Source organism: Ovis canadensis, chromosome 20, assembly GCF_042477335.2.
Source record: "Ovis canadensis isolate MfBH-ARS-UI-01 breed Bighorn chromosome 20, ARS-UI_OviCan_v2, whole genome shotgun sequence".
In the NCBI taxonomy this organism is placed as follows: Eukaryota; Metazoa; Chordata; class Mammalia; order Artiodactyla; family Bovidae; genus Ovis; species Ovis canadensis.
In genome coordinates this window covers 61,867,828-62,012,006 of record NC_091264.1, presented here as the reverse complement: position 1 = coordinate 62,012,006, position 144,179 = coordinate 61,867,828, and the positions used below count along the sequence as shown (strand labels likewise).

Sequence of the window (144,179 nt, the reverse complement as noted above, 5' to 3'; positions counted from 1 at the left end):
AGGCAAGACTACTGGGGTGGGTTGCCATTTCCTTCTCCAGGGGATCTTCCCAACCCAGAGAGCAAACCCCCCGAGACTTTTTAAAATGTGAGATAAAAGCAGTACTTGGGAAGCAGCTAGGTTTCTGATTGGCTCTGACCTCTACCCAGAATGTAGGGGAGAGCTGAAGGACCACACGGACACCCTGGAAGGGGACAGCAGAAGACCCCTGCAGCTGCCCAGATGAGCTCCAGGCCAGGGGATGCTCTCCTGCCTCATCAGAAGCATGCAGCAGGCACACTGGCCACCTCTCTGCTCCCATCCAGGCCCAGCTCGGCCTCTGCGGGCCCGGGCCCTCAGCACTACCAGAAAGCAGCGCTCACAAAGGGACACTGTGTGGAGGGCTCGCGGTCGTCATGATTTATGACAAGATGAAGATGCCTACCGTCCACTGGAGGACTGAGGACTAAGGATTTTTCTCAGGAATGCTACACATAACTATGTCTTTAAAAAACATCTCAGCAACACAACACTGTAAGTCACTACACTTCAATTAAAAAACAACAGGCCTCAGAAATCAGTTTCCACAATTATATCCTCAGAGTAGGGAGTAGTGGCCATCAAGACACACAGAGTTCAGGGTATTAAGTTCTGTCATCAGCAACGCCACTAGGGCCGTGGGGCTGAGAAGCAAAGCAGATTCACACTGGGGGTACGGCCCAAGGCAGTGGGGGGAGTGGGAGGTTGTGGAGGGGGGAGCTGGGCTCAGGGGGTTGGGCTGAGCTGGACTGGACGCCCCGGCAGAGCCTGGCCCCCAGGAGGCCGCAAGTCCATCTCTGGTGCTGAGGAATCAGCGTGATTTGAATGATGTGTGAGACGGGAATGGAGGGTATGTTAAAAAGGAGTTGAGTGCGCTTCTGTGGGCTGCGTTCTGAAATAGTTACCGACGACCCTGACCGCAGCCAAACAAGGAGTGGGAAGACCGGAAGACCAAACTGTCGGCTCTGCTGGGGCCAGAGGTGGACACACAGGACCATCTCCACTGCACTCTGCCCGCCACTCACTAGACTCTTCTCCCTACTTCTGTGCATGTTTGAACATTTCCATAATAAAAAGCTTTCTAAAACGTCATCTTTTCCCAGTAAGGTACTTAGAGAGTACTCAAATTCATAGAGACAGAATATAGGGTGACGGGTGCCAGGGGCTGGGACAGTTAGTGTTTAATAGGAACAAGGTTTCTGCTTATTGTCCATGTGCTCAGTCCTGTCCGACTCTTTTGCAGCCCCATGAACTGTAGCCCACCAGGCTCTCCTGTCCACGGGATTCTCCAGGCAAGAATACTGGAGTGGGTTGCCATGTCCTCCAGGGGATTTTTCTCAACCCAGGGATCAAACCCATGTCTCCTGCTTGGCAGGTGGGTTCTTTACCACTGAGCCACCTGGGAAGCCTGGGTTTCCACTTGGGAAAATGGAAAATTTCTGTGGGTGGATGGTTGCACCACATTATGAATGTATTTAATACCACTGACTTGCACACTGGAAAATAGTTAAGAGGGTAAATTTTACAGTGTATTTTATCAGAATTTTTAAAAATTGCAACACCACCAAAGTGAATCTTTACCTATGATATCACTGAGTTCTAAAAAGTTGCTTTAAGATGGTAGCTAATCTAGCCTCTTTACTGCCCCTCAAACACAGGAAGAAAGAGGGTGGTCGTGTGTGCACTCACAGGGGGCTCCTCGCTCAGTGTCTGCAGCATCCATTTCTCCAGGGCCTGGAAATCCCGGGGACCCTGGTACTTCACAGCTTCTTGGCCAGGCTTGAAGAACTTCAAGCTGAAAGAGTAACAGAGGATTAGACGGAGTGGATTTTAAAGCACTTCAAATTGCTCCGAGCAAAGAATAAACTCATTTAGCGAAGCAATCATAAAAACGGGGTGTCAGCGGGCTGCAGCCAGCTCACCCCTGCCCCTCTCTGATATTGCTTGGAAAAAAAAGAAAAGCAGTGTTCGAGGAGGTGGCATATTCACTTAATCCTCAACTTTAAAAAGTTTCTCACGTTATTCTTGAAACACAAAACCAAGGTGAACATGTCGGGCTGGGCCCCACAGACCCAAGGACTTGGGCAAGGGTTCCCCAGGCTCCCCTGCCTCGTATCCGCTGCCCTTTCCCGGCTTCAGTCGTTTTTATGTTCTGCATTTTGAAGAACAACCTAGAACTGTCGTGGAAACCGCACTGTTCTGCAGTGAATTTATTTCCTGGCTATTTCCTGTCAGCTACTCAATTTTCACAAGGCGTGACTATCCAGCTACAATGAGAGTTCAAGTTTCCAACTTCAAGCACAACCCTGTCTTTGGTTGATAACAGCCTGTTCACTTGTCCCCAGAAAAGGACTCTATTTTCCACACACACGAACCTCTAAAGGCGTCTGCAGATGGCACACAGAGTTCTGCCTTTGGAGGGGTGCGGGGATATCACCTGGCTCAGTGGCAAAGAAATCGAGCGCCAATTCAAGAGACGCAGGTTCAATCCCTGGGTCGCAAAGATCCCCTGGAGGAGAAAATGGCAACCCGCTCCAGCATTCTTGCCTGGGAAACCTCACAGACAGAGGAGCCTGGTGGGCTACAGTCCATGGGGTCGCAAAGAAGAGTCAGGTGTGGCCGAGCGATGAAACAACAACAGAAGACATCATCAGAGCCTGAGACGAGCAGGTCCAAACGCTGGGTCACTGCCTGGCGACGGGACAATGTGCTCCCGATGGAACGCAACAGAAGGCGTCAGATATGAAGGGAGGGGAGCGAATAATTCTTCCACTGACAGAATAGAAGGGGTCAGGGACGGAAGGGGAAACATGGCTACTGAAAACAGAGCAACACAGACTCGCATTTGGGGGCAAGCCTACCCATCTAAACACCCCCCAATGCTTCTTGGCATGTATGTGGACTTTGTTAGGAGATGCCCAATGTGCAGCATCAGAATATAAGAAGTTAAGATATGCAGAAATCAGAAGTGTGTGTTTGGATAGCTAACCCCACAAAGGTCTTAATTTGAAGCTTCACACCAAACAAGAAAACCAACACACTGGCTGCAGAAGGCATTCAAGTGAGAATGGGCTTACCAACCTCACCCAGAAGCTCAGATCCTGTGATGGGCTAGGGGATACCTCGATGTGACTCCAAGAGTATCTCTCCCCTTCCCTGGCAGCTTACACTTTTATAACCGTGACAAAACCCACAATCTAACTAGACCTGGCCAGTGTGTCCCTTCCTTCATGAAGTTTAACATTTCAAGCGACTCGACCTGCCCTCACACCTGTGACCACCAGCGCCCGCCCCCTTGAGATGCTCTGGAGATGTGCGCCGCGCTCATGGAGGACCGGGGCAACCCGTCCTCCACGCCTCCCTCTCGGCCAGGCGCCTCCCTCCAACAGAGCGCTTCAGGATGGAAATGAGTTGCTCCTCAGGGCGTTAGAAGGAACCAGGCGTTGCTCTCGTTTCCACCTCTCGTTTCTTTGCTAAGGCTAAATGCATGAGAGCCTCATCTGTTCATTTTTCCTCACTCGGTATACACTGGTTGAAATGAAACTGGTTTTTAAAAATCTCTTTCTGCTGCTGGATTAAAAACCTTTCTAAGCTGTCCAAGTCTGCGATTCTGGAGAAGTCCTGGAGAAGTTCACAGACCCTGGGGAGAGACAAGCTTCCCTGATGGGGCATCTGACTTCATTTTCACCATGGATGGAGAGGCAGGCGGTGGTGGAGAGCAGGCCATCGGGTTCAAGCCCCAAGGACAGCCCCAAACCTTTCTGCTGCTGCCGAACCTCCACCGTGGGCACTTGTTTTCCTGGTGAACTTTCTCTCTCTCAAGGAAACTGCAGGGGAGACAATCCCCACTGACAGGGCTCTCTGGAAAACAGCAAGATGATGTCCTATCACCATAGATGGGATGGTGTTATGGGGTGACTAACAGGAGATCTGCCAGAAGTCCTGACCCATGCTACCACAGACTGTGACCTGAATTAGAAATAGGATTTGCATGGAAGCAATCAAGTTAAAATGCGGTCAGTAGGGTGGGCCCTAAGCCAATATGTTTCCCTGACAGCTTAGTTGGTAAAGAATCTGCCTATAATGCAGACCCCAGTTCGATTCCTGAGTCAGAAGATCCCCTGGAAAAGGGACAGGCTACCCACTCAGTATTCCTGGGCTTCCCTTGTGGCTCAGCTGATAATCTGCCTGCAATGCAGGAGACCTGGGTTTGATCCCTGGGTTGGGAAGACTCCCTGGAGAAGGGAAAGGCTCCCCACTCAGTATTCTGGCCTGGAGAACTCCATGGGCTGTACAGTCCATGAGGTTGCCAAGAGTCGAACACAGCTAGGCAAATTTCACTTTCTTTCTAAGCCAATATGACTGATGACTGTATAAAAAGGGAAATTTAGACAGACGGCAGGCAAACAGGAGAAGGCTGTGTTAAGGAGGAGGACTGGCGTGGTGCTTCTCCAAGTCAAGGAACATCAAAGATTTCTGGAACCAGGAAGAGGCAAGGAGGATCTCCAGGGGCTTTCAGAGCCTTGGTTTCTGGCTTCTGGCCCCGGGACCATGACGGTTTGCCTCTCTGTTCTTTTGGGGCACTCTGCGTGGCAGCCCTAGAGACCTCCTTCAGCTCTGCCCCTGCTAACTTTTTCCCAGATGACAAAGATGCTTTAATGGCTCAACAGGAAGATCTCGAAACAGCTTCCCGAGCACAGGCAGCCTTCTCTAGGGACCTGGGAACCCGAACTCCCTCCCTCTCCAATCCTTTACCCCCATTAAAGGTGCCACGAAGGGAGGACACAAACACTAATGTGCTGACCAACCCCCACCCCCAACCCAGCATCTCAGCATCATCTGATCCAGGCCTCAAAACGCCTCCAGAAGCCCACACAGGTCAACCTATGAAGGCCCTAAGGCCCCTGCATTTTATGCAGCACGCCCCCACCTCCTGCATTCTGTGAAAAGAATCTGGTGTTGGCTGTGATGGTCACAGGGCTCCTTCCCAAACCGTGCAGTGGGAGCTGGTAATTCTCTTTAACAACTCTAAAGCAGGGTCTGGTTTTCTTGGAGAGATCACATCTTCTAAAAACCAAATCAGGATGCCTGCTCCAACGTGGATGTTTTGACATCTGTGAACAGCATCTGTGGAGTCACTGATGGTGCTCCCAGAGAGCTGAGAGGAGCACCCTCCCCTCCCTCTCCGACACCCCCAACCCACGCCTGCTCAGCCCTGTCACTGGTTTACGGTGCACACGGCCACACACAGCCAGACGTTCAAGAGTGGACACCAACCATCTGCAGCTCCTGCCCCTGGAAGTCACAAGCCCTCAACAGGGAACTGGCTCCACAGGGCGCTGGCTGCTTCTCCGGGGTGCTCTTCATCTAAAGTGGAGTTTACTTTAAAGGCAACGCAGTGAAGCACAGGACAATGATACCAACAGGCACGTACGTACGGCAGGAAATTCTGTCTCTAGTGCTCTGATCTGATACAGGCTTGAGTTACCGTGCCCAGATCAGCAAGCAGTCACCAAAGATCAAGAGTCCCAGAGCCCTTTGTGGAAATGCCAAATCTGCGAATGTTGGGGGAAACCTTAGCATGAATTGGGCGCATTCAGACTGGTGGCTGCACACACCAGTGCGGGGGGAGGGGTGCCAGCATCCGACTTCACACTTGAGGCTGAGAACCGTGGCCAGAGCTGCAGGAAGTGAACGGCGGAGGCAGGGTCCAAACCACGGCATCCAGGTTCCAGCTCAGAGTGCCGGCCACTTTCCATGTGGCCTCTCGGGTTTGAAGATCAGCTAGGGTCTCATACAGGATCGACTTCATTCATCAGTTTGAACAAACATGTTGGGACCTGCAGTGCCCGACCCCTCCCCCAGCCTTTTGGAAATGGCATCTTCGCCTTTTTGAAGATGTACCCTTCACCCCAACATCGAATGCAGAGTCCGGAAGGGGCTGCTGTCTTCAGACAAGATCCCGCCTCCCTGGCCACGAGGTCTGCTTCTGGAATGAATACTCCATCCAAGGAGGGCCAATCAGGGATGGGCCTAAGCCCACTATGGCAACAGACCGATGCAGAGCTGGCAAGTCGAGTCACCTTGAGCGGGGCGCAGAGAAATAGGCCTCCAGACCCATGGAGCAGCACCTCAGTGCTCCCACAGCCTGCAGACTAAGCCAGCTCCATCAAGCCCCTCTTCTGTTCATTTAGCCAGTTTCAACTTCCGTTCTTAAATCTACTTTAACTGCCAAGGAAAGAGAGTCTCACTTGTCAGAATGCCTGCACTTTCTTTCCAACAAAAACGGCCCTTGTGCTGGTCACGTGGGGAATAACTCTAGAAAAGAGACTGAAGAATTAATAGCGTGTCGGGGCTCCCCTGATGGTCTAGGGGTGAAGACTCTGCCTCGCAGTAATGCAAGAGACACCAGTTCGATTCCCGGTCCAGGAGGCTCCTACATGCCTTGGCGCAGATGAGCGGGTGTGCTCCAACTTCTGAGCCTGGACTCTAGCCTAGAGCTGCAACTACTGAGGCCCGAACGGGGAGAGCCTGTGCCGGAAGAGAGAAGCCAGCACCGCGAGAGGCCTGGGCCCACAAGCAGAGAGCGGCCCCTACTCATCGCAACTAGAGGAGAGCCTGTGCACAACCACAGAGACCCTGAATCTTACAAAACAGAAAAAAAATTAACAGAGTGGCCAAAAATTCAGACAAAAAGTCCTGACAGTCGGCGTTCATTGGAGCATCAGATGTGACAAGATCTCAGGGAGAGCAATACCATTTTTGTCTGGCAGACACATTCTTAATTATATAAAAAGGAAAACTCAGTTAATTGAAGCCTTTTTCCAAACAAAGTACAAAAAAGCATCTAACACACAGCGCACATATAAACCCTCCCTAACAACAGGGCCTGCCGGCTCCAAGCTGGCATCGCCTCCCTTCTCAGAACTACTAAGAAGTTGCCAAAACCGTAACTTGCACTTCGTTTGGCCCGAGGTGGTTGGCGAAACACCAAAACCTGGAGGGTGCAGGGCGCGCGCCCGTCACTCACGTGCGGTCCCCGCGCGCACCCGGCACTCACGTGGGGCACCCGCGCCCGGCACTCACGTGGGGTACCCGCGCACGCCCTGGGCGGAGCACACCTCCGAGTCCGCCGTGCAGTCCACCTTGGCCACGTACACCTTGGCATCCTCCATGCTGTTATACTTGTCTCCCAGGTCGTTCCAGGTTGGCTGCAGCCGCTGGCAGTGTCCACACCTGCAACAAGGGGGCGGTAAGAAGCGTGCTAAGCGCGGGGGCAGAGGGGGCCCAGCCCAGCTCCTCAGCCAGCCATCTCCTACGGTAGCGGGGCGCTCCGATCCTACCCTTGTTCACACCGCAGCGGAGACGCAGCCGACCAGCCCACCGCGGCTGCGGAACCTCCCGAGAGTCCCGGCAACGTTCTCAGCGAGGCGCGGCGCCCGATGCCTTTCAACTTCGCCCCAGCTGACCTCTATCCACCTGCCTTGCTTCCTGGGCCGCCCCCACTTGCTGGGCCCTGCTGGACACATTTCCAGGTTCCTGCAAGCGACCTATCTCGGCCGGGCCCTGGGAGTGAGCACGCCTTCCTCTGACCCTTCCTAAGCCCACCCAGCCGATCACTACTTGTTCGGCTTGGGCGTCACTTCCTCCAGGAAGTCAGCCCGGGCTCCCAAGCTGGCCGGTGTTCCCTCTCTTCCCTTTCTGGGGGGTCCGGAGAGCCCCCTCGCTCCTCCTCGGCAGCTCCGCCATTCTCGCTGCCATGGTCCCTTTAGGGTCAGGTCTTCTCCACCATGTAACCCACTCTCTCCAAATACAAACCAGCCTCAGAATGAAATCCGTTCTGCATTCTCGCCAGTGAGAAGATTAAAAAAAAAAAAAAAAAAAGCTTGTGGCCACCCAAAACTTCTAAATGTGACACGCTCAAATGGACACTTACAATATTCACTGTAAGAATTTAATGACATATTTTAAAATCATCTATCATTTAAAACAATATGCTAACTTAAAATGATTGCTTTTACTTGTCCCATTTCTTGACAGCATCAGTCTCTTCCCCATCACCAAATCTTTCTGAGTCATATGGCTGATGACCCTCTTTAACTGTCAGCTGTCAGGGCCATACTTCTGACAATGAAACCTGGATCTCAGGCCCAGGTGCACTCTCACAACGTTGGAGGACATGGTCTGCTCCCCCTTCTCCTGGTGAGTGAATTCCTGATCTCTGCGACGGAACTCCTTGCTGTAGCGCTTTTTAGAGTGCTGTCAGAACACCCAGCACTTCTGAGTTCATCCTCAAAGCAGTTTCTCCATAAAGTCAGTGTTAAATCCCTTTGCCTCTTCTTTTCTGACAGATGACCTCACCAGGAAGCATCTAAAGGCCGCATTAGAAGACCTTGCTTTTAGCAAGCCTGTTTCCCCTAAGCAACACGTTCTAGGCCAGAGAAGAGAATCCTGCTTGGTAACAGACTCAAATACAATATGAATTCCTCTTTTCTGGTAGAAAACTGTGAGGGAAAACCACCATCAGATTTCAGTAGATGTGGTACAAGTGCTAAGAAGACAACCATCTTCCTTTCTACAACTGGATGCCCGAGACATGTACCAAGTGCTTAGCAACTTCCTAGCAATGGTTCCACGGGTGCCTCACAGTCGGCACTCTGGTTTTGGACCCTTGGGGCTACAGCACAAAAACTCAGACTGCAGCTGCATTGAGGCAGTTTGTGGTCAGTAACACAGCAAATCCACCTGGTCCTTTCGAGGCAGCGGCCCCAACCTTGACCTTGTTGTCACCAGATTCAATGGGACCTGAAAAGTGGCCATACATGACCTGACGCTGGCGCACCACTTACCGCAGAAGGACAGCCCTGCCCCCACTAGGCTCAGAGCACAGGCACAGGGTCAAGGCTACCGTTGGCCCCTGCCCCCGAATCCCACGTGGGCACGCAACATTCCAGAGACTGAAATGCAGAGAGACCAGGGGCAGCCCAGTGTACCCTAGCTGAACTCCAATCTGCTCTTGCTGTTGCTGCTGCTGCTGCTAAGTTGCCTCAGTCGTGTCCGACTCTGTGCAACCCCATAGACGGCAGCCCACCAGGCTCCCCTGTCTCTGGGATTCTCCAGGCAAGAACACTGGAGTGGGTTGCCATTGCCTTCTCCAGTGCATGAAAGTGAAAAGTTAAAGTGAAGTCGCTCAGTCGTGTCCGACTGTTAGCGACCCCATGGACTGCAGCCCACCAGGCTCCTCTCTCCATGGGATTTTCCAGGCAAGAGTACTGGAGTGGGGTGCCATCTGCTCTTAAAGTCTGTTAAATGCTGTCACAGAAACCCACACATCTGTGTAAATATTTCCTAGCAGACTATGAGAAAGCAAACAAAAACTTTAAAAGTTACTTCTTCTGGGAGCATCCACCTAAAGCTCTGCAAGCCGCACACAATGAAACAGGAATGTACTAGTCCTCTCCGTCACTCAGGCCAGGACTAGATGGTGAGCATTACAGAGACTCCAAATCCAAAACTCCACTGACACTGCGGGGACCTACGATGTCTACATGTCAGTCTTTCTTTAAAAATGAATAAATAAACAAACCCAGGGGCAGATTTATTCCACAGAAGCAGACTTCAGTTAAGTAGCATATTTAACTCCAACAGCTACTCTGAGAACACCCTCCACAAATAAAGTATCCACAACCATTACTTTACATTTCTATACCACTGGGTTCTAAAAATTCCCCTCCTTTGGTTCTTGAAACACAAGCTATCCCATAAATACAGTTAGTAAATGACAAGTCTGAGCCCGACCGAAAGTGTCGATGTAACTCCAAAGGAACTGAAATGCAGTAATAACCTGAATATGGGGGGAAAGTTTCCTCCAACTTCTGCCGGCACATTTTCTCAACAGGCGGCTTTTCTTGGGCATCTTCTTCCTAACCCTTTTTGCATCCCTTCCCCTTATCTCAAGGAGTCTCTTGGCTCTGCGCAAGAATGCCAAATTCTGCAGTGAAGCCTGCAGAGGCCTGGGCCATAGACCGGCTGGCTGCGCCGCCCACAGAGGACCCCCCTCAGTGGACAGCTAGGCCCTGGGAGAAGGCCCTCGGTCCCTCTGCTCATGTCACGCGCCGGAAGTCGCTCTCTTGGACGACTCGCAGGGGAAGAGTCTCTGGGGTCGGCACCGAGGCTCACAGCAAAGCCCCCATCCGGGAACCATGGTGGGGGCGGGGTGGGGGGCTGTCTGTTCAACCCCTGTGCCTTTTCCCACCTCAAACTTCCCAGATGGCCAGGCCCAAAGAAAGCGGAGGGGAGGGCGCGCCCAAGGACAGCCTTGGGACGGGGGTCAGTAGCTCCTGTCACCTGGAGCACAGCTCGCTGCGCCCCCGGAGCTGCAGAGAGGCCCCCAGCCTCCGCACGGCACCCCGATTCCCGGGAGAAGAGTGGGAACCCTCTAATGTCCGGACCAACCCATCCCACCTCGCGAACGCAGAGCCTGGGAGTCCCTAAGTTTCAATTAAACCCCCAGGCCCGCGTCCGCGCTGCGGCGAGCGCACGGGACAGGAAGTCCACGTGTACACCCCGGACCCCGGGTGTCCGCGCGGCCGCACGTGGCCTTCGGGTACCGGCCGAGCCGCAGGCCGCTGCCTCCGACCTGCGCATTAGTTCGGGGCTGGGAGACGCGGGACGGGCGGGTTCCGGGCTCCCAGCGGCCCCGATGGACAACGACCCCTGCCCCGACCCCCCGGTGCCGGGACCGGGGGACGGGGCGAAGGAGCCCGAGCGCCGGCCTTTTCCGGTTCGGCCCTCGGGGACCGCCCCCTCTCGCTTGGTCCCGGCCCCTGCGCCACGTCAGCGGCGAGCGCCCGGCCCGCGCCGCCCCCGGCGCCCCCAGGCGCCAAGGCCCCCCAGCCCCTCGCCGGGCGCCCCAGAGCGCGAGCCCGCGCCCCCCGCGCCAGCCCCGGCCCGACCAGCGCCCGCGGAGCCCCGGACGGGCGGCGCGGCCAGTTACCAGGGCGCGAAGAACATGACGAAGTGCGCGGCGCTCTGGATGCCGTGCGCGAACATGTCGGCCGTGTACAGGTGCTTGGCGTGCGGGTCCTGCCCGTCCCCACCTCCGGCCGCGGGGGTCCCGTCCGCCGCCGCCGCCGCCCCCGGCTCCTGGGCCCGGGCGCCCCCCCGCCCGCCGCCGGCGTCCAGCAGCAGCAGCAGCAGCAGCAACAGCAGCGGCGGCGGCGGCGGCGGCATGGCCGGGGCCAGGGCCCGAGGCCGCGGCGGGAGGAGACGTCCGGCGCGCGCGGGCATCTCGGCGGGCTGGGCGCGCTCTCGCCCCGGCCGCCGGTCCCCTCCGTGCCGCCCGCCCCGCCCCGCCGCCGAGGCCCCGCCCCGCCTCGGAGGCCCCGCCCCGAACCCCGCCCTCCGGCGCGCGCCCGCCCCCCCGGCCCAGACGGGCCCGCGCGCGCCCGGGGATCCTCGCTGGGAGCCCGGGGGAGGGGTGGGCCGGGCCCCCGCCGGTCTCCCGCGCTTGGCCTCCCGCACCTGAGGGCTGGAGGGACCGCTTGGGCCAATCGCGCGGGGCCCCGCGCCTCTCCAAGCCCCGCTGGGCCCGCTCTGGCGTGGGGCTGCGCCCAGGACTGGAGGGTCAGAGAGGCCAGGCCCGGAGGCCACCGAGGGCCGTGTCGGCCTCGGTTCACCTCAGCTACACAAAGGCGAAAGAAAGAGTGAGCTGCCGTCAGCAGAATTCAGGAAACTGAGCAGAAGTGGGCGAGGTTTACACCTGAATGAATCAAATTCTCGGACCTCAACTGTGATTCTGGGTCCGAGCCCAGGGGTGTGATGGAAACCTGCTTTCCAAGCGAAAGCTTGGGGGCGCGCCCTGCCCCGCCCTACCTCGGGTTGAGAGAAAAGCGGCTCACAGCTTCTTCCGGGACACAAACCCCCGCAGGGTCTTCCTCAGCCGGCGCCCGCCTGGCGTCCCAGGGCGCCCGCGCCCCCAGGAGCATCTGGACGCGCCTGCTCTGGCCCCGTGGGCTGCGAGGCGAACCCAGGGGCGACGCGTGTGAATCAGGCACCTCAATTCATACCTGCGCACATGCCCGAAGGCACGCCGTAATTGAGGGTTAGGCCTCGCCCTGGGAATCTGAAGCTGAATCTGGAGACTCAGGTTGCCTCGTGGGGTCTGCAGTCTGGGGAACCCCAGGCATTGGCTGCCGGCACGGCAAGGGGAGCGCCCCATGACTCACCTGTCATTAACACTGCTCTGGCCACTCCTCAACCTAAGACCGCCGTTTGCCAAATACCAAGCCATCAATTTCCCCTCCGAACCAACCAGCTAACACTCAGCAACCTGGGAGCCTTCTCCGCCTCACTCCCTCCTCCCCCTCATCTCCTGTAATTCAAGCCCACCGCGCTTCTTGACAAATCCCCTTCTTTCCACCATCCGCAGTGTTCACACCTTGATCAGCCCTTACTCCTGGCCCGTGCAGTGGCTTTCTAAGGGCCTCTCACTCCTCAGGCTGGAAAGTTAACTTTCCCTAAGCGTGCCTTTGACCTTGATAGTTTGAACGCCCTCCCCCAGCCACCAGCTACAGGGTAAAACAGTCCTCCGTCTACTGCTCCAGGCCCCTGGTTCCAGAAGTTCTGTGAAACTCACTCACCACTAGAAGCACAGGGATCCTCTCCAAAAGTCTCGTATTTGCTAGACTCCCATTTCCCTGTACCTCGAACCTCAGGCTTCCCAAATGTTTCCACCAAAGCATCAGCACACATTCTTAGAGCCTCGCTACTTGACTTATCTGAATGCAAACACAGAAACACAGGAGCCGCGTTAGCTACTTGTCTTTCACACCTTGGCTACCTACCTCTGAGTCGGGAAGAAAACCCAGGCCTCCTTGCTCGCATTATTCCGCCCATGGCACTTCTCCTCCTACCTCCAGCAAACCACCAGCTCCCTTTCAGCAGAAGCTGCTGAGCATGGCCCGCACTGCTCTTCTGGTTCCGGTCACCCGGGCACTTCTAGTACCAGTCTTCTTCCAGGTAGCACCCTCTTCCCTGTTCACTGAAGATTCTGGCTCCTTGTCACGTCTTCCCTGTTTTCATTCCCAGCACCTTCAGCATCCAGGTTGATGACCCATCTCTCTGTCCGCAAGTGACTCCCTCCCCAGGGGAAACCCCAGAGCTTGTCATAACTTGACATCACAGTGTCTCCAAAATCTGCATTAAGGCCACCCCACTCTGCCTGCCCTTCCGGTACTTAAAGTTTGCTGGCTCAGTGTCCCCTCCTCAACACCCCTGAGGGTTCACGCCTGAACCCTCAACACCCTCAACACCCTGTTCTGCTCATAGTGTCCTCGCAAGCCGCCCGGCTACATTTCCCTCACCTCCCGGTTAGATCCCATGGATTCTCATCCTATACTTACCGCCTGGCCAGGCCCTCTGGCAGTGACCCTGGCCAGGCTGAAATGTGGTTGAGTTCCCCACTCTGTGCGCAGCTTCCAGACCTCGACCTGTCCCCTGCCCTCCCCGCCCTCCTGCAGTTACCATCCCTCTCTGCTGTCAATACTTCCTGCAGAAAGTTGAAGCCAAAAGCAGAAACTCCCTCATCTTTCTGCCACCAAACCTACAAAGCCCTGCATGAGTCCCTTTCCCTCCAGTTACACAAAGTAAGGAAGTCTCCCTGCTCCAAGCGAAGGCGGGTCATCCACAGCACTCCAGAGCCCGTCCATGTCAGCTAAGGGTTACCTTATGGGACAAAAGAGACTTTGCAAGTGTAATTACAGTAAGGATCTTGAGGGGTGGGGGGCGGGCGGTGGGGGTTATTCTGGGCTGTCTCTGTTGGCCCTAGATGTCCTCACAGGAGAGGAGCAGGGGGGAAACGTGGGCATGGTAGATGGTGTGACCGGAGCAGAGAGATGTGAAGATGTTCAACACCCCGGCCCACCTTTGAAGATGGAGGGAGCAACAAAGAACAAAGGAAGCAGCTCTAGAAGCAGCTCTGGAAGCCGGAAAAGGCAAGAGACAGGCTCCAGAGGGACCTGTGGCCATACTGTCAATCTGACTCTATTGGTCCAGTGACACCGATCTGGACTTCTGCCCTCCAGGCTGTAAAAGGAGGAGCGTGTGTTGTTTTCATGACACCAGGTCCGGGGTAGTTTGTTAGAGCAGCCCGGGAGGACCCATAAGCCAGCTGCTCCCGCCCCCATCGCAGGCCTGCTCTCGGCCTGGCTCCCGCTGCAACCGCTCTCTCTCCTGCACGAATTCCCAGACGCTTCCCCTCTGCGGGATCATTCCCACCCATGGACAAACACACCTTCCTATTTCCTAACTTCAGAAAACATCCCTTGACCGCAGGAGCCTCCGGCTACTACCCCAATTCCATAGTTTTCCGTTATAGCAAAATCCTTCCACACTATCTACAAGCCCCTGTCCGTTCATTCTTTGTGCCCTTCTGGCTCCAGCACCCAGTGGACACCAAAGTCACCGACGATATCATACCAGCAAATCGGAGGAACACTACACTCTATCTTTCTGGGCTTCCTGGCAGCTTTGGGACAAACAAAACTGGCCGCATTTTGATCAGTAACCCACCCGTGATGCCTCCCACGCATGCATCCTCCTTGGTGCCCTCCACCCGGCCCTGAGATCGAAGCTTCTCAGCCTCCAAACGGCTCCTCTCGCCCTCTCTCTGAGCTCACGCACAACCCCAGTGGACACACTGTCTGTGTGCTGATGACACTGACCCTTCTGTTAACCAGCTGAGACCTTTCTCCACGCACTCACTGCCTATTTGATCTCAGCATCTGCCTGTCTTACAGGCAGAGCCCAGCCTCACACACGGGATTCCCCACAATTTGCTTGGCCTTCTGTTTCTCCACCTTGGAAAACGGTCCTTCCTTGTGGTTGGCTCAAATCAGAAACCCGGCGGGCTCGTTTCGATGCCCTTTTCCTGCGGCTGGTCTCACCCCACTGCAGCCCCCAGGGCACATCATCAACAGGCTCATTTCATTTCTGAAACAGCTCCAGTCCACCCCTGCCTGCCGCCCCCGCCCACGACCCCAGGCCCCTGATCTCATCTAGGAGGTTCTCCTGATCATCAGGCCCCAGAGTCCCTTCAGTCTGTCCACCCAGCAGCTACAAACGCATCATAACACTGGCTCAATTCCCTTCAGTGGCCTCCTTTTCTCTTAGGAAAAAAAAAAATCCCAGCTCTTTGCTCTGGTGCTCAAGGGCCTGCAGAAAAGGAATCACCTCCTCCTGGCCCGTCCTCTGCCGCCCTGGGTCTCAGTCCACGGATTACCCTAATCCCAGTCCCCTCTGCATTTCTGGCCCCTCATCGGCACAGCCGGGCTCGCTGCCCAGCTCTTTTCCTGGGACTGCCCTCGTGGTGCCCTCAAGTCTTTTGCCCCCACGGCACCTCGCAGCCCTCCGGAGCCCTGCCCTCTGCTTCGTGTGCTCTGTCAGGGGCCACACAGTTGAGTTTCCATGTGGCCCTTTCTGCAATTTGATGGTACTTGTCGCACATTTCTGTGCTCACGTGGTTGCTGGCCCTCCTCCCCGTCAACCCCAGGAAGGACGCTCTCTCCGGTGCGCCCACCACTCCCTGCCTGGAACCCAGAGCCCATCTCCTCCCCATCTCTCTCCCAGGCTCCACCAAGACTAGATACTGGTCACTCGCTCTTCCCAAGGAGACGTCAAGCCGCTCGCCCTGCCTGCACCGCCACTCCCCTTCTCTGGGCCAGTCACAGCCCTGCCTTCCCTGCGTGGCCCCCGACACCACTGGCCCTCTCGGCCTCCCTGGCCGGCTCTGTCAGGTTCCTCCTGTCAGCTCCCAGGTCCCGCTTGGAACGCACACGCTTTCCCACCCTGTACCCGGGTCCCCACTGCAGCCGGGAGGTGCGGGAGAAGCTGTCCTGCACAGGGTTGGTGGGGGAGAAGGCCAGTGGGAGGAATCCCTGCTGACAGGCGGGGCGGGGGGCGGGGGACGGGGGGGGGGCGGGTAGGGATCTACAGCGTTTGTTTCCCACCTGCCGAGAGTGAAATGAATCCCCAGTGTGTTGCCACTTTGGGAAGAGGACCCCAGAGAACATTCTCTAAATGTGGAAACCGAAAGGCCACCATTTGAACTCTTTACCAGGTGCGTCCTGAGTTATAATTGGGCTACAAATGCTACTTTTAGGCAGGTACTGAAAGCACTAACATCCTGTTGTTTTGTAGGTCAGAACATTCTGGAAGGTGTATCTGAAGAAGAGAAACCATAGTTTCCTCAAGGAGCTTTTGTGATGGTTCAGATGTGATTGCTGAAAAAGAGAGCAGAGCTGGATGACTGCTCTCAACAGAGAAAGTGCAAAGAAAAGACCAAAGCAATTTCCCAGTTGGTGACGCTCAGAGAAATGGGGCTATTTTTAGTGCTTTAAAGTAGTTAATGGGGGACTTTGCTGGCAGTCCTGTGGTTAAGACACTGCACTCCTGATGCAGGTGGCGTGGGCTTGACCCCTGGTTGAGGAACTAAGATTCTGCATGCTGCAGAGTGGGGGGAGAAACGAAAATGGTTAATGGAAACTCATTTACAAAACAGAAATAAGAGTTACAGATGTAGGTTTATGGTTACCAGGTAGTAAGGGGCGGGAGGATAAATTAGGATTGACATTCAAATACTATATATAAACTAGATAACTAATAAGAACTACTGTATAGCACAGAGAAGTCTACTCAATACTCTGTAATAACCTATATGGGAAAATAATCTTAAAAAGAGTGGACGTATGTCTATGTGTAACTGGTTTAAAACTCAACATTCAAAAAACTAAGATCATGGCATCCAGTCCCATCACTTCATGGCAAGTAGATGGGGAAAACTGTGGGAAAAGTGTCAGATTTCATTTTCTTGGGCTCCAAAATCAATACAGACGATGACTGCAGCCATGAAATTAAAAGACACTTGCTCCTTAGAAGAATAGCTATGTCAAACCTAGACAGTGTTTTAAAAAGCAGAGACATCACTTTGCCAACAAAGGTCTGTCTAGTCAAAGCTATGGTCTTTCCAGTAGTCATGTATGGATGTGAGAGTTGGACTACAAAGAAGGCTGAGCACCAAAGCATTGACGCTTTTGAACCGTGGTGCTGGAGAAGGCTCTTGAGAGTTCCCTGGAAAGCAAGGTGATCAATCCAGTCCATCCTAAAGGAAATCAGTGCTGAATATTCATCGGAAGGACTGATGCTCAAGCTGAAACTCCAATTCTTTGGCTACCTGATGCGAAGAGCTGACTCACTGGAAAAGACCCTGTTGCTGAGCAAAATTGAGGGCAAGAGAAGGGGCTGGCAGAGGATGAGATGGCTGGATGGCGTCACCGACTCAATGGACATGAGTTTGAGCAAGCTCAGGGAGACAGTGATGGACAGAGAAGCCTGGCCTGCTACAGTTCGTGGGGTCACAAAGAGTCAGACATGACGTAGCGACTGAACAGCAACAATAACCTGACTCACTTTGCTGTATACCTGCAAGTAACACAACTCTGTAAGTGGAGTAAACTACAATAAATTATTTTTTAATAACATAAAATGGTTAATGGAGAGTTGGTATTTACTCACTACCCACATAACCTCCTTGGTTAACACTGCCCATCTCCTCCTAAATGATTGATAGGTGCAGGAAGAGATATTCTAACATAAGAGATTCAGTTGTCTGGGAGATAAATCTTTTGAAATTCATGTGGGATGCACGCTGGTTGGGGGGTGGTGGGGGGAAGAGTTCCCATGTTGAATGATGAAGCTGAAAGAACCATGCTATTTCTCCATGTCTGGGGACATCCGGCTCCAGCCTTCCACCGGGCGCACGGGCTCTGTGCACGAGCTGCTCTTCGGCGCGTTCCCGCCCTGCCGTCCTCCCAGCACCTCCTTTGCTGGCTGCTACCGTGGCAGCTCGTCTTCCACACATTCCTTGGGTGCAAGGCCAACAGGCTGATGCAAAGCTTGCCCATCAGTACCCGGGCTGGGGCGCAGTCTTCCCACCAAGGAAGAAGGCCACTTCCTCAGCAGCTCCTTTCTCTTCTTGGCCGCGCTGGCTGGTGCAGATGGCCCTGGCCATGGCCTGCGGTGTTCCCTGTGAGCGCGTGGACACATCTCTCTCACGGTGCTCAGAGGCCGCCTCCTAACAGCTGCCTGAATCCCAGAGCATTATTCCAAACTCAGACTCCAGGGGAATGGTGGACCCAAGCCAGTGGGTCTCATGGCTGTAGTCAGCTGTGTTCCGAGCACAGCGCTGGCGCCCCAGCCCTGCTCCAGCGTGGGGAAGCACTGGGCCCAGGTGAGGCACCGTCAGGGTCTCTGCCCTCGGTGCCCAGGAGAGGGGTGCTGCAGGGCCCTTTGAGCACAGATGTCTAGCTGTCCTCTTCTGGTTGCTTCCATTTTGTCCTAAAATGGGAGCTAGTACCATGAACCGGGACCAAAGCAGTCCTGGAGTCTGGAGAGGGAAGAGGGAGTCTGAGGCCCAGAAAAGCATGGGAGACTGATGGACCAGGGTGGTCTGGCATGACTGACCGGTGGCCGTGGGGACCCACCAGAATTCAACGGGACACACCTGGACTTCCTCCAGGTACGTTCCGTTGTGCAGAACAGACAAGGAGCTGGGTTTAGCCAGCCCTGTGTTTTAGTCAAGGGAGGGGAGCAAAGAGGGAGACAGGGAACACAGTGAGAGCAGAGGCAGGAAAGAAATGATAGTACTTGACTATGGAACTGAAGCCGGTAAATTAATCAAACAATTCTCCGAAGCAGTTGTGATACTTAGCCACGTCTACATACAGTGCATGAGCTCATGACAGCCTTGCTAAGTAAGTTCCAGCAAGTCACTTGGCAATTAGTTTACTGGGAAGTCATATGCATGCTCCCTTCTCTGGTTCTGCTTGCACTGATCGGCACAGCCCAGCACCACTTCCTGCCTGGGTTGTCTTTCTAGTCTCCTGGCTCTTAGGATGAGCTCTGTGTACTCCTGTCCAAACCATGTGCAGCCGCTTTTACCAAGATCATCTTGAGATAACAGGTCTAGTGTGTCACTGCTGAGTCTCCAGTAAAGAATAGCTCTATATTTCTTATAGGGCTTCCTGGTAGCTCAGCAGTAAAAAAAAAACAAACAAACAAACAAAAAAAACTACCTGCAGTGCAGGAGATGCAGGAGACCTGGGTTCAATTCCTAGGTCGGGAAGATCCCCTGGAGGAGGAAATGGCAACCCACTCCAGTATTCTCGCCTAGGAAATCCCATGGACAGAGGAGCCTGGTGGGCTACAGTCCAGGGGTCACAAAGAGTTGGACGCGGCTGAGCAAGCGAGCTGTATGTCATCTTATGCCACGTCACAAATCCTCTGTGTGGCTTTCGCGGCCCCCTCTACTTCTGCAATCTTGTCCGGAAGGCTGGTTTTCTTACTGCCTGCAGTAGGGTACATAATGCACGGCGATAGCACTGGGTGCAAGAGAGGAATGGGATTGGAGCAGGGCTGGAGGGAGCCGTGTGTGTGCGTGTGTGTGTGTGTGTGTACATCTTTCATCTGAATATTTTTGCAATAAGCATGTCTTCATATCACTTTTGTAATTCTGTAATTGAAAAAAAAATTAAATTTAATGGACGTGATTGTTGCAATTTGACGATACAGGTAGTTTAAATTTAAATGAGCACATGCATACCCTTGACCCAGCAATAGGTTAAGCACCTTATCTTTGGGAGATAACTTTACAGGTTCATTGTAGCATTGTTTAAAATAGCAAACCTTTGGAAACAACCCAATATCCCTTAAGAGAGGACTGAGTTAAAAATATATATGGTCTATTCAGACTATTTACAATATGAACAGCAGTGCATTTTAGTGGTTAATAATGGTGCAGTCTCTGCATTAGACTGCTGAAGTTTGAATTCCAGCTCTTGCCTAGCTGTGTGGTTTTGGATAATTTAAATGCTGTGCTTAAGTTTCTTCATCTGTTCAGTGGGGACTCTAATAACACCTACTTTATAGATTTGTTGTAAGAAATTATTACAACATGATGAGTTATTACATACAAAGTGCTTCAAACCATGCCTGGTTCCATCTGTTGTTGCTGAGTTGCTGATTTAGAAATATTATGATACATATATACACACACACACACACACACGTATACATATATATGTATCAATTCAGAGTGAATTAGCACTCATCTGTGAAAAAATTACAGAACTTCTCAGTGCTGGAACGTTCAAGTGTCTAAAGAATTAGCATCATTTTATTTCTCTTTACTTCAAAGAATGATGCCTCATTCAATATTTCTATTTCATTTAATAAGCAGGTCCAAATTTCCTTTGTTTGACTCAAAATTCCTGGCACTGAAGGCAATGCACTTAGTTTTTAAAATTTATAAACAGACCTTATGGAAAACTTTGGGAAATGTTAATATATATATATATATGTACACATATATACACGAGTACATTTTCACCTACTTCTATTTAAACTGAGTAAAATTGTATCTCCATAGAAATAAAAGTCTCCTTTTAAAGAATTTTAGTCCAAATTTAACATCTTCTGGATATGTCATTACCTTCTATTTTTTAAAATTCTTCCTTTTTTAAAAAAAAAATCCATGTGTATAAAGAAAACCAAAGTTTAAGACACTTTAATAACTGATTCCATTAAGGCAACAAAATCAGGTCTTCCGTCTACATGCACACAAATAATGCGACGACCATGAACCTTTGACCAGCAGCAAAAACTGGGTCTTGAACATCTAGCATCTAGCATTTAGTCACTTGTGCCTTCTTGCTCCATGGTTCACTACACATGGAAGAATCTACAGTCCCACACAGGCAGCCGAGACGTCATACAGACTAAACTGAATGCGTTTCATGATGGGCAAGCCCTAGTGATGTAACTGTGACTTTTCTGCTCTGTTAAAACTCCCTTTGCAGTTTTCATCAACACGATGGTGTTATTCCCATTCTTCCAGCCAAATCCCAAAGCCCGCAGCGACCTCCTCCCTTGGCTATCAGGGAGGGCACCCGGGGCATCTTGAGGGCGTGGCCTCACTACGTGCAGGCGGGCAGCTCCGGTTGCCAGGGCAGCTGCCCACATCTGTCCTGGAGATGCAGGAGCATGGGGTTTCTGAGTTACGGGGCTGTGTCTGCCAAGACTTCCTGGCAAAGCGTTGTGTCTGCAAAACAGACACGGTGACGGGGACCTCCGTACGGGTCTTTAAGACATGCCTCCACCCTCCAAGGGCTTCCCTGGAGGCTAAATTGGTGAGGAGTCTGCCTGCAGCGCAGGAGATCCAGGTTTAGTCCCTGGGTCACGAAGACCTCCTGGACAAGGAAATGGTAACACACTCCAGGATTCCTGCCTAGAGAATCCCATGGACAGAGGAGCCTGGTGGGTTACAGTCCCTGGGGTCGCAAAGAGTTGGACACGACTGAGCAACTAAACCACCACCAAATGCAAAAACAAGCAAACAAACAAAAAAGGCCTAGTGACAGGACTTAACACCAGAGCTCGCAAGTCAAGGTCGAGTGGGGTGGACTTTGAGGTCCTTGAGGGGTCCTTCCTACTTACACCACTGCCAGTCCGTCCAGTCTGACCAGTAGGAGTGCCTGGGTTCACCTGGCTGGAGACAGGTGCTGTTTGTTATCTAGGGGGATGAAGGGTGCTCCCCACCCCACTTCATATATTGTAGTCTGAACCCTCAGTACCTTGGAATGCGACCATATTTAAGTTAAAGAACTTTAAAGAGGTAATTAAGTTAAATGAAGTCATACGGGTGGGTCCTGATCTCATATAATTGACGTCCTCAGAAGAGACTAGAATGCACACAGATGGAAAGACCACAGGAGGACACGGGGGAAGAAAGCCGTCTGCAAGCCTCAGAAGACACCCGGCCTGCTGGCACCGTGACCTTGGATTTCCAGCCTCCGGAACTATGAGAAAAAAATACTTCTGTTGTTTAGGACCACCATCTGTGGTCCTCTGTTGTGGAGGCCTGGGCAAAGTCAAACCCCATCCAAGTCTTCCCTTCACTGGGTGAGACTGAGCCTCAGGATGTCCTTCTGTTTTGGAGGGGGACCTGTGCCCGGGAACAGCCACCTAGGGGGGTTCTGCCCTGGAACTCAGCTCGGGGAAGGAGGCACCTCTTCTCTGATATCACAGTGAACTCCCTTTTCTCATTTTCCTCTCCATGCTTTTTAACACAACAAAATACAAGACCAGTGAGAGGCAAACCAAGCCTCCCCACTGTCCAGGAAGGGGGACAGCCTGCAGTCCCCTGCAGCTCACAGTTGAAATGTCTGTGACTGTACGGGCAGGTCCCTGACTTCTCAGTAGGGGCCCTTTTCACAGGAAGAATTGACAGGGAAAAAGAAATCTGACTCCATGTTGGATCTGTTTCTTTCCCCTGGACCTTTGTATTCTATTGCTTCTGCTACAAGTTAATCACTATAATGATATTGCGTGCTCAGAGGTGTCCGACTCTTTTGTGACCCCAGGGACTGCAGCCCACCAGGCTCCTCTGTCCATGGAATTCTCCAGGCAAGAATACTGGAGTGGGTTGCCATTTCCTTCTCCAGGGGATCTTCCCGACCCAGGGACTGAACCGGCATCTCTTGTGCCTCCTGCATTGGCAGGCGGGTTCTTTGCCACTGCATGCGCCACCTGGAAAGCCCAAACGATGTAGCCTATAACTTAGAATGTACATAAAGGCCCAACCACGGAAACCCTGCCTCCCAAGCCTAAACATGAGGCTAGAATGCCTTCGTTCAGCTCACAGGAAATAGTCTGACCAGGCCCACCTGTGAGTGGCTGCAGGAAGGAAGAAACTGACACATCCCCTCTGGAGTCTGGCCAGAATCAGGAAATAACTGCAACGACTTATCACCTTTTTACTTTACCGCATCCCTCCCCCACTCACCCCCCCCCCCCATAACTGGTTCTATAAAAGAAACTATTAATAGCATCACACCTGGGCAAGGTGGTTCTTTGGGACACTAGTCTGCTGTCCTGACAGTCTGCTGGCTTTCCTGATAAAGCCACTATTCCTGCCCTAACAACTGTCTCGATTTATTGCCCTGTCATGCAGTGAGCAAGCAGATCCAACCAGTCCATTCTAAAAGAAATCAACCCTGAATATTCACTGGAAGAACGGATGATGAAGCTGAAGCTCCAGTATTTTGGCCACTTGACTTGCAGAGCCGACTCACTGGAAAAGACCCTGATGCTGGGAAAGATTGAGAGCAAGAAAAGATGGGGACGATAGAGGGTGAGATGGTTGGATGGCATCACCGACTCAATGGACGTGGGTTTGAGCAAACTCAGGGAGATGGTGATGGACAAGGAAGCCTGGTGTGCTGCAGTCCACAGGGTCACAAAGAGCGGGGCATGCCTGAGCACCTGAACATGGGCAGTGAGCGATACCAGTTTGGACCTTTAACAGTCTGGGCAAAGCCTGGCTGGTAACCACGGAGCAGGCATTGTTGGTGAGTTAGACAGTTTTTGCCATTTATGGAATAAAAGACGTGAACGTTCCTTTGCTTCACATTTCAATTCACTCTCGGCCATTTCTGATCCTCTCTCATCCATCACTATAACATCTTTTCAGCCGAAGCTTATTTCCAACACTGGGAACCGCTTTTGCTTTTGCATTGCTAGGTGACAATATCCAACCACTGCCTGCTTGTTCTATTTATTTGTTCCTACTGGGCTGTTCAGGATCGTTTCTCCCTAACTCACGGAGGAACCCTCGCTCCCAGGCAGGAACCAGACCCGTGACGGAAACACCAGCCGCTGGGTCCAGCCACAGCACCTGGGTCTGTTCTGAGCTCCCGAGTCCTGCTCTTGACTCACCCGCAGCAGCCACGTCTCTCACGTTATATTTTCGATACGACTTTAAAAAGGCAAATGAATTAATGTGTGCCTTGAGGATTTAACCAAGCTGCCAGTAGAATGTTTTGTTTTCACAGCTGTGCTCGCACGCTGAGATGATGCCATTTCAAGAGAGATAGCCTGATGTAATGCTGTGACCGCGCAATTGTCATCGGGCTGAAGAGGAGAGCATTGTGATCGCAATGGAAAAGAGCAGTGAGGTCTGCATCCGCGGGCTCAGATTCCACTCACTGCAATAATCTCAACCTTTGAGCAGGGCTAGGAGGGGAAATTACTGCAAGCTGCTGAATACACATGACATCATCTCGCCACCCACAAATCTTAGGAGCATGACAGGCCAGAAGATGGCATACGCGCAGAGGAAGACAACTCCAACCGAGCTGACAGGTTCTGTGGGTTTGAGGGGAAACACTGTCGCAACAGCAATTCTCTCCCCCTGTGTTCTTTTTCGGTTTGGCACCTGTGGTACCGTGAAATTAGGACTATGACAACAAGCCATTAGCTTCCCCCAGAGCCACGATCAAAGCTCCCTCTGTGAGGCGTTCTGTGAGCTTCAGAGCCCTTTTCCATTAGCGCTTTCACAGCCTGGGGCTTGGGAGGCTGGGGTCTGAACACGTATGTGTGCAACTGTGTGGTCAGTCCTTAAGCTACCTTTCCTGGTCTCACCATAGAGTTCCTACGTGCCATGTACAGACCCGAGTTGTCAAAGGTCACAAAGAGGCTGCTTCCTGCCTGCTCACCCTGCAGCTGCTCCCCCATGTTGGCCGGAATGCGGGACACATTTTTGTGTGTGTGTTCAAATTCTCTTCCATTAAAGGACACACAACTTCTTGACATGTGATTTTGGAAATGCTATTATATCCATATCAAGGAACTGTGAGATGAAATATTTCCTGCCATATTGGCGGGCAATAAATGTCACAGCCATCAGTGATTTCAGGCCTCCAAAAACATGAATGAGGGCTCCCAAAAGGGGATACAATGCCTGCTATTCAGCAGATGCTTATAGTTAGGTTTTAATCAAACTTATTCTAAAAATTGTTTGGGAAGCTCTTTGGATTTCAGAACAACAAAGGATTATGGAGCTATACCCAAAGAGAATAACAAATAAGTTACTTCTTTTACATTAACTTTCCTTAACTGATAAAATACTCTTTTAGGAAGACACCCCCCACAGTGATTGCTCCAGAGGTGCGGGCTGCGTGGGGGAATGCAAGCAGCAGCGCTTCGCCACTTCTGCTGCTCCTGAGTGAACAGGAATTAAGGACGCAGACCACTCGGGAAACAGGATCTGGCCCCAGACGGCCGAGGTGCCTATAAAAGGAATGAAATCAGTGAGCCCAGAGGCTTGAGAAGAGCGCCAGATTCCTTAGCCTGATACCTGGTTTTCCTTACTTAATAATAATCTTTGATGTTCAGGCTGCCCTTCCCCTTTGCTGCAAACTTGTATATAGCCTGCTGACTCCCACCTGTGCCTCCTCCAAGGAGTTTTCGCAGGGCTATGGAGATGCTGTCTCCTGGGCTCAGAGTCCTTAACATTCCCACCGAATAAAATAACTCTCTGCTTTCAGATTGTGACTAGTTTTTTAGTCGACAGAACTGTATATGCTATAATCATCACAGTGGGAAGAAATCAGAAAGCTACAGTTTAGAAGGAACAGCGCCAGAGCCACAAGGCACCTGGACACAAGGCTTTGGGGGAAAAGAAATCCCTACATCTCCATTCACTCACTTTCAGGGCTTGGTCCAGCACATTTAGGATTTGCCGGGAAAGCTGCTTATAATTAGGTTCTAGTCAAACTTATTCTAAAAATGGTTTTGAAAGCTCTTTGGATTTCAGAACAATGAAGGATTATGAAGCTATACTCAAAGAGAGGAACAAATAAGTTACTTCTTTTACATTAAATTTCCTTAACTGACAGAATATTCCTTTAAGAAGACACAGTTCTATTTCTGTACTCTTTCAGTTTTTAAAATTTTATAAATAACCTATTAATACTTATTGTTGGAAAAATGTTAAAAACTCCATCTGTAGACTTAAGGCAAAATCTTTCTAAATGACTTCCCTTCTAGAAGCTCCACAGATGCAGCCCAAGGCAGGGCAACACCTAGTCTGTACAAAGTCCTCTTGTGAGGTCCCTCACCTCCCCCTTCCTCCCTGATCCAGCCTTACCTTGATGCTTAGAGACAGGGAACAAGCAGGGTTAAGGACATCAAGATTTTTGCCAGCTGAGATAGCCGAGTGGCAGAGAATGGATGAGCGCTCAAATGTTCTGCATCTCAGCAGCCTTTGTGTTTTCTGCTGACACAACGGTTTCCACCGTCATGGGGATTATTCTTAATACCTTGTCAGTGGTCAGGGGTCACTGGTGGGTAGACATCATTCACCTAAACCAAGGTAGACCGGGTCTCCCAGGTTGGTGGGGCCCAACCGACCGTCCCCTGGCTCCTGTCCCAGTTCAGCCTGGGAGTTTGGGAGCACTTTGCCAGATTTGCATAATGTCCCATCCTATCCCCCCAGCAGCTCGTCAAGTGGCCATTTCATTTGCTCTAAATTTACCATCATGTTCTTACAAATGTGTGTGATTTATCAACAGTGATCTGTCCCTTGAAAATCATAGTACGATCCTCCCATGATCACACTTGTGTCACCATGACTCCCAAAAGAGAGTGCAAATAACTCCACGTACTGTCTGTCTTGAAACCGAATTCTAAGCAGCAGCACTCGGCACTCTTCTCCTTCTCCTCCTCCTGCTACGGCTGGCTTCTAGGGTTTCCAGCCTGTGTCTCCCCCATTCCAGAAATGCATCTTTTCAGGACTCGAGAAAGCCTTTCTCATTCAAGGAAGAACATTCCCAGACATCGTCTAGAAACCTTCCAGTGTAACAGTCTGGAGGGGTAGTACAGAAAGCTCTCAGGGACAAGGAGGTGTCAGGAGAGACGTGGGTTTGTTTGACTGATTTGGTGTCCAGTGACATCCGTTCATAAGCGACCAATGCCCATGACCAGCCAGGTCCTTCCAGACCCAGGCGTTGTATTCCTCTGGAAACACCCTCACGCTGTGCCCTCGGCAGTCAAGGAGACACTTCTCTGTTGTCAACGACTCTCTTTGAGGTGACTCACCTCCTTTTTATTTGTTGACTGTCTCCCTTCTCCCTATACCAGAAGCTCAGAGATGTCAAAAGTGGTCTTTTCTGCATCTCTGTTTTCCCAAGGCCTAACACCATTCTGGGGCCCTCCAGAAAGATTTGTGAATTAATGACAGAGGTGGCATCTCTTCCATTTCAAAGGAGAAAACATCTTTTGCCTGAGGAGCAGGAAAGCTGTGGCTGCTTTACTGCTTCTTTCCCTCAGCAGTGAGGAGCAGGGGGACACCCGCCCCGTCTGTCAACCCCAGGGACCGTCTGTGGGACAAGGAGCAGCTCCCGCGAAAGGGCTGTAAGCCAGAGGTGGACTCAGACGAGAACCGGGTTCCCAGAGGCTGGTCTCCCCTGTCCCCATTTTAAAGTGCTGCATTTTGTCAACTGCCCAAAAGTTTCTCGGAAGGCCTCATTTTAATAAAGTCTGGAATGGGCAGCTTTTAAGGAGAGAAGCTAAAGGAAATCTATCAGAGAAGGAAGAACTGTCATGAAGAGGGATTTTGCAATAACTTGGGGTGTATTCAGAGGCATATAATTTCTCCCAGTCCAGCAATCCAGTGGGAATTTGTGGGGGGGAGGGGGAAGGGAGGAGAAGGAGCTCAGGCTTCCCTGGGGGCTCAGACGGTAAAGAATCTGCCTGCGGTGCAGCAAACCCGGGTTTGATCCCTGGGTCAGGGCGATCCCCTGGAGGAGGGCATGGCAGCCCACTCCAGTACTCTTGCCTGGAGAATCCCATGGACAGAGGAGCCTGGAGGGCTGCAGTCCATGGGGTTGCAAAGAGTCGGACACGACTGAGCAACTGAGTGACGCTTCCACTTTCATGAAGGAGCTTAAGGAAAGGCAAACACACACACACAGGCAAAATACTGATGAGGGCATCACTAATAATTTGGGGAAACTATATTAAAGCATTCCTATTGAGAAATGGAATATTTCCTGCTCTATCAAGTAAACAAAGGATGTCACGGTCATCAGTGGTTACAGCCCTCCAACTTGAGCCGGTGAGCCCTGAGAAAACTCAGGAAAGAAAAGAATACCTGCTATCCAGCAGCCACCACAGTACAGCCCCTCCCTCTGGTGAGCCCTGAGGACACGCACGCAGGATGTGAACACTCAGGAAACTGTTCCCAGAGAGCTGCGGTGCACACCAAGGGGATGGTTTCAGTGAGCCCAGACTCCTGCAGCTTCCCATACACAGAAAAGCACTTCATTCCTTAATTGCACATATCTGGTTTCTAGGATTAACAGTAATCTTTTGATGCCCCAACTACCTGCCCTTTGTTGCAACACTTTCATATATCTTAGCTTCCCCGGCCGCCTCTTCGGAGAACTTTCTCAGAGCTCTCAGAAACACTGTCTCCCGGGCTGCAGTCTTCATTTTGCCCCACATGAAACTCAACTCACAATTTAATGTTCTGCAGGTTTTTTTCAACATTTTATCTTGAAAACCACTACCAAACCCGTCTTCAAAAATAGAAGCATCCGCAAGTAACTAAAGTAGCCGTTAAGTGCCATCGAAAAGCTGAATGCTTAACTGTCATGAATAAGGGCACACTGAAGACTTTTTCCACAGTTACTATCACTTCTAACAACAACCACAAAAATTCTTGTTAACGACTTGGCATACAACAGGGTCTGACACAGGATTAATAAGTGTTCCTTTTGAATATAAAGAATCATATTTTCTTTTTTAAATACTGGGCCCAATTTTAAGAAGTATGTGTGTACACACGCATACGTATGTACATGCTATAAGCAGTACTAATGTTTAAGTTTACCGAATACAGTAAAAATACTGTTAAATACTACATATAATCATTTAAACTGCAGTACATTTTAATAGATTTCACACCAGCCAACTCATATGTCATTTATGGGGTAGAGTTCTCTTTTGAAAGTTGGTGAGGAAATATTTTATTTGATGATGAAATGTTTTATTTGATGATAAAACATTTTGTCTAGTTGGTGATAAAATTATTTTATCATCGTTAACTTTCCTTATAAAATTGGAGGTATATTCCAACATGCAATAAATATTATAGTAAAGAATATTTGGAAATAGTAACACTTCCAATGGAAAACCTGTTTGGAAAGCAACATCTTGTAACTCAATATATAACACTGAGACTTAAATGTTATACTTAACATTAAAATGGAGACTTAAAATGGAGTTACATTATTTGGGGCTTAGCTAAATCTAACAGGAGATGGAAAAGTGGCCTACTTTAAATTAAATTAAATTAATTATTTTATTTCTCCCTCAAGGCAAAACATTCATATTTTAAACCACAAGCTTATCAAAGGACATTTACTAAATGTACCATGGATGGTATAAGAAGTGTTTTTAGCCTTAAAAATACTGTAACCCAAGAAATAATTCTAGACTGACTTTGAAATGACTTTGACTGCTTCTTTGAAATGTGTAGGTAGAATATGAACTCAGGAAGCCTATTATAAATGACTCATGAGTCATATAATTTGGAACAAAACAGAACTCTCAACCAGCACCCACGGCCAAGTAAAGTAAACACGTTCACTGCTCCCCACCTTCTAGACTAACACGGAATAGACTGCCTACTTCAAAGTACTGACTGAACACGCGTGTGCAGGGGTGTTTAACTATTCTTTACCGTTTGAGTCTGTGAAAAAAAAAGGAACTATCCATACCAGTCACTTATCAGTGAATTCCTTTTCTGAAGAGTCCATCTCTTTTTTTTTTTGGCTGCCCCATGCAGCACGCAAGATCTTAGTTCCTGGACCAGGGACTGAACCTGGGCTGTGGCAGCAAAAGCCGAATCCTAACCACTGGACCACCAGGAACTCCCTTGCTTTCCTCCTCAACTGGGAAAGATTTTGGCGGCGGGGGCGGGGGGGGGGGGCGCCACAGGTTCCTTGAGTGAAACTTTTCTTATAGCCAGCCTACAGGGTCACGTCACTATGCCGCCTGTACAGTTTTGCTCCCTGTCTCCAGGAACATACACCTGAGTGGAATCAACCCATGGAAAATTCCTGGTAAGGTTCAAAAGCTCCTCTCAAAGTAGGAAATTATTAACTGCTGCGTTTCCCAGGCTAATTTTACAGACTAACCATAAAAAGGAAAGTCTTGATGTGGACAGGTGTCCATGTTATTTTCTCACTGAAAACCCAAGTGTCTAGTAAATAATTCCAGCTACGAAGTAAAGACGAAAAGTGGCACTTTAAATTCAGATGATTCAAAAGTTTAGCTATTGCTCCTAGGAGTTAATCACTCAATGACATAGTTCCTTTCCTAAATAAACGCTGACTTTTTGACATCTGGGCTGGAGCTCATACACTTATGACTACGGCTTGGTTCCTGGAGCAAGTGGAGTCAGTTACACGAGAGGAGTCATCAGGCCACACCTCAGTGTGCTCACCACGAGGACGCTGAGAAAGGACTCTCAATAATGTCACAGATTCCATCTCTGCAAGGAATGCCATCAGAGGAAAAACGGTTCTTACACGGAAAACTGGCAAGGAAAGGTTGCAAAGTCTTACATTTAACACACCAGGTTTGGTTACTCTGCGGGAACCACTTAGCACAGAGTAAACTAGGGGACAGGGCTTCCCTGGTGGCTCAGCGGTAGAGAATCCACCTGTCAGCGCAGGAGACGCAGGTTCCATCTCTGGGTTGGGAAGACCCTCTGGAGAAGGAAATGGCAACACATTCCAGTATTCTGGCCTGGAAAATTCCACGGACAGAGCAGCCTGCTGGGCTGCAGTCTGTGGGGTCACAGAGTCAGACACGACTGAAGCGACTGACGCGTCGGAACACAGCACAGCAGCGAGCTAGGGGACGGTAAAGAGAACAGATCCATCGGCTGAAGAGCCCGGTTCACAGCCCAAACTTCCACAGGTTACCTGCTCCCGCTCATCACAGCTCAATTGCCTTTCAGATCTTAACGTTTCCCACTTTAGAGACTGAAATTCTTCACAATTTCCTGTGATTTGGAGATTTCTGAGTTTCCCAGCCAAATAAAACATTAACACAATCTTAAAACCATTTCCCTGATTTTTTCTGATTTCTAAAGATAATCATAAAATTCACTAAAATTTTAAGAGGAGCCTCCACATAACTGCATGTTCACAGAGTCAACAAACTCCTTGAGACTGAAAACATTTCTGAAAAAAAAAAAAAAAAGTTACCCAAATTGATGAAATTCTGAATAGACCAAATATCAAGAAAGAAGTGAAGATGCTTATCAAAGAATTCTTTTAATAGGCTCTTTGTTTGTTTCTACTGGTGAATCTTACCCAATTCATACACACAAATTCTATAGTATAAAAACTGTTCCCAAATACAGAAGATAACTATTTATCCAGAAAGCAAATGTAAAGCTCATGTTAAAATTACTATTATTGAAACTAGAAAAAAATGAAACAGGCCGATTTATCTATTGCTAATGGAATCAACTTCAATTTCCGTGAAGTTCAGTCCAGAGTATTAGGTTACGTTGTGGGTTCTATCCCAGATGGCTGTGTTTACCCATACAAGTGCTGGTGGTCTTTGAAAGGGCAGCAGCCACTTAGGTTGATTATTAGTAGTAAGAACCAGTTCTGGGGTTCCAGCAGGTCGAGATCTGTCACCAAGCAGAGGCTCTGACCAATAGGGCCTTTTTCCTAGAAAAAAAGGCACAATCCCTAGGCAGTTATATATATATAACTGTATAATATATTATAATATATAATATAAGCACATATATAACATACAATTATATAATCAATATATTATGTATTATATCATACAATATACCATATTATAATTATATATTATATAATGTATATAATTATATAATATAGTATGGTGTGTTATATATTATATATAATTATATATTAATATATAATGTATATAATAATTGTATTATATATAATATATAATAATATATAACATGCTGCTGCTAAGTCGCTTCAGTCGTGTCCGACTCTGTGACCCCATAGATGGCAGCCCACCAGGCTCCGCCATCCCTGGGATTCTCCAGGCAAGAACACTGGAGTGGGTTGCCATTTCCTTCTCCAGTGCATAAAAGTGAAAAGTGAAGTGAAGTCGCTCAGTTGTGTCCAACTCCTAGCAACCCCATGGACTGCAGCCTATCAGGCTCCTCTGGTCCATGGGATTTGCCAGGCAAGAGTACTGGAGTGGGCTGCCATTGCCTTCTCCAAATATATAACATATATAATATATAATTATATTAGTATATTATATAAATATATTATTAATATTAAGACTATATAAATAATAATAATACATTAATATTATATAACACACAATGATTATATTGTATTGTATATTGTTATAATTATATAATATACAATATATAATATGCATAATATATAGTATATACTAATATATGTATATATATGTATTATTTATTTACTAGGCAGCACCAGGTCTCAGTTCGGGCACACAGGGTCTTCAATCTCTGCTGCCACATGTGGGCTCTTTAGCTGCAGTGTGTGGACTCTAGTTCCCTGACCAGTATTCAAACAAGCTTCCCCTGCAGGAGCTTTGGAGTCTTAGCTACTGGACCCCCAGGCAAGTCCCTAAGATGGTTTTAGTCTCAGTATCAGAGTCTCTATTTCAGGATGTCATATTTTGAGCAATTCTAAGAATGTGACATTGCAATCCTTTGCAGACTGCTCACGTGAGTGAGAAAGTAATTCACGCAAGAAAGAAAACATTCCCTGGCACGCGGTGCTTTCACTGTTGTGACCTGGGTTCAGTCCCCTAAGATCCCACAAGCAACGTTGTACAGCCAAAAAAAAACCCAAAACCAAAAAACTAATATTCCTTCTAATGGAAGAGCAAGGAAAACTCAGGGCATGTAAAAGGAAAGTAAAGTATAGAGAGGAATCTGCACAAAACGAAAACCTAAGGTTCGGATGTTTCTCCTGGAGGCAGGGGTCAGGCACTGCAGAACGTTTCAGGTAACAGGGATGAAGCAGGCCTGCGTGGGCACCTGGGCACCAGTCCTGCGGAGGTCCACCGCAGCTGGTACCTCTGAGTGGTACTCTCGTACCACAGAGTGACCAGGTCCTCAGATGACCTGTCAGAGCAAAGCAGAAACAGCCCCAAGTTCCTGAATCAAGATATCAGATGAAGCAAGAACACACAAGTGGGAAGTCACGGTGTCTCATTGCAGGCTGCGGAGTCTGACCCACGGGTTAGCGCCCCGCCCCCGCCGCCACTGGCCCCAGCTCCCTAAGGATGTCGTCTCACGGCGGAGGAAGGGCAGGCTCTGGGCAGGAAGGACTGGAGTCTGCTTCTATAGTCTGGCACACAGAGAAAGACTAATAAAGCTAATTATTTTTAAACAGCAAAACACTTAGGATATATACCTTCAGCTGAAGTGCCTGTCAGTGGTATTGCATTAATCATTCTGCAAATACTTGTTAAGGATCTTCAAGGTATAATATTGAAGGATCTTCAATATTCATTGAAAGACAAGAAACAATTGCTGTCCACAAGTGGAAGAGGGAGAAAAAGAATGAAAATACAACTCAGCCATAAAAAAAGAATGAAATTTTACCATCTGCAACAATATGGATAGACCTAGAGATTATCATACTATGTGGAGTAAGTCAGACGAAGACAAATACTACATGATACCACTTATACATGGACTCTAAAGAACAAAACGAACTAGTGAACATACCAAAAAAGGAACAGGCTCACAGATACACTGAGTAAACTAGTGGTTACGAGTCTTTCTCGAGTCACAAAAATTAATTTAAGATGGTTCTTTGACCAAAGTGTACAGGTTAAAATTACAAAACGCCTAAATGAGAACACAGAAGTTTTGCAACAGGTCCTAATATTGTCAAATCCTTGAATCTTTATCCCGGGTATGGACTCCAAATACACTTCAAGCATTTTGTCACAACTAGTCAGATGAGCTCTCAAAAAAGGGCAATACTGGCTCAGGTTTTGATGGGTGAACCCTATGAGTAGCTGCTGGATACCGACAAAGACGGCAGAGGCGGCTGCAGGTGTCACGGTGGTTGTCAAGGTGGGCTGAGCTCTGGCTCTGATGCCCTGGCTGTGGCGCTTGGGTGAGTTAGGTAATCTTCCTAAGCCTGATTGCTACCGGGTAAGGTGTGTGTGTGTTCGGCCAAACCTTGCAGCATGAGGGTACTTCCCTGACTCGGGGTCGAATCCGTGCCTCCTGCATTGGGAGCTCAGAGTCGCAACCACGGAACAACCAGGAAAGTCCAAGCTGGTGAGTTTTTGAAGGTTAAAGTACACGAGAAAATCCATGCAAAGCTTTTAGAATAGTAGCTGTTATCAAACAATACTTGATACGAACATGTAAGTTATTATTGTTGTCACAGGACCTTTGGACAAAGATCTATCTCCACCTCGTCCACCTCTCCCAGGCTGTACAAACACAGAGGAACACATGTGAACTACCAATAACACCAAAAATATATACATTTCCATTCACACACAACATCAGTGTTTTCAGGAAAAGAAGTGGTTGTTTTTATAGAGTTTTTAAGAGTAAATTCTTAAAATCGAATTTAAGAGGTGAGGGATACCGTCCATGTTTTATCGGGGAAAGGTTCACAATGGGAGGGGAGAGGGTACTGAAAGAAGGGGCTGCAACACGACAGTGGGGACCGTCCCTGGAGGTCCAGTGGCTGAGACGCCAAGCTTCCACTGCACGGGGTGTGGGTTCCAGCCCCAGTCGGGAACTAAGATCCCACAGGCCGAGCGGCGAGGCCAAGCCAGTAAAACAAAATGCTAAAACAAACAAGTTTAAAAAAAGAATGCGTGTGAGCGATACAGACAAATTATAAAGAATTCAGAAGGAGGAAAAGCAAGATGCTGAGGGGACTTGAAAAAACATCTTGTAAAAATTATTCCCTTAAATCCATGTGTTTAGCCCAGAGATAAGACAGGATGGTGTTTTTAAAGAAAAATTGGGTCTTTTTTATACACCTTTCCCCCTTCTCCCTTAGACGCAGAGCTATTGCCAGTGGGCAGAGCGGAATTTCAGTTCAATAAAGCTGTCTCATTGTGAGAGCTGGCCCATCCTGGGACACAGCTTCAGAAGCTAGTGAACCCTGGAGGCTTCCGAGTTCTTGGAGGCTTAAGGCGCTGCTGACAAAGGGATCTTGGGAATTGCTGGCTTGTTTGTTTCTACCTGGAGCACCATTACCACTTATGCCCTTGAATGGAACACACTCTCCCTGGGCAACTTTTAATTTAATAATCTGTGAGCAGGGTTTTCCTGACATATCATTCAGTTCAGTCACTCAGTTGTGTCTGACTCTTTGTGACCCCATAGACTGCAGCACACAAGGCCTCCCTGTCCATCACCAACTCCTGCAGCTTGCTCAGACTCATGTCCATAGAGTCAGTGATGCCACCCAACCATCTCATCCTCTGTCATCCCCTTCTCCTGCCTTCAGTCTTTCCCAGCATCAGGGTCTTTTCCAATGGGTCAGTTCTTTGCATCAGGTGGCCAAAGTATTGGAGCTTCAGCGTCAGCATCAGTCCTTCCAATGAATATTCAGGACTGATTTCCTTTAGGATTGAATGGTTTGATCTTCCTGCAGTCCAAGGGACTCTTGAGAGTCTTCTCCAACACCACATTTCAATAAGTCTTTACAAAAATGCTCTGCTCTGCTCATATCTGACTCTTTGAGACCCCATGGACTGTAGCCTGCCAGGCTCCTCTGTCCATGGAATTTTCCAGGCAAGAATACTGGAGTGGGTTGCCATGCCCTTCTCCAGGGGATCTTCTTGACTCAGGGATTGAACTTGCGTCTCCTGCTTCACAGGTGGATTCTTGACCGTCTGAGCCACCAGGAAAGCCCTCCTGACATAGCCAGGTGTAGGCTAGTGTTCTGGTTTGGTGTCAATCTCTCTGCTGACTTTCCTTCTCTGTGGATTCACACAGGGAACAGCCATTAGTTCAGCAGTAGCTGGAAGGGAAAACGCTCCCTAGTTTATCCCCAGAGAACAAGCATGAGAAGCTCTTCCATTGCTCAGAGGCCAGAATAACACAGAGGAAAAGTCAAGAGAGATTCTCACCAGGCCATGCAGAGGGATGGCCCAGCGTGGTGCGGGCATGGATTGGATCGAAGGAAAAAAACAGGGAGTCCAAATGAATTTCCAGGCCTTCTGGACACAAGCGGTAGACAGAAAGGTATTTTATAATGTTACATTAATCTGGATTAAACACAGCATTGTCCTGATGAATCAGAGGAGACCACTGGAAATGGTATCACATATGAGCTACCATTACAAACTGCAACAGAAGTGTATCTTTAAGGCGGATATTATATTGACTCGAATATTCAGACAGAACTCCATATAAAACATTCCGAGAAAGCTGTCTTTGGTGTTGAAAGCTCCCATATCTGGTTTCAGGCCAGAAGTGACTTTTTTCTTGCATGACTTAACGATGAGGCATTCGGTCAGCCAGGGGCTACCTGCCTATGGAAAAGTGCCATGGGCCGCAGCGTGCCCCCACAGTCTTCCCATCTGCCCGACACTGCCTGCCCCTTCCTAGGACTTCCCAGCACGATGCCTACCAAGATTCCCGACGTGGAACGCCTGGGGAGGGCCCCGAGGCTGACTGTGACCTTGTGTGCTATAGTGGTAAGAGACCCACCACCTAGAGAAACGGAAGGCACGGTTATTTATGGAGAGAGGGGCGGGGAGACAGGCAGCCACGGAGTCTGAAGGAGCAGCGGCGGGTCCGTGGCTGAGCCCTCCCAGGCAGGGGAGCCAACAGAGACCCCTGGAGGTGCTTCTGGGGACAGAAGGGGGGTGATGGGGCGGCCCTGGGGGGCTCAGAGGTAGAGAACCCGCCGGTAATGCGGGAGATCCTGGCTCAATCCCGGGGTCAGGAACAGGCCCTGGAGAAGGATATGGCAACCCACTCCAGTATTCTTGCCTGAGAAATCCCATGCACAGTGGAACCTGGTGGGCTATAGTCCACGGGCCGCCAAGAGTCAGTCACGACTTAGCGAGTGTACGACACCAACAAAGAAGGGATGCGGGAGGCCCGGCCTCGACACCCTGAGCTTCCCGGAGAGAGCGCTCATGCTCGCTCAGAGCAGAGAGCTTCCTTGATGGGAACCAGGAGCCGACTCGAGCGGAACACACTGTGGCCCAACTTTTCTATTCAGAGTTAAGGTCAAGTGGGCCTCTGTGTTCCTGAAACAGGTACATTTGCTTCCAACTCCCATGTGCTCAACACCCCAGCGGCTTCCGCACAGTGTAACCCTAGATTGCCCTCAAGCATCCACCCCCCACCCTCCCCGCCTATCATCTTAGCCTATTTTAATATTGCTTTCACACCACGCCTCGCATCTGAGGTTCTCGTGTATGCCGGTCCATTCACCTGAGACCCTAGAACAGGACCTCGCAGAGGCAGGGGCTGTGCTTTGTTAGATGCTGCTCATCCTGATGCTAGAACGGTGCCTGGTCCAGAGGAAGAGCTCGAGAGATGGAGCTGAGTGGATTGGTGACCGATCGAGTGAGTGAATGCGTGCGCTGAAGACGTGGGGCAGGACATGGTGGGATGTATAAAACAGAATATCAAGGAAATGGGAGAAAAGGGAAGCTGAGATTAGTTTGCTTGCAACCTGCAATCACCCACTATCTGCCAGGTCTGCCTGCCACTCCCAAGACACCCAGCCTGACCCCAGGGCTAAGCCCCAAACCCGACCTGTGAGATACCTGTGGGCCATGTGGTCAAGGGCACACAGAGGAAGTTCCCTGGGAATGTGACTGACGATCTTTGATTCAGAAGGGCTGAGGATGACTGTGGTCACATCTGTGATTCAGCTGTAATCCAGCCCTGAAATGCTCAACCACAGAGGACATCCCTCATCTCTGGAGTGAAGGACAAAGTGAGGAAGAGTGTGGCGTTAAACACGGTCTGGGGTCTCACAGCTTGCTCACTTACGGATCTTTTTTCTGGTTTTAGTGCTTATTGATTTGGCTGCACCTGGTCTTTGTCGTGGCATAAAGGCTCTGGTTCCCTCATTAGGGATCGCAGCAGGGCCTCCTGCATGTGAAGTCTTAATCCCTGGGCCACCAGGGAAGTCCTGCTTCTGGGTCTTTTAACACTTATCACCAGGGAGCCAAGGTTCAAAAAAGGTGTACAGTGATCTGAACAATGGGATCAGACAAGATTTATAAGATTTATAGAAAATCTTAGTAACCAGAGAAAGTCAAAGATGAATCCAAGACTTGGAGCTGAATCCGAAACTTGGAGCTTCCACACCTGGGATGACAGCGGTTTCTATAAATCATGATGGGGGATTTAGGACAAGCTAACTCAGGGAATGAAGTTAAGCATAATTTGGGATTTGTTGAGCAGCACATGGCAGCAAGAGAGAACCCTCGGAGCCTGCAGTGGGCTGTGAGTAAGCCAGTACAGAGAACCAAGCTAGAGACACAAGCTAGAACCTTACGCAAAACCTGGACTATCTTTGTCCCCAGTCCCGGGAGATTTCGAGACTGATTGAACTGTCTTTGTTGTACTAACGAGATGACTCAAGTTGGGTCAACTAGAGAGCTTCAGGATGGGGCTGATTACCAGAAAGACCAACTGCTTGGAATTTGGGGCAAGCTCAACCCCCATGGCTCCATGGTAAAGAACCTGCCTCCCAATGCAAAAGATGTGGATTCCATCCCTGGGTGGGGAAGATCTCCTGGAGAAGGAAATAGCAACCCGTTCTAGTATTCTTGCCTGGGAAATCCCATGGACAGAAGAGCCTGGTGGGCTGCACAGTCCCTGGGGTCGCAAAGAGCTGGGCACACATGCACAACATCCAGAAAGGGGGGGACTGGAGGTGATTCAATCAACTGTGCCTACTTAATGGGCCCCACCCCTCGAAAACCCTGGAGTTTTCTGGTTACTGAACACACTGATGTTCAGGAAGGGTGGCCCAGCCTGATCCCACTCGGAGAGACACAGGGCTCCGTGCCCAGGACCCTCCTAGACTGGGCCCTGAGCGTCCCTTCCATTTGCATCCCTTCTAATAAAACCATAGGACGCCTTCCTGAGCTCCGTGCGTTATTCTAGGGGAAACCGGTCCCTCACAAGCGTGGGCACCTGCGACTGTGGGCTGGTGTCGGGAGAGAGGGCAGGCTGGTGAGACTGAGCCTTTAACGCACGGGCTGTGACTCACTCCCGGCGGCTGGTGCCAGAGTGCACTGCAGGACACCCGCTTGGTGTGTGGACGGAGCACGCCCGAGCGAGTTGCCGTGAGTGAAATCCACAACAGCTGCAAAGGAGTTCGGCGATCTTTAGAAGCACGGCTCCAGATGGAGACGTTACTGAATCTTGTATTTTCTCTCTCATCATCTGGAGCCACTAACAGAAAGTCTAAACGGCGTGATGGGGGAGGATCTTGCATACACCTTATCTAAGAGATATGGTGCAGGACAGCCACCTTCACCCTCATACTCCTTTGAGGACAACCATGTAAGGGAAAACGTAACCTTTACACTTCAACATGTATGACAGGCTCTGAGGAAATATGGGAAAACTTATCTCTGCTTAATTCTTGGCATCTTTATTCCACTAATTCTAAGATGTCACTGATTTTTAAGACGAGTTTATAGCAGACTTTTGGTGGAGATGAGGAAGGAAGGTCACACTGACACATTAAATACAGAGATCCAGTGTAAGATGGTATCTATTCCAGAAGAGTAACATGTAAAAAATAAAAAAGTATATCTTAGATTTGAGAAAACAAGGTTTAACATAGCAATAATTCAGCTCGTCTGTGCTTCTCTTTAGTGTTCAGATGATTTGCCTTAGATGTGTTCAGTGTCATTACTTTTTCCTTAATCCATTCTCTGTTCTAAAATACTACTGTCTCAAAGTATAACAGTTTATAAAAAAACCAAACCATCTAGATTAAAGTGGCTGAGATAAGGGCCTACCTCATTCCATTATAAGCATTCTGACAATCAAAAAATACTTAAATTTGTCACATTAACTGAATTCTGGAAAACAATTCTTTCCCAATAACCTGTTAGTACCTTCTATGCTGATAGGAACTGGCTTCGTCTTATATGCACACGTAAGGTGCCGGCGTCCCCCCTCCCCCGGAAGTCCTACTCTTCTACCTGGAGAAGATGATTTGGGAGACACCCTGAGGGCTTCTCCATTGCTACATCCTTTCCTACCTGCCCTCCAGATGGCTGGCCCAAGGGAGGCAGGCCGATAGAATCCAGACTTCTATTAAAATCCCCTTATCACAAGGAAGTCACTGCTATGCCTTTCTGGCCTTGACATTTCTGATTTATCTATACTAAGTTAGTCAAGTGCCTCATGCAGGAAAGGGGCTGCTATTGAAATCAGATGGCTAATTATAATTACAATCTTACACAGTCCAAGAGACTAATGACAAAAACCCTTCAACCAAGATGTGTGGTCCTTACCCACACCGAAGCAATCTCTAGCTAAGCCTCATCTTCACTTGCCAAAAATCTTACTGAAAGTAAGGAGAGCCAGGAAACATGGCTTTCATTGGGGTAAGACTCATACGCTGAGATCCCTCTTCAGGGGATTTAAATGACCAACATACAAAAACAAACCCAGGCACACATTCAGAAGACAAGGAGTACCGTGAGATCCAAAGGGCTATTTTTAGGTGACCTAGCACAACCCGGTAATAGATGCCTGACAGACAGCTTTTGGAGATGATGCTGATTAGCTCATAATAACTGACAGCATGGGAGTGGGTGTTACATAAGGGGAAAGAGAACACTGTATTCACACACAGTGTAATTAAATTACTTACACTGACAAGGGAGCTTTCATGTTGGACTCTGAAATCACTCTGTAAACATCAATTATATATCAAGGTTCCGATAACGCGGCTCTGACGTCTGCTTTGAGTCCTTTTGAAGGACAAGCCCTGTAACTTTGAAACAGAACTCTGACGCCTGGCTCTCCACTGCCCTCTTTCAAATGAATCAAGTTCGTTTTGTACTTACACTGCACAGGACTTGTAGTTTAGTAAGTGACTTACAGTTTCGTATTGTACCACTAAAAAAAAAAAATCACTCCTTTATTGCTGTTTTAATTATCTAAAAAGTTCTATGAGACAAAGAAGGAAATTTTCAACAGAAACTGGCAAGGGAGGTGCCACCTGATGCATCTAATGTCAGTAATTGGAACAGCCTGCAAAGCAATGTGTACCAGCCCGAATTCTCAGGACACGTGAGGTGAGTTGCACAGTTACTACCAGTTCTATACACAACCAGGTCCAGCCTGCCAGACCGCTTCAGCTGCATCTCTAGGTTATCAAAGCCACCCCTGGAGAAGGAAGGATGTGTCAGGCTGTAGAAAGCATTGAGAGGCTGATTTATAAGACAATCACAGCCTCATCTTGGGACTTCCCTGGTAGTCCACTGGTTAAGCCTCTGCGCTTCACTGCAGGAAACACGGGCTCCATCCCTGATCAGGGAATAAAAATTAAAAAAAAAAAAGCAAAACAACTCTCATCTTGTCACACTATCATGTATGTTTTAACCCAAGCAACTGAAAATAGATTCTCTTTTTCAGATGAGTTGCTTGTATTAATAGTTTTTTTGTGTTTTTTTTTTTTCTTTTTATTACATCTCTGGAAACTCTTCTCTGCAGCATCAAGAATTAAGTATTCTTTACGCGACTCGGGATCACACTCCGTCCTTCTGGCTGACTTCAGAACACTGGCTGGTGTTGACGGCGAGGACCAGGCACCAGGAAACCATGTGCTAACTGGCCGCTCCATCCCTCTTTCCTCTTCAGCGTCTGCCAGGTGGAGCCCCAGTACGTCTGGCTCTCCGTCGCATCCTGCCTGCTATCTCTGTCTGGCAAACAACCACGCTGGGCTTCCAGAACAGGCACCGATGATAAGTAATTCTCAGCCCGCTCTGCCAAAAATGTTTTTGGCGGACGGACCAAGGAAGACCATTGTTGTCGCTGGCGGTTATCTCTCACCGACTCCGCTTGGCAGATGTGCAAACCCATCTCTCTGGTGTGGGGATGAGTCAACACACTGATAAACAAGACACATGGAGGAAATGGCAACCAGTCTTGAAAACAGAAAAAAAAAAAAAAAAAAAGAAAGAAAGAAACACGTGGAGGTTTACTGGATGCCAAGACGTTTGTCCTTCATGGCTCGCCCCTGCTTTATCTCACTTCCCAGCCTTCCTATCAAAGAAAGGGGAAGTTCAGCGTTTATCAAGTGTGAATCGGCTGTGATGTTTGTGTGTAACTTACATAGCACGGAAAGTATTTTGGGGGGTTGCGGGTGCTGTTTTCTTTCATTGTGAATCTGTATCTCCACCCTTCATCTCCCCTTTGGTCAGAGCCCGTGTTCTCAGAAGCACCAAGTCTGTCAAGATGTTGACTGTCTTCTGAACGGCGGGCACGCATGCTCAGTTGCTCAGTCGTGTCCTACTCTTTGCGACCCCATGGACGGTAGCCCGCCAAGCTCCTCTGTCTACGGGATTTCCCAGGCAAGAATACTGCAGTGGGTATCCATGTCCCCCCTCCAGGGGATCTTCCCCACCCAGGGGTGGAACCTGAGTCTCCTGCATCTCTTGCCTTGGCAGGCAGATTCTTTACCGCTGAGCTCCCAGGGAAGCCCCTCCAGAACAGATCCCCCTGTAATCAGGGAAACCATCCTGAATGTGGCGGTGGAAGTGCCTGTAGAGAGAGAAAGGCAGCCTTCTCCTAAAGCAGGCGGGCACCTGCTGCAGACAAGGCTCCGTCCCTGAGCAGAAGCACAGGGCGGAATGGGGGGGGGGTGCGTCATGTGTACCCTGCACACACGGCAAGACGCTGGGGTCCAGTCATGGGCTGCAGGGACCAGCACCTCTTGGCACCTGTGCAGGTCACACACAGCGGGGTCAAACACAGGCTTTGCTGATTTAGCAGGAACCCCCTGGGCGGGCCCAGGGGAGATGAGTGCTCAGCCCTGAAGGTGTGGGTCACAGTGAGGACAGGCAGGGGGACGAAACCTGCTCCAGTCCCAGGAACACCTTCCCTGCAGAGGTCCAGGTCGGACAGTTCGGTGTCATGTGGGCCTGGGATCACAGGAGAGATGGAACTTCCCTGGGTGAGTCAGGGACGCCTCGTGTCGCCCTGCAGCACACGAGGGTGACCAAAGTGCTCAGTGAGACTCTCGAGCCAGGAGGGACCATCTGGGGCACCTGGACTCCTTTCTCCCCATATTACAGAGGTAGGAAACGACCCCACGCAGGGCAACTCATCCGAGATCACACAGCCAGCTACTGGCGCGAGCAGCATTTTAGGTCAGTTATCACACTTCCCAGAGCTCCAGGTCCTTCCTTCCATAGCTCTCTGGCTTGCTGTTTGAAAGCATCTGCATTTGAGCTGGAATTTCAAGTATGCTGATACTAGGAAGGAACCGAGGTTAGAGCACTTGACCAGATAGGACATTCCAATCGTCATGCAGAACTTAAAAAAAAAAAGGGCAGGCATGAGTCAACTGGGTGAAGAATCTGACGGACTGCTGTGATGACAACGATGAAGAAAGCACACAGGCTGGACCACAGGTGCCGCCCAGCTCAACAGGGATGCAGACGGCGAATGCTGCTGTCTGGAAAACCAACTACCCTGAGCTTTAGTTCACAAAGCAACTTCACACACTGGATCACAATGACGGTAAAAGAGCGAAGGAGTCACGGCAGGGAGGGACTGGGCTCGGTCACATCCTTCGGTCAGTGTGGTGGTTAAAAGCAGGTTCAGGTGAAAAGGAATGGCAGGAAGGGAGGAGGGTCGGTCATCCTACAAAATACATTCAATGAGAAGTTAAAGTCTGGTGGAAAGTGGACACTTTTTTTTCTGGATTCTTAGATTTTATAAATCTTGTTCAGTCGCTAAGTCATATCCGACTCTTTGCGACCCAATGGAGTGAAGCATGCCAGGCTTCCCTGTCCTTCACTATCGCCCTGAGTTTGCTCAAACTCATGTCCATTGAGTCAGTGATGCTATCCAACCATCTCATCCTCTGTCGCCCCCTTCTCCTCCCACCTTCAATCTTTCCCAGCATCAGGGTCTTTTCCAGTGAGTTCGCTCTTCACATCAGGTGGCCAAAATATTGGGAAGCTTCAGCATCAGTCCTTCCAGTGAATATACAGGTTCAAATGTAGGCTACCATTTATTCTGTACAGTATTCAAATTAGTCATAGATGAGTCTGCAGTGTTTTTGTATTAGTTGTTGCCTAAGTCCAAAACTCAGAGAAGGCAATGGCACCCCACTCCAGTACTCTTGCCTGGAAAATCCCACGGACAGAGGAGCCTGGTAGGCTGCAGTCCATGGGGTCGCTAAGAGTTGGATATGACTGAGCATCTTCATTTTCAGTTTTCACTTTCATGCATTGGAGAAGGAAATGGCAACCCACTCCAGTGTTCTTGCCAGGGATGGGGGAGCCTGGTGGGCTGCCATCTATGGGGTCACACAGAGTCAGACACGACTTAAGTGACTTAGCAGCAAGTCCAAAACATGATTATGTACAGTGTGTGTATCTGTAACTTTACTTCTCTGCTAGGAAAGATACCTGCTGGGATACTGGGGTTTTACTGAGAGGCTCCTGGGAGGTTAAGTTACCAGCATCCTTTCTAAGCCATGTTCGTTTGTTCGTCCACATACTAAACCACTCATTGGAGAAGCACTTATTAAAATTTATGCTAGGAACGAAGGAAACAGATAAAAAGACAGGGTTCCTGATGCCAAGAAGTTGCTTGGCTTACTGATGGAATTTCCCAGTACTCCATGTTGCTCTTGGCCATTCAAACCTAAGATTTTTAGATTTTTGCTCGAGGTTTTTCCACTTAGAAAAAGAGGCCTCCCTACTGTTCACTGAGGTTGCCATTCAGGTAGGAGGTAGGGGCTCAGGCCCCATGACAGCGCCTGAGTCATAGCTGCAGGCGCTGGTGGTAACAAGACTGCAGTCCTTTCCCTGAAACAGCGTGAAACCATTTCTTAGTGTTGCTCTTAAATCTCCATGGCAATGCTTTGCCCACGAAGGGAGAAAAGAGCTGCATCACTTCTGTTTGTGCTGGGACACTAATGTCACGATGGGCTGGGATGTAAAGGACTGAAGCTGGGTGGCGTCGATGCTTACAAGTCAGCGACAGTCAGACCCTATCAGACACCCTCGGTCACACCAGCCCACTGCCGGTGGCTGCCGTTACAGGACCGCTCACACACCTCAAGCACCGCAGAAAGTTCTACTAGACGATGCTAGAAATGGACTGGGTCTCCTAAAATGGTGGAAAAGTGGGGGTTGTATGTGGTGCCCGTAGGATTGGCTAGCAAAAAAGGAATCATAATTAAATATAATGAGAGATCTTATTTTAAAGGCTCAGCTGGAACTTCCTAGCATGTAATTAAGCCAAACAACAATGACGGAAGCAAGTTTCTCCTGGCTCTGGGTATCTGGACGACCAACTGTTTTGGATCTTGTCTGTAGGACAGACGAGATGCCACGCCCCTGTGCTCAGCCACCAGATGGGCCCGGGATCATAACTGTGTAGACACCATCCAGCTGCTGGCCGATGGCAAAGGCCCTGCAAGGCAGAGCACTGAGAATGCAGGCGGCAGGACTCCCCCGGGGGGGGGAGTGTGAAGAGGCTGAGCCTCCACCACAGGGGACCTGGGTTCAGTCCCTCCCCGGAGAACCACCCACTCAGTGTGCACCCCCCTCCTGCAAAAGAAAGAAAGGAAGCACGTTGATTCTGCACATTGAACAGATAACCCCGCCGGCCTGCTACTGGATTCCGAAAGAGGGGAGAAATTCCTTTAACAAGAGAGTCACCTTATACACGTGACCAGACACTTCAAAGGTTTGCCCTTGACCTGATCACACGGCAGGGACAGGACAGAGTCCTTCTGCAGTGGAGTCTGTTACAATGCAACTCAGCTCGACATCATATTCTGTTTTACCCCCCGTTCACTTACTCAAATTCCATTCAACCCGATACACGTTACTCTTGGTCTTAAAACGTGAGAGAGAGGTACGTGGGTGCAGTCTTTCTTGGGTTGTGTGGATGTATGAGACCCGTAAAGATGTCAAATTGGTTAACGAGGGCTTAATGAGACTGGCCGGCGCTAGTTTATGTCCTGTCTACCCCCTGGTGGAGGGATTCATTGCTAGTTGGAGCCGAAGAAGGAAGGGGAGAAAGAGAGAAAGAAAGAAAGAAAAAAAAAAGGCATGAATTATTTCCTATCTATTCAGTCTCTCGCTCAATAATCTGGGGTGTGTTGTTTAGAGGAGCCAGCCTGCTCCGCGGGAGGGGAGCTGAAGCCTGATCTTCCCCTTTGAGCTTGTTCTTTGCCGGGAACTGTGGCAGCAGTACAGAAGCGGGACAGCCATTCCACCAAGAGGCCTCATTCTGAACTGAAGGAGCTATCACTCTGGGTGCAAGAAAAAAAAAAAAAATATATATATATATATATATAGTGAAGAGCTTTGCTTCTGGCAGGTCTGCAGTCCTTCCCTTGGCTGCGGATAATATCTAATGATTCAGAGGAAGTACTGTCCATTCTTCAAAGAGAACACAGCCAATTGTGTAATGTTATTCCACGGCACTGGAAGAAGCCAAAAACGAAGGGAGGCTGGGGAGAGTCCTTCCTTCCCAGCGACCAGCTCACATCCTGCACCAGCAGGTTTGATTACCCTTATCTCTTCTTGCATAATGACAAGTGTTATGACTGCACAGAAGCGACTGGTCTTCCAAAAAAAGAGAAAAAAAACCCAGCCACAATATTTGCCTCCAGGACTGCCTGTGGCGGTAAATTCCTTAGACTGGCCACACACTGTGTGAAAAGCTGTTTCTTTTGATTTATTCGTTTACCAGCTCTTAACCCCAATCAGGCGCCCGCTCCCCGTGTTCTTACATTAGGGAACGAGGCGAAAAGAAAAGTCGGTTCGGCTCACAGGCACAGAGGGCGGGTTTGGGGTCACCAAGGGAGAGGGGGCTGGGGGAGGGGGGAACTTGGGGTTTAGGGGGAGCAGAGGGAAAGTGTTACGAGCAGGATGGACAAACAGCAGGTCCTACTGCACAGCCCAGGGAGCGACACCCAGCATCCTGCGGTAAGCGACGATGGGAAAGAATTCATGAACTTTCGTACATATACACACGTAACTGAATCAGTTCGCTACACAGCAGAAATTAATACATGTCAGCCCCACTGTACATCCAGAAAATAAACGAAAAAGTCTGTTCATTTTGAAACATCTCTTTCATTTAGGCGGATTTCATGTAATCTAAATATTCTTTCATCTCTGTTTCTCATACTCCCTACTGATTTTAAAAATTAATTTGTTTTAAAAACTAGCTTTAAAAAACTGAATACTATTAAGGACCCAGTTAGAATCATTCGGATACCACAACACACAGAAAAAGTAAGCGTCTTCCCCCGCCCCCTCCAGAGGACCCGTGTCTCCCAGCCCCCACCTCCAAGCCAGTCATCATTACCAGCTGCTGGTGTAAACTCCAGAGACAGCCAAACCCTCATGTGTGTGCATTTCCTTTTAAAATGCATTTTCACATTTTAGTATATTCTGGAGATCATTCCGTTTGGTTATCAATAAGGCTGCTCAATCCTTTTTCATGGCTGCATTATATTCTGGTGTCAAGACGTGATAATTTATGTAACCAGTTCCAGGTATTTATACTGACAGGTTTTTATGTTTCCAGCTGCTCAGTCATACATGTAAGACTCCAACAGAGACCTCTGTGTACATGTCTTCACACCCAACACAAGTACGTGCACTTTAAAAGCTGATAGGTATTTCCAGACTGCCCTCCAAAGAAATAACATCAATTTCTACTGTCATGAACTGCTCCCACTTCCTTGCCAACACAGTCTAATAACAGTCAATCTTCCACCAAGTGGCAGCTCTACCTGAAAAACCACACAAAGTATAGGGACCCTCAGACAAAAACAGTTCCTAACACTGAGCCTTCTATCCTGGCTCCTGTGAAACCAGGCCGCCGCATAAGCCCCGAAAACTAACAGAGCGAAGCAAACAGGATGAGCAAAGCAGGACGGGATATACAGTCAAGCCAGCCAGCGCCGCGTGGAGGCTCCTGGTTGGGGGCCGCCAAGTCTGTGAACCGCTCGCCTGTGCTGCTAACTGTCGGTGTGTGTGCTGTTAGCAGGTGGGGGTGTGAGAAGAATCCAGGGTTTTCATCAGGCTCTCAACGCGATCTGTGACTTCTGCCAAAAAAGCTAAGAATCACTGACTTAGGATAATAAAAAAAAGAGAGAGAAAATTAAATTTGTATAAAAATTCAAGTGCCTGGCTTAACGGCTTAACATAAACTAAGTAACACTGCAAACCTAAACTCTTAATACACAAATATTGAAATCATGCTAGAGCATGGATTCTCAAATTCTGAACTCAAAAAATTTTCTAAAACAAAGGCTGTGGACCAGTGCGGTGTTGCTGAAGTTCCATTATATCAAGTAGGGATGCTAACAAACAAAACAAAAGAACCCTGTTCTGTCATCATTTCGTAAGACTGTCTGAACACCAAAAAAGGAAGGATGTGACCTGGGAGCAACAAGCAGGGCTTTACATTGGGTAAGTCTAACTCTGTCTGAGGGGCCCCTCACTATCTTACTTCACCACCAACCCAAGAGCTGAATGACAGCGAGGAAACCCCATCATGCATTATCGCCACCTGCGGACGGGCCCTGGGAACGACTGCTGTCAGGGACCTGATCTCACTACATTCATAAAAGTCTTGCTTTTGGTCTGTGCTGCCGAACGAGGCAGAGGAAAAAGCTCCAGATTCTGAGTCTTGGATTTCCGGTTAGTTATTTTCAGCTGAGTTACTTAAAGCCTCTTTGAACCTCAGCTCTTACATCAGATGAGAATACTAACACCTGTCCACCTCACAGGACAGGCTCAGATAGATAAATATGTGAATAGGTAAGCAAGGTGTTTTTTTTTTTTTTTGTAAAATATAATTGATACAGCATGCAAAGTTGACCCAGCTGAGGAGGAGGAGGTCAGGCCCAACCCCACCCCTCTTTGGGGACCACATATTCTTAATCATTATGATACAGTCTTTCCTAACATTTATTACCACTGTTACTACACCTCTTACAAGTCTTCATCCCAGCCACTGGCTAAACATACAACAGTTATTAATAATTTGCAAGACTTGGGCTCCTTTAATATGTTAGCAACAGCTATGCCTCGAGATGAGAGCTCTTAGTTTAATTAACAAAGCATTTGCTCAGGAAATACTCAGCCTGATTACTTTTTATCTTCAGATATTAACCTTTGTAGATGATCTTAAGACCTATGAGGTGGACCCACTTAGCTATATTGCTAAGGAAGAAGGTTGGGCATTACTGTATTCAAACTGGATACCTGGTGAAAACGTAAAAAATGGGGAAAAGGATGTAACGTTGGAAATGTCAAGTCTTTTGAACAGTGTAGTCCATTTACTAAATTGTAGATTATAGGTTGGCATTAAACCAGTATGTGAGGCTTGCTGAAGACAAAAAAAGCACACCCTAATGGACTCTCTGGTACACTGCACTTTCCTCATTCTTTCAGTTTTGTGATTTATGTAGAAGAAAACACTGCGGACTTTTTCTGTTAATCAAGACAGAATCATCTCTAGTTAAAGCTGACCATGGCTTTGGTAGGTGAGGGAGGTCAGGGAGGGGAGGGAGGTCAGGGAGAGGAGGGAGGTCAGGGAGGGGAGGGAGGTCAGGGAGGGGAGGGAGGTCAGGGTCCCTCGAGGGGCAGCCATGGCTGGGGCATCGGCAGTGGGACAGGGTCCCCCAGCAGAGACTGTGGCACCGGGAGCCCCCCAGTGCTGCCAACCGTGCACGGTGCTGACCCGTGCCAGATCCCCCCTGTGTCCCCCATGGTGCCAAGCCCACTCTCTCCCCGTCCTCGAGCTCCCTGGCATTTGGGGCCCCTGCGGCCCCCAGCCTCCACCCTCTGCCCGGCGGCTGATGGCCCTCAGCCTCGGCTTCCAGCACTTTCCCCATCACCCCCCTCCTTCACCAGCCCAACCCCCGCTCAGGCAGGAGGGGGCTTCGCCTCTCTTCAGCAGACATGTTGCTTGCACTGATTCTGTCTGGATTTCCTATCTGCTCCCTCTGCAAGGGACAGGCTTTAGAGACAGACAAGGTGTATGTGTGCATCTCACTCCAATTCTCTCTATATGAATTTTTAAAACATGTATGCAGTGGATACCGTATGTCAGAAACGGCTAAGTTCTTGGTCTCATTAGTTTACTCATCACACTAAATCTATGAGGCAGCTATTATTATTTCCCCCAGTTTACAGGTGAAAAAAAAAAAAAACTGAAGTTCAAAGACATTACGTACAGTCAGTCGTTTAGAGGAGAGGGGATACAAATTCCAAACTTCCAGGAATTCAGAGCCAATAAGCTTAACCACCATTTATTAGCAACCCTAACCTAGCTGCAGGAGCTTGAGCAAGCTTTGTAATCTCTCTAATCCTTAATACTCTCATGTGTACACAGGGATATAAATGTCCACTTGGCAGGATTAATGACATTACATACATGAAGCTACTGTCTAAAGAGTCTGGCGTTCAGAAGAGGCTCCTCAATGTTTTTCCCACTTCTCTTTTCTGGCCAAAAACACTGCCCTCATCTTTTACATCCTGCCTCTTCCATGAAGGCTCCTTGGAAGGTGGAACGAACTGTCAGCCCACCGTGGTCTCTCCCTCATGCACAACCCAAGAGGTCTAAAATTTAGTTCTGAATTGTTTTCCAACCACTTTGAGTAAGGTAGCTTTTGTTTTTCCACCGGAAGTTTGTATAAGCAGCAGCACTGTTACACTTCACTCCCATCTTCTGTTCTTCGCAAAGTAAGCCGCAAGAACTAAATAAACGTGGACTGGGTGAGTGATGCAGCTCCCAGATCCAGCCCAAAATAGATTTTTGCTTTAGAAACATTTCATTCTATATTTTGAAGTAATTATTAAAAGGGTATTACGGTAAAAGCAAATTCATAACCGCTCCTTTACCCAGCATGGTAACAGTGAACTGAAAACAAGGCGCAAGCTGGAATTTAACCGTGATCTACCTTACGGAACTGCTGCATTACCAAGGAGATCACGGGGGATACTAGAAAACATTAATGGCATCCATCCCTAAATGTATATGGCAGCCGTTAGGATTTAGGTGTTTCGATGTGTTGATTACTCACAGCTGGTTGTTAGAAAGACGATGAAGGTAACTGGGATTTATACAATGGCCTAATAGTTGCGCTGAGCCAGTCCTGGGAGTGAGAACAGGAACGCCTCCTCTGACACAGACGAGAGCCAAACGCCAGGGCAACTGACTCAAGACTCCAGACACAGTCTGTTCTCCATAAGCTCCTGAACCGCGCCGAAGACCACTGGACCTGGCCCAGCAGACGCCACGGGAGGGACAGGGTGCCAAGACCTTGCCTAGTCCTCTTCCACCCGCCCGATCGACCTCACCAGGACCCGGAACCGCACGGCCTGCCGCCCACCGGCCACCCCGTCCGGGCATGAGCCCTCGTCACTTAGCTTCATCACACTCCTCGCTAGGCATTCTGAGTGTCACCTGCTACCTCTTTAATGAAACCAACTGACCCATTTCCACCTGGAGTTTCTCAATTTCAGTCTCTGGACTTGAACAGAGCTTTCAGGAGTCCAAAGGAGACAGGTCCACAGCGTGGACACGTGCACCACTGGGAGCCAGGTGGAGGCTGCCAACAACACCGTCCAGCCAAGTGAGGTCAGGCAAAGTGGAAGGATGTTTTAAAGGAAGAAAGTCTCAGGTGAGCTACTTCCACTATTTCCAAAGAATCAACCAATTTCTGATATGGTCAGAAAAAAAAAAAAAAAACACATTTTAAATGCTGGTTTCACACTGTGTTTTTAAAAGTTACATATTTCCTTAGAGAAAAAAGTCAAACACTTTTGACTCAATGTATCTGAATGAAAGGGGACTTCCCTGGTTGCTTAGTGGTAAAGAAACTGCCTGCAAGTGCAGGAGGTGCGGGTTCAACCCCTGGGTCGGCAAGATCCCCTGGAGAAGGAAATGCAGCCTGCTCCAGCCTTTTTGCCACGAAATCCCATCAGAGGAGCCTGGCGGGCTGCTGTCCACAGGGTCGCAAAGAGTTGGACACGACCGAGAGACTGAACAACAATAATAATTTGAAAAGACACTCAATAAATCCCTAATATTCCAGGCAGGGAGAATACTTAGGAAACCCAACCAACCAGACTGAATATAGCCTACCTTTCTGTGACAAACTTCTGAAGACAGCCTCTACAACTTCCCTGAGTCATCAGCGGCTCAAGTTTCTCTTCGTTCTGCTGCCGCTCTGGGGATACTTGCACACAGTATATTACACCTTTTATTTAGTAACGAGGTGTGTCAATACAAACATTCAGATGCAATTCAAGGCAGTTAACCCCCTGAAGTGTCCAAATACCTCTCAACTGGCATCATCCAGGATCACCATCCAAATGACTGTGCCCAGTTTTGTCTCAGGACATGAAGAAGAAAACCTGTGTGTGTATCCCTGATGTAATGTGTTGCAAAGGTTTCTTTCAGATGAGAATTCCAGAAGGCATGGTCTGAATATTCATCTTAATTGCTAACTTTTGCCATGAATATCATTAGGCTACATCGGCGATGCCTTCATGGTTAAGGATCACAGAGAAAACAGCTCTTGTTATGAGTATTTATCAATCAAACTGTGGTATTGGAGAAGACTCTTGAGAGTCCCTTGGACTGCAACGAGATCAAACAAGTCAATCCTAAAGGAAATCAACCTTGACTACTCATTGGAAGGACTGATGCTGAAGCTGAAGCTCCAGTATTTTGGCCATCTGATGTGAAGAGCTGACTCACTGGTAAAGACTCTGATGCTGGGAAAGATTAAAGGAGAAAGCGGCTGCAGAGGATGAGAGGGTTAGATAGCATCCCTGACTCAATGGACATCAATTTGAGACAACTCCAGGAGATAGCAGAGGACAGAGGAGCCTGGCACACCGTAGTCCCTGGGGTTGTAAAGAATCAGACACAACTTAGCAACCAAACAATAATCACCACCAATCTCTATTCAAGAAAAAGGAACCAAAGGGTTGAGAAAGCTCTCACAATACCATAAATTGTATTACACTGATTCTTTCTAGAGAATATACATTTCTTATGTAGAAAGTCTGAAACAACTGTCTCAAATTCTCTTTAGGAGCAAAAGGAAACAATGTCATTAAACAAGTGTAGTTCCAGGAACTGCAGGTCCTCTCTGGGATGGTTCCCGTAAATGGACAACAAATAGTCCAAGGCCATCCCCACACAAGTACAGGGTTCCTGGAGCAAAGATAAGCAGCTCACTGGGCCAGAGCCCCTCTCAGTAACGCCAAGTGGGTAGGAACTCATTTCTGCTGGTCACTGGGCTCCCGTCAAGGAAACTGAATTGTCACACCTTCATTCACAACACCGTCTCATGGAATTATTTTTTCCGGATTCCTTGGGAAGTTAAAGTATTTCAGAAGAATATCAGGAACTGTTGTTTCAGCCTGTTTTGTGAGTAGATAATTGCCTTCCAACTCCATTACTGCAGGAAATGATGTGTGTGGCATTGTTCCTAGTTGGGGGGAGCGCTGTGCTTTAGCCAGACCGATGCATGCTTATTAATCAAAGCAAGAGCGTGCAGCCCGTCACTTCGATGAACTCAGACTTTTTGAATCTGGTCTCTAGATAAGAAGCTGGCCCCAGACAACCTACCCACATACCAGTAACATTCTTTTGAAAGGGTGTAAGCAAAACTTGTTTTGAGAAATGAAGAAATTTCACCAATATTACTAAATGTGGTAACGAGTAACTCCAGTACATTAAGTGCTATCAAAATGGGTTCGGCAGAGACCGATTTGCAAGGCTAGAGTTTTCCCCTCATCTGAGTCCGAATCAAGACCAGCCTGGGAACTAGAAGTCAAACACGTTTCATCCTGAGAAGTCCCTTTGAGTCCATGGAATATATTAGCTGGTCTTCCTGAAATGTGACATCATTTGTGGTACCAGCTGTTACGGGTGTGCCATGTAAGGATTTACAAAACCAGTATTCCTTTGGCTTTAATACGTATTTTGGGATCACACAAAGTAGTCTAATCGAGCTAAATACTCCAAGGGGAACTGCTATGGACTTCACTTGAGGAAGCTTAAACCACTTATGATCTTGACCGATCAACCTTTTTACAGGTGGATTACAAAGAGTAATCTCCTAGTGGACATCTAGAACCGATGGTGATGATAATAAAACTTATAAAAGCAAATATTAAACACAGCACTTACACGTCAGGCTCTGTTTAAAATATGTGATGAAAGTTAACCAATGAATCCCTGGAACAAAGTGGGTAGGTTTTGGTACTTTTACTACTGATATTTTAACAGGTGAGAATACTGAGACAGGGAGGTTAGGTAACTTGCCCGTGGTCACCTAGTTACCACGCAGCAGAGGCAGAATCTGAGCTGACGGTGAATACTCGGACCCCTCAACTATCCCAGCGCTCATGATTCTCAGACTCTTCTGATTCAGCTATGATACAAGGATCGTACCTCCGAGATGATTATTTGGACGGTTAATGATATGACAAGTACTGAACATTTTAGCAGTATAAATATTTTTTAATAGAAACATCACAGTTCTATTACAATTCAATTTTAGTTTTCAATAGCTGCTACAGAAAGATTTTAGCTTTCCTTGGAACAGTATGCCACAGTGCCATATAAGGCACATGAATGAAGAGGAACCCATCTCTATGGAACATCTATGCTTGGCACCGTCATTCAAAAGTTTAAGGATCTTTAAATGATTTTTAAAAATCCATTACCAAATGTAGAATTAAGCTCTTAAGAAATACCTCAGCTGCTTCATGTTACACTTTTAAAAACCCAGATGTAAATAAATCCAGGTGAAAGGGTGCTAGACTACAGCATACCCACCCACCCACTGGTCCATTCACTGGTTCAATGAATAAGTCCCACATGCCTGGATTACATATGGGAACACAGAATGGATAAGCAACCAAGCTTCCTGCCCTCAGGACTCGTGTTCTAGTCAGGGAAACACTAGGTACCAAAGGGAAGGTGCTATTTTCCAGAGTGGTGGGGGAAGATCTCTCAGGGGAGGGGGGAGGCGTATGAACAGAGAGCTAAGCAGAGCGGTGAGGGAGCTGGTAGGATCTGTGGACACAGCATGTCAGGCAGGGCGCCCAGGTCAGATGTGTCTGAAGGACAGAGAGAACCGCGGTGTGGCCCGAGGGGACTCGGCGAGGCGCGCGGGGAGGGAGACGAGCCGTGACACCGACAGGACCCCGGCAGCCACGGGTCGGGGCTCTGGGTTTCACTGCGAGCGAGAGGGTGTCAGCAGAGGGTTTAAGGAGGCGGGGGGGGGGGGGGGGGGAGCAGATCCGGTTCGTGCCTTCTGAATGATCCACGGCTGCAGCGAGAAAAACGGACTGGGTGGGGCTGGGGCAGGGAGGGCGGGCAGGGAGCAGCGGCGCAGGGGTGGCGGGGGGCTGCCGAGAGCAGGGCTGCCGCGGGAGCCGGGAGAGCTGCGGTCACGGCGAGGACACGCAGCGAAGGTGGGCTCCCCGGCGACAGAGCAGGAGCCGCGCGGCGAGGCAGAGCCGACCGGCGAGCTGCTGGGTCGGGCGTGGGGTCAGGGGGAAGAACCCAAGTCCAGACTTTGCTTCACGCAACTGGATGAACAGTTGACGCTGCACACAGCGATGGGAAGCCTGGGGGAGCAGGCGGGAGAGGAACAGGGGTCAGGAGGTTCAGGCACTGGAGCCTGACAGACATCCTGGATTCCTAACTGGAGATGCAGACCAGGCAGTGAATCTGTGAGGGCGAAGTCAGGCCGCAGGTACAAGCTGGGGCGTTGACAGAATCAGGGCCCGGCTGCGGGGCAGACAGCAGGCTGGAGACCTGACGGAGGCGCGGCAACGGTCTGAGAGCAGAGGGGTCCACACAGCGGGGGGGGCAGGGCGGCACTGCGTCCACCAGGATGCCCAGGGGAGAGGGACCCCCGAGGAGGAGGGAGGGGTCACCTGCTGACCGAAGGAGGGGGACAGAGGACAGAGCAGGGATCTGGCCCGATGGCGGCTGCTCGGGGTGCTGACAAGAGTGGGGTCAGTGGAGGGGGGGACTGGGAGGGGTGCGGGGCTGGGCTCAGGAGGAAGGCAGGGAAGGGAAGAGCAGACAGCACCGAACATCCAGAGTCCTCCTGGGCATTTCATTCTGAGCATGAGCAGGTGGACCGAGCCGCAGCTAAAGGCAGCGCCAGTGTGGGGCCTGGGGGAGGCTTTTCCAGCTTAGGGGTCAGTTCCAGTACATTTGTGATATGTTAATGATTCTGCATGAGCTGTAAGTTTGCATCTTTTCATCTTCTGAAAATTAAAGAAAATTAATTTGATTCTAACTAATGTTTGAAACATGCATTTTTTCCTTCTGTACACATTCAAACTCTTAAAGATTCACTGGGCACCTAGGTTTGGCTCAGCCAGTCCACTGGCTGCTTCAACCACGAATATTGCCTCTTACTTTTGGACTTGCTGTAACCTTGAGTTTTCTTTTCCCAAACACTTAAAGAGGAACTTGCCCTTTTCTTTACTAAAACTGAAACCAGATGTTCCCAGGCAGGCACAGGTACAGTGCCCGCCTTCCCCTCGGGGAGCTCTCTCCCTGCGGTCCCCACCAGATACCTGAGGTTGAGGGCCAGGTCCTTCCTTAATTCCCGCCACTCAGCTGACATCATCTTGCAACATTCTAAAGATTGGGGGTCACAAAACAGAAATAGTCACAAAAGTAAAATATAATCAGGTCAGCTGGTTTATAAAGCGTAACTCACGCATCTTTGACCCTGGGCCTCCTATGAAGATGACACCCTGACCACCTCCATGGCACAAGGTCATCTGCAGCCTGCAGCCACTAAGAATGCTACCAAGTGCGCTGAGACTTCTGAAATTCCACATGAGAGTGGGGGGTGGGGGAGGGAAGCACCGGGGGCGAGAGGTTCTCACACCCACCTGGTCCCAAGAATCACCGTGCCTTCCACACTCCAGGGTGGTCTCACTCTGTGCTTCTCATCAGCCACCCCCATGAGATGGTAAGACCATGAACCCAAGATTAACACGAGAGACCCAGGCAAACCGCGTGTGTCTGGTGCAGAAAAGAGGAAGGCGCCTTGCTCTCCTCCTTGGACCAGAGACACCACGGGGGGCCCGGGATCTCCACCCAGAGATTCACTCACGTCTGTGAAGGGGAGATCTGCTGGGGCAAGAGAGAAGGGAAGAAAAGAACCGAAAACAGAGCCTGCGGGCTGCTCGCCCCAGCCCTCTGTCACTCCTCCAGCCCCAGTGCGAGCTGGTGGGCAGCCAACCTCACGGCCAACTTGGCAGCTCACAGCATGTCCCACCTTAGAGAACCAGGGCACTAACGCCGTGGGAGCTTTCGGAATCTGCAGATGGAGACCCCTTTCTCCAGCAGTGGGTTTAAAGAATTACCACCGTCCCTTGAGAATGTTAGACATGTGTCTGTGGGCGGTGGTAAGAAGGAATTCTCTCATCTTACTTCTTATCCACAACAAATCACTGAAAAAAAACTTCAAAATCTCTTCAGCACCAGACCAGAAACTGAGCCTTCACTGGGGAATGGGATGGAGAACTCTGTTTTGAAGCAGTAAGTGTAACAGCAAGGAGAGAAGACAGGAGAGAGGCCACGGGGGGAACCAGGAAGGGTGGGGCCTCAGCCGCAGAAGCCTCCCTTCAGCAACGAAGGGGTTCTGCCTTCCCCATTTGGCCACCTCTGAAGGGGTTCTGCCTCCTCCCCTGGCCACGATGCTTCCAGAGCTACATTCCAGCTCCCACGAGGTGAGACTCAGATATATTTCTCAAAAAAAAAAAAAAAAAATCATTCAGTACAGCGGCTGATCCCTAGCTTATGGTGAAGGTGAAGTCGCTCAGTCGCGTCCAACTCTTTGCGACCCCGTGGATGGTAACCTACTAGGCTTCTCCATCCATGGGATTCTCCAGGCAAGAACACTGGAGTGGACTGCCATTTCCTTCTCCAGGAGATCTTCCCAACCCAGGGATCAAACCCAGGCCTCTCGCATTGGAGGCAGACGCTTTAACCTCTGATCCACCAGGGAAGCCGCCATGCTTACAACACGACGTATTACTGGTTCTGTGGCTGGTACTGTGACATTTTGAGACTGTGACACAGCCTTTGTGGGCTAGAACAGCCTAATCACTACCTGTATCACTGCTTCTATCGAAGATTCATCCCAAGTTCCAAACAGATGACCTAAATTTTTAAAGGAAAAAGGGTCGTCAGGAGTCATTGTTCTTTCTCAGGGAGATAAAACGTCAAGTTTCGACTTTCACAGTACGCGGTTTATCTTAGAAGCTTCCCTAAGAGAAAGAGCAAATATTATAAGCTAGGTGACGACAAAGCAGAAACCTGATGATGTAGGCTAAAAATATTCGAACATGTTCGTCCAGTCTTTATCTTCATAGTCAACCGCTGTGAAACAAACGTGAACAGAAATAGCAAGGGCAATCCAAAAATCTCCCTTAATCAAACTCATCACTGAGCCTGATACTATGGAGAGAACTTTCCTTTTTTAAACACACAGCACAAGTCCTAAGCATGGGATATGAAACAGCATGAAACACGTTCTTTGTTCTTGAACAATTTAATCTTCTGGGAAAGGAAATGGGAAATCCTTAAATAGGCGTAGCTGCCTACTAAAAGCCCATAGTATTTTCTCACTGATTACACAAAAGCAAAATATTTATCTAAGGCAAAGATATCTTTTTGATATCTTAACATCTTTTTGATCTTAATAATAATGATGGTGTTCTCAAAAGCAAAAAAAAAAAATAGTAACTTTAGTCACTTGAACTGATTATGAACACATGTTAAAAAAAGCAACAGGGCAGATAATCTAAATTTTATTGTTGAAAGAAATATAAACAGTGTATAGACATACCTATATATGGATGTTAAAAATTCCCATGATCTTAAATTCCAAACCAAGCTCTTCATCACTATCCCTGCCCTGTCTAGACTAGGAATTGCTATTTTCAGCTTCGTTCTCAAAAACCCACGTGCTGGGTAGCAATTTCCCCTATCAGTCACACAACTGACTCTACAGAGCAACCTTCCTGTCATGTGGTAGTCTAATTAAACTACAGGGTGAACACAAATTAATAAAGTCGCAAATGTGAAAACTAAGTGACATTAAGTCTGTAAATTTAGCGATGGAAGCAGAACTAAAATTTAGATCTTTTGACTCTCAAAGCCAGTGAACTTTCCAATTTCCAGTTTTATCTGATGCTTTCAACATCAAAGATGTCTGTTAATTATCACTGGAATCTGCCAGTATTTTCATCTGTATTTTTGATAAACAAGGGCAGAAACCAAGCTTTATTAGTTTTTTTTTTAATCCCTACCATTTATCTAGGAATATAAAGTGACTGGATCACAGGTGCTTCATAAATGCTTACTGAACTAAACCAAACCAGATATTCTGCCATTTTTTCATTCTCTAAACCCTAGTAAATTCGAATTTTATCTTTGATCCTAATGATTATCTGACAGTAACGTACACAGATAGTTCCTACTAGGAATTCCCTGATTTTAAGCATAAACTGCTCGCTTATAGGGCACGGTCTTCGCTGTGATACTGTGTAATATTATGGTCCTGGTCTTTCTATTTCATTATTACATGTGCACAACTAGATTGCAAATCCCATTAAGATGGAGTGCCACTATTGACTACAGCTCTCTCTGAATACAACCAGACGTAGTACAATGCTTCAGTGAGTAAATGTGTATAAATTCTACCTTGGATCCCATCAAAAGTGTCAGCTGCTTACTCGTGTCTCTTTTTGACCCCGTGGACTATGGCCTGGTAGGCTCCTCTATCCATGGAATTCTCCAGGCAAGAACACTGGAGTGAGCTGCCATTTCCTTCTCCAGGGGATCTTCCCAACCCAGGGATTGAACCACGGTCTCCTGCATTGCAGGCAGATTCTTTACAGTCTGAGCCCCCAGGGAAGCGCTTGGTTTCCATACTTAGTAGGAAAAAGATACCCTGACAACTAGCTCTTTAATTCTTATTATTATTTTTCGCCAATTACCATACTTTTGTCTCTAGAAACTTCATATTAGTTACATAATTTAAAGATCTGCATGTATTAAATATGAAGAAAATAAGAAAAAAATACAGTTCTCAAAAGTACTACTAACTCTCCAGAGATACTGTACATACTTTCCAAAATTTTGACATCTTTGCTTATATTTATTATTTCTTACACATCTTTATACACAGACGGTATGCACCCATCTACACAGAAGTGCTGAGAGAGGGGAAAAGAAAAAAAAACAAAACTGTCACCATAGTGACACCTGCTGGGTTTTAGCTGTAAATTTTGGATCCTAAGTAAAAAATAGATTCCTCAGCATCAACATTTTTCTTAGTAAAGTTAAATGCTGTTTTCCATTTTAATAATTTACTAGATATATAATTAAAAACAAATTTAGTCTATACACAATCGACCACATCAGGTTTCTGTTTGTGTGTGAGACCACAATGTCACTGTAATTTTATGAACTACTTTTCTAAAAAAGATACATCTCCCAAAAAGGTGCTTAGGCACTTCAGAGTACCGAAATTTAAAAAAAAAAAAAAAAGATTTAACTTGTGGTTTTCTATTAAAATCTCTACAAATTCTATTTTAAGGGACTACATTATAGTAAGCCTTAGAAACATTTACAAAATTATTTCTCTGCAGAATTATAATTTTAGCAATACTCTCATTAAAGAATCTGATCTATGAAAAAGAAATATTTTAACAATCTAGCTATCACTGAGATATAACATTGTATTAGTTTAAGGCATACAATATGATGATATGTCTATCAGGAAATGATGACAATGTTTAGTTAACATCATATCACAGTTACTATTTTTTTCCTTGTGATGAGAACCACTCAGCACTTTTCAAATACACGATGCAGTATTGCTAACTAGTCACCACGCTCTACATTACACCCAAAACTTGTAACTCGGTATTTTGTGACCTTTGATCCACCTTATCCATCCCTATACTCCTGCTGCTGGCAATCATCAACCTGTTCTTTTCTATGAAGTTTTTGTTTCAGGTTCTAAATATAAGTGAGATCATTTAGTGTCTTTCTCTGACTTATTTCACTTAGCATAATACCCTCAAGGTCCATCCATATTGTCATAAATGGCAAGACTTCTCATGGCTGAATAATATTCCATTGTGTGCGTTTATACACACACATCAGTTTCTTTATCCATTCATCCACTGATGGGACGCTTAGGTGGTTGTTCTCAGTGTACAAATCTTTCATCTCTTTACACTTATTCCTAGGTTTTTTACTCTTTCTGATGCAACTGTAAATGAGATTTTCTTAAATATTTTTAGATTATTTTATTTTTGGCTGTGCTGGGTCTTCATTGCTGTGGGCGGGCCTTCTTCAGTTGCAGAGCGCGGCGGCTGTTCTCTAGCTGTGGGGCACAGATGTCTCACTGCGGTGGTTTCTCTAGCAGACTCTAGGTGTGTGGGCTTCAGCAGCTGTGGCGCACAGGCTTAGCTGCTCCACCAAATGTGGGATCTTCCAGACCAGGAATCGAACCTGTGCATGTCCCCTGCACTGGCAGACGGAATCTTTACCACTGAGCCACCAGGGAAACCCCCTTAATTTTTGATGGTTCATTGTTAGTGAACAGAAACAGCAGAATTTTTGCATGCTGATTTTATATCCAGCAAGTTAACTCCGTTTATTACTTCTAAAAATTATTTTTCATGGAGTCTGTGAGAGGTAATATCACAGAAAAAGTAAAACTCTTATTTGCAGATGACACGGACTTCTATTATAGTTGAATTTTTCACTCATAAATCGTGTTAACACTTCTATGGAGATTAACTTTTCCATGCCCGCCTGATTTCAACTAGAACTGATTTAAGTTTGGGGAGGAAAACAATTACTCCAAAGGAACAAATGAAGCCCCATATTCTCCATTCACTTTAATTTTTTAAAGGCGTAGTACTTCCTGTGTTGGCTGCAAAGTGGATCTGCTGGCCCCAGACACATCGCAAGGGGCTGGACCGCACACTCAGCCCTTTTGCTTTAAATGTTAGACCTCTTTCATCCGGTGATGGGCCATGTACTGGTCTCTTTTGAGTGGCATTCCTATTATATTCCAGCCTAGGGTGCAACCTGACCATCCAGCAAATAGTGATATAGTTCTTAAAATAATTCAGCATATTTTAGAAGACTCAAATTCACATTCAGGAATTCCCTGCTTTCTGGAAGCTCACTTCATGCTGTTTGTCATGGTGCGTATGTGGGTTGGAAAAAATTTCCAGATATGAGACAGAATGTGAGAAGAGAGTTTATTAGTCGGAGACACTGTTAGAACAGCAGGCGGGCTCATGGGAGAGCCGACCCCTTTCAAGGGCTAGTAGCCAATGTTTATAGCCTCGAGACAGAGAAAACTCCTTCTGGAAGGGTGGCATTAGGTGATGGGTTAGGATGCTATGGGGTGGGTAACAGGGTGGTACTTCACCTAATACGGCGTCAGGAAACTGGTGGGTTTAGATCTAGAGGCTCAAGGCAACAGTTGCTATGGCAATGGGTCAGTTCCAGAGATGTTTGTCCCAAGACCTTGGTATAGGGTGCCACGTTCTTCACTTTCACAAGACATATATTAGTACTTGTTTTTGCTAACCAAAAGAAATCCAAAGAGGGTTTTCATTTTTATGAAAAAAGGTAGAAAACACATAGCTTTCAGCATTGATCTTACAAATTGTTATAGAGGCAGCGTGTACCGAGTAGCTCCTTCACTCAGCATCTCAGCATTAAGCTGCCACAGCTTTCAACTCTGTCTGGGAGCACTTGGGTTTTATCTCGATTTATCTATATTTTGTGCGTCCATTAGCAAGATGTGCTCTAACATCACTGCTTCTTCACTCTATGCCATCTGGCTTACAAAAGGCTGCACAGTAGGGAAGAGCCGTACTGACGTCTTAAGTGTTTGTAGTACTTGAGGTGTTCTTTAAAAAAATACAACTATGTAATTTCGAAGAAAAATTGGGGGACACATCTGTACCATGGATTTTATCACTTTAGGAATTTTTTTCATTAAAAAAATTATTGGTATATAGTTGATTTACAGTGTGTTAGTTTCTGCTATATAGCAAAAAGTGAATCAGTTAATACGTATTAAGGAGTTTTTTTCTTTGAACCATAAAAGTACTGTTTATCTGATGTGTTGCTGCCGGTTCAACATTAGGTGAGCACAACACTAAATTCCCTATATTTCTACCGTCTTACTCTTTCTCTAAAAACAAAGTGAGCACATCTGTTTACAAGGATGAAGTAAGATTACATTATGTAAGGCACTTAAAAAGTACACTATAAGCTGTGTTATACAGATCTAAGTATTGTATTTACTTACCATAAATTGATTTTGACTATTTCCACAGTTTGAATCCTGACTTTAGTGTAATTATTAATTTATTGCTCTGTTGAGTGCATCATGTTTGAAAACCTACATTATTTTCCTCGTTTATGGAACACAAATATGAAAATATCAGAGAAAATACGGCTTTGCTAAGGCAGACAGGCAAGTCACAAGAAAACATGGTTTTAGCAGTTAAAAAAATAAGAACAAGAAAGAGCAGGCAGTAAGTGACATGACTAATTACCATCTGCCGGAGAAGACTCATGAGTCTCTTGGACTGCAAGGAGATCCAACCAGTCCATCCTAAAGGAGACCAGTCCTGGGTGTTCACTGGAAGGACTGATGCTGAGGCTGAAGCTCCAGTACTTTGGCCACCTCATGAGAAGAGTTGACTCATTGGAAAAGACTCCGATGCTGGGAGGGATTGGGGGCAGGAGGAGAAGGGGACGACCGAGGATGAGATGGCTGGATGGCATCACTGACTCGATGCACGTGAGTCTGAGTGAACTCCGGGAGTTGGTGATGGACAGGGAGGCCTGGCGTGCTGTGATTCATGCGGTCACAAAGAGTTGGACACGACTGAGCGACTGAACCACACTGATTCACTGTGTGACTTTGAGTTACACTAAGTCAATAAAATATTAATCTCTGCATTTAATTGGAGTTCAAAATTAATGAAATAACTGTAAAACCTTTCTGAAGGACTAAAAAAAGCAGGCTACTAAAAATGCATTCTCTATAATGATCTAGCTTCAAACAGTTTGACTGAATTAACATTTAAAATATTTTTTCTGATATTTTTCATCCCGAGATAAAGACTTACAGCTGTAAAATGACAGAAAAGAGGCCCGAGGGTACAATTTCAGAAAAGGCAGTCATTACGCCAAATTACAAAGCAATAAAACCCTCTGCCTTTTAATTTGCAATGGCAACCAAAACCCAATGTATTGAAACATACGTACTGCAGAAGACAGTTCAAGAAGTAAACAGAAGTGTTCAGAATGAAAAACCTATGTGTGACAGAAGCAAAAAGGAGAATTCACAATGTACACTGGAGGCCTCCGTGATGTCTCCAGATTTTCATGGAGCTTTGGGGTTAACACTACAAATCTAGTACTTCTATCTACATACTTATAACAGGGACCTGGCACATTTTCACAAACTACAATAATGTCCTAAAAAGAAAAAAAAAATTCCAAAGTGAAGTACTCAGGTAAGAGTCATACAGGTTCAAAATAAACCTACTATGCTCGTATCCGCTTTTATTAGCTCACAAATAGTAAGGAGAATTCAACAGAACAGAAACAGTCGCATTAGCTCACAGACAACAAGAGACCTAATAGTAATAAAAAGAAACTACCAAATAGAAAACATCAGGCACAATGACTGAAAGAAAAGATACCATCCTTTATACTAGAATATGGACATGGTGTTTTAGGAGGGAAATTTGAACATAATAAAATCAATGTATACCTATCTAACAGGCCATTTCTTTTTTTCTGGTAACTTTATTTTTTGACATTTCTAACTTTTTGCTTTGTACTGGGGTATAGCCGATTAACGAACAATGCTGTGATATTTCCCGGTGAACAGCGAAGGGATTCAGCCATACAGATACACGTATCCCTCCTTAAACTCCCCTCCCATCCAGGCTGCCACTTACCACTGGGAGGCGTTTCCTGCGCTGTATCGTAGGTCCCTGTGGGTTACCCATTTTAAATAAAGACGTGTCACACACTATTTCTAACTACTGAACACCTGAAATGCTAGAAAAAATTTTAACTGTATATATATATATATATATATTTTAATATATATGGCTGAGTTCATGGCAAATTAATGAAACAACTGAAGGCAGACTGGGAAAAGGTGAAATGCCCTAAGACAGTATGGCTGCGGAGCTGGTGACTGTCCCAGGTCCCACCCCTGGCGCCTAGAAGGACCCAAGTTTTAAGGACTACACCTGCACGGGGGCAGGAATCACAGCCTGGGACTGTGCTGGTCTGCTCAGGCCACCATAACACAACTCCACAGATGGGCAGCAGACATGCAAGAAAATTATTTTCACATGGTTCTGGAGGCAAGAAGTCCACGATCAAGGTGCCAGGAAATTCTGTCCCATTGAGACCTCTTTTCCTAGTTCGAAGACAGCCGCCCTCTCTGCTGTGACCGTTTATGACCACATGACTATGTGCACAGGAAGAGAGGGTCTCTTCTAAGAACACAGGTTCCGTCAGATCAGGGCCCCACCCTTCTGACCCCACTCAACCTTAATTACCTCCGTATAAGCTCCATCTCCAAATACAGATGCACTGGGGGCTGGGGCTTGAACATATGAATTCAGGGACACGGCTCAGTCCGCAGCAGGGACTGAGTGACTCCCCAAAGGGCACCTCTCAGGGAGTGAGCGAGGAAAACACCGCAAGTTACTCGTCTGTGTTCCAAGTGGAGACATGAAAGATGAAAAAAGTCTCTAGCCACGTCTTATCACAGCCTGACACTGTTGTACGTCTGAGGAGGAAATTCACAAGGCTTTTGAGTGTTGGTGAGCGCCCATATACACTGAAGGACATCGAGGGAGCAGGGGGAAACCCAAGGGGAACTCTGACTCTGAAGTGGTCCAGGGTTAGTAGGGCCAAAAGGAACAAAATGGAGGTGCTAGAAAAAAAAAAGTTAAACAAACATAGCAAACTTCCCTGTTGGAATGTATCAAAAATTCCCCTAAATGGAGTTCAGAGGAATGCCAATTCACAATGAAAATTCACTGATCACATCAGAAAACAAGTCATATACTTATTTCAGACAAAACAAACTATAGATTCAGATCCACAAAAAAGGATAAAAATATTGAAATTATATACAGAATGTAAACATTGAAATTATATACAGAACATTTAATATGTTAAAAGAAAAGAAAAAGAGAGAATAGAGGAACTACCCCAAATGACCTAGAAAGTTTGAGGAAGAACCAAACAACATTTCTGGAAATGAAAAAATATAATCACAATTAAAAATGATAGATAGGTTAAGGAGAGGACACAATTAGTGAACTGGACAATGGATGTAACGAAATTATCTAGTGTTCAACACAGAGATAATGAGATAGAAAAATATGAAACAGAGATTATGAGATATAAAGAACAGAGTGAGATGGTGAAACTTAAGTCTAATTTGATTTCCTAAAGGAGAGAATTGAGAAAATGCAAGGTATATTACTCAAAGAGGTAAAAGCTGAAAATTTTTCATAATTCATGAAAAGCACCAATTCTCAGATTCAAGAAGCTCAGTGAATCTGAGTAGATTAATAAAAAGAAATCCACAGCAGACAGGTTGTAGTTTAATGACATTTGATTGCAGAATGTCAGAGAGAAAGAACTTAAACATAACCTGAATGGGAAGACTCACTGCCTAACAAAGGAATACTGATCAACTGACAAGTGTCATTTCAGAAGCAACAATGGAAGCAAGACAACGGTGGAACAGTATTATTATAGGATGAAAGAAAATAACTGCCAATCTAGATTGTATACCCAGCTAACTTTCAAGGGTAATAAAACGGTAAACTTACAGGTAAATTTAAACAAATACTGACGGTATATAATAACTATTTTGGAATTAAACTGAGATGAAACTAAAATTCCAGAGACTTATAAATTAAGGGAAGGCAATCAGATTTTGTTAAAAGTCTGATGTTCAGCATAAGAGTGAAAATATAAAACTTTAGATTCTGTTAACTAGGCAAACTAAAATTCACGGTAAGCATTAAAAAGACAAAATTTTAGTTTTACCTTTTAAACTAGCAGAGAAAAAGTAAATGGAACAACAAAGAACTCAGTGCGGAAGATGGGGGCGGGGACACCCAAGGGCAGAGAGGTAACAAACGGCAGAACAAAAGCCACAACAGGATGGTATAAACAGACCCTAGAACGTCCGCAGTTCCTACAGACGTGAGCCGATGAACGTCTCCAGCTAAACGACAGACAGACAGAAAACAAAAACACCCAGTCAGCTTTCAGTGGGTACATGAAAACACATCATAAAGGTCTGACTGAAGAACAGAGAAACACACCGTACCAACACCAGCTGGTGTGGCCTATACAAATATTCCTTTCAGCAACATAAGATTTTAAGGCAACAGAAAATGATATAAAAACATTGTTAGAAATAGAAGCTGTGACAACAAGTGTCATGGAAGATAATTCTAAACTTGTAATATACTGAATAACAGTTTCAGAATATATAGAACAAAAAACTAACGTAATTACAGAGAGAAAATAGAAAATCCATTAGAACAGAAAATTTTAACACCTCTTAGGATCTGAAAGATCGAGAAGAAGAAAATTAAAATAGAGACAATTTGGCCAATACAATTAACAGTTTGGTCTACTGAACACCCAACAACTGGAAATATGCGTACTTTCAAGCACTAACACAACGTTTACAAAAACTGACCTTATTTTAGGTCAGATGGCAAATCTCAACAAATTGGAATATTTCAGTCTTATATGAATCTATTTTTGGACCACAGTCCAATGAAAGCAGAAATCAATAAGAACAGAACTGAAAAGTCTACATTAGGAAATTAAAAAAAAAAAAATCCACATATGCAGTTTAAAAAAAAGAAATCATGACGAAAAATAAAAAAAGTTAGAATTTTAAAACAAACATTCGTACAGCACTTTATATTGACAAAACATTTCATTTGCTCATTAGAAAGTAGTCCTGTGAGCCACTCAGAAGCTATATTCTCTGCTAGACAGCATAACAGCAGAAATGCTGTTTATTATGTAACTACTAAAGCAGAATTTTATATACAAATAAAATACATATCAAAAGTGATTTAGAAACTCAAATATAAGTGAAAGTGTTCACTACTAAAAATATTAAAAGGAAAGAGAACCAACCATCTCTTTTAGAAGGTATATTAAATAGCTAAGAAAGTTACAAAGAAGAAATATAGCATCAAAGTTTAAAGCTCAAAAAGTTCATAAAGTCATTTTGGTTTAAGAAGGCCCTCAGATCCTCATATAATATATACAAACTCATATGGTAAAGTCTTCATTATTCACACGAGATGAATGAACAAGGTCAAAAATCTGTGCACAAGTGGAGGCATCGTTACTGCTCACACACACGGTCCTGGTTTCCTGGTTCCAGCCTCTGTTCAGTGGTGCACTGGCAATTAATAGCTCTTCTGAAACTGCCTAGAGTACAAAGGGAATTTTCATTTAGGGTTCCCCTCCCTTTTCATGTGCAGGATATTTTTGGAAGTATGTTTTCTTTTTCCATCCACTGAAAAGAGAATTAAGAAAATTCCAACATGCCTGCGTGTCAGCAAGTACTCTTTTTGGTCCAGGTACCAGAGGATGATGGATGAGCTTGTCAAGCCTACAGTAGCGGACAGAGGGAGTTGGCAGAAGTTCTGTGTTATTGAAAGAAATCTCAAATACTTATTTCATCTCCTCTATTAACTTTAATCACATTTTCAACATGCAGCCAAGAATGAAGCTTTGACAGTAAGCCATAAATTTACACAGGCAGGCATTGTCACTTTTCTGCAGGAGCGAAACTAAGATAACACAAGCGAGCTGGGTATTTTCTTTCTTGTGCCTTTCTTCACTGAAGAGCAATGAAAAAAGACCTGAAAGTTCTATCCATACCTCACATTCATTTGCCATAAATCTCTTGAAATTATTGCATATAATTCTGCTTGGTTCATGGTAAATAAAAAAAAAATCTATTTAGTTCCTCAATTAGACTGTTAAATGCAGACTTTTAAAGATCACAGTGATGACAGAATTGGTACATGTTTCATCATAATACACCTGCTTATGAGAACAGACGTTCAACACTAAAAAGGATTTACATTTAACATGGATCATTTGCCGTGTGGGCAAATACTTCTGGTTTACTCAGAGCCAGATCTTTATACGGTTCCAGAGGGAGGCCTTGGCAGAATTTGCTGATTACTCATTAAATGGCTGAAACATGTAGAGACATTATTTATCTTACAAAGCTTACCCACAGCAAAAACAGACGTAAAAATGAGGTAAAGACTATGGGCAAGATTATGGTTCTTGGAAAGGTTAAAAGTCAACCGTGTTTCTGGTAAGCTTTTCCTTGTAAGCATGTTTTAAACAAAGCTGAAAACATGAAGTGTTGGAAGGCCACAGTCTTAACAAGCATGTCTTGTTGTCCAGAGAAAACAGCATTATACCACTTCTCCCAACAAGCCGCTCAGAGACCAGCGTGGCCCCATGTCACAGCAGAGACGCGGTTCTGACGCTCCTCTCTCTTCAATACGATCTCTGCTCCCGGGACAGCTGTTTCTGTCTGCATTACTCACGGAATAACACGGTATACCTTCCTTCACGAGCCAAGGAGGCCACGACAGGCAGACACCATCTCTGCCTTCTGAGCCGATAAACCAGTATCAACCTGCCGAAGAATGAATTAAATTGCTTCCCCAAGCCTGCACTTATGGTTAGTTCTCTGAGAAAACCAATGGAAGTAAGACTGGCCCACATCACCCGCGAGCACGTGCACACCGCCTTCCTCCAACTCCTTCCCCTTCGGATGGTCATTTAGAGGCACTTGAAACTGGAAAGACGTGGCACTCCTCTAGGAAACAGGGAAGACTCCAGGAGAGGGCTCCGCCTTCCGACAGAGGAGTGCCGTCGAATATATTGCTAAGCTTGAAGCGGAGGCTAAATGGTTTGGTGGGAGGTGTTTCTGGGGGGGCGGGGGATGTCAGTTTCTTCTCGTTCGTTCGTCGCTGCCGCGGCCCGCGTTCTCAGAAGGCTGAGAGCCTCGCCAGGCCCCGCTCCATCTCGGCGTACTGCGCTCGCAGCTTCTCCACGGCCTTCCTGTGCTCCTCGTCCACTTCCGCCTGCTTGCTGCGCTGCTCTGTCATGAAATCCTCCCACTGCGTCACGTGCTGTTTCTCACGAGCTATTAAAAGGTCACTATGAATCTGGGAAAGGAAAAGTTGAAAGTCACGTGACATTTTTTAGACAGTTATTTTGCCATGCAGGGAGACAAAAATAATCTTATCTCTTGACATTTGCTCACTGCAGCATGACAATCAGCTTGTAAGTCGCAATGATAAAACTCCCCTAACAGTTTTAATGTCCAACAAGAAAACAACATATCAGATACATCTAAGGCTTCTCTTACTATGCCTAAACGTGGGCATTCACATTTCTGAAATTTCAAAAATATCTAATATTTTAAACAACAGATCTAAACGCAATCCAAGTAAATTTACATACCTCTATTTCTCAAATTCCATTTAACTGCATATAATTTAAAATTAAAGAATATATGCCAAAAGAATCACTGTTGCAAGAAATTAAAATGCATGTCTTACACAAAATATCTTTTAGACACATTTAAAAGAACCACAGATTATTAATCAGTGGGCAAGAACTCAAGCAATCTCTTTAAGTTCAGTTCCAATTCTTAAACCAAATAAACACCAAAAGTATCTGGATCAAATATCTTAAGTTCATTTTGAGATGTTCCTTACTATTTTTGGATGAGGACACTTGATGTTCTTCTTCATGGCCACTGAGCTCCTAAATCACACATGCAAAGGTAGGACTCGCTGACACCCAAACCTACGCCTTTTCTATCACAAATGCAAATCAGATCATTTCAGGGAAGTTTTTACACAGATGGCTCAAAGTCTTACATACACACACATACACAAAGCTATTGCAAGAGTATTTTTCTGCCAATCTGATCCAAAGTTCACCAAGGCTTTCCAAGTAGAAAGAGGTCAGGAGTGAATCTGAAGTTTCAGTTAGAGTGAAACAACCCCCTCAAGTATGCCCCTCGACGCACGGGGTCTGAGCAGTGGACTGTGGTGCAGAGAAACCAGGGTTGGGGTTTGCCGATCCCATGCATTGGGGAAACAGGTTAGACAAAAGGCAAAACATGACTTTTTAACCTTTCAGCTTCAGAGGTGGTCATTCTTCAAAAGATAAATAAAACATTAAGAGTTCATTAAATTCTTTTCACGGAATTTTGGCAAAACTATTATATTCTAAGAGAAAAGCCATAGTCAGGTAAGACAAATGCGAATAAACTTTATCAAAATGATACCCTGACATTAGCTGGAAATTAATTTCTAATAAGCACAGAACATACTAACTAACCCTGCATGCTCAGAAGCAGGTTGAAAAGTATTCTAAGCTGACAGGAGTGAAGGCCATCTCTCCCAGCTGTCAGGAAATGCGGTATGCCTAGCTACGACTTCCGGACTTCCCGACAGGGAGCCCAACTGCTCCTCCACCTGAAGCAGCAAAGATGCCCCCAAGCACATCTCAATAGGAGCTCGGCTCCTGGCCTAACAAGCCAGTGACTCTGTTTACAGTTAAAAAGGACTCTCCCAAATAAGGGACAGGGTGGGTGGGAGGCAGGCTCACGAGGGAGGGGATATATGTATACTTATGGCTGATTCATGTTGTAGTACGGCAGAACCAACAGAACATTGTAAAGCAATTATCCTCCAATTAAGGTCTCCCCTGTGGCTCAAACCGTAAAGAATCTGCCTGCAATGCAGGAGACCCAGGTTTGATCTCTGGGTTCGGGAAGATGCTCTGGAGAAGGGAATTGCAACCCACTCCAGTACTCTTGGCTGGAGAATCCCATGGACAGAGGAGCCTGGCGGGCTGCAGTCCACGGGGTTGCAGAGAGTGGGACATGACTGGGTGACTCACACTACTGCTACCCTCCAATTAAAAATAAAAAAAAATTAAAAAAAAAAGGAACAATCTTTTGTAAACAGTGAGCTAACTTCAGACGACCATCTCCTGCGCGCAGTAATTCTGCTTTTAAGGTCAAATAAAGGGACTCTGTGTCAGTCTGAAACAAGGATTCCTTTAGCTGAAACACTCTTGAAGAATCATAATCTCATCTGCCCTTATGCTCAACAGATTCACACACAACCAACAGAAGAACGCAATATAGGAATCAAACTATTTACCTGTAATAAAGTAGTTAAAATTACCTGTAATAGGTAATTATGGTTTGCAGTTAAAATTTCTAGCAGCTACCAAAAATGTGCATCTTAAATTATACATTCAAAAGTTGATGTTCATGGTGGTGGGAGTAATTAGTATTTTTGTCGAGCAATCTGCAAAAATCTATCAAAACAGAAAGTGTAAATATTTATGGCTCAGTAATTTCTCTTGGATTAGCATTTCCCCTTCATTTTTATTAAAGAAGTATTACAGAGCGTAGAAACAAATTCAAACACAAGAATATGAAGGGACAGTCCCCCTCCTCTACCCCACATGCACATCAAATCCATTTCCTTTCTTCTAGTGCTGTTACTAGTCGGATGGCTACACTTTTGGCTAGACTTTTTCCTATGTTGATACAAACATTTACTTAATAACAAAAGGGTCATATCACACGTGCTGGTCTGCATGTACAATTTTTCAGTAATGATACAATCCATACTAATGGCGCACCCAGCAGGAGCAGGGAGAGCTCTGCCTGAGCAGAGGCAACAAGAGGGCGCCCTGTCCGAGCAAAGTTTACATCAGTGACACACACAACAGAGACACTGGATTTCCTTATCACCAGGCACTGGCAGCACTGAGTAAGGTCAGCGACACAGGACTCCTCACCCCCAAATCCTTCTTTGGTCTAAGTTCTAAACAATTGCTGAGGTTACAGCTGAAGTTCAGTAATACCCAAGTTTCAAACTAAGACAGTTTCATTGTTTACCCTTTAATAATAAACTCTGAAGTTAATTTAAGGGACTTCCAGTTTCAGAGCCAATCCTGGACAAACTGAGTCGCCTACACACGTTCATTTCCAAAGTAAACTCCAAGCAGTTCAGAATCATGTCACACGCCTTCCTTAGATGCTCAGCCCCTCTAACCCCTGGGCTACTCAATATTCTTGCGTTAAAAAAAAAAAGACAGCAGAGCAATTGCAGAAATAAAGCCTGAATTAGTTCAAATCTAGAATTCTACACGACAATGTTTACCTAAGTTCACATATTTTTACTCTGTACTTAAAATTTTTACCCTGTGGAGACTGGGACCCACTACAATGGTTTCCAAAGAAATAAAGATAGTATTGCAATTTCTAGAATTTACTGTGAAATGTGCTTTTTATGAATCTCTTCCAGACTTATGTTTAATACTTCCCCAAACTATGTATGTGTGTATTTTATCACAATTTTAAAAACTTCAAGTTTTGGGGTGGGTGGGGTTCCCAAATGAAATCAATTGCATACTCAAAGATGTAGACATGTTTGTTTTCTCAAGATAAAAGAAAACCCCATTTTAAAAGAAAATAAAGGAAAAGTTTACTAAGGAGCTGTAACTCGGTACTAAAAGTAATCAGCTGTAAAGGTTTGTTTCTTTCTACAACACAGAAATAGTAATAATAACCCAGCTTCCTTATGTCCCCTTGGAGATAAATGTGAAGTCAGTCCTAAAGGCAAACTGTGTCTAGGACCAGGTCTATAAAAGAAGTGATGGACATATAAACATTTTTGCACGCTTTACTCTAAGTTGGTAATTCTCACCTGGGGGGTGACTCTGACACTCCTGTCTTCTGTCCCCCAGATTTTTGGTTATTACAATGCAGGTTGGGGGGAAGGGGTTATACTGGCATCTGGGGGGTAGCGGCCAAGGATGTGCTAAACATCCTACATAGACTCTACAACAGAGATTTATCTGCTCCAAAATCTCAACAGTGCAGAGAGTGAAAAGCCTGGGTCTAAGGGAAAACTCTGAATAAACCAACGGCTGTCTAAAAGGTTCTTTGGAATATCTGTAAGCAATACATGCGCCTTTAATCTTACATATGCCTTATGCAGATAAATGAGAAAGTATTAACTGTCAGAATAACAAGTGCAGTTATTTTCAGTACTTAAAACACTATGTACGGTCACCCTGAGGGATCTATGGGGTGCTGATTCCAGGACCCTCACGGATACCAAAGTCCGAAGATGCTCAAGGCCCTTAGAGAAATGGTACAGGACACGGCATGTAATCCGTACGTAATCTTTTCACACATTTAAAGTCATCTCCAGATTATGCATAATACCTCATACAATGCAAACGCTACGCAAGTACAACGTAAGTGCTATAGAAACAGCGGCCGGCATGTGGCAAATTCAAGTTCTGCTTTTTAGAACTTTCTGGAATTTAAAAAATATCCATTTAAAACATTCTGGTTGAATTGAGAACCAGTGGATACAGACAGCCTAGTGTACTAACCCACTACCTGCCCTCTCCAAACTCTATCAAGAGAAATATGTAAGCCACACTACCCCACTGCTCTCGTAACAAAACAAGAAGACAGACTAAATCTAGTAAGTACTTGTGGACAAGATGAATCAAAGGATTCACATTCACTTTACTATTATCTCTAGTCTGACTGAACAGAACTTCAAAGGTGACGCTCGTGCATGAACCTCAGTGTAGACTAGCTTTCGACGGCTTATTTAAGTCACTGAACTTTATCAGCCACGTGTATTTTCATTTCACTACTCTTATTGGTAGCAACTTGCGTTAGTTACTAGTTTTTAAGGCCTATGTCAAATAGCTGGGGAATGCGCATTGGTTGTTCGGAGTGTACTTTTAGGTATCAATTGCGGGAAATGTGACTTGGATGAATGACGTTTATCATGATTTACTTCCCACAGAATTCCACAAATTGTCTCGATATGAAAGCAGTGACGATTAAAGGCAATGGTCCATTTTATCCTATTACTACTCCCATCTTTCTTGTTCTGAGAGCCATTCAAATACACAAAATGCAGCCAAGGGAATAAGCAAGGCATGGTTCACGTTAGACTGTAAAATGCAGCTAGAGGTCAATTTTGCTTGGTACAGACTTGCTAGATGAGAAATTAAGCCTCACTTCTCTGTCTTGTATATATGTAGTCCCAAACCTCTGCCACACACAGTTTTGGCAAAACCAGGTATAACGGTTGAAAAAGAAAAAGACTTTAAGGATCCGTATTTCAAATGCTCTGCTAACTAGATAAGTACAAATAAAGATATTTCAATGTATTCTAAAATCCTGATTTTTAATGTGTATTCCATTTTAAAAAACAGTTCAATAACAATCTCTGAGATAATACCTATACTTAAGAAGAAAATCCCCAAGGGCTTTACTATTTCTTGAGGCTCTTTTTTTTTAAACCAAGGGACAGTATCTTTTAATTTAGAAAATTATCAACAGGCAGGATTCTCAAGAACTTCACCAACTCTACAGACCACAACAGGGCTCTTATCCACAGAGTGACTGCCTGCATCTTAACCAAAGGATCGAGCTGGTGGGGGAAAAATGCCACCTGACATTTGGAGAGTAACACTATTTCACATAAATTACACAATACAATGTATCAGGTACAGAAACCATCAATCCACCCCGAACAACCAGCATTTGTGTTGAAGCTCAAGGGCTTACCCAAGGGCATATGGTTAGCTAACAAAGGCAAGCACCTAAAAATAGAAGATACTATGTATTTTTTTTCCCAATCTGGTAATTTGCCTCCTTAGACACTGTTAATACACCAAATGTGAAAAAAGTTCAAAGAATCAAGAAGAACCATCCATCCCCAATATAATTTAATTTTAGGTTAGTTCTGCTCAAGAATGGCAAGAATTGCCATTTTATCAAAAATCAGAATTGCTCTGAGAATGTCTTAGAAATGAAGATCAATAACGAGTGCGCAGTCACATTAAAAAAAAGACCCTCTTTCGTTTTTATTTTGAAAGCCTGAGAACTGCCTATGCTACAGCCAGGGCTCTATCACAGTCTCCCCGATTCTCAAACACAAACACGTCCCCGGTGCTTCCGCAACAAACTGCTTCACGTCTCACACCTGGTTCTCCGCGCTCCTCTCCGCAAAGACCCACGTGGATACTTCACGCGCCAGCTCCCTGGACCCCTGACCTCTCCCATCCACTGCTTCGCTCCCTCCGTCCCGTCCTACAGTATCTTTCTTCCCATCTTCCATCACTCGCATTCTTACACACGGGTCAAGGTTGGGCTGGGGCACCCCCATACTCCTAGTAAATACACTTTTTGCCCGGACCATGCACAGTTCCCCACAATGTTACGACAGGTCTCAACTTGATCCTACACTGTATTAGTGTCACTGGTTTGGGATTCCTAGATCTTTAGCTTCTGTGTGTACAAAGTGCCTTAAACTAAAATCTTTCAGCCCCAATGGCACCTAGTCAAGTAGAGACCAGAGCAATACCTGTGGTCCAGCCGGGCCCCGCCCACCCCCGCCATGCTCTCTGGATACCGGGCGGTACGACGTCCTGACCCGCCCAGCCAGCATGGCCCTGCCAGGTCACAGGTGTGCTGGCGAGAGCCCGGCTTCCCCTTGGCCCACTGGGATCCTGTTCCTCCCAGGCAGCCTTCCCACCTGGCTTAATCATCAAGTCCTTTTGGTAAGGCTTGATTCATCAAACTGCTGAATCTTTAAACTTCGTATCAACATTAAGAGTTGAACAGTAAGTTGAGAAATTTAAACCTGGGCAAGGTTCTTTTTTTTTTTTTTTTTGCAGTGGCAGATCCATACCATTATCATGGATTAACCAACCACACACTGCAGAGAAATGGAGACAGTAATACTTGCTGATATACTACATGCAAAAAGGCAGTATTTTCCATATTTCTTAACAAGTATATTTCTACTGGCTTAGAGTAATAAATAAATTATAAAAATTCTTTAACTGAAAACACCAAAGTATCACGGGAACTTAAATGCTTGTTTTTTTCCACACCTGAATTTAGTTAAGATATAATTTAAATAAGCAAAGCACTACCCAGCAAGCGATTCACACACTCTCAGATTAGTCATTAAGGAGCCAGTCCACAGGCAGGAATGCCTCCTTCTCTAGAAAAAATATACATCATATACTCAAGGCTTCAGGCTCAAAGACTGCTGTTTCCAAGCTGGTGGGTATTTTCTGGTCCATGTAAAAGTCCTATTCTTTCTCCTCCTAGAGAGAAATCCATTTTCAGGGAAAAGATGGAAATGTTGAAAAGGGAAAAAAAGAAGTCTGCAATCTGAATTATAAAAATACAGAATGCAACTATGTGACTTCACTGACTCAGCACATCTTCAATGAATCAGCCATTTTTTAATCTTTAAAAATCACTGCATGAAAGAAAACAAATTCAGAGGTGTGTGGTTTTTTTTTTTAACCCAAAGTAACTGCTAATAATATGATGATAAAAGCCCTGGAGTTACAGGCTCCACTATCCAAAGGTTCCACTTTTACCTTTTTTCGCTCCTGTTCCCTCTGCTGGAGTCTACAGACGGTGTCAGTAGCTGCTTGCACTGAAATAAAACAGACAGTGGATTTTCAGTCACCAGCCCTTACTCAAGGGGAGACTTATCTGGATTAAAAAACAAAAGAACAAACAAAAAAACATTTGGATTGTCTTAGATCTCAAGAAACTACACCAAAAAAGCTGGTTTTGTTCATGGCTCGGTGGCTAAAAAGTGAAAAAAAAAAAGAAAGGATTTGGAATGGCATAATGAGAACCACTATCATTTGTGAGCCAAGGACATTTAGTACCAATTTCGATGACAAGTCATCAACAACCTCAAGATTCTCTGAAAAGATATAAAACACCTGATAAACGTATTATTCCCTTCCGATGGAGGCAGCCTTTACAGCGTCTCCGATTCGTCCACTCCCTCTCTCCTTTTCCTCATCCGTCCTGCTGCTCCCTTGCAGGCAGGACGTGATAGATACCCAGAGAGCTCCAACGACCCTCTGCTAGTCTTCTCGCCTCCTCTCCCATCCTTTCACTCACCCTGGCTGCCACTGCCAGACCCAGGCTTCTCTGGCCTGCTTGCTCTCGAGTCAGTTCCCTTTTCAATGAATTGCAACAGCTGGTAATAATTACTGCAGCTAATTGCTGAGCATGACTGTGCCCAGAGCTGTGCTAAGTACTATCCATGTTTCACTCCTCTCCACTTTCCTACTAGGTGAGGATCACCGTCCCATTTTATAGATTTTTGGCATCTATAAAAAAACTGAGGTGTGAAGAAGTGAAATGTCCGTAATGGCAGTAACGCGACTAACAGACACAGAGAGCAGGACCTAAAATCAGACCCCGACTCTGCAGACTCAGCTCTCACCTTCAACACTCTACCCCTCTTATGGTTTCACTAAGGACAGTGGTCCATCACGCCAAACCTCTTCATTTCCCAGACCCATTTTATTTCTGCACACACGTTTCACTTACTTCGCTGGCTGGCGTGCAGGCTGAGAGTCAGCCTCCATCAGTTGCACCTAGAGCTGAGCTCTTATGCCCTGTGTAACTGCTCCGGGGCGTGTCTGCTTCCTCACTCACTCAGCCGTTTGTTAGGTGACTTCCTGAGCACCTACTAGGTGCTACCGCTGCTGCTCCTCACCTCTCAGAATCTTAGTTCCTCATTTGTGAAATGAATGTAGCGACTGGTGAGAGGACTTAAGAGCTGACAGGAGAAACAGGTAACGAAGCAGACAGCATGCTTAAAACCCACGGAGATTAATAGTAAAAGCCACTCGGAGCAGAGGTTCTTGCACATAGTGAGCAGTCAAGAAAGTTACTGCTACTATTATCCTACACCCTGGCCTACACCCTGGCCTCTCCCTAGGCAAAGTGCTTTCCTTATTCCTCTCCTCTAGTTATAATGTTTACGTTTCAAAAGCCTACTCCCACGTTTAGGCCCTTCATAGAGCCCTCCAGATGAATCCCTTCCCTATGTGGATTTACTCTTATTTGAAATTCTTTTATTAGGCAGGTGTATATCCTACCACGTGACCTTGCATTGCCTCAAACAGAGGCTTCCCCAGCTGTTTCACAAGTACACCTTCCACCCACCCTGAGCCAGCCCCAGGGAGCTCAGAGCTCTGTGCAGGGCAGGCGCCGGGACTTCCTTCAAAAGAATGTTAGGCCCCTCCCTGGGAGAGCATGGCCAAAGAGGAGGATGCCACTGTTAAAAAGTCAAGTTTTTATCAGTAGCCATTTGTTCTAGTCAAATCAAAGATAACACTGAAGTACTAAGAGTGAAGGTTCCCAATCATTGTTCTAATAGGAAAGCTGAAAACAAAACAGGAGTTGATTAGATCTGCCTTCTTTCTGTGGTATATTAATATTATATCATCTCTCCTGAGCAGTGGTTCCATCATTTCCTGTTCCCCCCCCACCCCTGGTTCTGAACATAACTTTAAAAAAATCCATTTTATGGACTTTGGGTGCTTCATCATTTTCTGGGCTTAATCTAAGAGTTACAGGAACGTGACATTTATTTTGCCATTTAAAAACTTAATTAGAACGCATCTGACGAAGGCACACTTTTCTTATCACAATTATCCTTGTACTTAGAATATCCATCTGTAGAAATCTCAGTCTCTGAAGTAATGTATTTTTTAACTTTTCATCCACATAACCAAAAAAAAGGTTTGCTTTCCGAATTTAAGGAAACCTGCTTCCCTAAAATCTAAGAAAACTACCTTAGAAGTGACTACACTTTTCTTTTCCCTTTCCTCACAAGTCGAGATTCCACGAGGAAAAGGCTCATTTCCCTAACCTTTCCCGTCTCTTCTACTCCACGTTTAGGTTGTTCCTAATTCAGCAGAAACAGGAACAGACTCTATGAAGAACCGAGACGCCTCACCCCACCCCGAGAAAGAGAAAGTGGGTTGACAAAATTCTTAGAACTCTAACACGCTTTAATTTGCAGAGAAACAGAGCAGGGGAGTAGGGAGAAAGGGATTCAATATGGGAGAGGCAGGTAAGAGAACGCATCCATCCTGAAAGAAAGCCTCGGCATTCTCCACAGATGCCAAGAAAAATAATCATACGAGCTTATTAAAAGACATCAGACACACGGCATGAAAAGTGAGACCGCAGAGCTAAGGAAACAAACAGAACGATAATCACATCATTATAGATCTAAAAACCAACCAAAACAGAGAGAAACTGAAGGAACCATGCTGAAGCTGAAGCTCCAGTACTGTGGCCACCTCATGCGAAGAGCTGACTCACTGGAAAAGACTGATGCTGGGAGGGACTGGGGGCAGGAGGAGAAGGGGACCACAGAGGATGAGATGGCTGGATGGCATCACGGACTCGATGGACGTGAGTCTGAGTGAACTCCGGGAGATGGTGATGGACAGGGAGGCCTGGCGTGCTGCCATTCATGGGGTCACAAAGAGTCGGACATGACTGAGCGACTGAACTGAACTGAAGACTAAACAGTTGGCAGCATTATTACTGCAGAACGGAAAGCAAATACTGTAAAGCCTCACTTGTAAACAAAGTTAGGGGTCACAACTGAGAGGCTGGAGGGGGAGAAGCAGAGGGAAGGGTGAGGTCCTGAGCCTCCCCGCACCTAATGCGGAAACAACGGCGCTCTAACTTCTGCCCGTCTTTTAATCATTGTTTTTCTCTGAGTGATCTTTCAGTAACAACTCTCTCTTACAACAAAGAAACAATTATTTTAATGTATTTCCTTCAGTTTTACTTGAGATTCTGTTCTGCTAAATTCAAGTAAAATTTAAAAATTAATACCGTAACTTAAAAATTGCCCGAGCCCATTCTTACCAAAAGTTCTCTTCTGCCCCCCACACCTTCTCAACTATTCATTCAGTTAACACCTCCACTCAGCCTTCTATTTTGATACATATATACACAAAGATGTCGGCATGATAATTCACCAAAGTTAAAAACCAACGGTTATCTTTAGATAATTAAACTGATTTATTGCTTTCTTCTTTTTCTTTTCTTATTTCTACTTTCTTGTTACTTAGACATATATCCATGTGTTTAAATAATGAAAAATAAAGTTTTAAAAAGAGAGAGGAAGGCAGGAAGGGAGAGAAAATTCTTTTACTATGGCCTTGTTAGTTAACTTAAATTGAGACACACCCTAGAGACCTTCTGTCCTTACCCTCTCAAAAGGAGGCCTGGTTCCTGATTCTAAGCAAGAACAGACACTCAGCAGTGTCTTTGGGATGGAGAAACGTAAAGGCTGTGTCCTGATGACAGGGTGCTGCGTGGGTCACTCTCCCCGCTTACACATCCTCCCAGAGCCCAGGGACTTTCCAGGGTTAAAATTTCCAGAAGCCACCAGTGATTCTTGGCTCTGTCAGCCCTGCTCACCCAATGCTAAGACGCTTAGCTAGGATTCTGTAACCGGCTCCATGCCAACAGTCCAGGATGCGCCCCCCACCCCCCAACGCCCTCCTGTAGCTCAGTTCCACGCACAGTGTTAGACCAACAGCTGAAGGTCCGCACGCCAAGTTTTGGGAGTCTCAGCTGACCGCGTGCCCAACTCAGCTCTCAGATGTGCAGAGCTAAGACAGGCCTGACAGACACAAGACAAAACTCCACCGTCACTAACCTTGTAGCTTGACTCTAATTTACTTAGATGAGAGTATAACCCATAGATAAACACAAGTCAGCATCGCGGCTTAAAATGTCAACTTTTCAAACATGAAATTCCCCAGGAACAGCAGCTGGGCCCAGGCCAATTTTTAAAAAACTATGCTGGCTCTAAAAGCAAACGATTATCTCCATTATACCTGTGACGTTCGTGATAAGAGATACAAGGCCATCTTTAGGCTGGAGCCTACTGGGGAAGCCATTCCTGTTTCTAGCAGCAGCAGTACCCCCAAGGCCGCAGTGTGATTCTAATGCTAAAACTTTCATTATCGCCTCACGTTTTAATTCTTCCTTTTAGGAAAATTCATTTACTGTCTGGATTCCCTGTGACCTCTAAACACTTTGCTATTTCATTGTGAAGACTATGCTTTAAAAAAATTTTTTTTTAAATTTACTTTTGGCTGTGCTGGATCTTTACTGATGCACGTGGGCTTTCTCCAGCTGCAGCGAGTGGGGGCTGCTCTCTAGTTGTGGTGTGCAGGCCTCCATTGTGATAGCTCCTTTTGGTGTGGAGCACGGATGCTGGAGTGTGCAGGCTCAGCAGCTGCAACACAGGAACAGAGCTGCCCCACGGATCCAGGGATCGTGGGCCAGGGACCGAACCTGTGTCCCCTGCACTGGCAGACAGAGTCTTAACCACTGGGCCACCAGGGCAGTCCCAAGACTATGCTTTTAACATGAGGCTTCCCATCAGAAACAGCAATGACCCAGGAATTAAACGGATTGAAAAATCCGTTCATAGTTTTTTAAAAAAGAAAAACTAATTATAATCCCACTTATTTTTATATACTCAAAGTGTATAAAAGGAAAGTTACAGCGCATCTCAAAAGCATACACAGGCATTCTGATCAATAAATCTGAGTTTTATTTCCAGTGTAATGTCTAAGACAGCTTCTCAAGGTTAAGGAATTGACTGTATGAAGGAGCAAGGGCACGTCTGCAGCGACATAGAAAGCCCGAGATCAGGTTTAGACTCTTCCCTCTTCCACTCAGAGAAACCACGTCACCCGGTCCTCTGAGCATCCGAGAGCGCAGACTCACCGGGACTTGCACACACATCCTCGTGTAACTCGGTCATTAACCAAGCCCTCCCGCCTTTCCCCTCACAGGCCACTATGTCACCAGCCTTCGCTTTCTTAAAAAAAAACAAAACACAATACTTGTTTATTTGGCTGCACCAGGTCTCAGCTGTGGCATGCGAACTCTTAGTTGCGGTATGTGGGATCTCTTAATAGCTCCCTGTCTAGGGATGGAACCCAGGCCCCTGCGATGGGAGCTCAGAGTCTCAGCCACTGGGCCTCCAGGAAAGCCCTGGTGCTTCCCTTCTCCCCTAGAAAGACGCTGCTTTGTTTTCTGCCCCTCATTATTTTCGAGCACCCTCTGTCCCTGGACAAACTGAACAGCATCAATGTGGGTTTGAGGGGAAGCCCCGAGTTTCTTCTAACACCTCTAATTTTAAACTCAGTTACTCATAAAACTCCTTTGATTTTGTAATTTGATGTTTAAAAAATATTCTTTTTAGCAAACATCCTTCCACATTAAAACATCTGGCTTAATGCAAAAAGTGATAAAACACAAACATTTACGACTTTTTTTTTTTTAAGTTAAAAACTCTGGTGTCCTGCTTGGCAATGAAGCTTGATTCCATACCCTAATTCCTGGCCATCAGACATTTTCTTGCAGATACATTTTTTAAGGTACAAAAAGGTTTCAATTTTCTTACACCCTGGAAGGGAAATCCTGCACGCCCACCTTGCTGGGGAGGCTGATGCTCTGAACATCAAGGGCGACACACACCAGTCACCTGACTTCTGAAACTGGGCGGCTTCCCTCTCGCATCTCCACCTCCCACCAAACATCCTGGGAAATCCGTTTGGGCAGAGCGTGCGTTATGAAATAAAGCAATATTGAAAAAAAAAAAAAACACTGGCTTACATCTCTGGAGAACTTGGGTTAAGCTGTCTTGCATTGTTGCTCTACACGTCGGAAGAGTATGTTCATTTGTCTCATGGATCATATTCTTCAGATTTTCAAGAACTCGCATTTCCCGAAGACCACGTTTTTCCTTTTAAAAGAAAAGTACATATTGTGCCTTAAATCTTAGCAATTACTTTCTGAGACTTCCACCCAAGTTCTGGTTGCTATGTTACTACTTATTACTGAAATTCATATAGCCTTCTTCTAATTATTTGGCGATGACTGAGGTCACAACCTGGAGGTATTTTTTTTAAATTATGAAATGCTTCAAAAGTTGCAAATATGAGTCATATTTTCATACCAATGTTTAAAAATGGGCATAAGAAACACTAAAAGAATAAGAAGAGAGACCTAGATTCCATGCATTTCATCTGTGGCAAAGAAATTATCAGACTTTAACTTACATTTTGTTGCTATCATCATAAAGCTTCTATTATTATGCTCTGATTGCACTTCCCTCAAATAAAAGTGTGTGGAAAAAGCAGTAACATGTGGGCTCTTCCCTGTGTAGACGAGAGTTGTCACTCAGGGCCTGAGGCCACCTTACAAAGGCCTGCCTGCATGGCTGGCCTTTGTGGGGACTGGGAACTTGACCAGTCAACAGCCCCCAAGCAGGTAGCACTTCCCGTGAGTGGCAAGACACCGCCCTCCTTCCAGGAGTCCAGAACTCTGATATGTGCCAGGCAGAGGCTGTCTGCTTGTCGGGTCCCCAGTAAGAACCCTGGACCCCCAGGCTCAGACGAGCTTCCCTGGAAGACAACACATCACATGTTGTCACAACCCACTCCCGGGGGAGTGAAGCGTGCCTCGTATGACTCTGCCGGGTGAGACACCCTTGGAAGCTTCTGCTTGGCTTCCTCTAGACGCCTCCCCAGGCACCTATTCCCTTTGCGAGTCTGCTCTGCCTCCTTCAGCCACGATAAACCTCGGGCACCAGCCTGCTGATTAGTGCTGGTGAACTGATGCACTTGGGGGTGGTCCTGGGACCCGGAGTCCAGCCGCAGCTTCAGAAAGCTGAGCTTAACCCACCTTCCCACTTGGGTGGGCTCGACTGAGTGACTCGCTTCCAGAGAATAAAGCGGGGAATGAGAAAAACATAGACTTCAGGGTGGAGCCAACAAAGGTGACCTCGTGAGTGACGTCATGACGACGGCATGCACCTCCCGAGGTGACGTGACCAGAAGGACGTGCTCCCTCGACAGGACGCCTTCCCAGAGTGTGTCAGCCCCGTCTAATCCTAAGGAAAACATCAGACAGACCCAGACGGGGCCACACTCTGCAGGATACTGGCCAGAACTCAAGACTGTCAAGATCAAGAGAAACAAGGAAAGCCCAAAAAACTGTCACAGACCAAAGCGGACTAGAGAGACATGCCGATTAAAAGCAGTGTGCTGCCCTGGATCAGGTCCCGGGACAGGAAGAGCGCTGTAATGGAAAACTGGTGAAATGTGCGCGAAGTCTGGTGTTTCATCAGCAGTAATGTTCTGGTGTCAGTTTCTTAGTTTTTACCGATGTAGCACAGTAATTAATATAAAAGATTAATAATGGGAGAAAGTGGGCGAGGCGCACATGAGAACTCTGCGCTGTGTTAGTAAGTTTACTGTAAATCTTAAAATACAATGCAAAAAGTCCACTGAAAATGAAGCGTGGTAAATGTGATTATGAGGAAATAATGGTATAGTAGTTACTAGAGGTTTTGTTTTGAACCAGCTGGGGTAAGATATTTTACTCTAATTTTAAACTTATACAGAAGTTGAGAGGGAATGAAAGAATGAAGCTTGGTTTCTGATGTATAACACCCCATAAAGTTACAGATCTGGTGAACTTTTCTCAAATTGAAACTGATAACAAGTGCTCATATAATGTGCTTAAGACAGCACCTGGCACAAAACACTTAAAAATGTTAGCAATTATTCAGGGTATTAGTACAGTTATTATATTTTTACATTAAAGACGTAATAGTATCAGAGAGGAAATGAGAGACTGATGTAATATTTAAATTTTTCTTTCCTTCAAATAATAGTCCCACAAGTCCTAAAACCATAATGTGTATATATATATATATAAATTTATGTCATATGGGGGATAGACTTTTTCCTCATATTTAATAATGTGAGATACTTTTACACCCTAAACCAAAATGAGAGATCAGATGTCAAGTGAAATTTTACTTTGTCCTGCCTTTCAAGGGATTTTCTCTTTAATATATCAACATCCAAATGCATCAACATGAACCTTCCCAACTCTTCTCATCACTGTACCTATCTGAACAATCTTTTTTCCCTCCCTCTAATCTAACCCACATTTTGCCTCCACTCTTTCTGTGTTTCTCTAGCATCTATGCATCTATGTTTCTTTCTCAGGTCAAACATCAGCCCCTCTTCTGAAAAGTTCCCTCCCAACTCAGTTGAGAGCTGTTCCCTCATGAGATCTCAATCACTGTGCTGAGTTTATCATCATAATCTCATCATCACAATCTGCTCTCTGCAGCTGGTAAATCCCTGGAGGAAGAGACTGTTTCTTATTTGTGTTTGCGTATCTGCTGAGGCAGACAGTTCTGGATCCGTTCCCCTCGTCTCTCTTCCTCTGAACACGCAAGTACCATTTGGTGGTGATCACCAAGCATTCCTGGAGTCACTGCTGCGGCAGTGTGCCTGCTCGGTCATGTTCAACTCTTTGCAACCTCAAGGACTGTAACCCACCAGGCTCCTCTCACCCTGGGAACTTTCCAGGCAAGACCACTGCAGTGGGCTGCCATTTCCTCCGCCAGGGAATCTCTCCCACCCAGGGATCGAACCTGTGTTTCTTGCATCTCCTATGTTAGCAGGTGGATTCCTTACCACTGAGCCACCTGGGAAGCATTTGGTGGTAAAGGTGCCTGTAGAACAGATACCACTAGCTGCTTCCCACTTGCCTTCCCTTCTGCTGCAAGAAACACACACGTGACCGCTGGCCTCCTGAAGCCACCCTGTGAGCAGCCCTGCTGGAGGAAAGGCTGAGGTCGAGGGGCTCTGGCCGCTGTGGGAGGAAAGGAGAGCCACTCTCTTCAGGGGTCTGTCCCTAGGAACCAAATATCTTCCTTTAGACACAGTCGGGTATATTCGGGAACTCTTGAGTAAAACAGAGACTGAAGCTTGCTGAAGGTGAAGCAAGGAGCTGGCGCAGGACTGCAGGTCATGAACTGTGACCTGCATGGGCCTCCCCTCTCAGAGGTCTGGCACCTCCTTACTCGCTGAGACCACCAGGCGGATGTGCACCCGAGGGGCCCCGCCGGGATCTCTGTTCACAGCACTGACTGGAATCGGGGGAATGAAAGTGCTGTGCCAAGTCAGGAGCAAGACAGTCAAGGGTCCTGAAACACTAGCAAACACAAAAAGAGGGCCTGCAGTATTATAGCAGGATGCCAAAAACTGAAGCAACGCTGCCACCGTGTGGCACTTACTCCTTTCTTTTGGAGACAAAATTTTATCAAGAACAAGATCATTGTTGCTGGGTGCATTAACTTTTAAAAATACAAAAACTACAAACAAGCTTCCCTTTAAACGTGAGTCAGTTTGCTTCAAGTGAACCACATTTAAATGGCCTAGAGAAGACGAAACTCAAGGAACCATGTTCGACGTCATGTAATAATCTAATGGAAAAGAATCTGAAGAACAATGTGTGTGCGCGCGTAACTCAATCCCTTTGCCGTGTGCCTGAAACACTGTTAATAACCGTACTTCAATAAATTAAAAAAAAAAAAAGATGGGAAACTTCCAGGAAGCTCTGACAGCGCTCCTCACCCTTCCTCCTGGCTCAGCTGTGTGACTCAGGGAAGATCGCTTTCACTAAGTAGAGGAGGGTATTATTTGGGCCAAGGAAAGAGCTGTAAATAGCGCACATATCTAACTCTAAATCTCTAAAACACTCTCAGTGTCTCCCTCACAATTTGAAGGGGAAAGGTTAGAGTGTAACAGAAAAGGCAGCTGAGCCCGATGCAGAGGAATTTCCACTGAACTCCCAGAAAGACCGCCCTGGAGGTGACTGTGGGAGAGGCCAGGACCAGGGACCTTTCCTGAAGATGAGTGACGTGACAAGCAGCTGCAGAGCGCGCCAGCACAGTAACGGACACTCTGAGCCCTTCAGACACCATTCTTCCGTGAGGACAGGAGTCAGCCCGGCCGCATGGAGGGGCCCGGGTCTGTCTCACCCACGGATACAGCGCTGGTTCCTAACTCGAGGTCTCCCGCAAAGTGCGCAAGGCACCCTGTTGGACCGTCTACAACAAGCTTACGTCTACCATTTCCAGTGTGAAAATGTTCTTCTTTAGTAAACAATCTCCTTCCCAGGTGGTGCTAGTGGTAAAGAACCCACCTCCCAATGCAAGCGACATCAGAGACGTGGGTTTGATCCCTGGGTCGGGAATATCCCCTGGATAAGGGAGGCAACCCACTCCAGCATTCTTGCCTGGGGGGAATCCCACGGACAGAGGGGCCTGGTGGGCTGCAGTCCACGGGGTCGCAAAGACTTGGGCACCACTGAGTGCACGCACACACACAGGTCTTTAGGGACAGATTTACAAACTTAAAAAAAACAAAACCTATTTAGTATTTCAAATTAGTCAGCCTGGTGCAGCGGGGAGAAAGATGACGTATGCAAAAACCAATGCATGTTGGAAAAGCCAAGTTTCAGTCCAAGCTCTGCCAGCTGCTCCCCTGGATCACACTAGGTACCTTCAACACACCAGACACTCTTTCAGGCACTTGGATACAACAAAGCATAAGAACGGTTAACTGTCTGCATTCTCATGAACGGCAATAGGCAATAAACAAACAGAGGGTAAGAAAAACATAGGTAGTAATAAGAGCTTATGGGAGGCAGAAGTCTAAGGTGGTCCCTGAGACCCCCACCTCCAGATACAGCCTGTGCTGTGCTCTAAGCGGCGTCAACAGGACGAGAACTGAGAACTTCCAGAGGTTCAAGCTGGATTTAGAAAAGGCAGAGGAACCAGAGATCCAATTGCCAACATCCACTGGTTCATAGAAAAAGCAACAGAGTTCCCGAAAAACATCTGCTTCATTGACTATGCCAAAGCCTCTGACTGTGTGATTCACAACAAACTGGAAAATTCTTAAAGAGATGGGAGTACCAGATCACCTTACCTGCCTCCTGAGAAATCTGTATGCAGGTCAATAACCTCAAATGTGCAGATGAAACCACCCTTATGGCAGAAAGTAAAGAGGCACTAAAGAACCTCTTGATGAAAGTGAAAGAGAAGAGTGAAAAAGTTGGCTTAAAACTCAACATTCAAAAAACTAACATCCTGGCATCTGGTCCCATCACTTCATGGCAAATAGATGAGGAAACAATGGAAACAGAGACAGACTTTATTTTCTTGGGCTCCAAAATCATTGAAGATGGTGACCGCAGCCATGAAATTAAAAGACACTTGCTCCTCGGAAGAAAAGCTATGACCAACCTAGATAGCATATTAAGAAGCAGAGACATTACTTTGCCGACAAGGGTCTGTCTAGTCAAAGCTATGGTTTTCCCATAGTCATGTATGGATATGAGAGTTGGACCATAAAGAAAGCTGAATTGATGGTTTTGAACTGTGGGGCTGGAGAAGACTCTTGAGAGTCCCTTGGACTGCAACCAGTCCATCCTAAAGGAAACACTGGAAGGCCTGATGCTGAAGCTGAAGCTCCAATGCTTTGGCCCCCCGATGTGAAGAGCTGACTCATCAGAAAAGACCCTGATGCTGGGAAAGATTAAAGGCGGGAGAAGGGGACGTGCCACAGTCCTTGGGGTTGCAAGGAACTGGACATGACTGAGCGACTGGGCAACAGCAACACTGCTCAGTCCTGCTGGACTCTGCGACCCCACGGACTGTAGCCCGCCAGGCTCCTCCGTCCACGGGATTCTCCAGGTAAGAATGCTGGAGTGGGTTGCCATTTCTCACCGCAGGGGACCTCCATGACCCAGGGTCAAACCCGTCTTCTGCATTGGCAGGCAGATTCCTTACAGCTGCACCACATGGAAAGCCCACAGACACCTGTCAGCTATTCAGTCACACCCTAATGGAGGTCCTGCTGTGAAGCTACTCTACGGTTTACTTAAAGTCTCACATCAGCTGACTTTAAGGGAGATGATCCCAAGGAGGCCTGACTTCTTCAGTGAGTCCTTAACAAGGCCGGGGCTCTTCTAGGCAAGAGACTTGAAGCATGAAAGGGATTCCACCTGATGGGGTCTCCACTTGTTAAGCGAATGAGTGAGTAAGTGAAGGTCGCCCAGTTATGTCTAATTCTTTGCGACCCCATGGACTATACAGTCCATGGAATTCTCTAGGCTGGAATACTGGAATGGGTAGCCATTCCCTTCTCCAGGGGATCTTCCCAACCCTGGGACTGAACCCAGGTCTCCCGCACTGCAGGGGATTCTTTACCAGCTGAGCCACAGGGAAGCCCGAATCTTTGAAGAGGAGACCATATGGCAAGGAAGGTGGGCGGCTTCTCGGAGCTGAGCGACTCCCAGCTGACAGCAAGCAAGGAAACGGGACCCTCGTCTACCTCAGTGAGGAAGTGAGTCCCGCCACAGTCACAGGAATCGGGAGGACCCTGAGCACCAAGTAACGATGGCGCCTGGCCCAGCCCCGGATTTTCACCTTGTAAGACCTCAAGCAGAGTACCCACCACACTGTACCTAGACTTTCTTCTCACTAAGGAACCACCAACGATCTTTACATAGCAGGATAAGGGGACAGGATCTAGTGAGTTTTCTGTGTGAGGGATAACTATTCTTATCCTGCAACAAAAGTAACGATGACGAAGAAAACCAACAGCCACCTTCAGGTACCAGAAAAGATTCCAAGAGACACACACCTTTCATCTTCACAACAACACTGTGAAGCAGGTGTTCTGCAGACTCTGTGTCTGCTGAGCCCAGAAATGGTGTCCAGTGCAGCAGCCCTGTCCAGGGCCTCCTGAGTGCTCTGTACCAGAGGCTTTCTGGACTTGTAAAGGGTTTATGGAAACCTTCCCTCCTTTTGGCAGACCAAAGACTTCCTGCTTGGAGTCTCACGTGAAAATAAAATCCTGACTCACAGAGAATCACAAAATTGTTTGTGTAACACCATTAACCACCACCAACCTACGAGGAGCTTGGGGTGTTACTATGCAATGCACAATGAACCAATTATACATGTGTGAAACTACAGTCAAATCCAACAGGAAGGCAGGCTGGTGCATCACGACTGTGGGGACAGAGCGTAAGAGGCTGGGTGGTAGATGGTCCAGCTAGAAAGACAGGGGCCAGGTCACAACAGGATACTGGCCTTTGTCTATAGACAGAAAATGACATCCGAGGGTTTTAAACTCTCTGGCAGAGTTTCTTCGCCTGTCAATCCTACAGGAAATCAACCCTGAAAATTCACTGGAAGGACTGGAGCTGAAGCCGAAGCTCCAATACTTTGGCCACCAGATTCGAAGAGCCAACTCACTGGAAAAGACCCTGATGCTGGGAAAGATTGAAGGCAAAAGAAGAGGGCGGCAGAGGATGAGCTGGTTAGACAGTATTACTGACTCAATGAATTTGAGCAAACTCTGGGAGAGTGGAGGACAGAGGAGACTTACATGCTACAGTCCATGGGGTCACAAAGAGTCAGACATGACTGAGCGACTCAACAACTATTACTCTGGCAGCAGGGTGAAGACTAGATTTGACTGGGTTGATAGGGCAGGCATACCAGTCAGAAAGGATACATTTATGCAGTAATGTCTAGAAACTTGATCGCTGAATGTGACCTACAGGAGAGGGAATAGCCAGGGGTAATTCTCATGTTTTAACTTAAGAGCTTTGGGTAGATGCTGCTGCCTCAAATGAGAAAAAAAGAATACAGAAAAGGGGTCTGGAAAATTGACCCATCCATCTTTAAAATTTTTCTCTCTCTTTTTTTTATTTTAACTATACCTCATCTTACAGACAGAGAAGGCAATGGCACCCCACTCCAGTACTCTTGCCTGGAAAATCCCATGGATGGAGGAGCCTGGTGAGTTGCAGTCCATGGGGTCCCCAAGAGTCGGACACGACTGAGCGACTTTACTTTCACTTTTCACTTTTATCCATTGGAGAAGGAAATGGCAACCCACTCCAATGTTCTTGCCTGGAGAATCCCAGGGACGGGGGAGCCTGGCGGGCTGCCGTCTATGGGGTCGCACAGAGTCGGACACGACTGAAGCGACTTAGCAGCAGCAGCAACATCTTACAGAAGAAAAACTGAGCTCAACAGACAGTAAACAAGCCAAAGCAGACCCCAGACCTGGACCCCGAGGCTCCTCCCACCTACACTTGTGCTCCCTCTATTCATGTCAATGTCTCTTAATAAGTTTTACATTGTATATTTTATGGACACAAGAACAGAAATCAGAGATTTTAAAACTAGAGAATTCCCCTTCTGTGTATTAACACACTAGCAGATCAGGGTGGTATTTTTGCAAAATGAGTTGCAAATACTCACTTCAAATTCTTTCACAAAATAACGGGTTTCACCTTGGATAACTGGTCTGTGATCTAAGAGCCTTGAATGAATTTCTCCAAGATCTGTAAAGAGAAAATGAAATTCACGGTCAATGAATTCTAAGTGGCACAATCTCTAGCTTGTTTCACACTTCCTGTTCCCCATAAACATATGCAGGTTAAAATTCAGTTCAGACCATGGATTATCCGGTTAGTAAATTGGTAAAGCCGTTTTGAGAACAATTAGGCAATATCTAATAAAGTGAAGGTATATACACTCATCAATTTCATGCTGAGATTAAAATCCAGTTCAGACTATGGATTATCTGGTTGGTAAATCGCTAGTTTTGAGAGAGCAATTTGGCCACATCTACTAAAGTTAGAAGACATGCACACCCAGCAATTTCATGCCTAAGTATGCGCCCTTGAAAAACCTCTTATACAAAAAACAGACGATGTATGATTGCTTACTACGGGACGAGTATAAGGAAAGGAAAAAAAGGCGGGGCGGGGGGAACAACCTAATATATTCATGGATACTACTAAGCAGTGAATTTAAATGAATACAGTGGGGTAACATTAAATTAACATGGACAAATCCCACAAATAAAACGTCAAGCACAAAGGCAAATTTCAGAAGGATAAAGCGATTAATATAAACTTTCAAAACAGGTGGCTTCTACAAGGAAGCAGGAGGGGCTGGGTCGGTTTGCCGTTGCTGGGAGGCACCAGGCGCGGAGAAAAGGGGCACACCCGGGCCAGGGTCCCCCACCCCCAGCCTGCCGCAAACCCGAGGCCGCCGGGGCTCGACCTGCGGCTCGGCCCCGGGTCAGAGGGCGCCGCCTGGTCGGTGGGGCTGCGCTGGGACCACCAGGCGAGAGCCCTGCTACGCCATACCCCTGATAATGAGGTGCGCCGGCGAGGCCGCGAACCCCAGAGAGTCCTTCTTCTTGCCGCCGCCGCCGCCACCCGGGGCGGCCTCGCAACCCACAGGGGTCTCGGTCCCACCGCCGCTCATCCCGACCAGCTCCGCCCACCCGCGACCGCGCTGCGCCTGCGCACACCTCCGCGGACTACTCTCCCTGCGCGGGGCTTTGGCGTCATCAAAGGGTGTCGGGGAGCCGAGTCAACCCAGGGGCGGTTCCCGTAAGGGCACTATGGTGTAGCCAGTGACCTGACCTTGAAGGAAGCCGGTGCCGCCATGCTTGTTTAGGTCAGGTGCTGCCGGCAGAGGATGTCTGAAAGTTAGAGCTAAGCTTATTCCTTCTCCTTAAACCCGCTGGCAATGGCAATCCACTCCAGTACTTTTGCCTGGAAAATCCCATGGATAGAGGAGCCTGGTGGGTTGCAGTCCATGAGCTAAGAGTCGGACACGACTGAGCGACTTCACTTTGACTTTTCACTTTCATGCATTGGAGAAGGAAATGGCAACCCACTCCAGTGTTCTTGCCTGGGGAATCCCAGGGACGGGGGAGCCTGGTGGGCTGCTGTCTATGGGGTCGCACAGAGTTAGACATGACTGAAGCGACTTAGCAGCAGCAGCAGCAAACTCGCTGGAGAGGTTTGGAGAAGTTGGTGGAGAGGGAATTTAGTTATAGAATAATATTAATATTGTGTGTGTGTGTCACTCAGTCGTGTCCGACTGTTTGTGACCCCATGGACTGTAGCCGGCCAGGCTCCTGTGTCTACGGGATTTTCCAGGCAAGAATACTGGAGTGGGTTGCCATTCCCTTCTCCAGGGAATGTTAATAATAGTGGCGTAAATATATTATGCGTACTGTTACCAGCCACCAGCGTTTACAGAGGGTTTTGGCGTGCCTGCTTTGCCACCTTGGTCATCATGGCAACCCTGGGGAACAGTTTAGTCATCTCCAATAAATGAGGAAATAGGTCTAGAGATTAGTTTGCCCAAATCACTTCTCTGAGTCATTCATGCCCATGTAAAAAGCAAAAAGTGTCTGTTCTTGGCATCTGTATTTACAAAATCTCAACCAGTTGTTCTGTAGGCTAAGAGAAAACGCGTGTAATTATGGAAGGGACCGTTTCTGGCTAGGGTGCTTTGATTTGTAGTGAAGAAACAAATCCAGTGCTGACAAGAATCTAGTGCTGCTGTGTTCAGTTCAGTTGCTCAGTTGCGTCCGACTCTTTGCGACCCCACGAATCACAGCACGCCAGGCCTCCCTGTCCATCACCAACTCCCGGAGTTCACTCACACTCATGTCCATCGAGTCAGTGATGCCATCCAGCCATCTCATCCTCTGTCGTCCCCTTTTCCTCCTACCCCCAATCCCTCCCAGCATCAGGGTCTCTTCCAATGAGTCAACTCTTCGCATGAGGTGGCCGAAGTATTGGAGTTTCAGCTTCAGCATCAGTCCTCCAATGAACACCCAGGACTGATCTCCTTGAGGATGCACTGGTTGGATCTCCTTCCAGTCCAAGGGACTCTCAAGAGTCTTCTCCAACACCATAGTTCAAGAGCATCAATTCTTCAGTGCTCAGCTTTCTTCACAGTCCAACTTTCACATCCATACATGACCACTGGAAAAACCATTGCCTTGACTAGATGCACCTTTGTTGGCAAAGTGATATCTCTGCTTTTCAATATGCTATCTAGGTTGGTCATAACTTTCCTTCCAAGGAGTAAACGTCTTTTAATTTTATGGCTGCAATCACCATCTGCTGTGATTTTGGCTGTGTGGTAAACTTTATAAAGTTCATTTTGTAGTCTCAACAAGTCTTCCTGCCTGTTGAAAGGAGAGGACAGTACAACTTGACAGTGTCTTCTTCACCTCCTATATTCATCCACTGTTTCTAAGACTCATCTCTTAATCCCTCCCTTTCTCCCTCCTCTCTTCCTGCACAGTGCTTACCCTCAAGGGCTTCTCTAGCCACCACAATTTACAACCTAGGGCGTTATAAACGATAGTGTGGAAGGAGGCGCAGCACAGCTGGGACCCCTGGGGACAGGAGGTGGTCAGGAGAGACTTCCCAGAGGAGGTGTATTGTGTCTTCAGATCTGAAATGAGGTGTTAGGTGGGGTGGGTTGAAGATGGAACTTAGGAATTTCTAGCAGAGGAAATAAAGAGGCATAAAATAGATGAATTCATAAACAGAATGTGAACTTGGCTTATTGCAAATTATTGAGTCAGGCTTCTAACTTTTCATTTCCCTCCCTTTGGCATCCACCTCCAGAAAACATAGTTATTTTTAAAGCCCTTAATTATCCTCCGCACGTCTAGGCACTTCTCTTACTCGTTTCCTTCTGCACCCGCAAGACTAAGTCCTGTCTAAGCTTGTCTCTTAGTGTCTTTGAACGACTGAAAAACCTGGGCAGGCTTGATATCTAGCAGGACCCTGTGGGGTTCCTGGGCACAAAACCTCTTGGTGGCCCCCATTTCTTGATTACAGGGAATAGAATTCCTTCAGCCTCCATGACCTTCCCTGAGTTCCAAGGAGCAGGTTCAAACAGTTGTTAATTAGTAAAGGGAGGGGATGTGGAGACAAGAGAGGAACAGTTAACAGAACCAATAATGTCTAGAGTTCCCTAGTGGTCGAGTAGTTAGGACTCCGTGTTCTCACTGCGGTAGATAGACAGTGAAAGTCGCTCTGTCATGTCTGACTCTTTGCAACCCCATGGACTATACAGTCCATGGAATTCTCCAGGCCAGAATACTGGATTGGGTAGCCTTTCCCTTCTCCAGGGGATCTTCTCAACCCAGAGATTGAACCCAAGTCTCCTCCATTGTAGGCGGATTCTTTACCAGCTGAGCCACAAGGGAAGCCCAAGAATACTGGAATGGATAAATTATCCCTTCTCCAGCGGATCTTCCCAACCCAGGAATCAAACCAGGGTCTTCTGCATTGCAGGCGGATTCTTTACCAACTGAGCTCTCAGGGTAGCCCCTCACTGCTGTAGTCTGGGTTCAATTCCTGATTGCGGAACTAGGGACCCTGCAAGCTATGAGACCAAAAAAAAAAAAAAAAAAAAGTGCAGCCTTGGGGCAGGGCGCTGGTTCCCCATCAAGGGATACACAGAACAATGTCCTTGAGCTTTTCTGCAGATACTGAAACCCCTACCAGGTGGGAGAAGTTAACTGAAAGCTGCCCACAAGCATGTGTAGACCCCAGACTGGTTGGAAAACAGAAGGTTGATGATGCTGACTCCCGCTTACCTCATCACCAGCCCATCAGAAGAGTGTCCACGAGCTGATCACACCGTGTTTGAACCATTACTATAAAACTCTCACTACTCCCTCCACGTTGGGACACACAGTTTTAAAGCTGTTTTTTCTACTTCACCCAAAACTCTCTTTCCAAGGTTTAATTCGGTGACGGGGCACAGAGGCTGGATTCGCCTTCGGGCTCCCTCTTTACGAGTGATCGCTTCTCCCACATTAATGTGGAGTTAAACGTGAACATTCCGGGTTGTGCCTCCCCAAATTCTGATTTAGTGGTTCTGGGGTAGCTGCTCCTCCCCTTCTCCAATTGCCAACTGATTAGGAGATAAGCGATAGAAGAGCTCCAGGTGCAGTAGTTAACACTCTGGAATCAGACAGCTGCTGCTGCTGCTAAGTCGCTTCAGTCGTGTTCAACTCTGTGCGACCCCACAGACGGCAGCCCACCAGGCTCCCCTGTCCCTGGGATTCCCCAGGCAGGAACACCGGAGTGGGTTGCCATTTCCTTCTCCAATGCATGCGACCCCATGGACTGCAGCCTACCAGGCTCCTCCATTCAAGGGATTTGCCAGGCAAGCGTACTGGAGTGGGGTGCCATTGCCTTCTCCATGGAATCAGACAGAACTGGGTTCAAATTCTGGCTGTGCCACTTGCTTGAATTTCCTTTTCTACAAAATGGCTATAAAATATCCATATTATAAAGCTGTAATGATTAAAAAAGATTAAACTTGTAAAGTACTTAGAACTGTGCCTGGAACATACCAAATGCTCAATAAATATTATTTCAATAACCTCCTGTATCTTCTTTTACAGCCCTGTATAATCTGCGCTCATTCTTCCAGCCTGCCTTTAGCTGCCACCATTATAATGTCTCGCGTATGTTTTGCACTTTACGATTTATAAACTGATATCACACATAACATGGGTTTCCCAGGTGACTCAATGGTAAAGAATCCACCTGCAATGCAGGAGATGAGGGTTTGACCCTTAGGTGGGGACAATCCCCTGGAGAAGGAAATGGCAAACCACTCTAGTATTCTTGCCTGGGTGATCCATGGACAGAGGAGCCTGGTGGGCTACAATCCATGGGGTCGCAAAAGAGTTGGCCCAACTGAGCAACTAAACAATGACAACACAGAACATACCATATTCTCAATCTTCACATTAATTTCAGGAAATATTTCAGGAAATATTAAAATACCCATTTTCAGGACTTCCCTGGTTGGTCCTGGGCTTAAGACTTTGTGCTTCCAATGTAGGGGGGATAGGTTACATGCCTGGTTGAGGAACTAAGATCCCATGTGTTGTAAGACGTGACCCCCCCCAAAAAAATAATTTTAAAACCAAAATACCCATTTTTTAACTACAGAAACTCATGATTAGAGAACTTGGGTGAGACTCTAACATGTCTACAACACTTCCTCCTTGCCCTGTATACTCGGGACAGCACACTGCTCTGCCACCAAGAGAAGGACTTTGTTCCCCTTCCAGGTCGGTCAGTCTGGATTGATCTTGTGACTTCCTTTGACAAGTAGAACCTATTTTTGAAGTGGGTTAACAAATTAAAAATGAAAGAAACTGATGAAAAGAAAGAAAATATTAGATGGTCTTTAGGGGTAATGGCAACCCACTCCACTGTTCTTGCCTGGAGAATCCCAGGGACGGTGGAGCCTGGTGGGCTGCCGTCTATGGGGTCGCATAGAGTCAGACACGACTGAAGCGACTTAACAGCTTAGCAGGGGTAATATACTTAATATTACTGTGTCTTGATCATATAAAGTTTTGGAAAGGCCTCTGGCATGCTAAGCCCAGAGGCAGGTGTGTTGTGAAATAACGCTCTGCGTGTTGGTATCAGCTGTCTTCTAGGAGCAGCTTTACAGTTCTGAGCTTTCCTGGACCGAATCCCGGTTGTTGCCCTGAGGGCTGCTGTCAGCGTAGCTCCGTCACTTGAGAACGTGCAGTGCTTTACCGTGAGAGCTGCTGCTATGAAGCTGCTGTTGGGACAGAGACAACCGACGGGAAGTCAGGATGCTCCGACAGCACACTGGGCCCACCTCCAGAAAACTGGACTCGGACGTGAAAAACCAGAGAACCCGCTTGTGGATGAGTGCAGCTGCTCTGTGGCACCCAAGCTTCCGACAGGTGGTTCTCGTGGTGGGGTTGTCACACCAGAGCTGTTGAATCAGAAACTCAAATGGGGACCCAGCAATCTGTGTTTTGGGAAGCCCACGGTGACTACCACTCACGCTCAAGCCTGAGAACCACTGCATTCATGCCGCTGTCTGTTGTCTGCGCCCCAGACTTCTGACAGTGACAGGTAACTCCAGTGTCCTTTCATACAAGTCACGGGGCTTGAGTCAAATGTCCAACAGCCAGGGACTGCAGAGCTGGTGAGGCCAGCCAGAGGGCTATACATTCCCTGGTGGCTCAGATGATAAAGAATCTGCCTGCGATGAGGAAGACCTGGGTTTGATCCCTGGGTCGGGAAGATGCCCTGGAGAAGCAAACAGCAACCCAGTCCAGTATTCATGCCTGGAGAATCCCATGGACAGAGGAGCCGAGCCTGGCAGGCTAGAGGCCATGGGGTCACAGAGAGTCAGACACGAGTGAACGACTGTATGTGTGTTGCAGGAGGTCGGGAAAACCTGGGCTAGTGGAAGAAGGATAACCCATTTTTGCACAGACTAGTTCGTGGACTGCACCAAAGAAACTTTGTAATTTGTAATCAGATGGCTGGAAGTTTGTGGTCTTGTGCAAAGCAGGCCTGGGGCCTTGCTGTTTAGAGCAATGCCTTGTCAGGTTAGCTGTCTGACTATTGTATTTCAAGCTTAACTTGGACAGACAGGCCTGCCAGGCACAAATTTCTCAAGCAGATGATGTTCGGGGTGGGGGACAAAAATTATCCAGAGCAAGGCCTCAAGCACAGATGACCCTCAGCAGAAATGGCAAGCCTAGTCCGTGGGATCCCTCCTACAGCTCACTAGCCCTGGGGACCCAGCCTCTCTGAAGTGGAAGAGACAGCACGGATGGGCCATCACATTAACTCGGCAGGCTGGAAGAGCTGCGGCGCTTTCATTCTCCCCACAAAGAAACGCAAGTTTAAAACATGAAAATATTCCTAAAGGAATAGTGCTAATGGAAGAAGAAACCCTTGAGCCACAGAAGCAAAAGTGGCCAGCATCTCAAAATCTCCTGACTTCCTGTCTCCCTACTTTTGGTCTCGCTCATAAGTGAAAGATGAGTTTTGCTAGGTAAGGTAGCAGTTGGAATTAGTTTTATTCATCAGCAGGAGGGAGAATAAGGCAGAGCCTGCAGGAATATGGGCTCCAGCAACAAGTAATCATTATTGCAAAATCAAATTCCCCATCTCATCTCGGATATGCCTGTATGTAACCCTGGAGCTGGGCTTCAGTGTTATAAATCCAGACCTAAGACGTGGAGGAGTGGGATGAGGAGCCCCTTGTGTACCAAGAACCTCTGCCCAGCAAGAGATATATGATGGCAACTTTCCCCCATTGCTTTTGCAGTAAAATTCACCCAGAGCTCCAGAAAGAGTTGGGAATGTAATTCAGCTTCAATAAATCAAGACAAAAATTAAGATAGCCAGATATGTAGCGGCCTACTCAGGTGCATGGAGAATTTGAAATTTAGTGCCCTGGTAATGGGTCGCAACAGATATCCAATCATGGAGAGAAGGAAGAAATATTGCTCTCTGGGGTTGGAAAGCTAAATGCTCAAATCCATGACACCACCACATCTCTGCCAAAGCTAGATTAATATTAAAGTTTGTGTAACATCTGATTCTTTTTTTAAGTAATGAAGTCAAATGATAGGAAAAAATATACATACATGAAAGAGCTATACTTTGTAATCACTCTAATTTGACTCCTTGTCAAAGAACTGCGTCTTTCATCTCTTGGTGTGATGTATGTGTAACTGATTGTTACAGATCTATTCTTAAATTGTTTAACTGATTGTTATTCTTTAACTGATTGTTAAAGTTCTATTCTTTCCTAACAATACTTCTGTTTAAACTTTCATCAACACATCTTGAAGCCTTTCTGGAAGGACTTTACCAGGGCTCTCACATTTAGCACCAGGAGAGGGTGATCTGCCCATTCATTCCACTTCGACCTCCCTGCCTCGGTCCCTGAAGGAGACCTATTGTGCCCATCGAAGACTGTGGGGACCATGGCTTCAGACTTAACTGGGTGGAGTCAATGGGGGACCTATATGCTTAACGGGGAGTGAAAATGAGAATGCTCACACTTGTTAAAACTCCTTGGTGTGGGGCTTCCCTGGAGGTCCAGTGGTTAAGAATCCACCTTGCAAGGTAGGGGACACTGGCTTGATCCCTGGTTGGGAAGATCGCAGATGCCATGGGACAGCTAAGCCTGAGCACCACAACCACTGAAGCCTGCATGTCCTAGCGCCTGCTCACTGCAACTAGAAAAAGCCCACACGTAGCAATGAAGACTCAGTGCAGCCAAACACAGATTAAAAAAAAAAACAACAACTCAGTGCAATGATCTTATTGCTGAATGCGGATAGTGATGGGATAATTTAAATTAGGTCATTTTTCCTACCATCTTGGGATAGTATCTGCCTGCCAGGGACTGACAACCACAGAGCTCCACAAATCACTTCAAACCCCAGTGTGTGCAAGGATGACAGGTGATGTCCTCCAATTCTGCAACTGTATGATTGCCATTCAGGCCAGCTGTGGTCTCACTGGGTGATCAGCATGTCGGTCAGTCTCAGCCTCTGCCACGGTTCCTAAATTAACATGAGATAGTGTGTATGTTGTAAAGGGCCTGGTACAGAGCCCAGAACACAGACATGACTACGGTTATCTCATTATTTCTATTTACTTTCAGAGAATCCACAGGCTCTGGGGATGACACAATTACACACTTGCCCTCACAGAGTTTCCAATCCAATCGTCTGTAAACAAATTCCAGAAACAGCACGTAAAGCGTTCTTGGAGAGGCTGCCAGCTGCTCAGCACCCCTTGAAAGTATGTGAGAACAGACTTTCCCGCCTGCTCGCTGTGACAGAGACAGCCTTGTGCCTACCCATCCCTTCTTCCCTTCCCTCACTGACAGAGCCCAGGTTTTACTCTGGCGGGCGATGTGTGCCCTGAAGAACTACATTTCTGGCCTCCCTCCGGGCAGGGAGGACCAAAGTCGTGAAAATAGATAGATATTGTTGAACAGGGCTTCCAGGAAAGGTCCTTCGAGTGAACTGACTCAGCTGGGAGAGGAGTCTTCTTGTCCTTCCTCCTGGCTTCCTTCTCAGGATCTTAATCATGGACTTAATCTGGAGCCAATCGCCAACATGGACCATGAGGTGAACTTGAGAAAACAGGAAACCACTTGTTTTGTATGAAGCAGCAGCTGGATGCCTACCAGCAACTATGGACTATCTTCTTTCACATGAGAAAAAAAGCAGTCCCTTGGTTTTTCTGCTATCCACCTGCACCTAATTGCAATTCACACTTACACTTTTCTGGGTTAGCTCAAGATGTACTTAATACTACATTCTTTCAACAAACACATCCAGAATCTACTGTTATGTGCCACTCATTGTTTTTGACGGCTGCAAAAAGTACAGCTGGTGGGAGACAGGCGATCAAAAAGAGCACAGCGACGTTCAGTGCCAGAATAGGAGGTGGGGGAGATGGGGTGGTCAGCATGGACCCGATTTTCAGGACATGACAAAGTTGAATACTGAAGAGGTTATCAACGAATGGGCATTTCAGGCAGAGAAGTGCCTGACGGAGATGACCAGAAGCCCAGCAGCCTAAAGGGAACTGAATGGTTTCAATTTAGACGCTAAGAGCATCATTTAATCTCCACCTGGGGTAACAGGTTTTTCTCTTTTCTGCCATCCTCTCACTGTCCAAGATCATCCTGGCATGTAGTACGTGAGAACCTGTTTGTTTTTCATTTAATTGCACTGTGGGGCTCGCAAGATCTTAGTTCCCTGACCAAGGATGGAACTCAAGTCCTCGGTAGTAAGGCGTCGAGTCCTGACCAGTGGACCTCCAGGGAATTCCCTGGTGATAACCTGTTGAAGCAACGTTGAACTCTGCAATGAAGAACTGACTAGCAGATATAAGGAAGCCCAGAGGGTTAAGACTCACAAGGCACAAGTGGGAAGAGGGTCCATTCAGCAAAGAGGCGTCCTCCGCCCCTTTCCTCACAGCGGACCTACGCTGAAGTAAAAATGAAATGCTCAGGATGGGAGGGCTGGCTAGCCCATCTCTCTTCTATCCTGTCTGTCCTGCTTACCTTCCCAGGTCCAGGGGAGACCAGAGAAGTGTTAGGGGGAAGTGTGATTCGCTGTAGTTGAATTTAAGGTGGAAGGCTTACAGCAGACCCAGCTGGGGGAGTGCTTCACCTGAAAAGTCAGACTGAGCAAGCCCACCTCTGTAGTTCACAAACTCCCAAGATGAACTTGAGCCCTCCAGTCTCTGAATATGCAAATATAAGTTGACAGTTTCTAATACAGAGGCTACTTTGTAAAAATTAAAAATGCTCCAAGTAGCAATGAGCTGTGAAATCCAACCCTGTATAAACTGTCTTCATCTAAGGGCTTCTTTGGTGGTTCAGGGATAAAGAATTGGGAAGATCCCCTGGAGATGGAAAGGGCAACCCACTCCAGTATCCTTATCTGGGAATGCCCATGGGCGGGGGAGCCTCTCGGGCTACAGTCCATGGGGTCGCAAAAGCAACTACACAACAAATTCCAGTATACTCAACACTCTTGCCCATTAACTCTCTTGAATCAGGAGGGGTGGGGCTCTTATAAAGGGAAACCTTTACCGACAGCCAGGGGCTGCATGTTAAGGCTTTTCCACACACATTGTCTCCACGAATCCTCAGAGTTTAGAGTCATCTTTATTTTTACATTTTATTTTTACATATTAAGAAAACGTGGCTACCTGATTTGCTTCAGGTCACGCATGCAGCTAGTCTGTGATCAAAGCAGCGCGAAGCCAAAAGGACGTGATGGACATTTCCCAGGTCTCTGCTCTTTGCACTTGAACTTTGAATTGTATTCTATGGACTCGGCGGGGACACCAAAATATTACATCACAATAAAGTGCCCAAAGACTCCGCTTTTCCTACAGTTTGTAAATGTAAGCTCTGTAGCTCTCAATCACTGATTATTTATTGACTCAGCTGCTAAGAGTTATAAATTATATCGGTTTGTTAATAAAGTGTGAGTTTTTGTTCTTTAGGGCATTGAGGCAGCCTTTCTGTGTTGGTTTTTATTAATAGTTTAGAAAAATCTAGTAGTTACAGAGTCCAAAATTAGGGGGATGGTGGGAATGTCCCGTCCCTGTTTAGCTGCTGCACATTCCGATACGCCCAAGGCCAGCAAAAGAACCATTAACTTGAGGGAACGTATTTTATCCCATTTCCCTCTTGGGCAGAGCAGCAGTTGGTTTCACTTCAATAAATACTGACTACAGGAAAGAAAGAAACAAAAAAGGTTTTTCTCAACCACCTTTACTGGCTCACATAAATATCGGAAGACAAATCCATCTGTCTCCCCCTTTTGTCTCCTTGGTGAAAATTTACTCTAGCTGTTAATCAACAAACTACTAGAAACACGCAGAAGGGGGAAATGAGTTTTACAAGATGAAAGAGGTCAATAACCAGTCAAATACATCAATCACTGGAAGGACTTTTTTTTTTAAGATTAAACCACTGATTTTCAACTTTTATTAACAGAAATTTCATCTATATCTCTAAAAACCAAGATAATTGATAACTTGATTTCAACTCAAGTTTTGACAGCAGCTGAAGTTTTACATTAAAAAAAACTGCAAAATGTCAACTAAAAAAAAAAACCAGACAAAACGCTGGGACATGAGTCTGTACTTAAATTCTACCAACTTCAACAAACAGAGAATGGGTGCGTATCAGTTCACGTCAGTCCTCTGGTCTGAAACACACTTCCCACTGGACATGGGTTACTCCCTCTTCTGGGCGGGGCGCGGGTGGCTTCTACTGGGAGTTAGTATATAGTCTGTTCTTGATGAAGACAACACTAGACAGATGCTGCCTAATGCCTGGACAGTGCTGAATGTGACAGAACCAGCGCGACACGTTAAGGTATTTCTCCTTCTCTTGAACTGTCAGGTCAACCTGAGTGGAGATGAAGAACACACACAACACAGACATTACACAAGTGCAGCTTCAATGTCACTCGAGTGGGAGACAGACGCTGGGGGGAGCCTCCCACCGGGATCGCAGCCAACCTGTTCAGATAGGAGTGAACCATCTCAGCCACTTGGACGAGCTCTCCCTTTGTTTAAGGCTTTCATATTCCCGTCAAGACCAGACGTGCTTCTGAGCAAAATCTCAAGTTTTCAACAAATGAAAAGTCTACATTAAGTCAGGATCTGGAAGACCAGAGGGTTTTTTTTTTTTTTAATTTTTTTGAAAAGGAAGAGAATAGCTTCTGAGAGACTAAGATATGGTTCTTTCTCCAGTATTTTTCGCAAACCTAAAATAAGGAAGGTTTATCGGCATCTAACATACTTAACAAGGGAATACAAGGTAAACTCATATACATACACATCTACAAATGCACATACACACATTTCGGGATGGCTGCTGTATATTAACGTGCAGACAGCTGCTGATTTCTACTAAACTCTGGAGAAATACACAATGACTCTTTTACTGTTAAGTAATTATTGCTTAACAGAAGAAGGAAGGGCTATTTCCACGGTGTGTGCCTCGGATGAACAACAGGCATGCTGAATTCTCTTTGCAGTCAAGCTGAACTTGGTCTTTAGAGGATGTAGCAGCTCTCAGGAGAAGGGGATGGCACCCACTCCAGTGCTCTGGCCTGGAAAATGCCATGGATGGGGGAGCCTGGTGGGCTGCAGTCCATGCTGAGGGTCGGACCAACTGAGCAACTTCCCTTTCACTTTTCACTTTCACGCATTGGAGAAGGAAATGGCAACCCACTCCAGTGTTCTTGCCTGGAGAATCCCAGGGACGGGGGAGCCTGGTGGGCTGCCGTCTATGGGGTTGCAGAGAGTTGGACACGACTGAAGCGAGTTAGCAGCAGCAGCAGCAGCTCTCAGAACTGACTATCCCGCTACCAGGAGGCCCAGAGACTTGGTTAGGGAAAGATGCAATCAACACCGTGGGTCAGACCCCTGATCACTTCACTGGGCTCAGACCCCAATGCAGGCAACTTGAAGCCTTTTCTCTGAGCCAAATGTTGGACTGGATCATGAAGAGGTGTCAGGCAAGAAGAGGCCGGCAGGCCAGCCACAGACCAGGCAAGAGGGGTACAGCTCCTTCTCCTGTTATTAGTTCATGTATTTAACACACTGCGAGTCTCCATGAAACTGACTAGGAATGTTCACAGACACACAAAATCTCAGTCACCCTCTGGGACTGCAATCCCATTAGCCATCTGCTTGTCGTGTATACCTGTGTCCACAGGCAGATACTCTCCTAAGGCACCAGTTCAGCAACACTGAAGGACAATCACTCTGGCATTTGATAATTATTACCGAATAGAAAATATTATAAAGGTAGCATTTTCTCAATAAATGTTTAATTGAACTTGTATTTTCCTTTCATGTTTACTACCAGGCAATTTAAATAGAAAAGCGGATAGAAGTCATCCGGCCTTCCTTTTTGCCTTCATGACATTAGGATACAATTGTACTAATATCTGATCTGTTAACATCATCTTTGATGTCAAATGTCTATCTCTGTTGGACCAGTTTACTAGCAGTGAGAGTCTCATTGCTACTGTTACATAAAATTTCACTTTCCAGTTTAAATCCTATATGCAAAGTGCTATTCATTGTTGTTTTGCTGATAGGCTGTAGTTGTGTCTGACTCTTTTGTGATTCCATGGCCTGTAGCCCGCCAAGCTCCTCTGTCCATGGGATTTCCCAGGCAAGGACACTGGAGTGGATGGCCATTCCCTTCTCCAGGGGATCTTTCCAAGCCAGGGACTGAACCCAGGTCTTCTGCATTGCAGGCAAATTATTTACTGTCTGAGCCACCAGTGAAGCCCACTTTCACACAAACACATACATATGTACATATATACATAATAAAATTCAAAACCAGCTTCAGCAAGCCTCTGTACTGATAGCTAAAGCAAACAGAAGTAGCAAGTATTACCCCAACTTGATTTCACGTCAGCTGTTGACACATATGGTGAGTCCAATTTGACTGCTTACAATCTAATTTCAGAACTCTTTCATTTTAAAAAGCCTCTACTCAGCTGTTTTGTGAGATGTTCCTGTTCAGAATGAATTAAAATGCACAAAGAAGGCATTTCCAAGCAGTAAGGCTTGTCTGATCCAGGCTCAAGTTGTCCACCCAAGTTTTGACGTGGGGGGAAGGGCGGTGTCTGTTTTACAGTCAGCACTTCAGAAGAGCCCGAGCTGTCAGAGGCTGGCGGACACCGCCACCAGGCCTGCTCCCCAAGAGGAGCGCCACACACACCAGCGCACGCAGCATCAGGAGGTCACCACCTAAAAACTGCACAGTGTCCAGCCTCCAGTGTCAGGAAGACAGCAGACCCACAGCATCACGTAATTTTTATTCCAAGAGCTTCTGAAGTTTCTACTAACATTTCCTAATTGATTCTTTTAATTAGATGATCTATGTTAGAGAATGTAAATTTGTTCACTTTCCCTCAGGACATTTTGCTAGAATACAACCTGTTTCCAGGAAGCTCACGTTACATTTAAACTTTTGGTTTCATTACCACCACTATTCTTTCGGAAAACATACTGACTCTCACCAAACTTACATTCTTTTAGAACTTTCGGGGTGGGATCCCCATCAGCTATTTCACTTATAACTGGTTTTCCACCATCCCTTTCTAGCCGAATTTTTCTTTCTCCTTTTTGTTTTAATAATGGGAAACACAATGCGATTGTTCTAGTTAACACTTCCTGCTTCTCACTGGTCTGCATGCCAGTGTGTCTGCAGTGATGTTCAGCCTTCCTAGTGAACCATTCCTTCTTATTTACACTGGCGCTCTATAACCAGTTTGAACTGTAAGGCCAAACAGATAATTTCCTTAGTCACTAATTTTCCATGAAGACATGTGAGAAACACTCTGAGCGACCCTTTCCAGATCAGAGGAAATGCCGGTCTGCGAGCTTTCTGGCAGACTCCACGCTGCCCCTGGGACACTCTTTATAGCTGGCGTTCCTGGATTGTTCGGTAGCTATTTCTTTTTAACTTTCTTTCTAAAAGAATGATACCTCCACTGGTGTTCCAAACTCCAAAACAACTGTATTTCAATTGATAACAATCTTATAGTTGAGCAGCACGTAATGTTACAAAGGATTTTAATAATCTCGAGTAACAGCCTGTTCATGGGGGCTGCTGTAACTGGTGAAATCACTTCGAGAGAGCAATGAGTCACTGGGCTAATCACAAACGGCCACAGGAACTGGCAGTGCAACAGAGGAACAACGTAATGCTCCCCAGAGGGAATTAAGAGACCAGATCTCGGGGCGACTCGGCCACAGCTAAAAGCGGGCTCGCGCTGAAACAAAACACAGCGGGACCATCTGATGACGTGAAGGTTCCCTGTTTCAGGCATGGTGCTGATTGCGCTGATTACATATAAAGTATTTAATAATGTGAACAAGGAAATGAAGGAACATATGAGGGTAAAAACAAACACACAGCCAAGAACAACAAACAGCTATGGGATGAACTTGAGCACGGAGCTATCTGAACCTCCCATCGACCCTGCCTGAAATTAATACCTGGAAATCACTTTCTTCTCACCTGGGTATGTTTACACCCAACTCAGCAGGGGTGTCATTCAACACCACAGGGCAACACGGCCACAGCACAGGCTCCGTCTGTGAGGCCTGTTCCTTGAGAAGGTGTTTCCTGCTCCGATGTAGCCTGCCTGCGTGTGCAGCAGAGTGGAGGCTTCGGTTGTGAACTCATTTGATGAACCCAAAGGGACGGTGACGCGATTTACATATTATTCCAGTCAATTTTGTTTCAGAAAAAATGAGCATGAGGGCCTTCATCATAATATTGTAACCATATAAAGAGGACAGACATCTGAAAACAGAGATATAAATAGGCAGGGATCACCGAGCACCGTCAGTGGAATTGACAGGTTTCTGGGTGTTTTGAAGCTTTACTGCATTTCCTTACTTTTGGCTGAGCCACATGGCTTGTGGCATCTCGGTTTCCCCGACCGGGGACTGAACCCAGGCCGCAGGAGTGAGAGCCAGAATAGTGACCGTTCGGCCACCAGGGAACTCCCAGAAGCCTCGTTTTCCCACACGGCATTGAATGAAACACTTCCAACCTGCCTGAGAACCACAGGCCCTCGTGGGCGCCTAGAATCAGTGAAATAGCCTGGCAGCTGGTACATTAGGCAATGAGGAGCTTGTTCACTCTGCTGGCAAAGATTTCCACCCAAGCTCCCTCCTTCGGAGTACCTGCTCTCCCTCCTGCATGACCTGTATAAGGCACGGCGGGAAGAATGTAAAATGAGCACTGGTTTGCAAGAGTCATGCTTCCTTATAGCCTTTTATTTTTTTAATTAGAGGGGAGAAACGCTCATCTTCTTAACGACAGCTTGTGTGTGACTTCTCTGACACAGCTCAGCATGGAGACAGGACTGAACGCGTGCATCTGGGCTAACCAAGAGCTAAGGATTCAAGTTACACATCCAGCGGTCTAGGCGGGGTGGGGAAGAAAGTGTACAGGCTTGTGAAAAGGGTAGAAATGGAGTTACTGCAGGTAACAATGGGACCAGGAGGTAAGACTGGAGTAAGAACGGAGGTCGCACAGAAGGTGGGGTACAAAAGCAGGAGAGGACAGGTGACGGCAGGGTCCAGGTGAGGAGGACAACCAGGTCCAAAGGGTGCCAAGAGAAGGAGCCACAAAGAAAAGTAAGACCAAGAACAGGAACAAAACCACGCATGTCAACAGGAAGCTCCTCTGTGTGATGGATCCATGGAAGGAAGGAATATTTGCATAAGGTACCTTATATAAAAATAATCCCTTTCATTTGATAAGGTAAAAATGAAAACTTGATTTAAATTCAAGACAAATGAAAAAAAAAGGCATTCTGAACACTGCGAACAAAAAGAGCCAATAACTATCTGAATACTCACAATAAAGCGATGGAGCCCATAATACAAGAGGATATCTGCTAATGTGAAGTTATATCCTGTAAGGTAGACTTTATCTTCAAGGTATGAATTAAGATCCTAGAAAAACAAATAACAAAATGTTAATTTAAAAAGCAATAACAATAAACTTAATTATACATTTGATTTGAAACATTTAGAAAGCTATCAGAAAGCAAAACATTGACACTGAATAAATCCAATCTTTGACAATAACAGAAATTTATTTGAAATCACAAATCATACATCAACTCATTTTGAAAAGCAGTATAATTATTAATCTTATTTCATTTTAAAGAAATTAGAAAACATTAGAAAATGATATTCACAGTGCCATCTGTGGTAATTTCAAAGACCCCAACTGTTTCTTTGGGGAGATGGAGGGACATTTTGTAAATCATGCTCATGTTAGATTTATTTTCTCCATTGAAATATAAAAAGCTCAACAATTCCTACATCTTAAGAGAATTATAATGTATTGGTTTGTTAGATTTTTTTAATATATGTATATTTTTAACTTCTTAATTGAGAATAAATACATGTAACATGTTACAATTAATCAAATTTTTATTATCACCACAACCATTTGTAGGTGCATAATTCACTTAATGTTAAGGGTATCCACACTGTGGTGCAATCAATGTTCAGAACTTTTTCATCTCAGAAAACACTCTGTAGTTTTTAAAACAACTTCCCCTTTCTCTCATCCCCAAGGCCCTGGGAGTCACTATTCTGCTTTCTGTTTCTATGAATTTTATTCACAGAATTTTGTATATGCTGTATATAAGCAGAATCATGTACTATTATTTGTCTTTTAGTGACTGCCTTATTTCACTTAGCATAATATTCTTAAGATTTACCCATGATGCAGCCTGTGTCAGAATTTCCTTCTTTATTAAGGCTGATTAACATTCCTATGTAATCATTCTAGAAAAACTTCTTAAGCTGCAGAGAGAGCAGTTTGTTTTCATTCTCAAATCATATGCCACATGCTTGGCACACAGTGGTTCAGTAATCAGTAAATGTTAGCTGAATTGAATCTGAACTCTTTGAATTTGCCCAAGCCTTCATTTAAAGATAGTAATTTTCAAAACTGTATATGAATATGGGATTGTAAGGGGTGGTACAGATGATGACATTAAAAAAACATGTACATAGACAGGAAACAAATGCGTAAGAATCAAAATAAAACTGGGCAGAGAAGGTAAAACACAAAGGTATGCACAGGCTATCACTAATCCCCTAGCAATCTGTTGGATGGAATGCTTTTCCCTCCAAATGTCTTCGTATGAAACAAGTTTGATACAGAATAAGAATAAAATAATCTACAATTAATTTTAAGAACCATCTCTAAAAGAATCTGAAATAATAACTTAACACTACTTTGTATAGTGTATATATTCTTAAAATATTCCATATCTATGTTTTAGTTAGGGCTTCCCTGGTGGCTCAGAATCCATCAGCAATGCAGGAGACCTGTGTTCGATCCCTGGGTTGGGAAGATCCCCTGGAGGAGGGCATGGCAACCCACTCGAGTATTCTTGCCTGGAGGATCCCATGCACAGAGAAGCCGAGCCTGGAGGGCTCTAGTCTATGGGGTCTCAGGAGTCACAAAGACACCAACTAAGCGACCAAGCACGGCACAGCACATTTTCGTTATAAAGACTCTTTCAAGGTGACACTCTTTAGTTACAAAAACTTTACAATGGAGTTTCAAAAACTATCAAGAGTTAATATTTTTCTGATTAGTGATATAAATCAATATTTTCAGAAATTATGATTTTTCAGAAATTGAATTCTGAAATTTAAAACACAGAATTTCACACTCAAAATATCTGTGGAAAAGAACTAAAGTCTGATATTCATTATATATATATTTTTTAAACAAGTATTTCTGATACCACTGCCAAACTGGCATCAGAGTTCTATCTGATTTTTCTGTATAACTACTATTAAACTTCAGTATTCTGGCCTAGGGAATTCCATGGACCTTATAGTCCATGGGGTCGCAAGGAGTCAGACCCGACTGAGCGACTTTAACTTCTTCACTTCACTTCATTGATATTCTTTATTAGGTTAGACATTGCTCTCAGAGGACTGCCAAACAGATTAATAGTGACAATTCTTTGGGAAGATCCCCTGGATAAGGGAAAGACTACCCACTCCATTATCCTGGCCTGGAGAATTCCATAGACTGTACAGTCGATGAGGTCGCAAAGTTTCAGACACAACTGAGCGACTTTCATACACCCTTCATCTGGATCCAAATGTTAGTGTATCATACTGGCTGCTTTTTAAAAAAAAGTAATTTTATTCATTTTTGGCTGTGCTGTGCGGGCTCTGCTCTGGTTACAGAGAGTGGGGCTCCTCTCTAGGTGCGGCACATGGCTCTAGGGCACACAGTCTTCAGCAGCTGGGGCATGTGGGCTCCGTAGCTCTGGAGCATGGGCTCAGCTGCTGCCCAGCATGAGGGATCTTCCTGGGCGTGCTTAGTCTTGTCCGACTGTTTGCGACCCTGTGGACTGTAGCCCACCAGGCTCCTCTGTTCATGGGATTTTCCAGGCAACAATACTGGAGTGGGTTTCCATTTCCTACTCCAGGGATCTTCCTGGACCAGGATCCAACCTGTTTCTCCTGCATTGGCAGGCGGATTCTTCACCACTGAGCCACGGAGGAAGCCCAATGCCTGTTTTTAATTACATATTATCTTAGCTCTGAGCCACTGTGGTTTTAACTTGAAATGGAACTTTAGCGCGTTATCCTTTTACAATATCCTTATAGCAAGACTTTTTAAAAAAGTAATAAAAACAGAAACTGCCTACTATAAAAAAAGGCAAAGAAGATATGTAAGCAAATTTAAAAAAAAATGATGAAAATGCTCGTGTTATGAAAAAAATGCCACAGCATTAATAATGCCACACACACACAAACAGCAAAGTAAACAAAGAGATCAGTTTTTGGCTTTGTCATGAAATTGGGGTAGTATAGGAGGAAAGGGGGTAACATCTATGTCAGCAGGGGTTTTGTGGAAGAGGCCTCAGTCATCATATACTGTCAAACTACAATAAAACACTTTCCTGGAAGGCAAATGAGCAACAAAGCCTTAGAAATGTATATAGCTTTGGTCCAACAATTTCCCTTGCAGGAGTTTAACCAAAGGAAACAAACGGAATGCGGTAAAATATTTAGCCACAGTCTGGTAATTACACGGGCACAGGCTAAATGCTGGCACAACCGCGTGACAGAATACTGACAGGACCATCAGAGAGAATATAAGTGCGCATTCATGGGCTTGAGAGGGCTGCCCTGGTGGCAGAGTGGTAAAGAACCTGGTTGCCAGTGCAGAAGACATGGGTTCGATCCCCAATCTGGGAAGATCCCACATGCCTTGGAGCAACTGAGCCCGTGCGCCACCCAGGTTGAGCTTGTGCTCCAGAGCCTGGAAGCTGCAACTCCTGAGCCGCCAGGCCTGTGTTCCATAATAAGAGAAACGACTGCAACGAGAAGCCTGCTCACTGAAACTAGTTGCTCGATGCAACCAGAGAAAGCTGGTGTGGCAACAAATACCCAGCCCAGCCATAAAAAAATAAATAATATTAAAACAACAACACACAAACAAAAACACTTAAAGAAAAAAAGGATAGTTGATCATGATAGACCTATAAAGGAAAAAGATCTGGAATTTATTTTCTACCAGTTCTATTGATGGTATCTGTCAGGAACAGAATTTAAACCATTTCGCCCAGAATGATACATGAAAAGCTTTCAGTACTATGAGTTCTTCTTGTACAACTTACATTACCAATTTATAATTGGCATAAAATTAGGAAACAGAAAGGATTCCTACAATGATGTGGTTGACTGGGTGATGTCTAACGTTCCTTCAAATGTTAAGCTTTTTAAAAAAAAACTGCTTTATTTTTATATAGGTAACAAAAATAATTTTATTTAGAAACTTTCATTCTTGGTAATTCTAGAGCCATATTTGGTTTCTACTTTATAACAATAGATTCTTTAATTCTAATTTGATTTCTTTAGAAAGAAAATACAAATCCTAAAGCATTAAGTTTCAAGGGAGGGAAACGGGAATTCTCACATCAATCTGACAGGCTTTTCTCAAACTATAACCCCCTCAAACTCTGATTCCTTCTTTCCTTTAAGAAAGTACTTTGTTGCTTAGAGAATCAGAACTACTGACTGGGGGAAGTATCAAGCAATCATATAAAAGAAAAAGTCATAAAAAGCTATAATTATTGACTGTGATGAGTGCTACAAAGGAAAGGCACAGGATGTTAGTGAAGAAAAGCATTTAAACAAGAAAGTGCATCTGTGTGAGAAAGTGTTTGTAGCCAAGATGTGACTGAGGAAGGGGATCTGGGCTGAGGCCAGAGCTGAGGGGCAGGCAGAATCTGTTCCAGGGAAAGGCAGCAACAGCTACAAACAGGGAAAGATAGTAACAGGTATAAAGCATCCCGAGGTAGAGGAAACGGTAAAGAGACCAAGAGCTTCAGTTACTGCATCTCAGGGAAAGACAGATCCTGGCTATTCATAGTTCACACACGTCAGCCCATGAAAACAAGTCTCGCCATACCTTCAGGATAGTGTGGATGTCATCTTTACTGGAGTGTCCATCCACTCGAGTTACCCTGTATTCTAACCACTGCTGAACCATGGCTTTTTCCTCTGCCGTGCTCCCCAGCAAGTATTCTTTGTTGGCCTGCTTGACTAGGTGAGCTGCTATGGTAGTCAGTCCCGTTAGACTTGGACCATTGTTTGTCTGAAGAACTGGAATCTTAAACAGAAACAAAAAAAAAAATCTTAAAATACCATCACAACTGCTAAGTTCTAAATCCTAAACTTTTTTTTTTTTTAATACTCAAGTTATTAAATAGGCTTCTCTGGTGGCTCAGTGGTAAGGAATCCACCTGACAAGGCAGGAGACACAGGTTTGATCCCTAGGTCTAGAAGATTCTCTGAAGAAGGAAATAGCAACCCACTCCAGTATTCTTGCCTGGAAAATCCCATGAACAGAGGAGCCTGGTGGGCTAGAGTCCCATGGGGTCGCAAAGAGTTGGACTCAACTGAGCAAGTAAGCATGCATGCACGAAGATATTAAATTATATACAAATCCAAGTCAGGAAAATAACAGTTATATTAGTTTACATTTGATAATAGTTGCTTGATGTCATGAAACTGGTGGTAACATTGCAAAAATGAGTAATGATATTTCTACCTAATTTATAACTACATATGTACAAAAATAGAAAATGGAAATCCTAATAATACCACATTAATTTCAATCAAGATTACCCACACCCTATTTAGCAAGGTGAACAAATATGCTTAAACAAACCCAACTTTGTAATAACAAAAACAAGAAACAATTGTAGTGAACACTGAATTCATGTTGATACAGCTAGAAACACCAAATGAGTTGTAGCCTGGTTTAAGTGACATTCGATCTAATATAATTAGTTATGTCATTAACTAATTAGTTAACTCATTATATGGTATGGACTGTGATGGTGATTTTGCTGCCATGGATTGCACATTCATCAATTTGGGGGCAACTCTGAATGAGTACACTGATAATAAAAGTCTATAATAAAGTCAGGGCTTCAAGTAGTCATCTGAAAAACAATTCTACTTTTTAAAGTTTTCCTGATTATAACAGCAATACAAAGGATCAGATTCTAAGAAACTGCTAATTAATTTAAAAGTTTTTGATGCACAACCAGGCAAAGTGTTTTGAGAAACTTAAAAGAAAATGGGAAGCATCACCAATAGGGAGACTGACCAGTTATAAAGAACAAGCAAACAATCGAACGGACTTCAGGACACCGCAAGGGGACATTTTCAGAAGAGAGCTGCTCTTTCCTGCTCTTCTCAGTCTCCTGAACTCAAGAGTGACTTACTCTATACAGGGCCCTTTCACACTCGAACCTGGGTCAACAAGACCCTGTGAAGTATATGGGAAGATTAGCATTTTATGGGTACAGATTCAAAGGTTACCTCCTAAACAATAAAGGAAGTAACCAGAGGCAGTCTAGCTTTCCACTTCCTCACCAGCTATTTCCATTCACTAGCTAGCTCCCTGAACTCTCACTTTTGCCTTTACCCTCAAGTGAAACCATCACTTCTAAGATCACCAATAATCTCCTCTAAAAATGCATTAAAAAGTAAACATATGAAGCTCGCTGAGGGTGCTGCCAGTGTTCCATTCCCTGATGTGACTGTCTGCACTTTATGGCGGTGGCTTGATCACTAAGCCGTGTCTGACTCTGTGACCCCATGGATTGTAGCCTGCCAGGCTCCTCTGTCCATGGGATTCTCCGGGCAAGAATACTGGAGTGGGTTGTCATTTCCTTCTCCAGCACTTTATGGTAGATAAAGAGCACGCCTGTGCTTCCAGGGAGGGAGGGAGGGAGGGAGGGAAGAAAGAGGAAAAGAGAGAAAGAGGGAGAGGGTGGGAGGGAGGAAGGAAGGAACAGAGAGGACAGAGAGAAAGAGGAAAGAAAAGAACTCACAATTGCTGAGCCTGGGAGGAAAAGGACAATTCTAAAGAGAACTATTTGTAAAAATAAATTATCCACAACCCCATCACAGGAAGTAAAAAATTCCTGGTTACTTTCTCATCTAATCATTACATCTTCTAAGATGTAAGAGGCAAGTAATTTCATCCTCAGTTCACAGATGAAGAACCAAGGTCACCAGGTTTGTGATGGGGGAGTCAGGATTTCAATAAAGTACAATTGGCTGGAAAGTTCATATTCTTTCATTCACACAGTCTAAGCAGACAAACCTTATGCAGTTGCAATCATGGGACACGTACTATTTCACATTCATCTTAAGGTTCCATGATCTTCAAAGTAATCACTTTCAATGGCTACATAAATAATATCTCAATGTGCTGATGTAGTATAATTTAACAACGGTTCTCCCAGAGTTGCACTTCTGGATTGTTTTGAAATTTTAATTATTATTGATATTATTGCAAAGAATGCCTTACTGCTAGCTAATTGCTGGCAGTTGTCTTCCCCCCAAAAATAAATGAATCTTATTGTAGGTCATCATCCCTTTCCCCAAACACATCAACAGAAACCTTCAATAGCTGCCCTCTGCTTAAAAAAAAAAGAAAAATGTTTAAATTAAAATAAGAAACCACACTTTGAACTCCACAGCCCTCACAACTGGGACTCCAACTATAATTCTGGGTTTACCCTGTATTGCATCATCCATCACATTGCTCTACTTATTACCTCAAATTACCCAATCTTACATAACTTATTAGTTTTATACACTTTAAACACCAACTTTTCATGAAGTTTCCAAACTCATTTTAGAGTCAGAATTAACTTTCTCTTCCACACTCATCAATAGTGCTTTCCTCCACTTAGTAACTATTCTGCTGCTGCTGCTGCTGCTGCTGCTAAGTCGCTTCAGTCGTGTCCGACTCTGTGCGACCCCATAGATGGCAGCCCACCAGGCTCCCCCGTCCCTGGGATTCTCCAGGCAAGAGTACTGGAGTGGGGTGCCATTGCCTTCTCCAGTAACTATTTTGTTCTGCTTAAAAAGAGCCCCCATGACTTTTTCTCGTGCTGGATGGTAAACTCCCTGAAGGCAGGACTAATGTTTGGCAAGGGTGTGGGGGAAAAAAAAAAAAAACAAATAAGAGAGAAGCAGCAGCAGGAGAGGAATCAGCTGGAGGCCGGACAAAAAGGAAAAAGCAGGTGTCTCTGGCTCCAGTCAGTGGGCTGGTCTTCTGCAAGTCACACATCTTTTCGTGTGTGTGTGTGTGTGTGTGTGTGTGTGTGTTCAGCTATGTCCGACCCTGTGAGTGTGTTCAGCTGTGTGAGAGTCTCTGCAATCCCATGGACTGTAGCCTGTCAGGTTTTTCTGTTCACAGATTTTTCCAGGCAAGAAGCAGGTTGCCATTTCCTCTCCCAGGGGATCTTCCCGACCCAGGGATCCAACCGGAGTCTCCTGCATTAGCAGGAGGGTTCTTTACCAGTGAGCCACCTGGGAAACCCTTTCTAGACTCCAGTCTAACTTGTCAAAAGTACAACACGACTGCTTCGGAGATGAAGCAGTCTTCGGTTCTTCCGAAGAAGCCAGAAAAAGGAAAAAAAAGGAGAACCGAAGAAGGCAGAAAAGAAAAAAAAAAAAAGTTCATCTAGAAAAAAATCTCCAAGGGGCAAAAACCTTATATAATCCAAAGTGGTTTTCCTACAGTCCCCTCCTCTAACACAGTCATTCGTCCTCCGCAACCACTTCGCTTTATAAAACACAGAAGCCCTTCAAAGCCCTTAGAAATCTGAGTTCCTATGCCTCACTAGGTCACCTCAGACCGCGGAACTTCCCCCCAGATCTCAGCACGCTGCACAAGGAACTTGATCAGACCTTAGAACAGGATTCCACTAAGGGATCTTGCGGCCGTCCACGCCGCAATGCAGCACTCTTCAGTACTGTAACCAAAATAGCTGCAAAATGTGTCCACTCCGCTGACAGCCAACCCTCTGGAGGGGACGGGAGGGGCACGGCCGCCTCGACCACCCCCGTACCTCCCGGCCTGGCACGGTGGACTCCGCACCCCGTTTGCTCTCTGAGGTAGATGCGGAATTCTGAATGAAAGGTACTGTTTACAGTAAGTGCTGTCACTGAACGCACACGTGGGGCCTCCAGCCTGCTCTACCCGAGGGCTCTCTAAGGAACCTCCGCCTTCCCAGAGCGGGAACCCGAGGGCTCTCCGAGGACCCCCTCGCTTTCCCAGAGCGCGATGATGACAGTCTGGCAGGAGGAAAAGTTCGGGGCGAGCGGAGCAGGTTCCTCTCGCTCCCTCCACTCCCTCCGGGAGCCAGGGCCGCAGAAGAAGACTGGGAGAGCAGACACGTGAGGAGAAGCCGGGCGGCATCCTCGCTCCGCCGCCTCCCCTGCCCGGCCCGGCGCTACCCAGCCTCAGCCGGCCGCGCTCCCGTCCCCCTCTCCCGCTCCGCGCCGCCTCCGCTTCTCACCTGGCGCTCGCCCTGAGCGCTGTACTTGTTCCCTTTACTCAGCCCCAGAGACTTCTCCAGCAGCGTCAGCTCCGCGGCCGCCGCCATTTTCCGGCAGAGCTCCCGGCAAGAGGCGGGACCGAGTCAGCAAGGATCTCCTGCATTGGCTGAGAGGGACGTCCCACTCCCTCAAACGTCACCGCCTATTGGCTGAATGCGGGGGGCGTGCCAACACGCAGGAGGCGGGGTTAATGAGGGCGGGGCCGAAGGCGGCGTGTGTGACAGGTGGAGAGAGGCTGGCCAGCCTCAGAGATGCAGCCGGGGTAGCAGCAGAATTCTGAATTTAAAGATTATTCAGAGGGCGCTGGGTATGTTAGTGTTCAGTAATTTGCGTAGCCCAAGAAAGTCAGCCTTTACTTGTTTTAGTGATCTTTACTTACAATACCTCTAAGATATAATAGTGATGCAATTTATGTATATATACATTTATGTGTATTACGTATATTTGTGGTTTCCCAGGTGGCCCTAGTGGTAAAGTAATCCACCTGCCAATACAGGAGATGCAAGAGACCTGGGTTGGATCCCTGGGTGGGGACGATCCCCTGGGGGAGGAAGTGGTAACCTACTCCAATATTCTTGCCTGAGAAATCCCATGGACATTTCAGTTCAGTTGCTCAGTTGTGTCCGACTCTTTGCGACCCCATGCCAGGCTTCCCTGTCCATCACCAACTCCTGAAGTTTAATCAAACTCATGTCCATTGAGTAGGTGATGCCATCCAACCATCTCATCCTTTGTCGTCCCCTTCACCTCCCGCCTTCAATCTTTCCCAGCATCAGGGTCTTTTCCAACGGGTCAGTTCTTCACATGAGGTGGCCAAAGTATTGGAGTTTCAGCTTCAGTATCTGTCCTTCCAATGAATACTCAGGACTGATTTCCTTTAGGATTGACTGGTTGGATCTTCTTGCAGTCCTAGGGGCTCTTAAGAGTCTTCTCCAACAGCACAGTTCGAAAGCATCAATTCTTTGGCGCTCAGCTTTCTTTATAGTCCAACTCTCACATCCATACATGACTACTGGAAAAACCATAGCTTTGACTAGACGGACCTTGGTCGACAAAGTAATGTCTCTGCTTTTTCATATACTGTCTAGGTTGATGATAGCTTTTCTTCCAAGGAGTAAGCGTCTTTTAACTTCATGGGTTCTGTCCTGGAAAGCTACAGAGTCCGTGGGGCCCAAGAGTTGGACACCACTGAGCATGCACGTGTATATTTATGTTTAAATTGTGTGCGTGTATTCAGTGGTGATACAATTTATGAAGCTTCTGGTATATAAATAAGCAATGCACACAACCTACTCTTCCTAAGTTGCTATAGTCTTACATCTTCAAAGTAGAAAATGGGGTAGTATATGTTGAATCTCAAATATTTCCAAAATATTACCGAAGATAATTTCCACACCATCGAATGAATAAACAATGTGTATGTTAGTCTGAGGGAAGTGGGAAAGAGCTACAAGATAGTTGATCACGAAGTCAGAAATACAGAAGTTTAGTGGGGAATGCTGTCACTGTGTGACACCCTCCCTACCCTAAAATATTTAATGAGTTAATTCTGGCAGCAGAGATAAAGGTAAGGAAAAGAAAAATTTGCCAAAAAGACAGAAACAAAAGACAAAGGAAATTCCCGTGTAAGTGGATTACTGGGCATTAATTATCCTTATTTTCCTTATTTAGAGACTTGAATGACTATTTCTCTACTTCCCAAAAGGCCAGTCCTCTGATAAAATTAACTCATGTATTTTTCAGTGTTTAAGTATACTGCTTGTAATGAAACATTTAAAACATTTCTACAATTATCTAATTCCAATGGGTGCTATAGTTAAAACAGGACTAGATCTAAATCACCTAATCGAAGAGTCGAGGGCCTTCTCTTTTGGTCCAGTGGTTAAGACTCTGCTGTCTCAATGTAGGGCACCTGGGTTTGATTCTTGGTCAGGGAACTGGACCCCACATGCTGCAACTAAAGATCTTGAATGCCTCAAGAAGACCTGGAGCAATCAAGTAAATGAACATATTTTTTAAAGGTTTGATTTGAATTCTAGTATAAAGTATCAGGGGCTTCCCAGGTGGTGCTAGTGATGAAGAACCTGCCTACCAATGCAGGAGACATAAGAGATATGGGTTCACTCCCTGGGTCAGGAAGATTCCTTGGAGGAGGGCACAAAACCCACTCTAGTATTGTAGCCTGGATAATCCCATGGGCAGAGGAGCCTGGCAGGCTACAGTCCATAGGGTCAACGAGAGTCAGACACGACTGAAATGACTTAGTGCGTGTGTGCGCACACACACACACACACACACACACACACAGTATCAGAAAGGACAGCACCCAAATAAGGAGTAGATTGGACACATGAGTGAAATATCCCTTTGTAATTTATGCACTCCGATTTGAAATATTATAGATAGATTTTGTACTTTAAAAGAAAGCTGTTTGTCTTAGAGGAGTTATAAGTTTATTTCTTCCCTTCAAATTCTGAAGATTTTTAACCTCAAATTTCCTTTTCTTCCCTGATAGTCTTCCTTTTGTTGTGAATGTGCGTAAATAGGGAATAAAATTGGTTGACCACCGCAGTGCTTCTAAGATGGAACAGAAAGCAGGTGGTGCCACGTTTAAACCAGACTTCAGGAGTCAGAGATGCTGGTTTCTCTGTAGCATGAACAAGCTGTGTTGCTCCGGGAAGGCAGGCAACCCTACTAGGACTCAGTTTCCCCAAGTATAATACAAAGGGCTGGGGTTAGATATCCTCTCTGGTTTCCTTTGGCGCTGACATCCAGTTTTTCAATATTTCAAGAATTTTGCCTTAAAGTGAACATGTATTTTTGTACCACTGTAATTTTGTCATTGTAATTTTGTAATGTGACTGCGCTGCTGCTGCTAAGTCTCTGCGGTCATGTCCAACTCTGTGCGACTCCATAGACGGCAGCCCACCAGGCTCCCCCGTCCCTGGGATTCTCCAGGTAAGAACACTGGAGCGGGTTGCCATTTCCTTCTCCAATGCATGAACGTGAAACGTGCAAGTGAAGTCGCTCAGTCGTGTCCGACTCTTCGAGACTCCATGGACTGCAGCCCACCAGGCTCCTCGGTCCTACTAATGCAATTCTGTACTGTTGCCTGGAAGGGCCTTTTGTTGGGGCTGACTGTTGTGTGTAAATAAAATGCTTGCTTGTTTGAACATATTTGGGGGCTGGCCATGGAAGGGGGAGTCTAATGTTCCTCTCATACTTTCTCACCGTAATACCAACAGACCTGGAATCTATTTTCCTGACCACGAATTGAACCAAGCCCTCTATATTGCGAATGCAGAATCTTACCTACTGGACCACCAGGGAAGTCCCAGAAGTTTCTCTATATAGAAGTGTTCCAGCTAATAAATGAAGATAAAACAATAGAATATCATTGTTCTGCATCAGTTCAGTTCAGTCACTCAGTTGTGTTCAACTCTTTTTGACCCCATGGACTGCAGCACGCCAGGCTTCGCTGTCCATCACCAACTCCTGGAGTTTACTTAAACTCGTGTCCATCACATCAGTGATGCCATCCAACCATCTCATCCTCTGTCGTCCCTTCTGCTCCCACCTCTAATCTTTCCCAGCATCAGGGTCTTTTCCAAGGAGTCAGTTCTTTGCATCAGGTGGCCAAAGTATCAGAGTTTCAGCTTCAGCATCTGTCCTTCCAATGAATATTCAGGACTGATTTCCTTTAGGATTGACTGGTTGTATCTCCTTGCAGTCCAAGGGACTCTCAAGAGTCTTCTCCAACAGCACAGTTCAAAAGCATCAATTCTTTGGCACTCAGCTTTCTTTGTAGTCCAATTCTCACATCCATATATGACCACTGGAAAAAACCATAGCTTTGGCTAGATTGATCTTTGTTGGCAAAGTAATGTCTCTGCTTTTTAATATGCTGTCTAGGTTGGTCATAGCTTTTCTTCCAAGGAGCAAGCGTCTTTTAATTGCATGGCTGCAGACACCGTCTGCGGTGATTTTAGAGCCCAAAACAATACAGTCTCTCACTGTTTCCATTGTTTCCCCATCTATTTGCTGTGAAGTGATGGGACCAGATGCTGTGATCTTAGTTTTCTGAATGTTGAGTTTTAAGCCAACTTTTTCACTCTCCTCTTTCACTTTCATCAAGAGGCCCTTTAGTTCTTCGCTTTCTCCCATAAGAGTGGTGTCATCTGCGTATCTGAGGTTATTGATGTTGATATTGTTTTGCATATCCCAGTGAAATAATGGATCCAGGCAATGATTATCAATAACTTCACATCACACAAATGGAGGCAAAGAGACAGAATGAGCTTCTGAGAGAGGTACATTCATCACCTAGGAGGTAGTCTTGCTAATTGAGTCTAAATCTGATTAAGTCTTTTATCAAACAACCGGTTCACAGGAAATAATAATAGGAAAGAAGAACTAATTAAGTGAAACCATGGATAGGCAATCAGCAAATTCTAAACCACAGGAAACTCTATAGGACAAGTGAATGGTCTGATCATTTCAGACCATTAGTAAGTAATTTGCAAAGAAAAAAGAAAAGGCAGAGGGGAGATGGAACCGATAAATGTAAAGAGTTACATTTGTAAAATGTAAAGCATTACATTGATATGAGGACATATCAATAAATTACAATATATGAATCTTTTTTCCAAGCTTAATTCTAAAAACAAACAAAAAAAAGCTGTAATTAAATAAGCAAAATGTTTATGGTCAGTTATGACAGTGACGGGTGTCTACGACACTCCATTTATATGCCAGGAATATTAAGTTAAGGTGCCCAAATCCACATGGCTAGATGTATGGAGAAAGTAATGTAGAAATTTACAATATTATATGTAAAATAGATAGCCAATGGGAATTTGCTGTGTGACTCAGGGAGCTCAGACAGGGCCTCTGCGACAGACTGAAGGGTGGATGGGGAGGGAGATGGGAGGGAGGTTCGGAAGGAAGGGGACATGGGTATATCTATGCTGATGCTTACTGATGTTTGACTGAAAAACTCAACATTTTTTACAACAATTATCAATTTTTAAAAAGTTAAAAAAAAATCCACACGGCTAATAGATCTATGCATGAATCACCCGGAGGATCTAAAAATTGCAGATGTCATGCCATACTCCTGGGAGATCCTGATTCATTTTGTCTGTGATGGGAATAGGCATTGGTATTAAAAGAAATCCTCTGGTGATTTTAAGGATATGGAAAAGATACATGCACTCAAATGTTCACTGAAGCACTGTTTACAATAGCTAAGACATGGAAGCCCCCTAACTGTCCACCAACAGAGGAATGGATAAAGAAGATGTGGTTCATTCATACAATGGAATATTAGCCATAAAAAAGAACGAAATAATGCCATTTACAGCAACCTGGATGAACCCAGAGATTGTTATACTAAGTGAAGTAAGACAAAGACAGATAGCGCACGATACTGCTTATGTGTAGAAGCTGAAAAAATGATGCAAATGAACTTACTTACAAAACAGAAATAGACTCATGGACATAGAAAACAAACTTATGGTCATCAAAGGGGAAAGGTGGGGGGCGATAAACTAGGAGTTTGTGCCGGGAGCCAGCGTGAGGAACTCCGCCCATGGCAAAGGTCATGAGGAAGGAGGCTTCGGCATACGCAAAGGCAGGATCGAGCCTCAGGAAGCCCCCTGTTCCCGAGCATCTACCCCCCAAAACCAGGGTCTGCCAACTTTACTGTTTCATGCTCTCACCTATACCTCTGACTTTACGGGGGGCTGGCCCCCATTACCTCTCTCGGAGAAGGAGTTAACTTATAGCTCCAAGTCACTAAAAATTCCTGGGCATGACAAGAGTGTTTCAACTTATGGACTCCTCTGAAGGTTATCTAGCCCGCCTGTATAGGTTTGTCCGGCCACATGTGATTGTTTACAGCCTCCCAACCTGAGAGGCACGAGATGTTCTAGACTTACTAAAGGCAGATTCTTTTGGGGAGTTAGAAATTATTAGTATAGTGGGTTGGTTAGGAATTATATTGGTGAAGGGTTTTTCATTTGTGGTGCCAATAATTGCTGCTAATTCCCTGCCCTGGGTGGGACAAGGGTGTCTCAGGTCAAACCTCTCCCCTGGCAGACTAGCTTGTGTGACAGGATTATCCACGCTCCTGCCACTACACACATGATTGTTTACTACCTCTTAACCATAAACAGCACAGAGAGTTTGGAGTAGTTTGAAAATCTTAATTAGCATAGGGCTTTTCTCATTGTTGAGTCAATGATTGCCGCCAGGCCTCCATATCCTTAGGCACCTGGGAATATATTAATGTATTTGGAATATAGAAAAGGAAATATAGTAGTTTTGGATGTTAGCACTAGACTTTTTGAGTTAATGGATTTTCTCTTTTGTTATAGATGACATTTGTTATAAATCACTGTGTCCTTGCTGTGTAAAAATGTAACTTTATCACTATCTTAAAACTAAATAGATCTTAAGGGGAATATTGGTGAAGGGTTTTCATTTGTTGGGCTGATGTTTGCTGCTAAATCTCCATGTTCCCTGCCCTTATAATGAATATAACTAGCATATAGGAGAAATAAGTATTAACCTTTAAGGTTAATCATGTTAACCTTAGGTTAAATAAATTCCTTTCTTGATTGTAACCTACTACACCCTCACCCTATAGGAGTGCAACTTTATTTGGAGGGTGGTGCCTGGTTCAAGAGAAAACACCCTTGGAAAAAATAAGTTTTCTGGTTAACTGACCATTATCAGAAAGAAAGAGTTGTAAAATGTCAGCAGGCCTCATGGCCAGAAGATGATGTAAAACCCCTAAGACCTTTTTTTAATACATTTATGTGAAGCACCTGATTTTGATAAAGGTCAGGACTGCTGACCCCCACGTGACTTTAAAATTTCCATTTGTCTCTATGTGTAACAAAAGGTATATAAGCGAACCTAAAAAATAAAGAAATCAGATCAGTTTCTGGAAAGACTGATTCCCCCGTGTCGTTTCTTTCTTGCTCCCCATTTTTCTGGCTGAATTCCCATCTGGAGCGTGGGTGCTCACCACGTCTACTTACTTACCCCGGCTTTTAAGTTCCATGAGAGAATGAGCCCAAGGAGGGGCACCTTCCGATATTCAAGTGGCACCAGTGGCCCAACGTAGATGGTGCAAATTCCTTGTCTTGGAATTTTATTGGCATCCCACGTAAACCAAGTTATTCAGCCTCTTTTTCTCCACTAATATGTCCTACTATACTGTCCGTTTCTAATCTCTCTCTATATCTTTAATTAAGTAATTAATTCCTAGGACGCCGACTCCATCCCCACTTCGAATTACCCTGGATCCACCGGGGCTGGACCCTGGCAAGTTTGGGATTAACATACACAATATATATAGCATACAGAAGGGCCTACTGTATAGAACAAGGAACAATACTCAGTGTCTTGTAATAATCTGTAAGGAAAAATAATCTGAAAAAGAACATATATGTCTGTTTATCTGCATTGCTTTTCTATATGCTTCAAAAGGGTACAGACTACAACACTGTAAATTGATTATACTTGAATTAAAGAAAAGGAAAAAAAATTCCCTGGTGATTTTAATGCAAAGTCAGGGTTGAGACCTTCCTGTAATAATGGAGAATCTGGACTTTTGAGTTAACTTTCCGGTTCTGAAGCCCACACACTTGTAACTTCCCACTGTCCTTTCCCCTGTTTTTATGGTGAGTGGATGCATGCTGTCAACATTAAGCCTCAGAATGATAAGAGAGGTTGTATTTTATTTACAATAGTCAATAATCTGGATATTTGACTTGGAAATATCCATGCAGGGACCACGTTGCTCATTAAAAAAAAAAAAAAAAAAAACTTGACAATTTGATTTTGTGAAATGGAACCCTTCTCTAATCTGCTGCTGTCCTAGTCAAGTTTTAAATCTACAGTACCTGAGGATACAAATTAAATGTCAAAGGAAATTAATTTGTCAAGTGGAACACGAACCGGCTGATTTTCTTTTCTGGAGCAGGCCTGACAGCTTTCTGTCTGTCATCTCGGCATCTGTTAAAACAAGCTGCATGTGCCAGAAACTGTTACTGTATCGGATCGCTCTTAGCGGTGCCTGTCTGAAAAGGTTCAGTTCTAGAACTTCACTTTCTGTAGCAGAAGACGCTGGGATCTTAAACCCGTGTTTCATCGCCATCAACCGCGTGGTAAATAAGGTGATGCAGGTGAGTGCCTGCTGTGATATCGTGCACGTAACTCCCACATCCACGTCTGTCCTGCATTTATCCCAAGGGTTCATTAAGCCATTACTGCTCACCAGCCCTGAATGAAGCGCTAGGGCCACATGGACAAACAATAGCTCCGGTGTAGGGAGCCTTGAGGGAAGAGGCTTGAAGACAGGATTAGAATAGTGTGGGAAGAATAAAGAATCGTGTGGGAGACAAGGAGCAGACACAGAGAGAAAGGCAAGAATACACAGAGAAGCCCTGCCTCTGGAACTGGGGAAGGTCAGCGAACGGCTCCTGTAGGTCAAGGTGTCTGAGCTGAGACTGGAGGGAGGAAAAGGTGCTTTTCAGGTGACAGGTGAGACGGAGCAGTGGTGCAGAGGTGGGGGGGGGGGGGATTGGGGATTGCACAGGCTGCTGCTCACCTGCTCAGTTGTGTTCAACTCTCTGCGACCCCGTGGACTGTAGCCCACCAGGCTCCTCTGTCCATGGCATTCTCCAGGCAAGAATACTGGCGTGGGTTGCTGTGTACCTCCTCCAGGGGATCTCCCTGACACAGGGATCAAGCCTGCATCTCCTGCTTGGCAGGTGGATTCTTTACTACTGAGCCAGCAGGGAAGCCTCGGATCGCACATACAGAGGCTGTACAATGAGAACACTATTCTTGCAGGAGCTGTTCTGGGTCAGTGAGGGGAGGGAAGCTGGGCAAGCAAGCAGGTGTCTCGCCAACTGCGTTAAGAAATCTTTGCTTCAAGGGAACCTGCTTACAGTATTGGTGGAAATGTAAATCGGTGCAGCCTCCGTGGAGAAGAATACGGAGGTCCCTCAGAAAACTAAAAAAGAATTGCCACATAATCCAGCAATCCCCCTGCTGGGCATATATCTGGAGAAAACTCTAATTCAAAATGATACATGTGCCCCAATGTTTACTGCAGCACTCATATTTACCATAGTCAGGACATGGAAGCAACCCAGACGTCCACCAAGAGATGAATGGATAAAGATGTGGTACTTAGTACAGTGGACCATCATTCAGCCACAGAGGATGAAGTAATGAAGCATCACTGATGGATGAGCCTCAAGATTATCATACCTGGGAAATGTCCCGGCAGCCTAGTGGTTAGGACTTGGCATTTTTCACTGCCGAGGGCCTGGGTTCAGAACTGAGTTCTTGGAAACCGTGCTGCAGCCCCCCCACCCCCCATCGCCCCTGACCCAAAAAAGAGAGAGAGAGATACAAATGAACTTATTTACAAAGCAGAAACAAAGTCACAGATGTAGGAAACAAATTTATGGTTACCATAAATGGGGATAAATTAGAGGGTTGCATTAGGGATTATAATAAATTAGAATTAACACTACCATGGATAAACAAGGTCCTACTGTATAGCACGGGAAAGTGAAAGTGAAGTCGTTCAGTCGTGTCCGACTCTTTGCAACCCGATGGACTGCAGCCTACCAGGCTCCTCTGTCCATGAGATTTTCCAGGCAATAGTACTGGAGTGGATTGCCATTTCCTTCTCCAGGGGATCTTCCCAACCCAGGGATGGAACCCGGGTCTCCCGCCTTGTAGACAGACGCTTTATCGCCTGAACCACCAGGGTAGTCCGTACAGCATGGGGGACTATATTAAATAACCTTGTAATAACCTACAATGGAAAAGGATATGAAAACGAAGGCATGTTCATTTATAACTGAGTCACTTTGCTGTATATCAGAAACCACCACAGCATTGTAAATCAACTATACCTCACTTGCTCCTTGGAATTCCATAAATGACCTGGCTGCCCGTATGTTAGTCTCAGTTTTTGCTTTAAATTAGGCAACTAAAACTCATGTTTCTCTACTTTGTTTGATTTCATATCAAACATCCTCCCAATTGAGAGGCATTTTTCAAATTCCCTTAAAGTTTGTGAACAAGAATCTCCAAGGAGGTTTGCTGTCTTTGCTCTTGATTTGTGGGCTCTCACTAGCTTGGAGCTCTTTCCAGGCTCTCTGGTGTTAAATTAATAACAAATGATGTGGAGCTGACAGGTAGGTGAAGATATGGGGAGCTATGATATTAAAAAAAAATCTCAATCTATTATGTAGCACAGTGTGCAACACTTTGTCAGGTTTTGCCTGTAGGTATCCTAATTTTCCTTAAATATTTTGCTCACATCTTTTGAGCCCAGAGGGTGGGAACACAGCCCTGAGCAGCTCTCTAACAGACTCGGTAGCATGCATGGGTGTGATCCTGAATACTGAACGGTGCCAGTGGGGGGGATTCTATGAAACTGCACTGAATAAAACAAAAACGATAACTGTACTTTCTTGGTGGAGGAATTGTCTGATTTTCATTGGAAGTTATAAGGGGTCCTATTTTGGATCCATTTCAACGTTATTTCCTTACCAGCCGAGCCATCCGCCTCTGACTGCCCCAAATGAGTGCACTCCTTGTCATCATAAGCATTGAAGCAGTACCAGACCATCTACTGAGAGGTCCTTGGAAATGATTCTCAGCAAGTATGTAGAATATTGACAGAATTAATTTGGCGGTGTTTCAACTGAAAGCATTCAGTTTGTTTCGTCTATTCAATTTCAGTGCTATCTTTCTTTAAAAAGAGTTAATAAGGAACATTTCAGACATACACACAAGTAGAGAGAGTAATATGATAAATGATTACTTATTAATGATCACACAGTTTCAACACATAAAATTTCTTTTGAGAAGTGCGTTTGGGTGAACTCCGGGAGTCGGTGATGGACAGGGAGGCCTGGCATGCTGCAGTCCATGGGGTTGCAAAGAATTGGATATAACTGAGCAGCTGAACTGAACTATGAAAAGTAAATGGAGAAACTGATGGATAATGTCCAAGGGTTCTATGACTCCATTTTATAGGTAACGTATGCCTCCCTCTCTTGAAGGGTCATTCTCTGTATTCAGTTCAGTCACTCAGTCGTGTCTGACTCTTTGCGACCCCATGGACTGCAGCACACCAGGCCTCCCTGTCCATCACCAACTCCCAGAGCTTGCTTAAACTCATGTTCAACGAGTTGGTGATGCCATCCAACCATCTCATCCTCTGTCATCCCCTTCTCCTCCTGCCTTCAATCTTTCCCAGCATCAGGGTCTTTTCCAATGAGCCAGTTCTTCCCATCAGGTGGCCCAAGTATTGGAGTTTCAGCTTCAGCATCAGTCCTTCCAATGTTATTTTTTTTTTTAAAAATTCATTTATTTGGCTGTGCTGGGTCTTAGTTGCAGTAAGCCAGATCTTTAGTTGCAGCATGCAACTTTTAATTTTGGCACGTGGGATCTAGTTCCCTGACCAGGGATCAAACAGCCCCCACGCTCTGGGAGTGCAAAATCTTAGCCATTGGACCACCGGGGAAGTCACTCTCCGTATAAGTTGAAAGAGAAGAGTTTGATGTGTGCTCTTCCTGAGCTGTCCTTCTAGCCATTGGCCCTCTTCATCTCTTCTCCCAGCTTCGGTGTGCTATGCTTAGTCGCTCAGTCACAGCCAACTCTTTGCGACCCCATGGACTGGAGCCCGCAGGTTCCTCTGTCCATGGGGATTCTCTAGGTAAGAATACTGAAGTGGGTTGCCATGCCCTCCTCCAGGGGATCTTCCTAACCCAGGGATGGGACCGAGGTCTCCCTCATTGCAGGTGGATTCTTCACCATCTGAGCCACCAGGGAAGCCCCACAGCTTTGGTGTGGACAAGGATTATTCATTTCTCTGCTGGCTGCAATGAGCATCACTTGCTCTCACATGTCTGTGGAGGAGTAAGGGTAGGCAGGCTCCACACCCATTTCTGCCTTCTTCCTTTGTTTTCTTGCACATCGCCTGAAGGGTCAAGGCAACAACAGTAAGTTACAAGTGAAAGAAGCCTAAAATTATGTTGCAAATTTGTTTCCTTTCCTTCAATAACAGGTCTGTATCCCAGAAGCTATGCCCTTCCAAGGAGGATGTCTGGAATACCTTCATGGGCATTCCCAGATCCTAATCTCATTTCTGCCCCCCACACATTTATGCAAGTGTGCAGAGGTACTCCCCCTCCCCCCCAACTTTTAAACTTCCAAGATATGGCTGTCCATCGACCTTCCAGAAAACTCCATCCTATATGCACTGAGATTGGTCTCTCTCTTCTGACTGGTGTATTTCCCTGAGACTGAGTTATTCAGTCTAGGACACGATTCCAAGGGGAAGGGCTCCAGGAGGATCCTACATTTGCATGGCTAAGTCCATGGAGGGATTCGATACGGAGGCTCCAAATTCAATACTCACGAGGGTGTCCGCCACACGTCTTTATTCTCCATTTTGTCCAGTGAGTCGCTGCTAAAGCATATACAATGATCCATTTCCTAAGGATAAACTTGCGTCCTGTAAACGTAAGGTGCGAGCTGTATAGGGGAAACAAAAGGGCCACAAATTTGCAGCCAGCAGATCTGCCTTAATCTATAGATGTGCTGGTTTATCCAGCAAGATGTTGAACTATACAGTTTCAGAGGATAAATTAGTAGCCAAATGTTGAATTTAGTAGCCAACATTTTAAATCAAGAAATTTTACATACAAATCCAGACTTCTGCCTTTAAAAAAAATTATGTATTTGTTTGGCCCGCATTGTCTTTGCTGCTTCGACTAGGCTTTCTCTAGCTGCTGTGAGCGGGGCTGCTCTGCATTTCGTGGGCAGGCTTCCTGCTGTGGTGGCCTCTCTTGCTGGAGGGCATGAGCGCAGACTCGAGACACCGGGCTTCAGCATCGCAGCACTTGGGCTCAGTAGCTGCTGGCACACAGGCTTCGCTGCTCTGAGGCATGTGGAATCTTCCCCGACCAGGGATCAAACCCACCTACCCTGCACTGGCAGGCAGATTCTCTCTTCTGCCGCCTGGGAAATCCCTACACCCTCTGTGTTCCTAAGATGCTGAGTTTCTCCCAGCTCCTTCCATGAGTCCAGACTTTAATGTCTCCACAGCTGTGGCAGGGGCTCCTAGTATCTGCCATTAGAGACATTTGTATTCAAAAAAGGTGAAGACACACAGCAGTTACAGGTTCGGCAAATTCTGGAGTTCAACTGGGCATGTGTTGCCAGGTCCACAATGAGGGCGCAATTCCGATGCCTGGGAACGATTCCCAGCGGCTCTTGGCTTCACACTCTGAAATAGGCTTCCTTTTCCATGAAATGTGCCCTTGTTTGAAGCGGAATAATTTCTCAATCTCATTTCTAACCATATAAATCTGAGCATTCAGAGGCATCGTTTCATGTTTCCTCTCTGTGCTCTCAATTCAAGCTAATGTAATTCCTTAAAAAATTCATAGTTTGTATGTGTGTGTGAATTCATCTGTAATCCCTTCCATTATCTAAAAGAAACACTTGAAATCTCTCAACTAAACCTTTCTGCAGCTTAGATTGCCTGTAAGGCAGCGTCTGAGGAACCAAGGCTTTAAGACTCAGATTTGTCTATTTGAAACAAGTGCTGCCTTATGCGGAGAAGGCGATGGCACCCCACTCCAGTACTCTTGCCTGGAAAATCCCATGGATGGAGGAGCCTGGTAGGCTACAGTCCATGGGGTCGCAAAGAGTCAGACACGACTGAGCGATTTCACTTTCACTTTTCACTCTCATGCATTGGAGAAGGAAATGGCAACCCACTCCAGTGTTCTTGCCTGGAGAATCCCAGGGACGGCGGAGCCTGGTGGGCTGCCGTTTATGGGGTGGCACAGAGTCGGACACGACTGAAGTGACTCAGCAGCAGCAGCAGCAGCAGCTGCCTTATAAGATCTTCACCTCTTTGGCTTCATCTGTAGACCGTGATTTCCTGACGTACTTTGGGTTTGATCTTTGTCTGAAGGGCATTTCTTAATCTTAGCACTGTTTGCTACTTGGAAAGCTGGCAGGAGAGTTTTATTTTTGAGCCTAAGAAGTCCTGATTTCTTTGTATCTAGCAGTTCTTTAGTTTGCTGAGTCTGTTTCTCTGCTCACCTTCTCTATAGTGGCAAATAGAGGCAGGCAGCACCTTCCATACTCTGCTTGGAAGTCTCCTTAGCTAGACTATCCTTTTCAGAAGTACACGTTCTATTTCCACGTTCCCATAGCCACGGTGTTACTGCATTTTCAGCTACAGCATCACAAGTTGCCCCTTTCCTCTGGTCTCCTAGAACATTTTCTTTTCTTTTGAGCTCTCACCAACAGTCTCCTTGGGGCCGTCATCAAGGTTCTGCCAAGTCTCTCTAAGGCCTTCAGGGCTCCTACCAAGCTCTCAGTCCTGAAAACTGGCCTATTTCTGGGATTTAGTTGGGGTAGCATCCCATATCCAGGGATCCAAATCCTTGGTCATGGAGACCTCAGTTCAATTCAGTCGCTCAGTTGTGTCCGAGTCTTTGTGACCCCATGGACTGCAGCACATTCTTTGTGACCCCATGGACTGCCTCCCTGTCCATCACCAACTTCCGGAGTTTGCTCAGACTGATCTCATCCTCTGTCATCCCCTTCTCTTCCCGCCTTCAGTCTTTCCCAGCATCAGGGCCTTTTCCAATGAGTCAGTTTTTCCCATCAGGTGGCCAAAGTAATGGAGGTTCAGCTTCAGCATCAGTCCTTCCAGTAAATGGGGAGAAAACGAAAATTCACTCACAGCCCTTGAGTTTCCAAAATAGGTGATCAATAAGGCAATCACATAACCATTATTTTTCTGTCATACATTATTTATGAAGATGGCTTTCTTTACTAGTGTTAAATGGTTGGTCTTTGTTTTAGAAAAAAAAACAGCAGCACATTTAAAACTTTTTATTACAGTATAACTCGCCTACCGAAAAGCTCACTCAGCATAAACACACAACTCAGTGAAATTTCATCAATAGAACACACTTGTGTAGCTCTGACTTGCATTCAGCTCAAAGGCAACATCACCTGTATCCTTATAATCCTTCTGGTCAGGACCTAGCCCAGAGATTAATTTTGCCTGTTTGTTGAACTTCATATAATCATGTAGTAAGCACTCTTCACCAGCGCTTCCCTGGTGGTTCATATGGTAAAGCGTCTCCCTGCAATGCAGGAGACCCGGGTTCGTCCCCTGGGTTGCGAGGATCCCCTGGAGAAGGAAATGGCAACCCACTCCAGTATTCTTGCCTGGGAAATCCATGGACAGAGAAGCCTGGTAGGCTATAGTCCATGTGGTTGAAAAGAGTTGGACACCACTGAGAGACTTCACTTTCACTTTCAAGCAATCTTTAAAAAGTACTTTCAATGTTTTATTGAGGCATAATTGACACACAATAAATTGCATATATTTGGAGTTACAATTTGATGGGTTTTGACAGATGAATACACCCATGAAATCATCACCACGATCATATTAATTAACATATTCATCACCCCCAAGTTCCCTTATCTACTCTCTCCACCACCCCAACGTCTCCTTTCCCCAGGTCACCACATTCTGTCATCACGGATTAGTTTGCATTTCCTAGAATTTTATATGAGTGGAATCATACAGAATGTACTCTTTTTTTCTGGTCTTTCACTGCCCATCATTATTTTGAGACTTGCCCATGCTACTGTGCGTATCGATGCGTGCGTGCTCAGTCGCGTCTAACTCTGCAGCTCCGTGAACTGTGGTCCACTATGCTCTTCTGTCCATGGGTTTGCCCAGGCAAGAATACTGGGGTGGGTTGCCATTCCCTCCTCCAGGGGGTTGCCGCGACCCAGGGATTGAGCCTGAGTCTCTTGCGTCTCCTGCGTTGGCAGGTGGATTCTGTGCCACTACTGGCAGATTGTATTAGTGTTATTGTCCTGGTGTTAATATTACTCAGTCCCACCCACATGGGTTGCAGTGTCTCCCTACGTGATGGATTATATGAATACTTCTCTGCCCGCAGATGTCAGGGGTGGACGTTTGGCTTATTTCGGTTAATGCCTGGTGAGTGGGAGCTTTAAGAGCTGCTCTATGGTTTGGTCTTAGCTCTTTTCTTTGCCGCTAGGTTGCTATGTCCCAGACATGGGGCATTTCTTCAGCCCGAAGCTGAAAGCACATTAAACAATTGCTGACCTACAGCTTAAATGGATAACGAGCATGAAATCATTGTTATTGTGGGCAGTAGTTACATATACCCACTTCTTCATACGTGAGAAAATCAACTAGAAATAGAGTCATTGGTTGTGTTTTTATAATAACACATTCCAATTGCCAATATCTAATTCTAGTGTCTAAATTTTTAAGGCTTCTTCCATTTTAATCAGTCTTCTTATTCTTTCTTTACCAGTATATTTCCTTTTGGAGAAGGAAATGGCAACCCATTCCAGTGTTCTTGCCTGGAGCATCCCATAGACAGAGGAGCCTGGAGGGCTACAGTCCATGGGGTCGCAAGAGTTGGACACGACTCGGCGACTAAATCACCATATCTCCTTTACCTTTAAAATGAGTTTACCTTGAATCAAGAAAGAAATTTCACAGCATTCTAAAGCAGCTCTACTCCAATAGAAAGTAATTTAGAAATAGCAAAAAAAGAGAGAGAAATCATTCTGTGAGTGCCTGCTGCTGCTGCTGCTAAGTCGCTTCAGTTCTGTCTGACTCTGTGCGACCCCATAGATGGCAGCCCATGAGGCTCCCCTATCCCTGGGATTCTCCAGGCGAGAACACTGGAGTGGGTTGCCATTTCCTTCTCCATTGAGTGCCTAGGTTATCTCATTTAATTCTTGCTCATCCAGTTTCTCCCTTCGGAACACTGTTAAGTTATAGACAGTTGCTTCCAAACTCAGTTGGTAAAGACTCTGCCTGCAATGCGGGAGACCTGGGTTAGATCCCTGAGTTGGAAAGATCCCCTGGAGAAGGGAAAGACTACCCACTCCAGTATTCTGGCCTGGAGAATTCCATGGACTGTATAGTCCATAGGATTGCAAAGAGTTGGACACAACTGAGTGACTTTCACTTTCCAAACTGTGCTCTGTGAATCCCAAGAATATTTCTTCTCCTCCACTAGGCTCCATGCTGTGAATTAGAGAATTAGAGACATGATGCTCAGAACCTTCTTCCAATCCGCCTCTCAATCATCTGTACCTGCGTTCTTGTTCTGCTTCATCCACAGAATCTCCTGTATGGCTTAAAAAAAAAAAAAAAAGCAAACAGTAGGGTTAAGGAGCCATCAGCACCACGCTAACATTCCTGCCCAAAGCCCTCTTTCTGGTAACCCAATAAAAGGGGTCTAACTAAGATAGACTTGACTCGGGTCTCTTATGACCATTCCCCTGAATTGTTCATTTTCTTGTATTCTCTGTCGCTCAATTGTATCCAACTCTTTGCAGCCCCATGGACTGTAGCCCGCCAAGTTCCACTGTCCATGGGGTTCTCCGGCAAGAATACTGGAGTGAGTTGCCACTTCCTACTACAGGGGATCTTCCTGACCCCAGAAAATGAACCCACATCTCTTGCATTGGCAGGAGGGTTCTTTACCACTAGTGCCTTCTGGGAAGCCCCATTCATGCTGGGCCTGGGCTAGTTGCAAAGTTGTAACTCTCCAAAACAGTCACTTTTTGTCTTAATATTGTCTGAGAATCCGTCTCAAACTGTGCTTGAATTCCACTTTTTACGTTAAAATCCATTCTTGATCTACAAAATTCAGGTACTTTATTTGGACTGATTATTATACTTGTTGTCCCTGGAAGGTTTTAAATTCCCGTTTCTGAAAGCTTACTTCTAAATTTGTTATTACTACCAGTTATTGATATTACCTAGCTGGAAGAATCATTATAAAAGACACTTTGAAAATCGAGTTATTGTGCATGTGTTGAAAAATACCTTTACTGGATGATTCTTGTCTGTAGCTGACTTTTAAAGGCTTTCAAGCCTGTTCCTCCCTGGCTGGGCTGTTGTTTGGGAACTGACCAGCTGATGTCACTATGGGACCGTGAATGCAGGCATGGTTCCAAGTCCTTGGCTTAGAGGAACTTTGGACTGGCATCCTGGCAGCCTTGGGAAAGATAACCTCCCCCCACCCAGTGCCAGCCTCCGCCCAACCTCCTCTCTCCCACTGCCTGTGTAGTTTATAAAATTGAGAACGAGCTGACAGATTTAATTTTGATGGAGAATTACCTGTAGGCAAGAGGGCAATCAAACCCATACTGTTAAGGAGAGGGGTTGAGATAATGAATCTATTATCTCTGTTTTGTGAATGGTGAGGGTCAGGCTAATAATCCTTTAGTTTCTTCTTGCTTCTGCTTTCTTAGGTACAACTAACTTGAAAAGTGAAAGTGAAGTCGCTTAGTCGTGTCCCACTCTTTGGGACCACATGGACTGTAGCCTACCAGGCTCCTCCATCCATGGAATTCTCCAGGCAAGAGTACTGGAGTGAGGTGCCTTCTCTGGGGGATCTTCCCAAACCAGGAATCGAACCTGGGTCTCCTGCATTGCAGGCAGATGCTTTACCATCTGAGCCGCCAGGGAAGCCCTGCAACTAGCTTAGGACGACCTCTAACGGGGATTAACTGGGTGGTGTATTTTCTAGACCTCCTTTTCTGTGCCTGCTCTTGATCTGGGCGGGCTGTCATAGAGTCCCAGCTGGACTTGAGATTTCAGATCAGTCTCTTGGTCACAGGTTTTTGCAAATCTTGAAGGTGAGGTACAGGGGGGAAGGTTAGGAGTAAGACCTAATAAGAATCTTGAAAATTTCTGTAGGTCGAAGGTATTTATGCCATTGTTTGCTGTCATACACAGGCTCTCAGAGGCCACAGAGAAGCCTTCCCGAGTTGAAAGGTTAAAGTTGTATTAAACCGAAACATTACTAATCAATTATACTTCAATTAAATGCACACACACACATATACAAAACAGTTTATTTGGAATCATAAAAGTGCACACAGTTGCTTAAAACAAAAAAATAAAGTGTTTGAAGGACAGACCTGCTGACTTGGGGTCACTAACTGTGTTCCCACGCTGGTCCACTCAGGTTGCCATAATAAATATCGGGACTGGGTGCTTAAGCAGCAGAAGTTCATTTTCTCACAGCTCTGAAGGCTGGAAGTTCAAGATCGAGGTGGCGGAAGGTTCCCTTGGAGGGCAGGACTGGTTCCTTCTGAGGCTCCGTCTTCCACAGCTGTGGACAGCCGTTTTCACCCTGCGTCCTCACATGACCACCCCCTGGGCTTGTGAGCATCCAGGCTTCTGCCCCTCTGTCTGCACTTCCTTTCCACAAAAGGACACTAGTCAGATTGGATTAGGACCCACCCTAAGGACCTCATTGAATTTAATCACCTTTAAAGACCCATCTCTAAAGGCAGACACATTCAGAGGTGCTGGGGGTTTAGGACTTCGGCAGATGATTGGGGTGGGGGGCACGATTCAGTCCATAACGCCTCTTCCACCCCCTCTCTGGTCTAGAAATGAGCTGACCAGTCTGAGATGTTGATTTATTTGACTGAAATACGTTCCCCTGCTGCTGCTCTCTGATTGCGGCGCGAGGGCTTCTCGCTGCGGCGGCTTCTGTTCCCGAGCACAGGCTCCGGGCACGCGGGCTCGGGAGCTGTGGTGCGTAGGCTTACGTGCCCTGCAGCACGTGGGGTCTTCCCGGAACAGACGGAACCTGTGTTGCCTGCATTGGCAGGGGGATTCTTAAGCCCTGGAACAGCAGGGAAATCCCTCTCTCTCTTTTCTTAAAAAAAAAAAAGTGTTTATTTATTTGGCTGTACCAGGTCTTACTCTCAGCATAGGAGATCTCCGATCTTCATTGCAGCCTGTGGGGTCTAGTTCCCTGACTCAGACCCCCTGCATTGGGAGCACGAGTCATAGCCACCGGACCGTCAGCGAAGTTCCAGCAAAATCCCTTTTTTTATGCCGTGGGTTGGTGTCCAGATCATTATGCAGACTTAAAACCATATAAATATGTATAAATCATTGTTATAAATATATTTTATACAATAAAATACACCATAAAGTATAAGCTATAGTATATAAAATTTGTAAAATTTAAAAAACATTCTTAAATATATAATAAACTATAAAATATCAAATTTTGTCTCAAAAGAATTCTATTTTAACTTAACTGAGAATTGTATATATCCTATGGCTTCTAGCCACATTCCATTAAAAAATAAATTATGATATAAAAATATCTCAGTGAGTTAGTGACTTAAAAATTAAAACACATCCATTTAAAATGTTGTCAACTGGTTCATCACTGCTGTAGATCTTATTATTGTTTACAATTATGCATGGCCCTGCTGGGGGTGGAATCCTAATCTCCCATGTTCATGTGACATGGTGTGGACAATAAAAATGACCAGAAGGCACATATGATACTTTAAGACACTGAAATGTGGGAGATATTTTGTTACCCAGCATAACCTCATCTGATAACTATAAGTCTATGATGTCATAAAATAATATTATACCAAACATGGGATTTTAAAATATCTCAACTTTGCATGACAGTGGAAAACTTGAAAACAATAATTAATTTGGTTTTCATCCAAGTGATTTCTGGATGAAAATGGATACTTCCTAGGCTTTTAGATAAGAAAACTGAGGATGAGGGGGCAGCCAAAGAGAAAAAGGAGAGAGGACTTTCTCCAGATGGAGATCTGATCCAGGGAACTTGCCTCTCAGATCTCTTCTTATATTTGACCCTCTGTCTTCTTTCTCCAATTTTCTATTTCACCTTCATTAAGCTCAGTGGGAGACACGTTAAGAACCTCCCTTCAAGATGAATTAATTCATTACTTTCCAATAAATAGACTGAGATGAATCGAGCACCTGGACAGTTTGTTTAAGATGCTTGTCGACTTGAGCACCTGCAAGTTCTGTGCGGTACGCAGGGAGGAAGCTCTGAAACTGGCTGAAAGGAGCCTGGACGACATCATCATGTCATTTTGTGACACCGAACAGAAAACTCAGTAAAAGTCCAACTCATGCAAACAAACAAACAAAAATTTAAGTAGCAATGTATCAATCTATTTGTCCTATTTATGGAGTTGTAACATTTAGATTCTGTTATCTAACTGGTGTCAGTATGCTCTGGATGCCTGATTGTTAAAATTCCCTACATGTTACTCTTTACTATCTTGTGTGTGTTAATTCTTGATAGTGATTATCAAAGGGCTCCCCTGATGGTTCAGATGGTAAAAGAATCTGCCTGCCAATGCAGGAGACTCAAGAGACGTGGGTTCAATCCCTGGGTGGATAAGATCCCCTGGAGAAGGAAATGGCAACCCACTCTAGTATTCTTGCCTGGAGAATCCCATGGACAGAAGAGCCTGGCAGGATACAGTCCCTGGAGTCACAAAGAGTTGGCTACCACTGAGCGCGCGTGCGCACACACACACACACACACACACACACACACACACACACACACGGTGATTATAAAATGCTTCCTCTTTATTTTATGCTTTTTTGTTTCTTTGCATGCATGCTCGCGCTACGTTGTTTCATCGGTAGAATGCTAATGGAATGGTTATTGAAGGGAGCAGCAGCTAAAGACATAGGTTTATGTCATGTGACTTGGGTCTAGTTCTTATGATAGCAGTAACTGTGAGTTTATAAAGCAAGGTCTGCACAACCGGCACATTGATCAGAAAGACAGCGAAGGTGGGCACAAAAGAGGCCAAAGCATTTATTGCTGAAGAATCAGCAAAGAGGATTTGGGATCACGATTCCTTACCTAAGGAGAAAGGCTTAGTTGTCTTTGCTACAAATGTCACTAGTCTCAGTAAGTAAAATAGTCAATTAGAGGAATGACGTTTACTGCTACATGTTACTTATAATTACCTAAATTTATCTGGGAGATTGAATGGTTTCCTTAAATTCTGAAGAGGGAAGTCTACAGTTAAATTTATGAAATGGAAACATGGTCTCCACGGAATCATCTTTCCCGTATCACAGAGAAGCAGGTTTTCTCCCAGAGATCTTGCTTTCCATTGTCCTTCCATTTTAGATATCCCATCTATTTATCTGTTTACCATTGCCAAACTATTTCAAGCAGTTTATGAATACTGGGTCTATAGATTTTTTAAAAAACCAACCCTGCATGGTTGTGGCATGAGAATTAGAAATGAGGATCCAGACTTTCCAACCTGCTGCCTTATTCAACCAGCTTTAGCCCCTCAATGTATGCACAGAAGGTTCATTAGTATCATTCCAAATGTTAATGGAATTTGCCTAGGGTTCTCATCCATAGATGAATACAGCCAAATGCTACCTTTAAAAGGAAGAAAGACTGAAGGCAAGAGGGTGACAGAGGACGAGATGGTTAGATAGCATCCTGGACTCAATGGATGTGAATCTGAACAAACTCTGGGGGGGGGGGGGGATAGTGAAGGACAGGGAAGCTTGGCTTGTGGCAGTTCACAAAGCAGCAAAGAGACAGCAGGACTTAGCGACTGAATAACATCTTGCAGTCAATTCTTTGGTCTCCCAACCCCCAGGCCAGACCCTGCTTAGCTTCGAGATCAAACAAGATTGGGCACATTTAGGGTCAATTCATTGGAATGCCTGTTGGATTGGCTTATGGGGGTCTCATATTTTTTACTTACAGTCCCCTAGTGGGGTTAACTATTCAATCATCTGTTTTGTCTCTCATTAGCACTCACCCTAGTCACTCAATAAATATCCATTCTCTTTCACTTTTTTTTTTCTGACATACTCTTCAAGAAACCCCTACATTAGCCTCATAGTAAATGAAATACAATGAATGAAGGGTGGGAAAAGAAAGCGACAAAGAGAACAACAAAAAAGAGTAAAGGGATGGCACCAACACAACATGAAAGTCAGCACAGAAGCACCGCTTTAGTTAAGATGGTTATTTGGGATTGTGCTAACGGAAAGAATGAACTCAGGGTTTAAGAAAATGGGTTGTGCTGACTTCCCTGCAGTCCAGTGGTTAAGACTCTGTGCTTTCACTGCAGGGGTGTGGGCTTGATCTCTGGTTGGGGAGCTATGATCCCACATGCCTCATGGCACGGCCAAGAAAAAAGATTGATGGTGCAACATTCATTGAGCACCTGTTAATTGCCAGGGACTAGGATAAGCCCTTGGAGAAGGCAACGGCACCCCACTCCAGTACTCTTGCCTGGAAAATCCCATGGATGGAGGAGCCTGGTAGGCTGCGGTCCATGCGGTCGCTAAGAGTCGGACACAACTGAGCGACTTCACTTTCACTTTTCACTTTCATGCATTGGAGAAGGAAATGGCAACCCACTCCAGTGTTCTTGCCTGGGGAATCCTGCTGGGGTCCAGCCCCGATGGATGCAGCGTGATTCGAAGGTGGGGGGACAGCGTCGGCGTCTTTGGAAAAATACATATTTAATTACAGATATAGAGAGAGATTAGAAACGGATAGTGTAGTAGGAGATACTGTAGTGGAGAAAAGGAGGCTGAATCCAGATGGGAATTCAGCCAGAGAAATGGGAGCAAGAAAGAAGCGACATGGGGGAATCAGTCTTTCCAGAAACTGATCCCATTTCTTTATTTTTGGGTTTGCTTATATACCTTTTGTTACACATAGGGATGAATACAGAGTCACACGGGGGTCAGCAGTCCTGACCTTTATCAAAATCAGGTGCTTCACATAAAAAGGTCTTAGGGATTTTATGATCCTTTCTTTCTGATAACCAAAAACTTATTTTTTCCAAGGGTGTTTTTTCTTAAACCAGGCACCACCCTCCAAATAAAGTTACATTCCTATAGGGTGAGGGTGTAGTGAGTTTCAATCAAGAAAGGAATCTATTTAACCCAAGGTTAACATGATTAATCTTAAAGGTTAATACTTATTTCTCCTATACGCTTAAAGGTTAACACTTATTTCTCCTATGTGTTATATTCATTATAAGGGCAGGGAACATGGAGATTTAGCAGCAAACATCAGCCCAACAAATAAAAATCCTTTCACCAATGTTCCCCTTAAGATCTATTTAGTCTTAAGATAGTGATAAAGTTACATTTTTACATAGCAAGGACACAGTGATTTATAACAAAGCACAGTGATCTATTACAAAAGAGAAAATCCATTAACTCAAAAAGTCTAGTATTGCTAACATCAAAAACTACTATATTTCCTTTTCTATATTCCAAATACATCGATTAATATATTCCCAGGTGCCTAAGGATATGGAGGCCTGGCGGCAATCATTGACTTAACAAGAAGGAAAAGCTAATTAAGACTCTCAAAATGCTCCAAAACTCTCTGTGCTGTTTATGGTTGAGAGGTAGTAAACAATCATGTGCATAGTGGCAGGAGTATGGATAATCCTGTCACACAAGCTAGTCTGTCAGCAGAGAGGTTTGACCTGAGACATCCTTGTCCCACCCAGAGCAGGGAATTAGCAGCAATTATTGACACAACAAATGAAAAACCCTTCACCAATATAATTCCTAACCAACCCACTATACTAATAATTTCTAACTTCCCCAAAGAATTTGCCTTTAGTAAGTCTAAAACATCTCGTGCCTCTCAGGTTGGGAGGCTGTAAACAATCACATGTGGCCGGATGAACCTATACAGGTGGGCTAGATAACCTTCAAAGGAGTCCGTAAGCTGAAACACTCTTGTCATGCCCAGGAATTTTTATTGCCTTGGAGCTGCACGTTTACTCCTTCTCTGAGAGAAATGGTTATGGGGGAGAGCCCCCCGTAAAGTCAGAGGTGTAGGTGAGAGCATAAAACAGACTCTGGTTTTGGGGTTAGATGCTCGGGAACAGGGGGTTTCCTGAGGCTTGATCACGCCTTTGCGTATGCCAAGCCTCCTTCCTCATGACCTTTGCCATGGGCAGAGTTCCTCACGCTGGCCCCCGGCAGAATCCCAGGGACGGGGGAGCCTGATGGGCTGCAGTTTATGAGGTCATGCAGAGTCGGACACGACTGAAGCGACTTAGCAGCAGCAGGATAAGCCCTAGGGTTATATGGTGAACAGGGTGATTCCAGCCCTCTTGAAGCTCAAATTCATGTGGGGGCACAGACACAAAAATAATGATCTCAAATAAGATATGCTACAATCAGTAATAGAGAGGTGTGCACATTGGTGAGTAAATGGTTGATGTCGTTACTCTAAAAGGTTACGTGGATTGACACCTATGAGCTCCCATAGTTTCTAACACATTACAGGGAATTTTATGCAATACTTTCTTCCC

The 144,179-nt window shown here is 45.9% G+C and overlaps 3 protein-coding genes and 1 long non-coding RNA gene across 6 annotated transcripts in view; 1 reads left to right on the top strand and 3 right to left on the bottom strand.

Annotated features, from left to right (window-relative positions):
- The window catches only part of TXNDC5 (thioredoxin domain containing 5), a 26,747-nt gene extending 15,368 nt beyond the window's left edge, over positions 1–11,379 (bottom strand). The window contains exons 1-3 of the mRNA XM_069563102.1: positions 11,015–11,379; positions 7,105–7,254; positions 1,708–1,813 (exon numbers count right to left, since the gene is read on the bottom strand). Of these exons, the coding sequence (XP_069419203.1) occupies positions 1,708–1,813; positions 7,105–7,254; positions 11,015–11,307 (549 nt within the window). The 5' untranslated portion in view covers positions 11,308–11,379. The remainder of the gene's footprint in view (positions 1–1,707; positions 1,814–7,104; positions 7,255–11,014) is intronic.
- Positions 11,380–15,999: 4,620 nt separating this feature from the next.
- Positions 16,000–17,548, top strand: LOC138425340 (uncharacterized). The gene is made up of 2 exons (XR_011251176.1): positions 16,000–16,135; positions 16,216–17,548. It is a non-coding gene; the product is annotated as an uncharacterized lncRNA (long non-coding RNA).
- Positions 17,549–69,037: 51,489 nt separating this feature from the next.
- BLOC1S5 (biogenesis of lysosomal organelles complex 1 subunit 5) lies at positions 69,038–93,585 on the bottom strand. The gene is made up of 5 exons (XM_069563097.1): positions 93,390–93,585; positions 92,494–92,576; positions 83,958–84,087; positions 77,861–77,919; positions 69,038–70,557 (listed from the first exon to the last, which is right to left on the bottom strand). The coding sequence occupies exons 1-5, from the start codon at positions 93,508–93,510 to the stop codon at positions 70,378–70,380; spliced, it is 573 nt and encodes a 190-aa protein (XP_069419198.1). The 5' UTR covers positions 93,511–93,585; the 3' UTR covers positions 69,038–70,377.
- An 862-nt stretch (positions 93,586–94,447) lies between these two features.
- On the bottom strand, positions 94,448–119,020 carry EEF1E1 (eukaryotic translation elongation factor 1 epsilon 1). 3 transcript variants are annotated; one of them, XM_069563095.1, is made up of 4 exons: positions 118,853–118,991; positions 114,433–114,633; positions 109,827–109,922; positions 94,448–95,236 (listed from the first exon to the last, which is right to left on the bottom strand). In XM_069563095.1, the coding sequence occupies exons 1-4, from the start codon at positions 118,937–118,939 to the stop codon at positions 95,207–95,209; spliced, it is 414 nt and encodes a 137-aa protein (XP_069419196.1). In that variant the 5' UTR covers positions 118,940–118,991; the 3' UTR covers positions 94,448–95,206. The 3 variants fall into 3 exon arrangements, with proteins under 3 accessions (XP_069419196.1, XP_069419195.1, XP_069419197.1); XM_069563094.1 differs by lacking the exon at positions 94,448–95,236 and adding an exon at positions 103,551–104,826 and having other exon boundaries at positions 118,853–119,020; XM_069563096.1 differs by lacking the exon at positions 94,448–95,236 and adding an exon at positions 109,270–109,386.
- Between the last annotated feature and the right edge of the window lie 25,159 nt (positions 119,021–144,179).

Excerpts from the sequence above, each read along its gene's own strand:
- BLOC1S5 (XM_069563097.1), bottom strand. The coding sequence starts at position 93,510 with ATGAGCGGCGGTGGGACCGAGACCCCTGTGGGTTGCGAGGCCGCCCCG. Across the intron at positions 84,088-92,493 it reads ATTTTGTGAAAGAATTTGAA|GAAAAACGTGGTCTTCGGGA; the intron begins GTGAGTATTTGC and ends TTCTTTTAAAAG. Across the intron at positions 70,558-77,860 it reads GGGAACAGGAGCGAAAAAAG|ATTCATAGTGACCTTTTAAT; the intron begins GTAAAAGTGGAA and ends TTCCTTTCCCAG.
- EEF1E1 (XM_069563094.1), bottom strand. The coding sequence starts at position 118,939 with ATGGCGGCGGCCGCGGAGCTGACGCTGCTGGAGAAGTCTCTGGGGCTG. Across the intron at positions 114,634-118,852 it reads GCGCTCAGGGCGAGCGCCAG|ATTCCAGTTCTTCAGACAAA; the intron begins GTGAGAAGCGGA and ends TTTCTGTTTAAG. Across the intron at positions 104,827-109,826 it reads ATGGGCTCCATCGCTTTATT|GTTGACCTGACAGTTCAAGA; the intron begins GTGAGTATTCAG and ends ATCTCCACTCAG.